Raw genomic sequence first — 144,179 nt, 5'->3', positions numbered from 1 at the left:
GAAGCCCCACCAGGGGATACAGCCAACATGCATGGTGTGCTGTCCCATTGGCGGGAACCAGGAGAAACAAAGCCACGTCAGGCTGGAGAGCGCTCAATGTCTGCAAGTCAGATCAGGCCTCAGACACCATCCAAACCTGTTCCTTCTGCTCCAAGAAGGCATTTTTTGTTTCTTTAAAAAAAAGAAGAAAATACAAAGCCAGGTATTTAATTGCCCATTAATCAACACGGCTGACGTGGGAAGGCCTGGCAGCCAGCAGATGCTGGCAAGGGGACCCAGAGGGCATTTGAGTTGAGCCTGCTTTTTTATTTCTCCAAGCATTTGGATGCATGTTCTGTGCAAACAGGTGTCGTGGTGGGGTGGGGTTAATGGCACAGGGAGGGTAAGCTGGTGCTGCCAAGACCCAAGAGCAATTCTCCCCTGCTCCAGACATCTGTGGTTGAGGGCTCTGATGGAGCAGAGGGATTTGGAGGACAGCAGAGAGTTTAAGACAACAGCGCGCTGTTTGTGTGGTCCAACAGAAATAAAATAATCGCAACAGACAGCAGGTCAGCTGGATCTCCTGCTTTGAAAATAAACCCTAATTACATTTTGTTCATGCAGAGCTCTGTTGATTTCTGTGGTGCTCTTCACAGGTGCAGCAGAATTTACAGAAGTGGGGCCTCTTTGTGTTTTATTAGCTAGGAGCCTAAATTAGGGTTGCTAGGCATCCGGTTTTTGACCAGAACACTTGGTTGAAAAGGGACCCTAGCAGCTCCAGTCAGCACTGCTGACTGGGCCTTTAAAAGTCCAGTCGGCAGTGCAGCGGGGCTAAGGCAGGCACCCTGCCTGCCCTGGTTCCGCACAGCTCCCGGGAGCGACCAGCATGTCCCTGTGGCCCCTAGGCACAGGGGAAGCCAAGGAAGCTCTGTGCACTGCCCCTGCCTCGAGTGCCAGCTCAGCAGCTCCCATTGGCCGGGAACTGCCTAGGGGCCAGACATGCCGGCCACTTCCAGGAGCAGTGTGGAGCCAGGACAGGCAGGGAGCCTGCCTTAGCCCCGCTGAACTGGAGCCACCTGAGGTAAGCGCCGCCCAGCCGCACCCTGCATCTTGACCCTTCTGCCCCGGTTGGAACCCCCTCTCGCACCCTAACTCCCTCCCAGACCCCCCCTGCACTCCAACCCCCTGCTCTAGCCCAATGAAAATGAGTGAGGGTGGGGGAGAATGAGCAACAGAGGGACGGGGGCTGGAGTGAGTGGGAGGCGTGGCCTCAGAGAAGGTGTGGGGTAGGGGCAGGGCAGGGGGCGGGGCTAGGGTGTTCAGTTTTGTGCAATTAGAAAATTGGCAACCCTAGCCTAAATAGCTCGGAGGATTTGGGCCTAGGTATTTAGTATAGGCACAAACAGATTCTGCTAGTATCTAATCTATAATTAAAGTATAATAGTTCCTAACAAATGCACATTTTATTTCTATATCTGAAAATATTTACTATAATTCCTGTATAAGCTATACTTAAATTGCAAGGGGCAATTTAAATAGGTCCAAGTGCCTAAAAAAAAAAGCCATACTGAGTTACCACAAACCTAATCAGAAAGGCAGTGTTAAACCTTGCAAGCAGAAAAGTTGCTGTTGATCTACCAGAAGACTGGCTGGAAAATGAGGGGGGGGGGGGAGTTTTGCAGAAAACTTTGACTTTTTGTTAAAATATCAAAACCCCCCAAATTCTTTTAAAAACCAAACAAACACTTTTTGAAAAATCTATTTATTTATTGGGGGGGGGGGGGATATATGAATCTTGGTTTTAGGCAACCAAACCTGAAAATCTATTGTCCAAAACCTGAAAAATTTCCAGCCCAAACTCCAAAATTTTTTTTCAGATGAATATTTTTTTGTTTTGTTTTATTCTATATTTTTAAAGAAAGTAGACAGTTTCTGCAAAAAAAATTAATGTAGTTGAAAAACCAATTTTCCATCAAAAAAGTTTTGAGGAAAAATTTTCACCAGCCAAACCTCCCAGCATTTTAAAGAAAGACATTTGAAGAGAAAACTAGGGACATGCTTATAAAGATAGCTGAACTTTAAGTTGGGTATGAACCAGCACCCAAGATTCAAAATCCTTCCTGATTCTAGCTAGTGAACAGTTTATACCCTGAAGTATGAGGATTGAAAAAAGTCTTTCTAATTGCTATTCCCGCTGACTATAACTGCAGATGCTATATTTATTTCTGAGTGCCTAACCTTGGTTTTAAAAAAAATCGTACTGTTTGTCTCAACCATATCCTCCAGCAGTGGGTTCCATAAGATACTTATACATTACATACAGAAATATTTATTTATGATTATTGCATTGTTAAACACTTATTGGCCTTTCCTGTGACATTCATTGTTTTATATATCTTGAGAAAGATCCTCAGCTGGTGTAAACTGTTGATAGTCCACACTGGAGTGATGGCAATTTACTGTAGCTGAGGATCTGATCCCTCTAGTATATTTCCTTTTGCACTTTTCCCTGTCCGTATTAAAGAGTTCTAGCTTTTAAAATCCCTCCATATACAAAATTCCCTTCCAGATGATGTCTGTGTATGGATCTGTCTTAGGAGCATGTTTGTAGTGTTGTTGTAGCCATGTCGGCCACAGGATATGAGAGAGACAAGGTGCGGGAGGTAACGTCTTTTATTGGACCAACATCTGTTGGTGAGAAAGGCATGTTTTCGAACACAGAGGTTCTTCTTTAGGTTTTGGGAAGATACTCAGGGTGTCACAGCTAAATACAAGGTGGAACAGATTGTTTAGCATAAGTAGTTAACACACATTTCAAGGTGAAGTGGCCCATTAACAGACCACCAGTCAGAGGGAGGCAAGGGAAATGCCAATGCCTGTAATAATTATCATTAGCTTTCTTCCTTGGTCATTTCTTTTTCTTCCCTCTTTATTTTTTTAAGATGAGGTGACCAAACTGAAGTGGGATTTAAGATATAGAAGAAGCTGTGAGGTTTGGAAAGGGAAAAAAATTATTCCAATATCATGCAAATTATTTTGTATCTGAAATATATATGTACTATGTTACTTTTATAAAATATTTTTGTTATATTACTCTATGATGATTACCTGTCTGTCTATCATCTAAAATCAAGGCTCTGCCTCCTAGAGCTGGTTGAAAATGGAGGGGAAAACAAATTTTCTGCAAACATCTTTTCCCCTATGGCTTTTATTATTGCAAGAGTGAAATTCTGATTTAAAATTTTGCAGACTTTGAAACATGTCCATCAGTATTCCAGAACCCCTGAAGCGATTACTGGATGAAGTGGATTTGAGTGGATCAAATCCTTTGCTTCAATGAAAAAAGTCAGTTTAGAACTAAAACTAACTAATTTAGGGGTTTTCTTGCCAAAATAAAAATCTGAAAAAAAAAATTAATTTGGGTCAAACAAAACACGTTGAATGTCAGTTCAAATTATATTTTGAAAACAAAATGTCTAAAGTGTTTGTTTAGAAAATGTCAAAACAAAATGTTTAGAAACGTCTGCATTTTTTTGTTCCTGTTTTTTTTTTTTTCTAGGCAAAACTATTTCCCAAACTTGACCTGAATTCGAAAATATGCAAGTAGTTTTGGTGCCCTGAAAAATGCAGGGGGGAAAAAAATTGCCCAGCTCCAGTATGGACATGGTTACTGCAATGTGATGCAGCCATCACACATATGAAGGCGCTGGTGAGCACACTTCTGACAACATATTGTGGTGTAGAAGGCCTGCAGAGACCCTGGATCAAACTACAGTCTGGAGAAGTCCATTACACTACAGCACATATTTCCTGACAGCTATATTTGCAGCAGATAAATACGAGAATGCTGGTTTGTTTTTAAGGTGGGGCTGGGAGGTGGAGATTTTGATTGCAAAATACAGCCCAACTCCTTTGCAGTGGCAACAGTGTGTTTGTATTAATTTAGGTGGAATAAAGGGCCCAAGAATCAGTGTTAACATTGACCCTGTCACTGTCAACATTAAACACCGTTAAACAAGACTTGGGGTTTGGTATACAGAAACCTCAGCCTGCTTATTACCATGGCAAATGCACCTTAAACACCTTTTTAACCTTTTTTTAAGGATACAGAAAAACAGGTGAAGCATTTGCAATATGGAGTGTTAAGGCCTTAATTTTGACAACATTCCTTGTTTCCTTTCCCTTTTAGTTGGAGAGTTTTTTTTTTTTTTTTTAGAAGAAAAAAACCTCCCAGTTTGACAGTTTTTTAGATGGTATTAAAGGGGATAATAACTGTCCTTTTTGGGGAAAAAGAGAAAAAGTTAGTGGAAATGGAGTAGAGCTGGCCTGGTTGAAGTCCAACCTTGTTCCCTTTAAGATGAAAAGGGAAATAGAAAGTGCAGCTTCTGTCTCTGGCATTGCCTCTTACTTGCCAGCTCACTACTGGAAAAACATGGGCCCAGCCCACGCTCTGATCAGCTGCTCTGAGACCTGGCAAACTGGTACCAGCATTGGGCTGTTTAGGTTATTGCACTGAGCTGTCTCTTTCTGGTCACAGGCTTACAGCAGTGTTGCAAAATATACAGACTTTTATTAAACAGAAAGCAAAAGGTGAGGGCTAGGAAAGAGACGAAATATAGTGTGGAAGGAAAAGGACACTCCGGTGTGGGAGGCAGTCTCATACCCCTGCTGCTGGTCAGGATTTAGCCAAAGGGTGATGTTGCTTGGGTCCCTTTCTTTGGCCTGGCCTGGACAGGACATTTTTCAGGAATAGGATGAAGATAGTCCGAGCTCCCAGGAGATGGTGGGGGTAGCAGCCTTCCAGGGTAACAGTCTGGATGGTGAAGCTCATGCCTTCTCCTTTTCTCGTCCTTCAGTGAGCCAGTGTCGCAGGAGGCAGCCCCCCCTCCCACCCCCACAACAGTCTTTGTGAGGTCCCCAAAAGGGAGTAATCCCTTAATTAGGCCTCATTTCCAACATACTGATTTTGGTTTGCTGATTTCCAGCCCCACGCTTTTCTTGATTCCTAGGCACAATCTTTGCTCAGGAGGCCTTTTTGTTTGGACTAATCCAGTCTTTCAGTCTCACTTTTGTACCTTTTTCCATCGCCATTCCACCCTGTAGGTTCTTCACACTTTATAAACTTTCACTCGCTTTTACAGGTGAGTGCACAACCAGGGTAAAGGGAGAGGCCCAGTTAGTTCACTACCTCCCACGTGGGACTGAGAAGGGAATCTGAAGAAAGGGGCAGTAAAAGGGTTAAGGACACTTGATATGCCTCTCAGGGCTACTGTTAGTGGTTGCAAAGTCCTCTGAGATCTATGGGTCTGGAGAAGGGCCAAGTAACATTAAGTAACTAATTTATCTATTAATTAATTGGAAATAAAAATATTTTTTCTTCCAAAAAAGGGCTGGTGCCCACTGCTAGCTGGACAGCCCAGAGTGCTGAAATCCTTGCTGTTCCCACAGCTCAGGGGCTAATGGCCTATCACCGAGAAAGCTCGCTCAACATGCCTCTGCCATCCTGCACTCCCTGCACAACTCACAGATTTACACAATGCTGGGAGGAGGGTGGGGAAGTAGGTCAGAAGTGAATTAGCCTAAGGTAGTGAAGCAGCAGGGGAGGGGAAGATGTCCACCCCTAAAGCTTTCAGGAATCTAGCTTGACGAAGACAGGTTGTTCCTGTGCATCATACTGCCAGCCCTTTGCCTTAGTGAGTTGCACAGCTCACAAGGAATGAGCTGTGGGAAAGCACAATTCCCCGAACAAATGACTCAAATTGTTTGTTTGCAAAGATTAAACCTGGTAGTAAATAAATGGGTGTTGGGAAAATGACTTGATGCGTGCAGAGTCAGGCAGCCACAAAAACACTCACATGCGCACTCAGATCCACAAATGCACTCGCGTATACACCCCCCCCCCCACACACACACTCACTCACCTGCACACATATCTCACAAATACAGCCGGATGCATGCATGCACATATGCCTACACACATACTCCCAACTGTACTTATACACACCAACACAAATGCGCGCACACACACACTAACAGACATGTGCACAGGCAAATACACACACATGCATGCACTCACATATACATGCAAATGCACACACATTCATTCACACATGCCCGCATCTGTATCTCTTCAATATCTCGGATCAAAAATAGATCTGGAGCGTAGCCAAGCAGCTACCGCGAACAAGGAAATAATGATGTTCTGCAACCCTTGGCTGCCACTCTGATCGGGTTTGCATGCATGGGATGTCCTCTACAATGCAGAGTGAAAATCAGCCTGGCACAGGAACTCAGGTCAGGACTTATGAAAAACAAAGAGAAGAAGCAATGAGGAAACCAGGGATGGGCCTGAACAGCAGCGTTTGGATCTGAATCAAGATCCAAAAGTTCAGGGGGCTTGGCTTCAGGGTTCTCAATCCACTCTCTGGATCCCTTTGGTGGCTCCTGCTGTGGGTGGTGCATCTCTGCTTCCTCTACCATGGGGCAGTGGCTTTATAGCCCTCATCTAGTTCTTCATGGGGCACTGAACTGCAGCATGGTGGTTATAATGTACCACCATGCCATCAGCCCATAGAGATGACGTGCACTGCCCTGCGCTCAACCTGGCTGAGCCGCAACAGAGCCCTCAGGTTGTGCTGCCACCAGCACCGGCTGGGGTGGGATGCTGTTTGCTTCATACTCTGAATTCCCCATCACATGACTCGGGGGAACAGCATGTACAGCAGGCGCTTGTGAGTTTCTGAGAACCCAAACAGCTGTTGTCCACCGCTGCGCTTCACTCTAGCAATAGTGTTCTCAGATTGCTATGAGAGAGAAGTGAAATCTACATGTATGCACCACCCCTACCAGGAAAACTACACTGGGAGCCAAGCTCATCCTTGGTGAAACTCCATTCAATGGGCCTGATCTAGGGCTTCATCCTTGACTGGTATGAATCAGCATAGAGCCATTGCTACACTGATTATGCCAGCTCAGGAGTCAGAGAGTTGAAGGCCTGACCTTCTGTATTTCACAGATCCCAGCACTCGCACACTAAGCCCCACAACTGAAATTAGATCAAAGTGTTCCAGCCCACAGGAGACTTGACTATTACCTGCCACTGGCTGAGAATAGGGGGGACTGAGGGGCACTGGTGCCCCAGGCCCCTGCAAGGCAGGGAAACTATGAAGTGAGATATACCAGATAATCCTGGCAAGTGGCCTACACTCCCCACTACAGGGGAAGGTGAAAACCTTGAGGGTTGCTGCCAATCTGCCCTGCGGGAGGGAGAATTGTTTCCCGATCCCACACATGGCTATCACTTGGATCATAAGCATGTGAGCAAGGAAATGCTTCTATTGATTTCTATTGTCCACCAGAGAAGAAGATTTCCCACTGCTCAAGGAGATCAAGCAATGATTAAGCAAAAAATAAACAAGTTTCAAATATCGGCTCTCTCTGTTGTGTACACCAGGGTGGCCCGGGCTGATGTGGCACGTAACTGGCAATCTGATGGCCCGATCCTTAAATCATGCAAGCGCTCAGTGGTGATGAAGTAGCAGTGAGAACCCTGGATGCTAAGCTCCCTGGAAATCACTGATACTGCTCCATGAGTGAGGTTGCAGCTATATGGTTTCTACTAAAATGCTAAGCTAGCGTGTGCAGCCGCGGGGTTTGGTTAACAACTGAAAGGCTCTTAAAGGAAAATTCAGAGCAACCACTTTAACGGTGCCATGCTAAGGCAAGTTTCAGAGTAGCAGCCGTGTTAGTCTGTATTCGCAAAAAGAAAAGGAGTACTTGTGGCACCTTAGAGACTAACAAATTTATTAGAGCATAAGCTTTCGTGATCTACAGTCTCTAAGGTGCCACAAGTACTCCTTTTCTTTATGCTAAGGCAAAAAACAGGAGGAGGGCAGTGGATGTTGCTTCCTTATGCTGCATAAAGAAGGCCTTGACAATGTTTTGTTTTCTGTGTGTATTTTTAGCTGCTTAGCAAGATAGGGCACATCCAGTCTCCTCGTCCCTTTGGAGTGGGAGTTTTTCTAATCCTCTGTTGAAGGGGTTGGTTGGTGTGCGTGTGTTTGAATCTTTCACAGAGAAATATTTTCTCCCACATGTTTGTCAGGCACTGGTGTTAACAAAGAAAGAGAATTTGAAACTGATGCCAAAAATCACTTCGACAGGTTTCAGAATAGCAGCCGTGTTAGTCTGTATTCGCAAAAAGAAAAGGAGTACTTGTGGCACCTTAGAGACTAACAAATTTATTAGAGCATAAGCTTTCGTGAGCTACAGCTCACTTCATCAGATGCATCCGATGAAGTGAGCTGTAGCTCACGAAAGCTTATGCTCTAATAAATTTGTTAGTCTCTAAGGTGCCACAAGTACTCCTTTTCTTTTTTGTGAAAAATCACTTCCTGGCTCCGCTTTCAATGCCTTGAAACTGTGGTGTCTTAACCTGATCACAGCCATCTATCAAGGCCTCCAACTCAAACAGCCTGGGCAAGACCCCGCATTTTTTTACTGCATAAACAAAAGGAAAACTACAATCCTCCTTTCTCCGTCATAGAGAAACAAAGAATACAGAGGCATAAACCCATATTTCCCCTTCTTTGAAAAGCACTGGAAGGGCAGACTGTTGGATATGTTAGGCCCAGAGCCTCAAAGGTATTTAGGAGCCTACAGGAGTTAGACACCTAAATACATTTGAGGATCTGGGTGCATGAATTCCCAACTCATTTCTGCTTCTTGACCAGCAGGAAAGTTAAACAGATTGACACAGGCACTCTCACGCCCAAGCCTCCAGCACCTGCTGCTTGTTCCTGAAGGTGTTTATGTTTGATAACATCATCGCTTCAGTGACACTGTGACAGTGCTGGCTAAGAATAGCAGCTGCAGTTATCTAACAAGGGCAGGACTTAAATGGGTTATTTATAGAGTGGGTCAGGAAAGACTCTTGTCCCCTCCCTCTCCCCGGAAATGTTTAGAGGAAAATGAAAATGTTTTGTTTCTCTCTATTTATTTGGTCTTTGAAAATGTTCAGTTTTTGGCAGTTATAACCTAAAATTTCCTGGGTTTTTGTTTAAAAAAAAAAACAAAACAAAAGTAAAAGGCAGTTTAAAAAAAAAAACAGATATTTTTCCCTCACAAAAATGTCCATTTTGTCCAAAAAAACATGGAAAAATTTCAGCCAGGTCTAGTGTCTTATTTCTTTCTCCGGAATTAAATAACAATAAAAGATGCCCATATCAAAATCTGTAGGTGCCCTAGCAATGAATAATTTGCAAACAAAACAATGCCAACCCTACAGAAAAACATAATCATGCAGAAGTACTGAATGAACTTTGCCAGCCAATAAACCAGTCCCCCTCAGGCACTTCCCTCAAAACCCTTTCAAACACAGGGCTTATCAATGGCACAACTGAATACATGTTAGTAGTTGTACGTTTTTTGATGACTCGCTTGATGCTGGGCATCATCTGAGAGAGGATGCCAGCTCTCTCTCTCTCTATTGATCACCCCATAGCAGACATCTGTAGTTGTACCATTGCTCTGTGGCTGGTTAATTCTTCTCTCTCTGTGAATTTGGGAGTGTCCATTGGCAGAGGGGGTATGAAGGTGCCTCTTCATTGAATTGCTCTGGTACCCATCTAAGGAATCATGTCATTGTGCTGACTCACCTGGAAGCAAGAGCGTGGCCATCCATTCCCCCAGGAGGAGGCAGCTAGATGGGGAGGCCCTCTGCAACTGTGGGGCCTATCTCTGTTGCTCCCTTGGTTCACACATCTGGGCAGAGTTCTTCTGGTCCACAAGCTCCCTAGATGCCTTTGAGGAGCAGTGGGCACTGTCTGGGGTTCTCTGCTTGGTGTCCTCTGGCTCCTTGATGTTGAACCTGTGACCCTCACTCCTATCCCTGTCTTCTCATTAGTTGTCCCCATAATTGCTTAAGCCCTGGATTCAGTAGCTCCTCCCCTTAGGCTGGGGAAGGGGCCTTAAGCTGTGGGTGGGCTTGTGCCCGCCCACCTCCTGGAACTCAATAGGTGCTTAAACCTAGGCATATGCTTAAGCATCCTGCTGAATCAGGGCCTATCAGCTCCACCTGAGAGGTTGCAACTACCATGTAAACTGTAAAGCTGACCCCTTCCCTCGGGCCCCCAGACTCATTGGCTCTGTGGCCATGGACTGACCCTTCAGGCTTTATTTATCTGTAAGAGGAAATGCTCTAATGGTTAGAGCAGCAAACAGGGAATCAAGAGTGAGCTCCTCCCCTTGCTCTGGCCCCTTTATGCTGGGTAAAAGGGCTGGAGTGATGCAAAGGGGCCCTAAAAGCCCCTTACCCAGCTGGGGGAGGATGGAGCCCAGATGTAGGGGGTGTACTGGCCAGCGTGAGGTTGGGGATAGAAGAGGCTTGTGAGGGTGGGAACATTCTGGGAAGTCCTGCAGCCAGTTGGGCAACCCAGTGGGTCTGATAACTGAGACAGGCCCACAGGTCTGTAAATTACACCAGCGATCACAGAGAAAGCCCAGGCTTGGGAACGCACCAAGTCTGGCTTAAAGTCACCATATCCTGTGCCTTCCCTTGAGCTGTGATTTCTATGTGTACCACTAAGGGGTGCAGCACAGAATCTCCCTACAGGGCTCCTGGGTTCTGTTCCTAGGTTTGCCAATTTGTTGTTGTGTTCTTGAGGAAAGTCACTTAATAGCTGAAGCCTCAGTTTTCTCCATGTAAGCCGGGTGTAAGTAATACTTAGCTTCCTTAATGGGATCTGGTGAGGTTTAATTAGGTAATGTCTGTAAAGGCCTTTGCTGAATTTGAATGGCATGTACAGTACTGGCAGATACACCAGGAATAACTAGACAATAGACTTATCTATGAAAAGCAGGGAAAGGGTTTTTGTTATTCCTTGGCATAAGATCTCACCCAAGCCACATCATTACTACACTGGTAAGAATCCATTTGCCATTCACTTGGTAGCAGTGTCCACTCATTGCACAGTCCAACGCTAACCAGAAACCTCTCAAATGACTGGCTAATTGTTCTTGCACCCTTTGCTTTAATCACAATAACACTAGCCGCTGCAAACTTGTTTGCTAATCATGTTGGAGGGGCAGGAACCCATCTGAAGTCAGAGAACAGGATTGGCAGCTAGAGTGGAGCACAGAGGGTTACAGGTAGCTGGGAAAATGTGTTGTCTGGGGAAATGGTAGAAACGTTGATTCCTTGTACTCCCCCATCTGTGTGTACATCCATTGTCTCTTGTCTTATATTTTGAGCGTAAGCTCTTGGAGCAGGGACTGTCTCTTTGTTTTGTGATTGTACAGCGCCTAGCGCCATGGGGTCCCTGAAGATGAGAAGGGCTCTTAGACTTTACTGCAATTCAAATACAATCCAGCAGATTTCATCTGGGTGCGGAATCCCCATTAGATTGTTGAACTTGCAGAGCGTGTGACTTTCGCATTAGTGCAATTGGATCAGAACCTGGGGCACTGTTGGCTCACAAACAGCTGCTCTTCTGCCAATGGGACCCTCCCCTGGCATGGGTTGCCCTGAGCCTATAATTCTTTGCATGGGCAGCATGTCTAGCCTGGAAGGCTCACCTCCCCCATCATAAGCCACTGTGGAAATTCCTTGCCGCCATGAATCTCAAGGTCCTTTCCAAAGCTGGGTTCCCCTGGTGGGGACAGAGAACCCACCAGTATGTTGATGACTATATCCTAGCATCCCCTGCTGCACACAATGCTGCTTGACATCTCTCCATTTCTATGCAAGATCCCTTTAACCCTGGTCACGTATCTCTTATGAATATTCATGGGGAATCTAATGGCAACAATATCTTTTCACCCCTTTGCTTCAAGTGCCGGATATGCCAAGGGTCCTGCATAGCCATCAGCCCTACAGCTCAGTGTGTCGAGGGAGGACCCGGAGTTCTGGGTGAAACATTTATTAAAGGCACAGTGTGGTTTCTTGGGGTTTTTTTGGTTTTGTTTTTTTTTTAAAGAAGAAAATTTTATTTATAATTTATATGAGGATGATCAGAGTGATTGATCATGTCAATTGCCTGCCAGGGCACTGGGTGCTATAAACAGTTAATACACACAATAAAAGTATCAGGTTTCAAAGCAGCAGCCGTGTGCCAATAAGTAAATAATAATGCATCTGTCACTGAGCTAAGATGTTGGACAGGCTGGGTAGATGGGAGGAATGGAGAAAGGCAAGGTTGTACGGAGGAGGGCTGAGGGTGAACATATGAAAGAGCTGCCTTGCCAGGGTGATAGTACCAGGTGTTTTTGAGAAGTAGAACTGGATGGGCTGAGGGGAATCAGCTGTTGGTGGGATTAAGTCCGCACCCACCCAAAGGAAAGGTTTGATGGCCTGCAGATTGGGGCAATCATGATGGATGGTGTCAGGAACCTGGGCCTTCAGCAGACCCAGTCTGGGTGACCCAAGGTGCTTGATTGGTGGGAAGGGTCCGCAGACCAACTCTTAAGCCCAGGAGAAGCAGCAGTTTGGCAGCCTCTCAAACCACTTGCCCATGGCTATGATTGCTCCTGCCCTATACCCAGCTTCGCTTCGCTTCGCTTCGCTCTGCTCAAGGTAACCAGGCTGTGACCCTCAGCTCCAATTCCTGACTTGGGCTCTGGCACCTGCTTCTGACTCTGGGCTTCTATTTCTGCCTATTGGCTCTTGCTTCAGATGCTAGGCAACACCTACATCCTGGTCACTGAGATAGGATCCCCATTGGGTGGCATGGATGCCTGTTTTGACTTGAGCTAGGGAGTGTGCCAGGAAGGAGCTGGATTCTCAGCATAACTTCATGGACTTCAGTACTGATCTACAGCAGCCGAGGAACTAATCTTTAAATCCATGGAGTTCAGATGACAGTATAGAACAGCGTTCCCCCTGCCAAAGGAGTGTGGCGCTGTCTCTGGTGATGCAGGAGTTAAACTAGGTTGCTTTGAACTGGCCAGTTCCCTGTCAGCTGCTGATTTACTCCCTACAAGCTTTGTGTGGTGTGAAGCAAAGCGATTACAAAGTCCCGTGGATCTAACTGTCTGTGTCCAGGGCAACCCCAGTTCTACAGACACTGATGTAATGTAACTTCCCTTCTGTCTGTAATGGTGTCCTCCCTCGGTCTTATGTAAACCCGTTATATTTTCCCCAAGAGGCTACAACCCTGACTTTAGGACAAATTTAGCTGGCTCCCTGGGCTTTCATAAAATTAAGGTTTCCCTGGATCTTCAGTTGCTGCAAAGATATGGGAGCTTTTCCCATAAGTCAAATGCAATATTATGGTATATTTGGGAAGTTAAGTGCAAAGCTGTGTATGTTTATAGAGCAGGATGGATAGGACTTAAATTTCATAACAATCCAGGCATTTATAACGTAGAGGCTGGGTTATCTGTCTTCTAAGTCCTTTGATTTCACTAACGAGTATGGAACCAACCCCCAAGAAAATGCTCCCAGGATCAGCTGTATGCTGCCTCTGGTCTGAGACTTGTGCCAGGGCAGTGGGGACCAGGGGCAGGAAGGGTGAGTGGGTTGCTAGAGCACTGTACTTTCTGGCTATACTCTGTGTCCCATGGCCCCCAGGATGGGTATCCCAGAGCCCTGGAGAATCTCCAGGGGATATCAAATTCCGATTTCCTTGCTTTTGTTACCACGTTGCACTAGTAGAACTCGGTTCTCGTGCCGTAGCCACCAACTGTGCCCTGCTGCCGTAGAAATCAATGGCACCCCTTCCCCCCGACTTCAGTGGGAGCAGGCTGGAGCTCTTAAGGTTCAATCTTTCTGTGTATTGAGCACCCACCATTCCTCCTGAATGTCGCAGGAGCTGAGGGTGTTCAGCACCAATCAGGATCAGGCCTTTCACACCATCCAGTGGAGAGGTCTGATAACTTTACAGGCAAGTCACGTGGTTCCTCCGGTTATGGGCACAGGCAGCAGGCTGTGAATTGGAAACCCCATTCGCGCCCCAGGGCTAAAGGAGCACAGGAGTGGCAGTACCCTTCTGCTCAGTGCATCACAGCTGCCAGCTCCCTAGGGCTGTGCTAGCAATGGCTTACATTCCTAAAGCTCATGCATCGGGGTTTCAGTCAGCCTGCAGGAAGGAATTTCCCTCCCCTGCCCCAAAGAATTCTGGGAAGGCTTTTTAATGCCTTTCCTCTGAAATGAGGGGTGGCCATGGCTGGAGATGGGACAGTGGGTGGGGAGGTCCAGGGCTCCGAGTGGGCAGTGAGCATTCTCTCCCTCAGGGGCTTGGCTGGCTGGTTCTTGCTCATATGCTCAGGGTCTGACTGATCGCCACAGGTGGGGTTGGGAAGGAATTTCTCCCCAGGCCAGATTGGCAGTGATCTTGGGGGGTCTTTCGCCTTCCTCTGCAGTGTGTGGGTGCAGGTCACTTGCTGGGATTATCTGGTATATTGCACTTCTTCATTTCCCTGCCATTGTCGGGGCCTCGGGCACGGAGCCCCTCGGTCCCTCCTTTGCTCTGCCTGTGGCATGTAACAGGCTAGTTTCCTGGAACACTTTGGTCTCATTTCAGCTGTCGGGTTTAGTGTGTGGGTGCTCGTGGTTGGAATCTGTGATAGATGGGAGATCAGGCTAGATGATCTGGTGATTCCTTCTGGCCTTAAACTCGGACTCAAGGGGTTAAATAAATTATCTTTAATCCCCACTTTGTTGTTAGTCTATAATATGAAAAATGATGTAATTAGCTGGCTAATGCAGCAGCCCATCCCTTCTCTGTACCTAGCCCAGGGATTCTTTGTAAAGTGAAGTGTTATGGGCATGCTCCAGATTCACAGCACTGGAGTCTGAAGGCCACTGCTTCTCTACAGAAGTGGGGCAGCAGCACTTTCCCTGCCAATGTTGCCCCCACCCTTATGACTGAGTAATTCAGTCCCTGCACTTGAGGTCTCTACTAAGGGCTGGTCTACACACAGCCAGGAACCAAAAGATCTATCTCTTGCAGATCACACCGTTAGCTATTCTGGTGCAGGTCTCTGTGTGGACACTCTTATTTTGGCTAAAAATGTACTATTTTGGTAAACGACTTAAGTTGCATGATAATAGAGCACTCTTAGTCCCAAATAAGTGTCGGGCTGTTGTGGATATTTGCTGCTAGCAGCCACAGTTCAGCCACACACCATTGCAGGCAGTCTAGTCGTACCAGCCCCTCCATAAACTTGTCAAGCTCAGTCTTGAAGCCAGGTAGGTTTTTTGTCCCACTGCTCCCCTTGGAAGCCTGTTCCAGAACTTCACTCCTCTGATGGTCAGAAACCTTCATCTAATTTCAAGCCTAAACTTGTTGATGGCCAGTTTATATCCATTTGTTTTTGTGTCCACATTGGCACTTAACTTAAATAACTCCTCTGCCTTCCTGTTATTTATCCCTCTGATGTATTTATAGAGAACAATTGTATCTCCGTTCAGCCTTCGCTTGGCTAGACTAAACAAGACAAGCTCTTTGAGACTCCTCTCAAAAGGTTGGTTTTCCATTCCTCAGATCATCTCAGTAGCCCTTCTCTGCACTTGTTCCAGGTTGAATTGATCTTTCTTAATTATGGGAGAGCAGAGAACAGTGTTCCAGATGAGGTCTCACCAGAGCCTTGTATAACAGTACTAACAAATCCCTGTCTCTACTGGAAGTACCTCACCAGATGCATTCTAGGACTTCCTTAACCTTTTCATGGCCACATCACACTGGTGGCTCAAAGTCATCCTGTGATCAGCCAATACATTGAGGTCTTTCTCCTCCTCTGTAACTTCCAACTGATACGACTCCACCTTATAGGAAAAATTCTTGTTATTAGTCCCTAAGTGCATGACATTGTACTATTAAATTTCATCCCGTTTCTACTACCCCAGTTTACAAGGTCATCCATATCTTCTTGCATGATATTCCAGTCCTCTTCCATATTGGCAACACCTCCAATTTTGTGTCATCCACAAATTGTATTAACACACTCCCTCTTTTTGTGCCAAGGTTATTAATAAAAATGTGAAATAAGACCGGTCCCAAGACCAATCCCTGAGGAACTCCAATAGTAATCTCCCCCCAGCCTGACAGTTCACCTTTCAGTATGACTCATTGTAGTCTCCCCACTAACCAGTTCCTTATTCACCTTTCAATCCCCATCTTCTCCATTTTAACTAATAATTTCCCATGTAGAACTGTATCAATTGCTTTATTGACATCCAGATAGATTAGATTTACTGCATTTCCTTTGCCTAAAAAGTCAGTTATCATCTCCAAGAAGGAGATCAGGTTGATTTGGCACAATCTATGTTAATAGAGGGCTCCATAGTGCCAAGAGCGGTGTCTCTTCAGACAGACTGTGGCAGTAAAGCAAGTGAAACAAACTAAGGAGCCGGGGCTAGGATATGGAAATACATGGCTGGCTCAGCTGTTGTGGATTGAAAGGGAGGCTTCTTATCCTAAAGGCAATGAGATGCTAGATCCAGCTTAGTTCCTACATCACAAAAACCACCATTGCAAGAGGAATGGAGAGTCCTTATTAGCTAGAAAACAAAGCACTCCTAACAGATGCTAGTGAGATCACTTAAAGCATGGCTGGAAGGTGCTCAGGTACTGGAGTGATGACGGCAGATTAAGGACTGATAGAGTAGAATAGCTGTCTCAGCAGAGAGAGCAGTTATTGGCCATGGAAACTGCAGGGCCGAAGCACACAAGCAGAAGGCACCAGAGAGGACAGCTGGCCTCTGGGTAAATGGAGGGCTTGCACTGCAGGGATGTCAAGGAAGCATAGGAATAGAAAGTGTTACCTGTTAGCTCTGTGTTCTTGGGGAACCAGGGCGCAGTACCCAGCCTGTCTGACTCACTAGAGACTCCCCCCCGCAGCCTCTGCTTGAACCAAAACTGATCAGAAGAAAGACTTACAAAAAGCAATGAAAAGGCAGTGCAAGACACACCTAAAATCCTGGGACAAGGGTGACAGGATTAAGGAAACTCCCCTAGCCGCATTTGCATTGAAGATGGGACAAGGAGGCATCTCCATTAGCATACAGAATGGAGAACAGAGATTCCAAGGCAAGAACCGCATGGAACTCTGGGACCAGAAAAGCAGGGAAGCACTGCATGATGGGGGATCTCTGCTCCAGATGTTAATGAACCCATGCCTGCACACACCCAGCTCAGTAGTTATCAGACCAATTCTAGTAATAAATCCTTTATTGGTATCCAAAATAATGAAGCTCCCTAATTGCATTGTGAGCTCCCTCGAAGGAACACCGCCCATAGCCAGGAATGAGCAGTTCCTATTGTCTAGCCTGAACAAAACAACTTTGGTATACTCCCTTGAGCCATTAGTTTACTCATAAACAAATCTAGTGTTCTCCCTTGAACTGTTGTTGTTTCCCTACCAAAACCCCTACTCACGCTCAAGTAAGTGTTCTGATGTCTGGATCCAAAATCTTCATCAGTTCCATTGGGACTTCATCTTCACCTGACTGCTCGTGCTGGGGGCTCTGCCTGTCTCAAGCAATCTGGACCCTCAGCTACCACCACCTCCTGGGACCCCTGATAGATTCAAGCTTCATGGAATGGTGCGAACCCATCTCTCTCTTTCTCTCAGTATAGACTTCTGACCCTGACTTGTGCGATCAGTTATAGTTATCTAAACCTGACTTTTATAATCAAATTTAAGTTAGATTTAATATTATAACTGTTTTGTTTGTTTGGCTCCCCTGTGGTTATTACCTGGCAATAAATAACTTTCATGGTTAAGCTGGTTGCTTCTCTCTCACTTTCTTCCGCCCCACCCACATGGGTGTTTTTTGGCTTCGCCATTCGCTCTGCAGCAACGCTCCTCGTACCTAAGCTAAAAGATCCCTGCAGCATCCAAAATTCCTGTGGGGTTTGCTCATCAAGTGGGTTACTACCAGAACAATTGTAACATGAAAGTGGGGATAGGGACATGCTGAAACTGGGATATATGAGGGTGGCAGCTTGGAAGTGCTGCTCGGCCCAGCCTGCTCAGGCCTGCTCTAATCTGGTGCGGTCCCCATGGTATATGAGGGTGACAGCTTGGAGGTGCTGTTTGACCCAGCCTACTGAGTCCAGGGACATATAAGGGGTCAGCTTGGGAGTGCTGATTAACCCAGTTCTCTCAGATGCTCTTTTTGTGTGTGTGTGTGTGTTCGTCTGATTCTGGGGCTGGAAGAACCCAGCCCTGGGGAACTAGGTCCTGCAGGATAGCTCCATTGGGAGGGAACTTGCTGCAGGGAGAAGTAGAGCTCCATATGAGAACACAAGTGACAAGCACTACATTGATAGAATTACAGATCCCCCCCCCGAAAAGTAACCCTTAGAAGCATGCAGGGTAATTGGTGAAGGCTGAGATGGAGAGTGTGCTACACACACAAGGCAGGGCTGGGTCACTCTTTCCTGGAGGTGAAATGTTTCTTTCAATCTTATTGTTGGGGAGGCAAAACTATTCTTCTGCTCGTGTGTGTGTTTCATAACCTGGGCTGTGCAGTTATGCAAAATGCACATCCCGGAAGTGCATGCAAAACAGAGCAGGCTGACTCTTTGCCCCGGAGGATAGCACGCCCCGAACAGCTTTTGTACTGCCTTCGGTTGAGCCTGTCTCGCTCAGAATGCGATGGTTCAAACTGGCATTTGAGCCTGTAGCCCCAAGTGGGATGCTGTGATTGGCTGGCGGTGATCTCATGCTTATATCTGTAATAATCAGTAAATATATGAGCCTGGCAAGTTTCCTTCATTGTATTGTGCTGTAATAGCTGCAGAGCCTTTAGCCTCATGCCTTTTAGCTATACCTGGCCAGGGATCTGGCTGGGATAGCCTACAGAGACCCTGCCTTGTGGAGGAAGGCAAGTCCATTCCCTTTGTGCTGTTTTAAACCTGAATAGGAGAAGAGCTTTTGCACGAGCTACAGAGCTTTGCATGGGTCTGATTCTGAAGTCCTCACTCAGGCATGTCTCCCAATGGACTTCTTGGGGTTCAACCCAATTTAAAGTATGGACTTAAAACAGTTCAAGCCAGCACGGTTTGGTTCAGCCCAATAGTCCACCGGGTTAGAGGACTGTGTGCCAGCCCAGAGATCCCAAAGACCTGGACCAGGTCACTGATCTGAACCACTAGGAGCTTTGTGGGCTTTGGGATCTGGATCTAGCTGTGATCTCTGCAGCACACGGCCCTGTCCCTGGGGGAACGCTGGATCCAAACTCCCAGAACATGAAGGCTGTTCGGTTGCACATCTCAGCTTCTGCAGCTTCATCTTTAAGTTATAGCTTATACGAGCAGCTTGATTTCACCTCCAAACCTAGGCCCTGATCCTGAAGTCTGTACTGCACTTGAGAATTGAACCTGAGTCAGAATCAGGCCCATTTTAGGGTTTGTGTGATGGGCACAGACCAGGCAAGGGATCATGCCACCACAATTTCTGGTGGTGACTGATTCTGCTCCCTGTAGTGCTTAGTGAGCAGGGCTTGAGCCCCTGACTTAATTCCTAAAAATCCCTGCATAGCTAACAAACGAGGGGGTGGCAAACAGCTGTGAAATCCTGTCTTCCTCCACCTCATCCCTTCAGGGCTTGTTTGTTGCCTCCTCTCTCCTTGCTTCCCTCTCTGTGCCTCGCCAGGGGCCCTATGCCTTAGAAAAGCCCACGCAGTTCTCACTAGCAAAAGCAGCAGCCACCTATGATGAAGAGGGAATAAGACTCTGCTGAATGGTCAGAGCTGGTGCTGGCCAGTCCCACTGCCTGGTGACTGCTGCTCCAGCAGCGGATCTTGCCCTGGCCCTGCTGGCAATGCAGAGTCACCCTCTGTGAGGGCAGAGACAACATCTCTCTGCCCCTGGGTCATGGACCCCAAGGAGTTTGGGGAAAAAAGGGGCTCACTAAGCCACGCCTAGTCCCTGCCTCAGGTCAACCACCCTGGTGGATTTGCTCCATCGTTTCTACACAGTTCCCATCTGGGCCATCTTGCCAGTTCCCACGGCAAGGCTAGCTCTCATGGGAGCCCTTCCTTTGCAGTGTAGACACGCTGTGATGGGGTGGCTAAGATTTCCGTATAGATGTTTGGGCTCGGGGGTCTAGGATCCTTCTCCCACAGGGGGTCCCAGAGCTGGGCTCCAGCCTGAACCTATCTACATTGCAGTTTTGTAGCCCTGCCACCTGAACCCCACAAGCCTGAGTCAGCTGAGCCGGGCCAGTCACAGTTATTGCAATGCAGATGTACAGGTAGTGTGAGCTGGCCGGAGGGCCAAACCACTGCACAGCCCACTGAAGTCTCCAGAGGAGGAGAGATGAGGGGGCATGACAGCAACGCCAAGCTTTGCTGCAAGGGGGCACCTCTGGGACAGAGTCTGTGACACACAACCAGAGGGGTATACGCTCCCCTGGGACGCAGAATATTCTGCTGTTTGGAATGAGCTGTAAGCATCAGCGCAGGTGATGGGACCTGCTGGAACAAGGCCTCCTCTGTGGCTTTCCTGATGTTTCTGTGCTATGGGGAGGCAGTGAACAGAACCCAGCCAACTGCAGCATGGAAGGCACAGGAACCCTGGGGCTGCAGATGGGGTGCGTGAGATACTTGGAGGGATAAAGTCTGGAGAAATTTCTGATCTCAGCCTTTGGCTTGAACTGCTGGTCCTCCCCCCATAGTTGTCCCATACTGCTACCGTCCCCAAGGGGACTGTAGGGCTTGGAGAAGACCAAAATAGCGAGATTGCTTCACTTTGTCACGACTGCATGCACGAATGGTGGGAATACATCCCATGGGATCTAGCTAAATTCTGCATATAGGGCAGTAGATGGGAAGCCCCAAATGGCCACAGTGCAATGCACTGTGCCAATGACAACTCCCATTAGCGAGGCACTTCTGCTTGAAGTGAAGCAGTTCCTCAGCTGGTGTCACTCCATTGATCTCAGTGGGAGCTGGGCTGGTGGTTGCGCCGGCTGAAGATCTGACCCCCGTCAAACTACACAAGCAGAAACGACAAAGGCTCTGCCGGGTGTGCTTCTATTATAACTCAGAGTCTGCGTGACAGCATCTCCAGCATAAACACCAGCAGTGTTGTTTGGTCCTTCTGCTCTCTCTCTCAGGAGAGGAGCTTCAAAGTACCTGGCAAACATTAACTATAGAGCCAGCTGGGAAATGAGTTTTTCCCCCCCCTCCTGCAAAAAGATTTTGACAAAAACTAATTTTGGGGGGGGGTTGTTGAAATGTCAGGGGGTTCATCCAACAAAATAAAAAAATGCAAAACCAAAATGTTTCAATTTTTGGCAACCAAGAAATGTCAGCATTTGGTTGCTGACAATTAATTTTTTTTTGGATGAAAACCTGAACATTTTCGACATGAATGGACAAAGGTTTGCAAAAATTTCCAGTTAGTCAAAAAGTCTTTTTTTGAAAGAAGATTTGACAAATGTTTTTGGACCAGCTCACATGGAGGAATTAATCCCCACCAGGCTGGGAGAGGAGTGATTGATCATTACCCCTGATTTGCAGATGTACTCACTGATACAGAAGCTAGGCTAGGAATCTGGTGAGAGCAAACTTTCCCCTGGGCCAGATCCCAGGCCATGGAAATAAACATAAAAAAAATGAACACTAGTTCCCCCCAAAATAATATGACAAATACCTAGCTTTTATATAACATATTTCATTGGTAGATCTCAAAGCACTTTACAAGGGAAGGTAGTATCATTATCCCCATTTTACAGATGGGGAAACTGAGGCACATCCAGGGGAAGTGGTTTGCCTATGGTCACCCAGCAGGCCAGTATCAGACTGGCAATTCAATGCAGGTCTCTCTAATAAGCCAGGTCTGGAGCTCTACTCATTAGGCAATGCTGCCTCCCTTTCACAAAGGTTTGAAATTTGGGTGAGTTTTCACTTTATTCAAGTGACCCACCCATCCTTGGGCCCAGCTCACCAGAGCAGATGCGCTAATGCACTGGCCTCTAGCAGCCTGTTCCTATTCTGGACACTATGCTGGACACCACTGAGGTTGCTGGGTGTTTTGCCTGAGAAAGGACTGCAGGATTGGACCCTAAGGCTGTTACTGTACCAATTTCACCAGGGCATATGATGGCAATGATTCTCTTTTCAATATCTCAGGCAAGGACCTGGGTGCGCTGGTCACTCCGTCTGCATGCAGTCTGTCACTGATTAGATTGAGAGACAAGCTTTTGAGTTTATACAGAACTCTTCTTAAGATCCGGGAAACTAAGGGTACGTCTTCACTAGCGGCTGCGCTTTAACGTGACTGTGTAGTTACAGCACCAGTGCTGGGAGAGAGCTCTCCCAGCACTGTCAGAAAACCACCCCCACGAGGGGAGTAGCTGCCAGCGCTGGGAGCGCGGCTACATTTGGTGCACTGTCTACACTACCACTTTAGAGCGCTGAAACTTGCAGCACTCAGGGGGGTGGTTTTTTCACACCCCTGAGTGAGAAAGTTGGAGCACTGTAAAGTGGCAGTGTGGACAAGGCCTAACTCAGAGTGCCACAGCTAAATACAAGGTAGAAGAGATTGTTTCGCATAAGTAATTAACACATATTTCAAGAAACCATTCAAGGCAAAGTGGCCTGTTAATACCCCTCAAGTCATAGGGAGGAAAGGTGGGGGGTGGGGTAAGCTTTTTTTTTTAAGTGGGTTACAGATTGTTGTAATAAACCATAAATCTAGTGTTTCTGTTCACTCCATGTTTTTTAGTGTCTAGCAGAGTTATGTGTTTAAGCTCCCAGGCTCATCTTTTAAGAATGCTGTGCAGGTTTCCTTTGAGGATGAGTACTGAGAGGTCAGACATACAGTGATCGCTTTGTGCAAAGTATTCACCCACAGGTGATGTGGTATTTTTGTCTTTTATCATAATCCTGCATGAGTTCATTCAAGAGCACAAAGAAGAAAAGGAGTACTTGTGCACCTTAGAGACTAATAAATTTATTTGAGCATAAGCTTTCGTGAGCTACAGCTCACTTCATCGGATGCATGCAGTGGAAAATACAGTGGAGAGATTTTATATACACAGAGAACATGAAACAATGGGTGTTACCGTACACACTGTAACGAGAGTGATCAGGTAAGGTGAGCTATTACCAGCAGGAGAGAAAAAAGAAAAAAAAAAAACTTTTGTAGTGATGATCAAGGTGGGCCATTTCCAGCAGTTGACAAGAACGTGTGAGAAACAGTAGGGGGTAGAAATAAACATGGGGAAATAGTTTTACTTTGTGTAATAACACATCCACTCCCAGTCTTTATTCAAGCCTAATGTAATGGTGTCCAGTTTGCAAATTAACTCCAATTCAGCAGTCTCTCGTTGGAGTCTGTTTTTGAAGTTTTTTTGTTGAAGAATTGCAACTTTTAGATCTGTAATCAAGTGACCAGAGAGATTGAAGTGTTCTCTGACTGGTTTTTGAATGTTATAATTCCTGATGTCTGATTTGTGTCCATTTATTCTTTTACATAGAGGCTGTCCGGTTTGGCCAATGTACATGGCAGAGGGGCATTGCTGGCACATGATGGCATATATCACATTGGTAGATGTGCAGGTGATCGAGCCTCTGATAGTGTGGCTGATCTGATTAGGCCCTATGATGGTGTCCCATGAATAGATATGGGGACACAGTTGGCAACAGGCTTTGTTGCAAGGATAGGTTCCTGGGTTAGTGTTTTTGTTGTGTGGTGTGTGGTTGCTGGTGAGTATTTGCTTCAGGTTGGGGAACTGTCTGTAAGCAAGGATTGGCCTGTCTCTCAAGATCTGTGAGAGTGATGGGTCGTCCTTCAGGATGGGTTGTAGATCCTTGATGATGCGCTGGAGATGTCAGACGTCAGGAATTATAACATTCAAAAACCAGTCGGAGAACACTTCAATCTCTCTGGTCACTCGATTAGAGACCTAAAAGTTGCAATTCTTCAACAAAAAAACTTCAAAAACAGACTCCAGTGAGAGACTGATGAATTGGAATTAATTTGCAAACTGGACACCATTACATTAGGCTTGAATAAAGACTGGGAGTAGATGTGTCATTACACAAAGTAAAACTATTTCCCCATGTTTATTTCCCCCCCTCCCCCACTGGTCTGTGGGGACCTGGCTTTTGATGATGAATTTGGAGAGGTTGGGGGATTGTCTGAAGGCCAGAAGAGAAGGTTCAGGAAAGATTTCTTTCAGGATGGGGTCACCATTGAATATGGGTTGTTTGATGATACCGTGTATGGGTTCTAGTGTAGGGTGGTAAGTGACAACTAGGGGAATGTGGCTGGAGGAGGTTTTATTTCTGTATTGAAGCAAGTTCTCTCAATGTATTTGGGTGCCCATTCTATGATGTGATCTACTTCTTGGTGGAGTCTCTTTGTTTGGTTAAGATGATTTTGAGCATGTTAAGGTGTATATCCCAGACTTTCTCCTTGAAGCATATTCTGTGGTATCTGTGATGTGTTTGGGTGGTTACTGGATCTGTGAAGGTAGGTGTGGTGATCCGTGGGTTTCTTTTATATTGTTGACTATAGGATTCTGTTGCTGAAGCTGATCCTGGTGTCCAGGAAATTAATTTTGATGTGGGAGTGTTCCAGAGAGAGTTAAATAGATGAATGGTGGTGGCTGAAGTAATAGTGGAAATCTTTGAGGGAGTTTAAGTTGTCTGTCCAGAGGATGAAAATATCTTCAGTGTATCTCAGGTATATCATTGGTTTCATGGTGCATTTATCTAGAAATTCTTCTTCAAAGTGGCTCATGGAGAGGTTGGTGTATTGGGAGCCATCCTAGTACCTGAAGCTGTTCCCATGGATTGGACAAAGCTGAATGTAAAATTGTTGTGATGAGGATGAAATGGATGAGTTTGGCGATGTGATTGGGGTGGTATCAGAGGGGTGGCCATTGACTTGCAGATAATGAGGCAGGCATCCAATGCCATCATTGTGAGGGATGTTGGTGCATAGGGGAGATGACATCCATGGTGGCAAGGATGGCATTCTGAGGGAGGTTGTTAATATTAAGATATGACTTCACCCATCTTGTCTCTAATATCCTGGGACCAACACAGCTACAATAACACTGCATGCTGACTGGACTGACACTACAGTGGGTCCTAGAAGATGGAAGTGAGTCAGTGCCATGTAACTGAAACACAAGTGATTACTGTGCCTAGTTAGACAGAAATGGAGTTGATTTTCGCCTTAGTTAAACCAGGTTGACACTGGTGGAACCCCACTGAGTCCAATGGAACTACTCCTGATTTACACCAGTGTCACTGAGAGGTGATTCCAGCCCAGGAGATATATCACACTGGAGAGTACTCTAAAAACATCTGACCCTTGGCAGGAAGGTGACAAATCGATTCCAAGGACAGAAGGGCCCACTGTGATCATCCAGTCTGACCTCTTGTATCACACAGGCCAGAGAACTGCCCCAAAACAATTCCCAGAGCAGATCTTTTAGAAAAACATCCAGTCTTGATTTTAAAATTGGCAGTGATGGAGAATCCATCCTGATTCTTGGTCAATTGTTCCCATAGTTAATCTGAGCTCACTTTCTGTCTCTGCCAGAGACTTTCTGGATGACCTTGGGCAAGTCACTTAATCTACTCTGTGTCTCAGTTCCTCATCTGCATTATGGGAGATAAGCATATTCCTGGTCTACTTTGAGTATAAACGACTATCTCTTGCTGTGCCTCTGTATGGCACCTAGCACAAAGGGGCCCTGCTCTTTGGCATCTCTATGCACGACTGTAATATAGATAATAATAAACAACCTTTTTTTATATGTTCAGCCCTTTAAAAAAAATAAAAAAGGTGGGGGAGAGAAAACCAGCAGTAAGACTTCTGATTGCTCAGGAAGAACAGTGTCAGGTGTCATCAGGACTAATGACTAACGACCGCTCCCGGAGATAGATACACCCTGTACCTCTCCAGGGGCACCTGAGACATTAATGTTAATGATTATGAAACCAAAGATCAGTACCAGGCCCTAAATTATTTACAGAGGGAAGAATAATCAATTTCTTCTCATTAACTCCAAGGTTCCTTGTGGATGATGAGGCTCTGGGCTCCTTTCAAGCTGTGTTGCAGAGCCTATCAGCATGTCATCAAACCCTCCCATGCTCAATGTGGGGTAAAAGGTTCTTCACCCTCCAGGTAGCTGGGGACTGACTAGCCTCATTTTCCTTAGTTTTCTAGCCCCACCTCTTGTTTTAAGCCCTTTGTACTGTCCAGGAGGCTCTGGGCAGCTTCCCACATCCCTCAGCTATAACTGTTGTAGGACTGGGCATTTTGGCTGGCAAAGGAACAATTCTTTTTATGTGACAAATCTAAAGAACTGTCCCAGATGGAGGTATCATTAGAGCAGGTTTTGGAACAAATTGATAAATCAAACAGTAATAAGTACCAGAACTGGATGGTATTCACCCAGGAGTTCTGAAGGAACTCAAATATGAAATTGCAGCACTACTAACTGTAATATGTAACATATCATTTAAATATGTACCAAATGACTCAAGGATAGCTAATGTGGTGCTGATTTTTTAAAAAAAGACTCCAGAGGGGATCCTGGCAATTACAGGCCGATAAGCCTGACTTCAGTACCTGGCAAACTGGTTGAAACTATAGTAAAGAACAGAATTATCAGACACATAGATGACTCGGTGGTTTGAGCATTGGCCTGCTAAACCCAGGGTTGTGAGTTCAATCCTTGAGGGGGCCATTTAGGGATCTGGGGCAAAAATTGGGGATTGGTCCTGCTTTGAGCAGGGGGTTGGACTAGATGACCTCCTGAGGTCCCTTCCAACCCTGATGTTCTATGATTCTATGATTCTATGAACACAATTTGTTGGGGAAGAGTCAACATGGCTTTTCTAAAGTAAAATCATGCAATCTACTAGAATTCTTTGAAGACGTCAACAAGCATGTGGACAAGGGTGATCCAGTGGATATAGCGTACTTAGATTTTCAAAAAGCCTGTCATGGCTGATTCCCCACTCTGGCACTTTGAGTGCAGAAGGTGGGGGGCCCGCAAGAATTCTAAAAATTAATACTGGCCACTCCAGGCTTGTATTAAACTCCCAAGGTTACAGCTTTTCTCTGACCTTGGATGGGTAGATGCTGCCACTGCCCAAATGCAAAACCACTTGGAACCCAGGAAGGTGCACTTGGGAATTCCTTCCTGTGGGGTACCCTCAAGCCCTTTCACCACCCCTCCGCCGGGGAAGACCTGAGAAGGAAAGCAATGGAGATTCGCTATTGCCCCCAGCTAATTAAACAACATGTGCACAAACCTCTGAGGATACCAAAAATCCAATTCTATTTTTAAAAAAGGGTAAAGTTGATTAAAAACTGAAAAAAAAATCCATCTGGAATTTAGGCTTTTGCTAGATTTAAAAAACCCACTTATAAAAATTAGACATCAAGAATAACGTTCTTGAGGTCCAGTTTAAAGGTTACAAGCAAAACAGAAAGCATTTGGGTTTAACACAGAGAAGTCCACAAGGCAATAAGAAATAAACAGAAATAAACCTAATTGTGTCTTTCTAAACATTCCTGAGCTACTTACATATTTGGGTTGTTAAATAAGTTCTAGATATGATCTGATGATTTTCATATCTGGCCTTCAGCTTCTCACAGCATAACTGCTCCCTGTTCCCATTTTCCTTGGAGAACCACAACACACAGACAAAGGGAAGTTTTTTCACAATTTTAAAAAGTTCTATCCCTCCCATTGATCTCTTTTGGTCAGGTGCTCACTCCCTTCTTTTTACCTATGGGCTTTTTTAACCCTTTACAGGTAAAACAAGTAGAGAACAGGAGAGCATCTTCGCAAGCAGGCTGGCTAACCTAGTGAGGAGGGCTTTAAACTAGGTTCACCGGGGGAAGGAGACCAAAGCCCTGAGGTAAGTGGGGAAGTGGGATACCAGGAGGAAGCACGAGCAGGAGCACGCGAGAGGGCAGGGCTCATACTGAGAAAGAGGGACGATCAGCGAGTTATCTCAGGTGCCTATACACAAATGCAAGGAGCCTGGGAAACAAGCAGGGAGAACTGGAAGTCCTGACACAGTCAAGGAATTATAATGTGATTGGAAAAACAGAGACTTGGTGGGTAACTCACATGACTGGAGTACTGTCACGGATGTAAACTGTTCAGGAAGGACAGGCAGGGCAGAAAAAGTGGGGGAGTTGCATTGTATGTAAGGGAGCAGTATGACTGCTCAGAGCTCAAGTATGAAACTGCAGAAAAACCTGAGAGTCTCTGGATTAAGTTTAGAAGTGTGAGCAACAAGGGTGATGTCGTGGTGGGAGTCTGCTACAGACCACCGGACCAGGGGGATGAGGTGGACGAGGCTTTCTCCCGGCAACTCATGGAAGTTACTAGATCGCAGGCCCTGGTTCTCATGGGAGACTTCAATCACCCTGATATCTGCTGGGAGAGCTATCCAGCGGTGCACAGACAATCCAGGAAGTTTTTGGAAAGTGTAGGGGACAATTTCCTGGTGCAAGTGCTGGAGGAACCAACTAGAGGCAGAGCTCTTCTTGACCTGCTGCTCACAAACCAGGAAGAATTAGTAGAGGAAGCAAAAGTGGATGGGAACCTGGGAAGCAGTGACCATGAGATGGTCGAGTTCAGGATCCTGACACAGGAAAGAAAGGAGAGCAGCAGAATACAGACCCTGGACTTCAGAAAAGCAGACTTTGACTCCCTCAGGGAACTGATGGGTAGGATCCCCTGGGAGAATAACATGAAGGGGAAAGGAGTCCAGGAGAGTTGGCTGTATTTTATAGAATCCTTATTAAGGTTACAGGGACAAACCATCCCGATGTGTAGAAAGAATAGCAAATATGGCAGGCGACCAGCTTGGCTTAACAGTGAAATCCTTGTTGATCTTAAACACAAAAAAGAAGCTTACAAAAAGTGGAAGATTGGACAAATAACCAGGGAAGAGTATAAAAATATTGATCGGGCATGCAGGAGTGCCTCTGTCTTCACGAACAAGGTCACCTCCCAGACTACTGCACTGGGCAGCACAGCATGGGGAGGAGGTGACCAGCCCTCTGTGGAGAAAGAAATGGTTCAGGACTCTTTAGAAAAGCTGGACAAGCACAAGTCCATGGGGCCGGATGTGCTGCATCCGAGAGTGCTAAAGGAGTTGGCGGATGTGATTGCAGAGTCATTGACTATTATCTTTGAAAACTCATGGCAATCGGGGGAATTCCCGGACGACTGGAAAAAGACTAATGTAGTGCCCATCTTTAAAAAAGGGAAGAAGGAGGATCCTGGGAACTACAGGCCAGTCAGCCTCACCTCAGTCCCTGGAAAAATCATGGAGCAGGTCCTCAAGGAATCAATTCTGAAGCACTTAGAGGAGAGGAAAGTGATCAGGAACAGTCAGCATGGATTCACCAAGGGCAAGTCATGCCTGACTAATCTAATTGCCTTCTATGACGAGATAACCGGCTCTGTGGATGAGGGGAAAACAGTGGGCGTGTTGTTCCTTGACTTTAGCAAAGCTTTTGACACGGTCTCCCACAGTATTCTTGCCAGCAAGTTAAAGAAGTATGGGCTGGATGAATGGACTATAAGGTGGATAGAAAGTTGGCTAGATTGTCGGGCTCAACGGGTAGTGATCAATAGCTCCATGTCTAGCTGGTAGCCGATATCAAGTGGAGTGCCGCAAAGGTCGGTCCTCAGGCTGGTTTTGTTCAATATCTTCATACATGATCTGCAGGATGGTGTGGATTGCACCCTCAGCAAGTTTGCAGATGACACTAAACTGGGAGGAGAGGTAGATACGTTGGAGGGTAGGGATAGGATACAGAGGGCCCTAGACAAATTAGAGGATTGGGCCAAAAGAAATCTGATGAGGTTCAACAAGGACAAGTGCAGAGTCTTGCACTTAGGACGGAAGAATCCCACGCACTGCTACAGACTAGGGACCGAATGGCTAGGCAGCAGTTCTGCAGAAAAGGACCTAGGTTACAGTGGACGAGAAGCTGGATATGAGTCAACAGTGTGCCCTTGTTGCCAAGAAGGCCAGTGGCATTTTGGGATGTATAAGTAGGGACATTGCCAGCAGATCGAGGGACGTGATCGTTCCCCTCTATTTGACATTGGTGAGGCCTAATCTGGAGTACTGTGTCCAGTTTTGGGCCCCACACTACAAGAAGGATGTGGAAAAATTGGAAAGCGTCCAGCGGAGGGCAACAAAAATGATTAGGGGACTGGAACACATGACTTATGAGGAGAGGCTGAGGGAACTGGGATTGTTTAGTCTGCGGAAGAGAAGACTGAGGGGGGTTTTGATAGCTGCTTTCAACTACCTGAAAGGGGGTTCCCAAGAGGATGGATCTAGGCTGTTCTCAGTGGTAGCAGATGACAGAACAAGGAGTAATGGTCTCAAGTTGCAGTGGGGGAGGTTTAGGTTAGAAATTAGGAAAAACTTTTTCACTAGGAGGGTGGTGAAACACTGGAATGCGTTACCTAGGGAGGTGGTGGAATCTCCTTCCTTTGAAGTTTTTAAGGTCAGGCTGGACAAAGCCCTGGCTGGGATGATTTAGTTGGGGATTGGTCCTGCTTTGAGCAGGGGGTTGGACTAGATGACCTCCTGAGGTCCCTTCCAACCCTGATATTCTATGATTCTATGATTCTATCAAGAGGGATTTTATAGCTAACTGGCTGGTTGGGTGTCCATAAAAGGAAGCTACCCCTCCCTTCATTTATCAGAAAGCCTTTGACAAGGTTCCTCACCAAAAGCTCTTAAGCAAAGTAAGCTGTCATGGGATAAGAGGGAACATCCTCTCCTGGATCAGTAACTGGTTATAAGACAGGAAACAAAGGGTAGGAATAAAAGGTCAGTTTTCAGAATGGAGAGAGGTAAACAGTGACGTCCCCCAGGGATCTGTACTGGATCCAGTGCTGTTCAACATGTTCATACATGATCTGGAAAAAGGGGTAAACAGTGAGGTGGCAAAATTTGCAGATGATACAAAACTACTCAAGATAGTTAAGGCCAAAGCAGACTGCGAAGAGCTACAAAGGGATCTCACAAAACTGGGTGACTGGGCAACAAAATGGCAGATAAAATTAAGTGTTAATTAATGCACACTGGAAACATAATCCCAACTACACATACAAAATCATGGGGTCTAAATTAGCTGTTACCACTCAAGAATGAGATCTTGGAGTCATTGTGGACAGTTCTCTGAAAACATCCATTCAATGTGCAACAGCAGTCAAAAATGTGAACAGAATGTTGGGAATCATTAGGAAAGGGATAAATAATAAGACAGAAAATATCATATTGCCGCTATATAAATCCATGGTACTCCCACATCTTGAATACTGTGGGCAGATTTGGTCACCCCATCTCAAAAAAGATATATTAGAAATGGAAAAGGTACAGAGAAGGGCAACAAAAATGATTACAGATATGGAACAGCTTCTGTATGATGAGAGATTAATAAGACTGGGACTTTTCAGCTTGGAAAAGAGATGACTAAGAGGGGATATGATAAAGGTCTATAAAATCTTGACTGATGTGGAGAAAGGGAATAAGGAAATGCTATTTACTTCTTCACATAACACACGAACTAGGGGTCACCCAATGAATTTAATAGGTAGCAGGTTTAAAACAAACATAAGGAAGTACTACTTTACATAATGCACAGTCAACCTGTGGAACTCATTGCCAGGGGATATTGTCAAGGCCAAAATTGTAACATGGTTAAAAAAAAAACTAGATAATTTCACGGAGGATAGGTTATCAATGGCTATTAGAATGGCTAGGGATGCAACCCCATGCTCTAAGTGCTTCTAGCCTCTGATTGCCAGAAGCTGAGAGTGGAGGACAGGATCACTCAATGATTCATTTCCTCTGAAGCACCTGGCATTGGCCACTGTCGGAAGACAGGCTACTAGGGTAGATGGACCATTGGTCTGACCCAGTATGGCTGTTCTTATGTGAAGGAGATGCTCAAGGGGACAGAACCATGTACCAAAAGCTCCCCCAAAAGCTACAGTGAACATTGAAGTACTAGGGATGGATCATCTCTTTGCTTTCCAGAGTTCCATGTTGTCTATTTATTTCCCCCACTGCCTCTCTTCCAAGCTGACTTCAATGGAGCAATGCCAATTTAGCCCTTCCATCGAGATGAACCAAGATATCATTCCCTAGGACATTGTGTGATTATTTACACCAGTGCAGTCTTCGTTGTCATGGCACATCCTAAAGGAACAAGCCTACTTGCAGATCGAGTGCTACCCAGATTGAACTCTAACTAGATCCTGAAGTTGGTCTGGCTGAATATTAGTCTACGTTCGTCTTTGGTGACCTTATTGCACTGCCAAAGCTTTTGGTGCCCACATGCTCATTGGCTGCATAGTGCCATTCCTTGGTAAACACGCTTCATAATTTGTTGGTTTTCCACCCCAATAATACATGTGAACCATGAAAGCTATAGAAACTGAAGCTCTGATGGAGGCGACTGGTGAGTCTAGCTATGAGGATCCGGTGGAAAGTGGGTGTCAAATGTGACCAGGTGCGAATGGTTTTGCATCTACTTTGCACTCTTTCTACTGGAGCAAATGACTACACAAGGTGTGGGCCTAGCTTGCCTTCATCTCTTTGGCCAGGGCTACTTTAGGAAAAAAGGTTTGTTTAATGTGTGTGGCAGCCCTAGTTCAGTCAAGGCAAGCTGTGGTTTCACACACTAAGGGTATGTCTACAAAACATAGAAAAACCCACCGCTGGCCCATGCCACCTGACTCTGGCTTGCAGGGCTGGGATGCAGGGCTGTTTCATTGCTGTATAGACTTCTGAACTTGGACTAGAGCCTGGGTTCTGGGACCTTCCCACCCCTCAGGATCCTAGAAAAACCTACATCCCTGAGCAACATAGTTAAACTGAACCAAGTCTCCATGTAGACGATGCTAGGTTGATGGAAGAATTCTTCCCTTGACCAAGCTACTGCCTCTTGGGGAAGTGGATTACCTAGGCCAATAGGAGAACCCCTCCCATTGGCATAGGTCATGTCTACACAGACATGCTACAGCTACATTGCTGTAGCATTTCAAGTGTAGATGAGCCCTGAGAGAGGGAGAGGGAGCAGGGAAGGGCACTGCTGAACTTATGCTGGGAAATGAGTTTACAGGAGGCAGAGAGGTTGGTCCCTGGGTAAGGGAGGGCGGGACCATGGCAGAAAACAAGAGGGAAATGGCTTATTTGGGAAACTGTCTCAGAGCCTCAGGATACTACAAGGAGTTCCCGATGCTTTAACAAGCCTCAGCTCCACCAATGCTAGTCCAGCAGCTACCCTGGGCCTGATCATTCTGCTCTGGCCACTGCCAGCCCACTGGCCACCAAATGATTTCTTCCCTGGCATAACTGCTTCCATTGGAGCTAGAATAGGAATGTGGGAAGACACTCCATGCCTGTCTTATGAAAGGTTCTGCAGACTGGGCGAGCGTTGCTTACCGGCTACATTTTGGCAGCTCTCCCTGCACTTTCAGCTCCTCAGAAAATAATAGGACTTTAAAAAGAAAAGTCCCTCGTACAGCTGAGTCTGTGATGTGTGTCTTCTAATGTTCATTTATTTTTAAGGCAACAGATAAGGCATCCATTAAGAGCTGGAGGATGGCGTGGATTGCACCCTCAGCAAGTTTGCAGATAACGCTAAACTGGGAGGAGAGGTAGATACGCTGGAGGATAGGGATAGGATACAGAGGGCCCTAGACAAATTAGAGGATTGGGCCAAAAGAAATCTAATGAGGTTCAACAAGGACAAGTGCAGAGTCCTGCACATAGGATGGAAGAATCCCATGCACTGCTACAGACTAGGGACCGAATGGCTAGGCAGCAGTTCTGCAGAAAAGAACTTAGGGGTTACAGTGGACGAGAAGCTGGATATGAGTCAATAGTGAGCCCTTGTTGCCAAGAAGGCCAATGGCATTTTGGGATGTATAAGTAGAGGCATTGCCAGCAGATCGAGGGACATGATCGTTCCCCTCTATTTGACATTGGTGAGGCCTCATCTGGAGTACTGTGTCCAATTTTGGGCCCCACACTACAAGAAGGATGTGAAAAAATTGGAAAATGTCCAGCAGAGGGCAACAAAAATGATTAGGGGACTGGAACACATGATTTACGAGGAGAGGCTGAAGGAACTGGGATTGTTTAGTCTGCGGAAGGGAAGACTGAGGGGGGATTTGATAGCTGCTTTCAACTATCTGAAAGGGGGTTTCAAAGAGGATGGATCTAGGCTGTTCTCAGTGGTAGCAGATGACAGAACAGGGAGTAATGGTCTCAAGTTGCAGTAGGGGAGGTTTCAGTTGGATATTAGAAAAACTATTTCACTTGGAGGGTGGTGAAGCACTGGAATGGGTTACCTAGGGAGGTGGTGGAATCTCCTTCCTTTGAGGTTTTTAAGGTGAGGCTTGACAAAGCCCTGGCTGGGATGATTTAGTTGGGGATTGGTCCTGGTCTGAGCAGGGGGTTGGACTAGATGACCTCCTGGGGGCCCTTCCAACCCTGATATTCTATGATTCCCAGCACTCCCTGCCCTCCCCCTACAGGCCTTGGACTAGAGCCTTCAATTTGCTATGAGTTCTCCCGGTGCCCTCTGGCAAAGGACTGATCCCAGCTGGCATGTGTCATTTGGCAGCTAGACACAACAACACTGAGATTATTGGCAGAGCTGCAGCAGGTGAATGCTTAAAGGGCCAGCAAAAGCCACCAGATTTAAAGGGCCACTCTCAAGTTATTTGGGCTCTGAGCTGTGCTTTCATAAAGGCTAGAGCCTGCCAGAGGAAAATGTGCTGACGCCTAGATGCCAACTCCTCAGCTGGTATAAATGGGGGAGATGGATTTCACTAGAGCTAGGCTGACTTGTCAGGATCCAGCCCCAAGTATCTGCTTGCTGTTGGCTGGGGCTGCTTCATCGCAGAACAATTCAACAAGTAGAAGAGAGAGGCGTGCTATAGTTTTGTTGGGCCTACAAAAATCATGGGCATAGCTCCCCATGCTGCCTACGGTAGCCACAGTTAGCTAACAAACTAAGCTCTCCACAGTGGTGTAGGAATTGGTGGTAATCCTAGGGTTTGTCACATTGCAAACCTCCAGTTTCTATGGGTCTCTGTAAGATGTAGGAAGTTTTCCCCACCCTGTCACTATCCTTCATCACAACCCTTGTGATGGCTCTTTGTGTCAGAACAAGCCTGCTAAGTGTAGTGCCGCTCACATAACCACGGCAGTGTGGAAACTGCCTTCAGCTGGTGCAAACAGCAGGCAAGTGGCTTGTTGTGGCAAGCAGAGATGCATGAATTTCCCTTTGTTATTATTGTCAGCAGCTGGATTGCAATCATGTCTGGGGAAACCTGGCTCCAGAGTGGGTGTTTGCAATGGTGTGTGAACAGAGTCTGGTTCTGAATGCAGATTGTCCACACTGGAAAAGGACATCACGAGGGTGACCCAAGGTGATATGCATATGGGGGATATATTGCACTGGGGTGTCTGTTATATTGTGATGGGCTGTGTGCTGTGTTATACCACACAAGGAAGTGTGCATGTTATACTGCCCTGGAGTTGATAGGGTGTGTGTGTGTTGTATGTGTGATAGTGCTCTGGGATGTGTGTTATATATTCTCTGTGTGTGAGATTTATACTGCACTTGGGTGGTGTGTGTGTTTTACTGCACTGAGATATGTGTTGTGGGGGGTTTATACTGCTTACATGTTTATACTGTACATGTTACAATGCACTGTGGGTAATAGGGTGTCTATGTATGATACTCTGTGTGCTATGGCATGCTGTGGTACACATATGCACACTCTAATGCATATAATTAGGGCCCTACCAAATTCACGGCCATGAAAAACGTCATCTGGTCTCCCCCCAGTGAAATCTCGTCTTTTGTGTCCTTTTACCCTATACTATACAGATTTCCCCGGGGAGATCAATGTTTCTCAAATTGGGAGTCCTGACCCACAAGGGAGTTGCAGGGGGGTCACAAGGTTATTTTAGGGGGGTCGTGGTATTGTCACCCTTACTTCTGTGCTGCCTTCAGAGCTGGGTGAATGGTGACTATTGGCCAGGTGCCCAGGTCTGAAGGCAGTGGCCCAACAGCAGCAGTGCAGAGGTAAGGGTAGCAATATCATACCAGGCCACCCTTACTTCTGTGCTGCTGCCTTCAGAGCTGGGCGGTCAGAGAGTGGCGGCTGCTGACTAAGGGCCCAGCTCTGCAGGCAGCAGCTCAGAAGTAAGGGTGGCAATACCATACCATGCCATGCAACTCTGACTTCAGAGCTGGGCTCCCAGCCAGCAGCCGCTGCTCTCCAGCTCTGAAGGCAGCACCGATACCAGCAGCAGTGCAGAAGTAAGGGTAGCAGTACCGCAACCTCCCCTACAATAACCTTGTGACCCCCCAACTCCTTTTTGGATCAGGACCCCTACAATTACAACACCATGAAATTTCAGATTTAAATAGTTGAAATCATGATATTTATTATTTTTAAAATCTTATGACCATGAATTTATTAAGGCCCTATATATAATATTCCATGCTTTCATGCATTTAATATGTCCTGTTGATGTGTGTGCTGGTGTGACACTACTGCAGCATGCTAGCATGAGTGGCATGTGTGCTATGCTATTCTGGGATGCATGTACGGCATTGCTTGAGCACTATGTCCGGGAGATAATATAGGGTTGCCAGGCGTCCGGTTTTTGACCAGAACACCCCAGTTGAAAAGGGACCCTGGTGGCTCCGGTCAGCACTGCTGACCGGGCTGTTAAAAGTCCGCTCGGTGCGCAGCTGGGCTAAGATAGGATCCCTGTCTTCCCTGGCTCTGTGCAGCTCCCCAGAAGTGGCCGGAATGTCCCTGAAGCTCTTGAGCACCGGGGCGATCAAGGAAGCTCTGCATACTGCCCCCATCCTGAGTGCTGGCTCTGTAGCTTCCATTGGCTGGGAACCCCCACCCACACCCCAATCCCTGGCCCCAGGTTGGAACCCCCTCCCACACCCTAACTCCCTCCCAGAGCCCTCACCCCAACTCCCTGCCCCAGCCCTGAGCCTGGTCTCGCACTCAAAACCCCTTGGCCCCAGTCTGGAGCCCCCTCCTTCACTCCATACCCCTCATCCCTGGCCCTGCCCCAGAGCCCACACCCCCAGCCAGAGCCCTCACTCCTTCCTGCACCCCAACCCCCTGCCCCAGCGAAGTGAAAGTGAGTGAGAATGGGGGACAGTGAGTGACAGAGGGAGGGGGGAATGGAGTTAGTGGAGCGGGGCCTTAGAGAAGGGGCAGGGCAAGAGGCAGGACAAGGGTGTTCGGTTTTGAGTGATTAGAAAGTTGGCAACCCTAAGTTAATAAGATCTTTCCAACTCATCTAGAAAATACCATCAACATACACAGAGTAAACCAGAGGTGGGAAAACTACGGCCTATAGGCCACATCCGGCCCACAGGACCATCCTGCCTGGCCCTTGAGCTCCTGGCTGGAAAGGCTAGTCCCTGGACCCTCCCCCGCAGCCTCAGCTCGCCATGTCGCCAGTGCTCTGGACGGCGGGGCTGCGAGCTCCTTCTGGGCAGTGCAGCTGCAAGAGCCGCCAGGTGTAGCGTATTAAATTGCTCCCTGTAGGAATGTGCTACTTACGGAATACCAGGACTCCGTAAGTAGCACATTCCTATGGGGAGCAATTTAATACACTACTCCCGGCCCACCATACAGTTTCGGAACCCCGATGTGGCCCTCAGGCCAAAAAGTTTGCCCACCGCTGGAGTAAACCAAAATGCTACTAATGTCCACCTAGGATTAAGGTGGAAAAGTGCAGTACCTTCCCTGCAGGTGCGTGATATGCCAGGGTGTATGGCCCATTGCCCAAAGCTGTGTGATGACATAACAAAGAGCCTTTTCGTAACTAGGGATGGGCCCACCATATATTGCCTAATTTCAAGCACATTCAAAGAGTGGGCCTTCACAAGGCTGACTTCAGGGCTCGAGGGTTTGGGGTCTGCTTGGCAGAGAATGCAAAAAGGAAGGGGGCAGGAAATGGAGCTGAGTCCAGATCCACAGCTGGTATAAATTGGTGGAGCTCCATTTACATCAATCCTGATTTACACCAGCTGAGGATCTGTCCCAAAAGAAGGACAGAGTGAAAAATTATCCTGGAAGATAGATACAGTGGATATACTATATATTATATAGCCTGGTGCTAGCTGATATGTTGGGTCTCTTTTTCTATCCTTAATTCACAGCCCATCATTTTCTACTCTAAGTAGAAAACTATGGCTTAGGTTGGTCAGTTTGGTTGTTTAAATGAATCAGCTTGGAAAAACCCCATGGATTTAAATGGCAAGAAAGGAAGGTGGAGTCTGAATTCAGACTAGTTTTGCAAGCCCACAATATAGCACATTAAGTTTGCAAAACTGCCAGTTACATGCAGCTCAATCAAGCTGCTCTGAGTAATTAATAATCTTAGTTATAATGTTGCATTAGCATAGACTTTGCACAGGGTTTAATTTGTGCACAATATAATTTGCATCCAATGTTGGGTGGGACCCTGTTTGCAGGATATTGCCATGAGCCCTGCCAATGCAATTTCACAAATTTAGGTTTGTGAACCACAGGAGTCCCACCACTCCCCCAACTCTGCCAATGCCCCTCACTCCTGCCCTGCAGCCCCTGCTATTCCAACGTTGGGCAACAGCACCACAGCTCTACTAATACATCTCAGTCCTGGCTAGCAGTAGCCTCTCTTACAGCCCTCCCAGTGCCCCTGTAATTCCAGCTGTTGGTTGCAGTGTTGTACTGGGCCAGGGCGCATTGAGAAACAGGCTGAGCTACTAAGCTCATTTAATTTCTGAGTTACGCAGTACACCATAAAGGAACGCAGACCAGGCCAGTGTGCTAATTCCCCCAAGTTGTCTAGTTCATTGTCCTTTATTGTTTGTTTCCCTGGGGTTTTTTATTCCTGTTTTCTGTTCCTCCTTTCCACCTGCTTTTGTTGCAGCTTCTGTCCCTCCCACCTTCCTTCCCTCTGGGGACACTCTGGGGCCCTGGCTCTCATCCCAGGATGACCTTTGCTCAAGTTGTTTCCTCTGCCCTGCCTCTGCAGAACAAAGGATGCCCCCGGTGCCTCAAAAATTTCCATGGGACTGTGATCTTGGTTTTGCAACATCCCTGCTTGGGGCCTGCGAGAGGAACAGGCAATCGGGGCATGGCAACTAGGCCTAAATATTTACCATGGCAACGGATGAGGGAATAGGGCAGGCGTGTTTCTACAGGTGGAATGAAGAGCCATCTCTCTTCCCTGGCACTGTCGTCACTGCCAGCTTGAAGACTTCTTCAAGTCCCCCATCTTTGTGCAAAGATAGTACTCCAGGGACAGGATCCAAAGCCCAGTGCAGTTGGTTGGAGTCTTGAAAGCCCTTTTGGCTCAGTGCACAGAGCACTGGCCCAGGACTTGGGAGCTACCTACAGCTCTGCCATGGGGCCTCCTGACTGAATCCCTCTTTCCCTCCCTGTGCCTCAGTTTGCTCAGCTATAAAATAGGGATAATGACCTTTGTGAAATGCTGTGAGATCCGTGGATGAAAAGTGCCCTATAAGAGCTGCATTTTGTTACTGAATCAGACCTGGGATTCAGACCAGCCCTCAGGTAGCCACAGCATGCAGGTAGCCACAGCATGCATGTAAGTGTGGCTCTATAGATTTCCAGCAGGCCCTGTACTTCCCAGCTCTACCCCTGTCCCCCACTCCCAGAAAGCAGGGCTCTTGGGGTCCTCTGGCAAAGTCAACCTTTGGAACCCCACTGCAGCTCACACTCATCTGCTCTACCTTTTCCTTGTGCACTGCCAACACACTGCTGTTCCAGCATCTCTTCCCAGCTCCGGGGCTCAGGGCCCACCCCCCCAACTTCTGAGCTGTTTAAATATCCCTTTAAACCCAATCTTATTACTTTTGGGGGGGGGTCCAACTCATTAGACTGGCACACATGAGGCTGGCAGCAGTGGGTTAAGTTGTGGGGAGGAGGGCTGCGGTGTAGGTGGAGTGCTAGGGGGTGCAGTGGGTAACCAGCAGCCCCGTTTCTCTGCACTGCATGAGAAGGCGCTGAATGGCCCTCTCTCGCTTTGGGTGAAGTCCTGTCCTTCCCCCACCCCTCTCTGAGCTCTGGGAAAGTAATAGTAAAGCTCTGTCCTCCATCAGCACCTTGTGTCCAAGGATGTCAAAGTTCTTTGCAAACAAGGAAGAAAAAAGCCTGCCAGCCCTTCCGCCCCACTGCCCATGCTAGCTTAGGGATATTATGCTATGTTTCAGAAGAAGGAAACTGAGGCACATCACTGAGGGGAGGTGACTTGCCCACAGTCCTCCAAAGCCTGGAATAGACCCAAGATCTCCTGATTCCCAGTGTTCTGCTCTGACTATTAGACAATGCTACACCTCCCTGGAAAAGCAGGTAGGCCCAGATCCTCCAAGGTATTTAGGCACCTAACTCCCATTGGCTTAGATGGAATTTAGGAGCCTATATTCCTTTGAGGAGCTGGGCCATGGTGTCTGCATCCCTGACCGCACGGATCTGGTTAGTTTGTGCTGGTTTATGGTGTACAATTCAGGCCTCATCATCGTTCCCGGCCTCTTGCATCACTTCCTCTGTGCCAGTGCAGGCCAGGAGCGGTTAAAAACCCTCCTGCTCTCCCTTGCTCTCTCCCCCACTGCAGCTCCACAATTCACCTTTTCATGGGCAGGATTAATGGCTCCTTGCTACCCAGGAATCTGCATATTACAGTGAGTGCACTGAATGCCATAAAAAGTTTATAACACCAGCCGAGTCAGACCCATAAAACAATGCAATTCCCGAGGCAAGTAGGCTGCCATCTCAAACGTGCTCTTAGATAGCAGGGAGGCACCTGGGGGACAAGGGGGAGAGCAGAAATGAGCTGGGTTTTAATGTGAGCCCTGCAGTCAAGAGCTGCCACGAGGTTCTCAGGACGCTAGTGACATGAGATGTGAAGGGCCCAGCCAGCCTCACGTCACTCAGTCTCTATGAATCCACAACAACGGCCAGCATGGTTTTGTGGTGACTTCGGGCTGTGGCAACACCGGGACGCTCTACAGCAGGGGTTCTCAAACTTTCTTTGCTGGGACCCCCTTTGAAAATATTTCAGACTATAATAACCCCCTCCCCCATACCATGCCATCCTTATTTCTGCACTGCTGCTGCTGATGGCAGCGCTGACTTCAGAGCTAGGCAGCTGCCGGCCAGCAGCTGCCGTTCTCACAACCCCCTTACAATGGTCTTGTGACCCCCTTTTGGGTCAGGACCCCCAGTTTGAGAAACACTGCTCTATAGTTCCCCTGTTGTTTTCTGGACGGCCCCAGAAGGTGGCTGAGGCAGCAGCAAGGGAATACATTCAAGCACTGGAGCTGGGGGAGGAAAATGCTACTGGAGATTAGAGAGTGCAATTAGTCATAGTGGCAGGGGATGGGCTGAGCAGAGGCCAAGGAAATCCTTCAGATGCCCAAAGGAGTCAGGCCACCATTGCCTGAGGGCTCTCCTCTGTCATGAAGGTACCAGGCTCTCCCCTTAAATAAGGGCAAGCTCTAGTAGCATAAGCCTATATGACCGTGCCCCAGTTGGACTCCCCAGGCCTTGTTTCCCAGCCAGTGTCACCCTGCAGCCCTGTAGGGGCTGTGAAGCTTTCAAGCGATGCAGGCCCATGCGCTGCATATGCAAAGGTCTGGAGTTGTGCGCTTTAGGGGGGTCCCTAGGCTATGGGGAGCCCTGTGAGAGGCCATTGGGGAGGAGTCATGGTTCTGAATCACCAGCCTCTGAATGAGCTGAAAATCAGTAATGACACTGACTCTGTTAAAAGAACACTGCTGTCGCCCCAGGAAAGACAAAGTGCCTCTCTGTTAAATGGAACAGGCCCCGGCTGTGATCCCACAGCCCGAGCAGCTCATTCGACATCCCCGCAAGCCTTTGGGGGTGGGCCCCTATGCATCCTGCCGGGTGGCATGAGAACTGCCACGTTATGTGGGTCATAGGCCCTATAACCTTTTGTCAAGCCTGTACTTTTGGAAGAAGAGGACCTGTGTTCTGTCCCGGCAGTGGCTGGGAATCTTCATGCCAGAGGTGGCAGCATGGCAGCAGCTATGAAATCCATGACAGCCACAGCTGTGACAATATTTGTCATACAGTCCCAGGTCCCGAAGTGGTTTCTCCTGGCACCGGACAGGGCCAGGGGCATCCTGGAGGCACACTCAGGCCGTGGGGCTGGGGCGCATCTCTGTGGGGATGATGGAGACGCCTAAGAGCAGCACCAGAAGTGAAAGCCAATCCTCCTAATCATTTGTGGGGGTCACAATGGGCTTTGTGTAGCTGTCCTTTGCCTCGGTGTGTGTTAGTCACCAGTTACAACATTCAAAAGGATTAGGCTGTATTTAACTTGGCTGCGTTGATTGCATTCTCCTTTTATTATTTTGGCATCATGGCTGCCTCCACCTCAGTGTTTAAGCAGAACTGGGTGGGAAGATCTCTGCTTTGTTAGCAGATATGATCCCCCCAAAAACCCAGCTCTCTTTGGCTCAGCCTGGTTAGTGCGATGATACCAGTGGAGCTGCTGAGGAGAACAAAGACACAAGGTTAAACACACAACGAAATGCTGTGTAGCCAAATCCCTTCTCCAGTGGGAGCTTATTTTCCTTGTGTGAATTCAGGGCTGCTGAAAGGTGCTGGATTGACATCCCCTGGATACTGCAGGCCTCTGTTTACCTGCAGAGCAGTTACAACACAAGCGTGGCAGGGCAACCTTCCCACACACTGCCCCCCACCAGTGGGCCTTAGCTCTGACCAGGAGGAACCTCTCTAGGGAACAGATTCCCTCTGGTCCATGGTCTCTCTGCAGAGACTGCCGAGGAGCACAAATATTAGTGCCGGTTCCTGTGATGTGGACACCTGGCACCTCACGGCACTGCTCAGAGCGAGGGGCAGGACCGATTCTTGGTAATGATTAGACCTAGAACCAAATCCTGGATTCAAACACTTGGACTTTTATCCAAACTCTGCACCCTCATTTCTGTTGAAGTCTTGGGCCCAAATCCTCAAAGGTATTTTGCACCTAAACCCCATTGATTTCAGTGGAAGTTAGGAGCCTATATACCTTTGAACCACCTGGGCCTTGGTCATGACTGATCTGGTTGGGTTTAAACAGGTGACTTAGAGCTAGATTCTCAAAAGAACTCACCATCCAATGCACTGAGCTCTTTTGGACATCAGTGAAAAGCCTATTATCATTCTCCAGAGCCACCTGATGTCCTTGAAACACAGAGCTATTATAACTGGGTCTGAGCATAGAGCATGCAGATAAACTAAGGCTTTTGGAGCCATTTCAGAAGTGCATTTCCAGGGGCTGTAAAAGGGATTGCCTGCCACTGTCCACTGAGCTCTGGGTGTACTGAGAATATTTTTTTTCATCGGAAAAGTCTGATTTGTCAAAACCAAAACTGCAGAAAGGAGTTGGTTTTGACGGCTTCTCTGATTAAAATTTTTTTTTGGACCCCAAGTTTTGAAATGGTCAAAATGTCCCATTTTGAGAATTTTTGAAATAAAATATTTCACTTTGTGTTTTGAAAAGTTAGTTCATTTATACTATGACAAAAAATGGTTGAAATGGAAACCGTGGAAGTGTATGGGGCCATGCCATAAGCTCTTTGGGACAGGCACTCTCCTTTGGTTCTGAATGTGTACAGCACCTAGCACAATGTGGCACTATCCAAGAAGGGGTTCCCAGGTGTTACCATAATAATAATAATCAATTAATAGGCAGGCTCTTTTAACCTCTCCCCTGCAAAAGTCCATCTCTGGAGGCCAGCTTGTCTTTCACTTTATGGCTGGTTTTGAATTTGACTTGGGTTGATTTCTGGTTCAAGTGTGACTGGCTGAGTGTCATTAGGGAGGGAAAGTAAACACAACAGGGCTAGTGTAAACACCTGCCCTCTTGAGCCTTGATCATAACCCGCAGCGGTTCCAGCAGAGCCCTGAAGGGAGAGCTCCAGCGTGATTGATTAGCTTGTAAAACACTCATTAAGGGGCTCAAAGTCAGTTCAAGAGATTCCACTGAAGGCTCTGCAGGTTTGGGATATTAGTAAATGCAGAAAGCAGCATAGGAAGCACTGGGATGTGGAGAGCAACTCCCATTTTGCGGAGTCCTTCTTCCCCTTCGCAGAGCGGCAGCTATTCCCGGAGCCTGCTGTAACAGGGAGATTGAAAGACATGTATCTATTGCTCAAAATCAGACGTCACTGCTTGCACTGTAAGTGACACATTTGGGCCTGACCCAAAGCTAGCTGAAGTCAATGGATGAACTGAATTAAGAAAAACCCTAATTTACTTTTCACCATTCACACTGTTTGTTTGTGGAACATTGCTCAGTTTAGACAAGGACATGAAGCTGATCGGTTTCATGTTTGTTTCTAGTCTGCTTCACTTTCTGGCTCTCAGACACTAACAAAGTGCTGGACGGTTAGGGTGGCAACCAACCTGCAGGAGAATCCGAACCAAAAACCAGTTTTGCTGGACCAAGAAGCTTGTTCCTAGGTTCTGCATTTCCCAAACCCTGCCATCTGGGCCTAAATTAATCAGACATTATCCCACTCAAAGGCAAACCCAAGTTACTGTTTCACAAAGCTGGGCGATCCTTTTTCAGCAAATAGTTTATTTGCCCCCAAAATATGTTATCTGACTATCTAAAACTGTGCCTGAATGTGGGTCACCTTTGATGATTAGTTTCAGCTGAATAAAATGGAAAAAATCAACCCCAAATGCTGAAAAAACTGAAACATTTTGACTTTTTATTTCAAAACAATATTTTGTTTCAAAATGTATCTGGATTTGCCATCCCTCTCTCCCTCTTCCCCACAAAAGTGTAAAAACCATCCAAAACCAAAACTCTTTATTTAATGAAATGTTTTGTTTGACCTGAATTGAAATTCTTTCAGGTTTTCATTTTGCTTAGAAAAAATGAATAATTTCTGTTTTGGGTTGACCCAAAAGGATTTTTTCTGGCGGGGAGGGGAAATTTTTCAGTTTGGTCACTGAATTGAAAATCCAATTACTCACCTGTTTGCACAACATGATGTCCTGATGTTCAGAAAGGGCCTGTGACTGAAGGGATAGCAGAGGTGGGGTGCAGGTTGTGTCACGGACACTGACACCCATATTAGCTGGAACCACAGCACGATCATATCAAAGCCCTCTCCTGGGCTGTGGTTAAGTCGGGATTTCTCCATGGCTCCCAGCTCTGTTATTCATTTTTCCCCACTGATGTCAGCATTCCACTGGCAAGGACAGGATTAAATAGAGGTTGAGGAGGAGGTAGTCAGGTAGCAATTAAACTGGCGGTTACAAGCAACGCTTTGTGCCAGGAGAGCAACAGGAGCAGCTTCTCCCTAGGAAAACAAACCCATTTCAGCTACTAGCTAGTACGCATAGCAGGGAAATTTGAGATCAATGAATCTTAATAGGGGAATAGGTGTTTAAGTGCTGCTGGATCAACCGGCCTTCATACCACTGGACTGCAGGAGGCAACGAGGACTTGCAGCCAAATGATCATACAGACACGGACAAAACTCGATGTAGCCACATAGCTGATGTACTAACCCCAGAAGTCAAGAGCCCCCAGGAGAGGAGTAAAGGAGGGTGGTGGGGACTGCATTTAAAGCAAAAGAGATTGTGCCTGATTCACGGCTCATACAGGGTCATGTGACAGTGGGGAGATAAAGATCTCTGATGAAAAATGTTGCCATTTGAGGCACATATAAAGGAGCCTCATCAGCTGCATCGTTATCACGGTGTGTCAAGTCACCAACGTGCTAGACCCTGTACCGATGTGCACAAACACAAGGTCCCTGGCCCAAGGAACTCAGTGGGTGTTAGGCACCGAAATACCTGCCAGACGGGGACTTTCCCACCAAAGTAGTAACAGCACTAAACACAGAACAGGTGGGGAGATCTTGCACAGCCCTGTTTTACTGAATCCATGGAAGGGGGAGGGGATAGAGCTGGAGGGAGAGGAGGAGGAGAGGCAAGGGAAATGGGGGCTCCTAGGAGCCCCCGGCACAGCTCAGGGCCCCATTGTGCTAGGACGTGCTACGCAGACGTGTAATGAAAGAGTCAGTCCCTGCAGCTTACAATGTAATTGTCTCCCTGGAAGTATTTCCTTGCCTTTATCTAAGATGTCATCCTGCTAGCCTTTACTCTGCCCCCTCGAACGGGCTGCCCATTCTGCACCTCAGCTGTTCCGGGACAACTGCAGCCTCTACCAATTCAGCTGTGGGGGGGGGGGGGGGCAGAATGGTAACCTGAGGGCTGGGTACCCATCGCACCTTGCCCTCTCCCACTATATTTGACATTTGGCTCGTAACCCTGCTAGGGGAAGGTGGCAAGAGACAAAATAAGGCAGCTCTGTTGACATCAAAACGGGGCATGAGTCCGGGGTGGGATTTGCTGGAAGCTGCTGCCAAAGACTGGCTGTAAAAATCCATAGGGGCTTGGTGGGTATGAAACACGATCAGAGAGGAAATTGCAAAAGCCTAAAAGCCAAGCCCAAAGCGAGAGGGTTTGCTGGAAAGTCAATCAAGTCAGAAAGCCAGCGTGGTTGCTGACTGTGTGTGATTTGGGTAATCATGCTGTGGGGGACAACTGATGAATTCCACTTGGATTTTATCAACTGTCCGTATGCTAGGCCTTATGACTGTCCTCTGCTGTGCACTGCCTCATGCTCTTTGTGCTGGTGCCTACAACTGACAGTCCTTAAGAGCTATCAGCTGGTGAATAGACCTGACTGGGCAGAACAATGGGATGGCTGAAGGAAGCCAGTTTTCTCTAGCTTCCTTGCAGGAGGCTAGGGGTTTGGAGCAGTGGAATTTCCACAGTAGCAGAGCAAAAGAACCAGCTGTTAGTGGTAGAGCTTATAAACTTGAGGGACTGGTAGGGAACAGAAAAGGCAAGCTTTTGTAGCGTAGGGGACTGTTCTGACTGTGGGGCCAGCCAAGGCCATAAACAGCTGACCTGGATGGGAGAGAGAGACTCATTCAGTGTTATGGAGAGGAAGCTGTGAGCTGAAGGAGAAGGATCTTGGATGCCCTGGAAGACTTTGGCCTAAGGCCAGAGGATGCTCTGGTGTGGTGAGGAAACTGAGGCAGTGAATGGTGGAGAAGGTGTTTATGTTTAGAGCTATAGAACTCTTATCTAAAGTAAGAGTTAGCAAAGCCGGTGCATCTGTTCGTTTTCCCTTTCATGTCTCCCCAAAGAGTTAACTACAAACCCAGAGCACCCACAAGGGTGGAGCTCTGGGAAAGGGTGCGCTTGCACTAATGAGGAATCAGGGGTGGAGGCGGAGGGGGGCAGTGCTGGTCCTGGGGGGCTCTAAGGTAGCTGGGGCATGGGGCCCATTTCCATGAAGGGGTAACAGCAAAGAGCCTGTCCCTGGGAAGTATGCCAGAGAGACTCAGATGAGAGACAGCGCTGCACCCTACTGAGGTCAAGGGAAGCTTAAGAGCACATGGGTCTTATACAGCAGCCTGGAGAGTGGCCAGCTGGGGCCAGGCTGCAATGCTGTGCCATGCAAATGTACCTCCTCGGGGCTCTCGTCAAAGCTCCTAAGTTAAGCAGGGAAGTGCTTGTCTGGCACCTGTCTGGGAGGTCTGTGAGAATGTCCCAGGCTGCTATAGGACATGGCACTGTGTCCAAGTGGCACAGTGCCCCTGTGGGTCATAGTGGATCACAAGCTAAATATGAGTCAACAGTGTAACACTATTGCAAAAAAAGCAAACCTCATTCTGGGATTTATTAGCAGGAGTGTTGTAAGTAAGACATGAGAATTAATTCTTCCACTCTACTCTGTGCTGATATGGCCTCAACTGGACCATTGTGTCCACCTTTGGGTGCCACATTTCAGGAAAGATATGGACAAAGTGGAGAAAGTCCAGAGAAGAGCAACAAAAATGATTAAAGGTTTAGAAAACATACCCTGTGAGGGAAGATTGAAAAAAATTGGGTTTGTTTAGTCTGGAGAAGAGAAGACTGAGAGGGGACATGATAACAGTTTTCAGGTACATAAAAGGTTGTTACAAGGAGGCGAAAGAAAAATTGTTCTTCTTCACCTCTGAGGATAGGACAAGAAGCAATGGCCTTAAACTGCAGAAAGGGTGGTTTAGGTTGGACATTAGGAAAAACTTCATAACTGTCACGGTGGTTAAACACTGGAATAAATTGCCTAGGGAGGCTGGTGGAATCTCCATCATTGGGGATTTTTAAGAGCAGGTTAGACAAACACCTGTCAGGGATGGTCTAGATAATACTTAGTCCTGTCATGAGTGCAGGGGACTGGACTAGATGACTTTGTTCTCTGTCTATACAGGCAGCTGCCATTTTGTTCAATGGAGCAATTGCAGCATGCTGCAGATGAAGAACGTTTAATGGGACGGGGTCCCCTGAGGATCAGGGCCAGGAGAACGTGGATTATATTTATTCAGAGGTGCAGGCAGTGCACCTGGGCCCCTTCTGTTCTCTTCTTGAGGCACAGAGCAGTCTCTTGCAGGCTGGATGCTTTAGTCTCACCTGGGTTCCTGGGCTCAGTTCAAGGCTACTGAGACATGCGGGAGGTCAGCCTGGATGATCTGGTTGTCCCTTCTAGTCTTGAACTTGACGACCTCCCCGAGCTAAGGAAAAGGGCAGTATGAGGGCAGGTGAAATATGCAGGTAAGTGTGAATGATGCACAGGGCAGGGAATAACTTCAGCTACTCATCAGTGGTTCTAAATGAACAGTTGTCTCCCAGGGAAAGGATCTGTCATGGCTCAGAGCCACAAGAATAGAGTTTAGCAGGCCTCAAACAAGGAGGGGCCCTTTTGATGAATGACAGCTGCGATTAAATTAAACAGGATAAAATCCCTCCTGTTTTAGGACCTAAACCTGCCATTAGCTGTTTGGGGGTAGGGAGGAATGGCCCCTATGGACAGGCTAGCTCATAATGATCCGTTAAAGGGGTTTTTGCACATTGCTTAGAGCCAGGTACTGGGCTAGATGGGCCAATCGTTGGTGTGCTCTGCTCTGCCCTTCCTATGAGACATATTCATTTGGTTATTCTGTGTTTGCCTGTTTTCCTTGCATCTCTAATAAAAACTATTCAGGCTGAAGGGACAGGACTGCTCTTTGTGCATGGAGAAATAGTGCTCAGTTCTTAGACAGCACTAGAAACGGGTCTGGGGATTTAGAGAGGGGCAGTGTTTCCCCTGAAGCAATGATGAATACATGCCCTGGCATGGCGCTGGGAGGTGTTCTGCTGATGCAGGAATCAGACAACTTAGACCCTGGGTAGATTGGTGTGTTCACGGTGCAATAAAAGACCCATGGCATGGCCATGACTTGCCCAGGTCAACTGACTCAGGAGCGGGCTCAGGCTGCAGGGCTAAAAACGGCAGCGTAGATGTTCAGAATGGAGCTGGAGCCCGGGCTCTGAAAACCCATGAGGCAGGGAGGGTCTCAGAGCCCAGGCTCCAGCCTGAGCCCAAACATCTGCACTGCACTTTTATAGCCCCACAGCCCGAGTCAATTGACCTGTGCACTGAGGCTTGGCCATGTGAGATTTTTATTGCAGTGTAGATGTACCTTTAGGGACCAGATCCTCAGGCACCTACCTCCCACTGTTATCAATTGACATCCCACCATCCGTATCTTTAGGTGCCTCCGTACCTGTAACCATCTGGCTCCGAAGTGCCTATGTCACTGTGAAAATTGAACTTAGGCTCCTAAGTTACTTGGGCACTTTTGAAAATGTTACCATCCCCTCCCTCACCCTCTCATGATGGACAGAGGGACATTTTCAAAAGCACTTTAATAGATTTAGGAGATCCATGTTTAGGAGATGATGGGTAGATTTAGGAGCTCCATGTTTAGGAAATGATGGGACTGGAGCTCCTAAATCTCCTCAGCCCTTTGGAAAATCTCTCCCTAACTCTCTTTCTGTCCTTGTCACATTCCAGTTGGGCAGTTGCATTCTACTGATCTATATCCAGTGGTCTCAACTGACTAGGGCATTCTTCATGGCCCATGCCGAGCTGCTGGCAGGTGCTCAGAGGCTACAAGAGGTGGCTGCAGTTCAGTGATCCTGGAAAGTCTTTTTTGGCCCTTCAGCCTGAAAGGCTCTGTGTCAGTATAAGTTGTTTACTGCAGATGTTGCCATGCAAACATCATAAGGCCCGGGGAAAAGAAAGTGAGTAAAAGGAAAAGATTGATCTACGTAATCTACTGGAGATATTTCTACTGCATTCATCGCTCTGGAATCTGAGTCCTGTCCTGCTCACAGATCTTTGCCAGGGGAGTTCAGTTCTCCCAGGGCAATACCAGTTTCCTACAGTATTGAAGTTTTCCAAGAACCAGGCCTGTTTTGTATCAACTCCCTGATGTTTAGTTTGCAGCAGGCAATGCTGGGGTGCTGCAAAGGAGATGGTCCTTTGCATTTTGTCAAGAAAGCCCATTGATTTGAATTCTTCACCCCAGGAGTCACTGATCCTCCAAGCAAGCTGTGATGGGGGCTCGGGGAGGGAGAGGACGCAAAAGATTTTTGGGTGGTGATGATGTAAGTAAGGAATTCACAGTCTGCTGGAGTTCAAGCTCTTGCGTTCATACCGACTTTGCCAGATCATCATTAGCCAATGTTACCCATTGAACTTGGGGCGGCATTAGTCTAAGCAGGTTGAGCACATTTCTGAGCTGCAGGATTGCATTCTAATTCAGTTCTGCCTCAGTTTTGCTGAGTCACCTTGGGCAAGTTGCTACCCCCCCCCTCGTGCCTTGGTTTCTCCATTTGTAAAATGAAGGTGGTAATACTTTTCCAGGGTGCTAGAAGGCACCTTGTAAAGATTGAGTACTGCTTAAAGCAAAATTAGGAGAAGCAAGGTCTGATTTCCCTTCGCTCTCAATGCAGGTGTAGTAGAGAGGGCCATTTGGGGTGTGTTTGGATTGGTTAAGATTTTGTCAAAGCAAAAAAAGGATTTTGCTTTACCCGCTTCTATACCAAATGGGACATGCAGCATCCAATTGGACAGCTCAATACTGATCTTGCTATTGAGGGATTACAATCCCAGCCAATCAGAAGCCTGCTGGCTCATAAACACAGGGGATACTCAGTGAAAACACTGTACTCTGTCTGGCTGTAGCTCTCAGATCGCCTCTTCTGAGTCGATCTGCATGGAACTGGCTAGGTAATACCCAACACCCAGGAGCCCAGTGCTAAATTCTGCCCTCAGGTGACCCTAGGACTGCTGTAGATGGGACTAAGCAGCCAGATTCTTATGTGAGCTCAGCACATGGTCTGTTGAGTGCTGTACAAATCTGGCCCTCAGAGTGCCATTGTTAGCTCACTGGGTCATCAAGGCAGGGGCTTGCAGCACCTAGCACAATCAGGCTTGGGGCCTCTGTGCACTATTGTCATCGTCGGTTGTTACAGGATCAGTGCCTCCATTGGGCATGCAAATATGGGCAGCTGACAGAGTCTCACCACCAGAAATGCTGGCTCCCATTGCCTGGGATGGTCACCCATTCGCAGCGTGCCATCCCTGCCCTCCACACACACCCGTTTGCAGCTCAGGCTGTGGGAAGCAGCTCTATGGAGGTCAATGTAACGTGGCAGGAGTGAACCACACTTGACCCTGTTCAGGGAGGGATCCTGCACTGGGAGCCACCGTTCCACTCTGTCTGCTCACAGGTGAGCCCTGGAAGTTAGACTCACCCCTCATCTCTTCAGCCACTGCGGCACATGTACATCGCTGGGCTGTATCACGTGGGATGGGGAGTAGGCATCTACCCTGGCTGTTTTACTTTTGAGGGCCTGATCCAGGGCCCGCTCCTCTATAGAGGCTCCCGCTGGCTTCAGTGGCGATTGGATTAGGCCCGATGTACACCTATTAGAATGCCCCCTTTTCTCGTTGGTGGGCAGTACTTCACTGCCTTTTCAGCCAGGTCTCCTTTCCTCTCCTTTCACCACACCCCCGGTCCCTCTGTGCACGGTGGCTTGCACGTTGCAGATGGGCATTGCGGCTAGTGCATCCTAGCTGGCAGCACTCCTCTGATGCCTTTCTTGCGTCTCGCTGCTGATCCCCATGTGTTCGCAGTACAGTAACTCCTCCCTTAACATTGTAGTTTGGTTCCTGAAAAATGCTACTTTAAGCAAAATTATGTTAAGCAAATCCAATATCCCCATAAGAATGAATGTAAATTGGGGGGACGGGGGGTAGGTTCAAGGGAAATTTCTTTTGCCAGACAAAAGACATTATATACATATACAGTATAAGTTTTAAATAATTTTAAACAAACAGTTTAATACTGGACTCCCCAATGATGATTGTGAAGCTTGGTTGAGGCAGGGGTCTAGTAGGGTCAGGGCCCAGGGGCTTGCCCCGCTCCGCCTGCCTGGTGCTCCTGCTGGGAAGCAGCCTCTGGACGCAGGGGCTTGCCCTGCTCCACCCATCCGGCTTTCCACCCAGGGAGCGGGGTTGGGGCATGGGAGCTTGCCCCGTTCCACCCACCCAGCGCTGCTGCCACGGAGCAGGGTTGGGAGCTTGCCTACTCCCTTGCTGGAATGCCAGGTGGGTAGAGTGGGGTAAACCCCCACACCCTGACCCCACTCCCCAGCAGGAGCACTGAGTGGGCGGAATGGGACAAGCCAAACAACCTTATAATGGAATATTGCATGACTTTAAACAAGTATGTTCTCTAATAGATCAGCAACCTAATAAAGAAACAATGTTAAGCGGGACGATTAAGTGAGGAGTTACTGTACTGGAAGAGGGAAGCCCATGGCACTGCTACCCGGTGAGTAAGATAAGGCCCTGCTGTTTGGGAAAGGTCTTGGCCTCTTTCCCCAGCACCATTAGTTATTTCTAAAACTATGATGTAAAACATCTGTTAAGCACATCCTAGGTGGAGCGTGGCTTCAAAACTCTGGCATGTGTCACTGATCAGTGTTATTTACCTAGCAGGGCTGGGATGCCACTGAGACAGGAAGCAATAATCAGATTAATGGCTCTGTTACATAAAGGGGCCTTCGCACGTGCCATTGGCTGGAGGCTGGTATGGTGTGGTGAGATGGGAAAAGAGGCAATGCAGGGATCTCCAGACTCCTGGGGTGTTGGTGCCAACACCAAACACCCCACCTATGCATAATACAGTAGCTGTCCCATTTTCCTCTTGTTTGATATTTTCAATGGCACTTAAAGGCCTCAACTGAGATTGGGGCCTGTTGTGTCAGGTGCTGTACAAACAAAGAGGTAGAGACAGGGCCTGGCACAAAATGCCTCCAGAGCTGGGCAAAAATTTTTCAGATGCAACTTTGTTCCAACAAAAACGCAGATTCGGGTCAGCCGAAAGGTCTTGCGAATGTATGTCAAATTCACCCAATTGTTTCTTTCCCTCCTCCGCTTCCCTCCTGTAAATAAAATCTGAAAAAGTGGAAACATTTTGTTTTTACACTTTCAAAACGAAATGTTTTAATCTTTCGATTTGCAAAACTTTGCGTTTTGAATTTTACTTCAATTTCGTTTAAAAAAAAAATTAAAGGTTAAAATTAAACAGAAACCGAAAGTTTCATTGGGGGTGGAACGAAAGGGTTTTTTGATGCAAAAGAAGTTTGGCTGAGGTTTTTTTTTTTTTTTTAAATGATTCATTGTGGAAGGCTTTTCCAAGGGGCTCCATGGAAGCTGTGCAAAACAGAGCCCTTGGGAGAACTGGCCATAGGCAAATTGAATCCTGATTTCCCGAGACTCAGTCCAGTGCATTAACCAAACACCTTCTCACCCTTTTAAGTCTGACTGGCCTGCGCTATGCAATGTTGCTCTCTGAGAGCCAGGTCTTTTTAGTGGTGATCAAGAGAGTCCGTTATAATGTATTGTACTCCTAGCATTTTCCAGCTGAGGATCTCAAAGCACTTTGCTAACATCAATGAGCCGTATTCCCTGTGATGTAGGAAAGTGTTACTGGCGGCTTGTCTCTATGCTATGGCAATGCACATCAGAAGGGTGCAAGTTGCTCTGACGTGTTGCACTCTACCTACCTTGTGGAGACCCTGTTGGCACACTCCAAAAGGTTCCTAATGTGCATTAATTAGTACTGCTTCAATGGGACTACATCAATGTGCACTAGGTATCTTTTGGAGCATATCAGTGAGGTCTACAAAGGGCAGTCATGGTGCAACGCTTTAGAGCGCTCTATAGTTTACAGCCCTGTGGTGTGCATGGCCATGCCATGCAGATAAGCCCTGGGTCAAATTTTGAAAAGGACTAAGGATTCTAAATCACTAACTGCCATTTTTCCATACGTGATTTAGAGCCAGACATTTAAAGGTATTTAGGTGTGAATTCAGTGAGAGTTAGGCACCTAAATACCTTTAGGCATCTGGGTCTTAGCCTTCTTAGTCACTTAGGCACTTCTGAAAATTTGACCCTCTATCCCCACTTTACAGATGGGGAAACCGAGGCATGGTATGAGGAAATGACTTTGCGAAGGCCCCTCAGATGCGGTTTATCATGGTTTCAGATAACTTCCTCACACCGAGATGCCTACAGGAGGAAGCTAAAGCCAGGGTTCAAAAAAACTGCTTTCCTTCCCAGGAGATGGCATCCTCTTAAGCGGATGTTTGCTGACTCATATACATCGGCATCCGTGCCCCTCGTGCGTCACTCTGTGAGTGGCCTGTTTATTTATAGCACCTTTTGTTAGTCATTCATTACTTGATATGTTCTTGGGAAAGGACTTAGCTCCTTTTACGTTAACCCACAGAGGGCGGGGAAACCGCAGTCTATTGTACATTCATTCCATCCCAGATCCTGGAGCCAGCTTGGTTTATCACTGCAAGGGACAGATCGGAAATGCAGAGTGAGGGACATTCTGGTTTCTCATTCTTAGGCTTTATCTACATGGAGTTGAAGGGTGTGCATGTTGGGCGTGGGGTTGATTAGCCTAAATATTCTGCTATAGCTCTTCTGGCATAACTCCTCCATATGCATACTCAGTTCTGGAATAGAAACGATTTTATTCCAGAACAAAGTCCACTTTTATTTTGAATAGAGTGTCTGCATAGGAAGCTATTCTGGAATAGCTAGAGTGGCATATTTTATTCTGGAATAGCTATGCTGGTCAATTTCTCTTGTAGATTCAAACCCTTAAAGCTGAAGCTGTGCTACAATTTAAAACAAAATCCAGCAACTGCTATTGGGCAGTCAGCCCATCAGGTTGCTCCTGGTCACTGGGTCAGATGGGACCATCTCAAAGTGAGGATGTGATTTTTTCAATCATGAAACACGTCAATCAGAATGAGCGGACCACAGAGCCAAACCATCACCCTACTCCTTAGCCTTGTCCATCGAGCTCAAAGATGGAAGCCAGGATTGTCATGGCCGCAGCATGGATGATGTATTGTGCATGCAGAGTGCACAGCCCTTGCAGCTGCTAAGTTTCACATGCAGAGTAAGTGGCTCTCTTGTCTGTGGTGTGGCTGATGAATTCACTTGTGGAACCTGTAGCTCCTCTAACCTGAGTGGAGATGACACATTGTATGCTCTTGTGTGGCTGAGGTGCACTTTGTGCAAGTGCTTTTGATTTTCTTTTGAGATGGGCTGTCCTATATGCCAGGGGAGGAATGCACAGCAAGTAACCTAGTCTTAGCGGTAGTGCAAAGGAAGCTGGTTACTGTGTACATTTGGTTAACCGCAAAAGGACACAGTGTAGGGAGGACAAGCTGATGTTACAGGTTAACCTAGTGTTGATCTCTTCTATGGCAGTCAAGAAGCCATGCAACAAGCAGGAGGCAAGAGGAGAAATAGGTTTAACTTACTGGGGTTGGAAAAATGGGGTCTTTAGATACCCCAACTCTCCCTTTGTACATGAACACTATCTACCCAGACCTCCAAGTCCTGGTCTCCCTTCCCACTCAGGCCTATCACAAAGCTAGTGTCCGGGGAGAAGGCAGGGCAGAGGCTGGGACTAGAGCGCGGTGCAATTATTCTACCAAAACTTTTCCCAGCAAAAAACACACAGATTTGACGACACTGAAACATTTAAGGAATTTGTGGTGATTTTGCCAAATTGTTTTGGTTGGAAAAAACCTTCTTTTTTTTTTTTTTAAAAAAAAGGAAACATTTTGATTTTTCAATATGGGATGACTTTTTGTTTCAAAATTAACTTTAATTTTATTAAAGTAAAAAAAAAGAAGCTTGAAATCAAAATATTTTATTTCCAACTCTGCAATTCTCTAAAAAGTTTGAAATATTTCCTTTTTTTTGTTCGGCTTGAAACAAATCCCCCACCCCGCTTTAGTTTGGAATGAACTTCCAGCAAACCAAAAATCTGTTGTTTATACAGTTCAAACTGGGACAGCTGCAGTGGATGGGGGTGGGGACTGGGAGTGATGTGCAGAGACTGGGAATCATGCAGCATGTTGTCAGAGAGTTTCCAGGTGATTTATCACTTACAGTCACTGTGGCATGCAGCAGCAGGCCATGGGAGTCCCAATGATCTCCCAAGGGGATACCATGATGTAGCTGCTACATCTGGCAATACTGGCGCCGGGGGCCCTTTACCTTCACAGTCAGAAGCACTCAACCAGTTCAATCAGCCACTTGAAACCCCAGCACATGAAACCTTACACATAACATATATGATCAGTTCTTTGGTGCGTTATTGACACACTGTGTAAGTTGTCTCTCTCACCAATTGAAACTGGCCCAATAAAAGAGATCTCCTCACCCATTTGGTCTCTCTAATATCCTGGGACCGACATGGTTACACCACACTGCAAACAACACTGTATCATGTTACACAGGCAGCTTTACAGCTTGATATAATTAGCATGAGATCCTCTTCCTAGCATGGCCTGGGCAGATGGACAGCACAGAGGAAATCAGTGGCCAGGTTGGAAGTCAAGCATGCTTGGCTCTGGTCTTGTCCTCTGTTCATTAGACAAGCTGCTTCCCAAAGTCAGGACTAGATGCAAGGCTCATCTGTTTGATGAGGCTTTCCCTCAACAAACTCTGCCCTGCAAACACACAATAAATACACAATTTTCAATTGCCTATAAATTAATCAGGGTTTTTCTCCTGCAGGCTGAGGAAGGAGAGGGAGAGAGATTATTATTTGTATGTTTCAATTCTTGGGAGCAACTCTAACTCTGTACTCATGAAGGCAACATAAGCACCTAGATTAAATAGAGATGATAGCATCAGATTCTTCATAGCTTTCCGCCAGCACTAGTCCATCTCTTACACCAGTATCAATGACTGGGCAATTCTGATTTGGCAGCACAATACATCCCTTCTACCCTGCCTCTTCACAAGTGTAACTATCTCTGCAAGGGGTGACACAGGAACTAGAGAATCAGGTCCCCAGACTCTAGGCATGATGGCTAGAAGGGTGTGTGTGTCTGAGAATGGCTGGTGAGAGAAGGGTGTGTATGGGGATGGATAGATGGAAGGATGTGTATGCGGATGGACATCTAGATAGATATCTTAACCTGAAACAGAGAAGATTGATCAATAGAGGCGAGGGTATGGGAATGGATAGATGGGTATCTTTCCCCCACCTACTGCCTGTCCTGTCTATTTAAATTTTAAGCTCTTTAGAGCAGGAGCCATCTGCTACTCATTGTTTGTAGAGCACCTAGCACAATGGGGCCCATTCTTGGTTGGACCTTAGGCACTTCCATAATAAATATGATTAACAATAATAGGTATTGTTTAAGCTACATCAAGGAATTTAGAAGTCACTTTAATCTTACTAATATTACACAAAAAAATGGCTGGGTAGCCCCAACTATTTCCTCACTATCCCCATCCCCGTCACATGATTCCGAAAGGGATCCTCACTGCTTTTACATTTACTAATTTATCTCTCCCTGAAATCTTTATCAAGCAAGATGCCCTGAGGAAAGAAATCTGCTCGTGGAAAGCCAACAGTGTAAACAAGTTGTTGCATTCCTGCCAAGCAGCCCTTGAACCTTCTGCTGCTAGGGCCCTGACTTCAGACAGCACTTGCACGGGAGCTGACGGTCAAGTAGGTTCCAGCTTTAGAGTCAGGATGTCTGGCGGTTAGAGTAGAGGACTGGGACACAGGATGGGGGCTTCAACTACCCAGACATCTGTGGGGAAAATAACACAGCAGGGCACAGAGTATCCTACAAGTTCTTGGAACGTTCTGGAGACAATTTTTTAGTTCAGAAGGTGGAGAAAGCAATTAGGGGAGACGATTTTGACAAACCGACAGGAACTGGCTGAGCATTTGAAAGTAGAAGGCAGCTTGGGTGAAAGTGATCATGTAATGATACGTGTGGCACCTTAGAGACTAACAAATTTATTTGAGCATAAGCTTTCGTGAGCTACAGCTCACTTCATCAGATGAAGTGAGCTGTAGCTCACAAAAGCTTATGCTCAAATAAATTTGTTAGTCTCTAAGGTGCCACAAGTATTCCTTTTCTTTTTGCGAATACAGACTAACACGGCTGCTACTCTGAAACCAGTCATTATGCAAGGTACTGAATTTAGCCATATAGAGTGGAAATCTATCAACTTCATGAAAAAACTCGTACAGATACAGACAGACATGATCTTCCTCTTCAAATGCAAACAGATGGACATCATACCAAAATGACTGAAGGTAAAAAATTCATTACAATCTACATACCACACAGACTATGCTGACAGCTTGTGCCACACACTCTCAAAGAAACTGTGGAACCACCTGATCAACATCCTCTACAGCAAACAGGGAAAGATTAAGAATGAGCTCTCAAAACTAGATACTCTCATAAAGAACCAACCTTCCACACAAATTTCCTCGTGGCTGGACTTTACAAAAACTAGACAAGCCATCTACAACACACACTTTGCTTCTCTACAAAAGAAAAAGGACACTAAACTATCTAAACTACTACATGCCACAAGGGGCCACAACAGTGGTTCCCATAACCCACCCAGCAATATTGTTAATCTATCCAACTATACACTTAACCCAGCAGTAGAATCTGTCCTATCTCGGGGCCTCTCCTTTTGCCCCTCCACCCCCACGAACATGATACAGTTCTGTGGTGACCTAGAATCCTATTTTCGACGTCTTCGACTCAAGGAATATTTCCAACACACCTCTGACCAACATATTAACCCACAGAGACCTTCCTACCAACACTACAAAAAGAAGGATTCTGGGTGGACTCCTCCTGAAGGTCGAAACAGCAGACTGGACTTCTACATAGAGTGCTTCCACCGACGTGCACGGGCTGAAATTGTGGAAAAGCAGCATCACTTACCCCATAACCTCAGCCGTGCAGAACACAATGCCATCCACAGCTTCAGAAACAACTCTGGCATCATAATCAAAAAGGCTGACATAGGAGGTGCTGTCGTCATCATGAATAGGTCGGAATATGAACAAGAGGCTACTAGGCAGCTCTCCAACACCACTTTCTACAAGCCGTTACTCTCTGATCCCACTGAGGGTTACCAAAAGAAACTACAGCATTTGCTCAAGAAACTCCCTGAAAAAGCACAAGAACAAATCCGCACAGACACACCCCTGGAACACTGACTTGGGGTATTCTATCTGCTACCCAAGATCCATAAACCTGGAAATCCTGGACACCCCATCATTTCAGGCATTGGCACCCTGACAGCAGGATTGTCTGGCTATGTAGACTCCGTCCTCAGGCCCTATGCTACCAGCACTCCCAGCTGTCTTTGAGACACCACTGACTTCCTGAGGAAACTACAATCTATCGGTGATCTTCCTAAAAACACCATCCTAGCCACTATGGATATAGAAGCCCTCTACACCAACATTCCACACAAAGATGGACTACAAGCCATCAGGAACAGTATCCCTGATAATGTCACAGCTAACCTGGGGGCTGAACTTTGTGACTTTGTCCTCACCCATAACTATTTCACATTTGGGGACAATATATACCTTCAAATCAGCGGCACTGCTATGGGTACCCACATGAACCCACAGTATGACAACATTTTTATGGCTGACTTAGAACAACGCTTCCTCAGCTCTCGTCCCCTAATGCCCCTACTCTACTTGCGCTACATTGATGACATCTTCATCATCTGGACCCATGGAAAAGAAGCCCTTGAGGAATTCCACCATGATTTCAACAATTTCCATCCCACCATCAACCTCAGCCTGGACCAGTCCACAAAAGAGATCCACTTCCTGGACACTATGGTGCTAATAAGCGATGGTCACATAAACACCACCCTATATCGGAAACCTACTGACCGCTATTCCTACCTACATGCCTCTAGCTTTCATCCAGATCACACCACATAATCCATTGTCTACAGCCAAGCTCTAAAATATAACCGCATTTGCTCCAACCCCTCAGACAGAGACAAACACCTACAAGATCTCTATCATGCATTCTTACAATTGCAGTACCTACCTGCTGAAGTGGAGAAACAGATTGACAGAGCCAGAAGAGTACCCAGAAGTCACCTACTACAGGACAGGCCCAACAAAGAAAATAACAGAAAGCCACTAGCCATCACCTTCAGCCCCCAACTAAAACCTCTCCAACGCATCATCAAGGATCTACAACCTATCCTGAAGGACGACCCATCCCTCACAGATCTTGGGAGACAGGCCAGTCCTTGCTTACAGACAGCCCCCCAACCTGAAGCAAATACTCACCAGCAACCACACACCACACAACAGAACCACTAACCCAGGAACCTATCCTTGCAACAAAGCCCGTTGCCAACTCTGTCCACATATCTATTCAGGGGACACCATCATAGGGCCTAATCACATCAGCCACACTATCAGAGGCTTGTTCACCTGCGCATCTACCAATATGATGTATGCCATCATGTGCCAGCAGTGCCACTCTGCCATGTACATTGGTCAAACTGGACAGTCTCTACGTAAAAGAATAAATGGACACAAATCAGACGTCAAGAATTATAACATTCAAAAACCAGTCAGAGAACACTTCAGTCTCTCCGGTCACACGATTACAGACCTGAGAGTGGCTATCCTTCAACAGAAAAACTTCAAAAACAGACTCCAACGAGAGGCTGCTGAATTGGAATTAATTTGCAAACTGGATACAGTTAACTTAGGCTTGAATAGAGACTGGGAGTGGATGAGTCATTACATAAAGTAAAACTATTTCCCCATGTTATTTCTCTCCCCACCCCACCCCCACTGTAAAAAGGAATGCATCCGATGAAGTGAGCTGTAGCTCACGAAAGCTTATGCTCAAATAAATTTGTTAGTCTGTAAGGTGCCACAAATACTCCTTTTCTTTTTGCAAATACAGACTAACACGGCTGCTACTCGGAAACATGTAATGATAGAATTCCTGATTCCAAGGAATGGTGGGAGGGAAAGCAGCAGAATAAAGATAATGGATTTCAAGAAGGCAGACTTCAGCAAACTCAAGGAATTGGTAAGTAAGCAAGTCTAAGTGGAAAAATGGGTTGAGAGAGTTGGCAAAGACAGGGCAGGCTCCAGACACCAGCGAACCGAGCAGGTGCCTGGGGCGGCAAATGTAAAGAGGCGGCAGGAGGTTGGGCTCTGGGGCGGCAATCCACCCTCGGTGGTGGCGGGAATTTGTCGGCTGCTCCGTCACAGCGCATTTCGCACTCAGGAGCAATTTGGCAGTGGGGACGCGACTCTTCTTCGGTTGCCGGTGGCAATTCAGTGGCTGCACCATCACTCTGCCTCCGTGTTTGGTGGCAAGGGTTTTTTTTTTTGTTTGTTTTGGGGATTTTTTGCCACTTGGAGCTGCAAAAATGCTGGAGCCATCCCTGGGCAAAGAGTATAGGAAAGATCAGAAGTATGGCAAGAGACCACCCTGGCTTAACCTGGAGATCTTCAACAACCTGAAATTCAAAGAGAGTCCTATGGAAAGTGGAAAATAGGTCAGATTATGAGGGATGATTATAAAAAACAAGTAGGGACAAAATTAGAAAGGCGAAGGCACAAAATGAGCTCAAACTAGCTAGAGACATAAAGGGTGACAAGAAAACATCCTAAAACTACATTAGAAGCAAGAAGAAGATCAAGGATAGCGTAGGCCCATTACTCAAAAATCGTTTAGCACTTCTGCCATATCCACATTTTCTGTCGACAGAAAATGTGGAAATGGCAGATATGCTAAATGATTTTTTGTTTTCACCAAAAAGGTTATTAGCGATCGGGTTCTCACATAGTGCACACCAGTGAAAATGAGGTAGGATTGGAGGCTAAAATAGGGAAAGAACAAGTTAAAAATTACTTAGACAAATTAGCCAAACAAATTAGACAAATTAGATGTCTTTAAGTCAGCAGATCCTGATGAAATATATCCTAGATACTCAAAGAGCTGACTGAGGAGATCTGAGCCATAGCAATTATCTTCAAAGTCATGGAAGATAGGAGAGATTCCAGAGGACTGGAAAAGGCAAATATAGTGCCCAATCAAGCTGGAAGGGCATGTTGAGAGGCGATCCTGCAGGCTTTGGTCCTAGGTCCAGTTCTGTTCTAAATAATTTCTGTAGATATTGATAATGGCCAGGGCTGGCTCCAGGCACCTGCGTTCCCAGCAGGTGCTTGGGACGGCACTGAGAAAGGGGTGGCAGTCCGTGTGCCATCAGGGTGGCACTCATCTTTCCGCGGCAGCGGCATTTCAGCAGCAGCTTAACTTTGCAGGCTGCCACAGTGGCAATTTGGCGGCAGTTTTACTCTTCTAGCTGCCATGGTGGCAATTCGGCGGCAGCTTCTGTCTTCAGACGTCCTGCTTGGGGCGGCAAAAACGGAAGAGCCACCCCTGATAATGGCATAGAGAGTACACTTATAAAATTAGCAGATGACACCAAACTGGAAAGGGTTGCAAGTGCTTTGGAGGAGAGAATTATATTTCAAAATGATCTGAACAAACTGGAGAAATGGTCTGAAGTAAATAGAATGAAATTCAATAAGGACATATGCAAAGTCCTCCACTTAGGAAGGAACAATCAGTTGCACACATACACAATGGGAAATGACTGCCTAGGAAGGAGTACTGCGGAAAGGGATCTGGGGGTTCTAGCAGATCACAAGCTAAATATGAGTTAACAGTGTAATGCTGTTGCAAACATCATTCTGGGATGTATTAGCAGGAGTGTTGTAAGCAAGACATGAGAAGTAATTCTTCTGCTCTACTCTGCACGGATTAGGCTTCAACTGAAGTATTATGTCCAGTTCTAGGCACCACATGTCAGGAAAGATGTGGACACATTGGAGAAAGTCCAGAGAAGAGCAACAACAATGTTTAAAGGTCAAGACAATGTGATCTATGAGGGAAGATTGAAAAAATTGGGTTTGTTTAGTCTGGAGAAGAAAAGACTGAGTGGGGACATAACAGTTTTCAAGTGCATAAAAGACTGTTACATGGAGGAGGGTGAAATATTGTTCTCGTTAACCAATGAGGTTAGGACAAGAAGCAATGGGCTTAAATTGCAGCAATGGAGGTTTAGGTTGGACATTAGGAAAAATTTCCCAACTGTCAGGGGGATTAAGCACTGAAATAAGTTGCCTAGGGAGGCTGTAGAATCTCCATCATTGGAGGTTTTTAAGAACAGTTTAGACAAACACCTATCAGGGAAGATCTAGTTATTACATAGGCCTTCCTTGAGTGCAGGGGACTGGACTAGATGACCTCTTGAGGTCCCGTCCAGTCCTATACTTCTATGATTCCATGCCTGGATTCTGTTCTGGGCTCTTCTACCAATTCACTGTGTAACCTTGGGCAACCTCTCTTGCCTCAGTTTCCTCAAATTTGCATAATATTATTAGACTAGTAGATTGTGAGGCTCAGTTCATTAATGTCGACACAACTGCTTTGAGATCCTTGGATGGCAGGTATAGATGGGCCAAGAAAGAGCTGGATCTGGGCTGGGTTTAGTCTGAGGTTTGGCCCAATGTTTGGGTTTCACAGAGCCGAAACTTCAGTAGCAGTTCCTGTGAGATTTCCAGTCTTGGACTGTATCAAAACCAGGATCTGGAAAATTAGAGCCCTTTTGGGTTTGGATCCCAAACTATGTGGGGGTCTGCCTCTGGGAGTGGTGGTCAGATCAAAGCACTCTAACTTTTGTACTTCCAGCCCATTCCAAATTATATTTTATAACCATTTTTTTTCATGCCTATTTTTAGAAGTTTCTTTATGTTCAGGTGTCAGATGGGAAAAGCCACTAATGCGCTCAGCCTATGGCTGTGTGTGTGTAAGAACAGCCGTACTGGGTCAGACCAATGGTCCATCTAGCCCAGTATCTTGTCTTCCGACAGTGGCCAATGCCAGGTGCTTCAGAGGGAATGAACAGAACAGGCAGTCATTGAGTGATCTATCCCCTGTCATCCATGCCCAGCTTCTGGCAAACAGAGGCTAGGGATGCTCAGAGTATGGGGTTGCATGCCTGACCATCCTGGCTAATAGCCATTGATGGACCTATCCTCCATGAATTTATCTAGTTCTTTTTTGAACCCTGTTATAGTCTTGGCCTTCACAACATCTCCTGGCAACAAGTTCTACAGGTTGACTGCATTGTGTGAAGAAATGCTTCCTTTGTTTTGTTTTAAACCTGCTGCCTATTCATTTTATTGGGTGACACCTACTTCTTGTGTTATGTGATGGAGTAAATGACATTTCCTTATTCACTTTCTCCACACCAGTCAAGATTTTATAGACCACGATCATATTCCTCTCTTAGTCATCCATTTTCCAATTTGAAAAGTCCCAGTCTTTTTAATCTCTCCTCATACGGAAGCTGTTCCATACCTGTAATAATTTTTGTTGTTCTTCCCTGTTCCTTTTCCAATTGTAATGTATCTTTTTTGACATTGGGCAACCAGATTTGCACATAGAATTCAAGATATGGGCATACCATGGATTTATATAGAGGCATTACGATATTTTCTGTAGTATTATCTATCCCTTTTTTTATGATTCCCTAACATTCTGTTAGCTTTTTTTGACTGTTGCTGCACATTGAGTAGATGTTTTCAGAGAACTACCCACAATGACTCCAAGATCTTTCTTGAGTGGTAACAGCAAATTTAGACCCTATCATTTAATTTGTATAGTGTGATAGTGTTTTCCAGTGTACATTATTTTGCATTTATCAACACTGAATTTCATCTGCCATTCTATTCTGTTGCTCAGTCACCCAGTTTTGTGAAATCCCTTTGTAACTCTTCGCAGTCTGCTTTGGATTTAACTATCTGGAGTGGTTTTGTATCATCTGCAAATTTTGCCACCTCACTGTTTACCCCTTTTACCAGATCATTTATGAATATGTTGAATAGGACTGGTCCCAATACAGACCCCTGGAGGATACCACTATTTACCTCTCTCCATTCTGAAAACTGACCATTTATTCCTTCCCTTTGTTTCCTATCTTTTAATCACTTACTAATGCATGAGAGGACCTTCACTCTTAAACCGTGACAGCTTACTTTGCTTAAGAGCCTTTGGTGAGGGACATTGTCAAAGGCTTTCTGAAAGTCTAAGTACATTATATCCACTAGATCACCCCTTGTCCACATGTTTGTTGACCTGCCCCCTCAAAGAATTCAAATAGATTGGTGAAGCATGATTTCCCTTTACAAACTGAGTGTTGTCTCTTTCTCAACAAATTGTGTTCATCTACATGTCTGGCAATTCTGTTCTTTACTATAGTTTCAACCAATTTTCCCGGTCAGGCTTACCAGCCTGTAATTGCTGGGAATCCTTCTGGAACCTTTTTTTTAAAATTTGGCGTTAGATTAGCTATCCTCCAGTCACCTGGTACAGAAGCTGATTTAAATGATAGGTTACATACCATAGTTAGTAGCTCTGCAATTTCATATTTGAGTTCCTTCAGAACTCTTGGGTGAATACCATCTCGTCCTGGTGACTTATTACTGTTTAGTTTATTAGTGTGTTCCAAAACCTTCTCTAATGACACCTCCATCTGGGACAGTTCCTCAGATTTGTGACCTAAAAAGAATGGCTCAGGTTTGGGAATCACCCTCACTGAAAACAAAAAATTCCCCAGCAATGAGTCTCAGAGATCTACAGATTCTGGCTTGCATGAGGGGGCTAAGAGTAGCAGTGTAGATATTCTCATTTGGGCTCTGAAACTGTGTGAGGGGGGAGGGTCTCAGAGCCTGGGCTCCAGCCTGAGCGAGAACGTCTACGTGGCTATTTTTAGCGCCGTAGTATGAACCTGAGTCTGCAGACCTGGGTTCTGTGACTTGCGGTGGTTGATTGGTTGGTTGGTTGTTGGGCTTTTTGTAGTGTAGATGTATCCATAAGGGCCCCGTTTTGGAAATGACTCCTTTGCAGAAGTTAGTAATGCCTATAACAAACACATACTAAAGTCCTGGGGATCCCTGCTGTGCTCTTGTGCTGAGTCTGAAGAGAAAACATAACCAAAAGTATGAAGCAGAGGGATCTGAGTCCCCTTTTAAGGCTGGGGATTTCAGTGATGCTTAAGAGAATTAGCTGCCCAGTCACCACTGAAATTTCAATGGGATTTAGGTGGCTAATTCCCTCAGACCCTGTTGAGAACCCCATCCTAAATGCAAAGTCATAGATTTTAAGGCCAGAAAGGACACTTAGACCACCTACTTTGGCCTCCTGCGTAGCACAGGTCAGAGAATTCCACCCATGGATCTCTTCCAGAAAGGCCTCCAGTCTGGATCTGAAAACTCCAAGTGATGGAAAATCCATCATTTTCCTTGGTTATCTATTCCAGCCTTTGCTCTGGAGTCGCTTCTCACATCTCCCTAATCTGGCTGTCTGTTTCTGTCTATCAGATTTTGACAGCACCTTTAAGCATCTCTCATATATTTAATTCCTATGCTATGCACAAACCTTCACCACTCCTTGCTTGCCTTCCACTGGAGTCCAGAGGAGCTGTGTTCGCTCACCCTTTGTCTCCAGTGCTGGGTGGATGATTGGCAGCTGGGAGGTGGCAAGGAGCAGTGAAAACCAAAGCAAAGCATTCGAAAAGCTCGATCTTTTTTTTTGCTGGTGTGAGGTACTGTACAGTCGTTTCCCACTGTACAAATACAGCTAACACCTACAGCTTGCCAAAGGGATGCTGATTCATGCCGTGTTGCCCAGGCCTCTGGCTAACTGGGGAAGTGTTCAGTTCCTTCCCATATCTAAAGGGCACAGAGAAGACTGATTGTGGGTGGGGTAAAGGTGAATATAATGCTTACAAAGGCGAGTGACTAATAACAATGGCAAAAGCCAGATGAATTTCATACTGTTTCTCAGAAAGCTTTCCCCATGTGGTTCTGCCTGTGTATCCCAGTCCCGACATCCTAGAAATCATAGAATATCAGAGTTGGAAGGGACCTCAGGAGATCATGCAGTCTAACATCCCCTGCGGTGCCAGTCCTGGAATCCCCGCACACAGCTCTGTCCTAACCTAGTGCACCCCCTGCTACCTCAGTCCTGGATCCCATATATACCCCCGCCAGCCAATGCCTGTCAGGGCTGACCTGCAATAGTACTCTCACAGCTATGCCAGTCATGGGACACCTGCCCCCATGTGCCATGGGCAGAAATCCTTTAGAGGCCGGATTGAAATAAATGGAACATAATTTACCTGCTACTTAACCAGGGTTCCAACCAAGGCCATCAAATTGTGGATGGAATTTTGAGAAGTGCAGGGGAGGGAGAATTTCCCAGAAATTTCTACAAAATTCCCTAATCACTCAAATTCCCCCCTCCCACCTCCAAACTACTAAGGTCTTATCTACATGGGATATGTCATGTGCCACATACATTCTGGTGTGGACATCCACATGGTCTAATTATATTGGTTTAAATTCACATCTTAGGTTACATAAAAAAATAACTTGCCCATGTAGTCCAGGCCTTAAGGCCTCTTCTAAACACAGGCTTTGTACTGGTAGAACTATTTCAGTTAATAAACCTGTCTGATTATAGTGATACAATCACCGTGGGGACACAGTTATATTGGCATACTTTATAGCTTAATCCTCTTCCTTCATACAAGTAGCTAAACTGCTTTTGTATAATATAACTATCCATAGTAGGGGAATTGTACCACTCTAACTATAATAGTATACTTTAAGGTGACATAACTTGTGTATAGACAAGCAGAAGCAAAAATACGTAGGCAGAAGCAGAGAAAATGATGTGAAAATAGTAAGGGGGGGCGGGATGCAATAGAAAAGCTATACAAGTGAACATACAGATTACATCCAGGACAGGAAAAAAGAGAGGCAGATAGCGGGTAGGCTGGAGAAAGACCTGCAGGAAAAGAATGGAGACGGAGGAATGGAAGGGTGGTGACTATTGAGTCAGGGTGGTTTTGCTTGCCCATTAGTGGCTGGTACCAGGTGGGTTCAGGACTGCTGTGATGAATGGGATGTCCAGAAGAGTGAAATGTCATGTAGATGTTTTGCAGCTTCACTGCTTTTAAAGAATTGTTTCCATGAGAAACCAGCTGGGCGGATACACCTCACGCAGGAGGCAATAGGTGAAAGAAGTAACCAGCACATTCCGATAGCATGAGATGCTCGGAATTAACCATTCGCATGCTGGGAAATCGTTATTGTGCAACGCAGGGGTTTTGGAGGCAGCTGGCTCAGTCATTCTCATGCCTGGCTGCTGGTTTCTCCCCATTGATGCTTGCCTAGACGTGTCCCTGTCTTTTTCCTGTAGTGCACAGGCACCCAGAATATGCCTGCTGCTTTTTGCTGTCACAGATCCAATTGTTCTTCATGAAATGTTCAAATGTTGACCACAATTCCTCTGGCACTGACCAGAACCAGTGAGGATGTAATGTCAGAGGCTGCTGGTGGACGGACCCCATCTTAGCTGTAGAAGATCATAGCTTAGAGCAGGGGTGGGCAAACTTTTTGGCCTGAGGGCCACTTTGGGGAATAGAAATTGTATGGCGGGCCATGAATGCTCACAAAATTGGGGCCAGGGTGCGGGAGGGGGTGAGGGCTCTTGTTGGGGGTGCAGGCTCTGAGTTGGGGCTGGGGATGAGGAGTTTGGGGTATAGGAGGGTGCTCTGGGCTGGGACTGAGGGGTTTGGAGGGCGGGAGGGGGATCAGAGCAAGGGTGCAGGTTCTGGCTGGGGGTGCAGGCTCTGGGGTGGGGCTGGGAATGAGGTTTGGGGTACAGGAGGGTACTCCATGCTGGGATGGACAGGTTTGGAGAGTAGGAGGGGGATCAGGGCAGGGCAGGGGGTTGGGGCGTGGGGAGAGGCTCAGGGGTGCAGGCTCCGAGCGATGCTTACCTCAAGCACCAGAATGGGGCCATGCAGCTGCTTCCGGGAGCCGCGTGGTTTGGCCCCCGATCCTGCCCCCCGGAGCGGGGCCATGCTGCAGCTTCCAGGAGCTGCATGGTGCAGACCCCAACCCGGTGCCCCGGCTGGAGCGCCGGAGTGGGTTAAATCCCAGATCCCGCTCCCCAGTGGGAACTCGCGGGCCAGCTTAAAAGGGATGGCGTTTGCCCACCCCTGGCTTAGAGGTTAGAGCACATGCATGGGAGGTAGGATCCTGGATCTCCACTCTCAGCTGTGCCACTGACTGTCCAAATTATCATGGGCAAATAATTTGGAAGCTCAGGCTTCTGGTTAGAGCAGGGGACCAGGGATCAGGACACCTGGGTTCTGTAACCATCACTGGCTCACTGTGAATCACTTCCTCTCTCTACACCTTTGCTTTCCCTCTCTGTACTGTGGTAGTGATAATACTTATATGTCTCAGAGGGCACTAGGAAGCTGAGGCTTAAACCTTCGTTTTCGTGGGGATTAGACATCCAGAGCCCTTAGGCAGCTTTGAAAATGTCAGCCTTATCTGCTGAATCCTTGTAAAATATGTTGAGATCCTGGGCTAACATATGCTACCAACGGGCTGGTGGACACCCAAGCCCTTTAGCAATTGCTGTGCCATCAGTTACTTGTGTCACTCCCAGCTACTTCCACTTGATGGTACCTCCTCTTTGTGACCCATGGGAGGTGCTGCTTTGAGGGCTACCATTTCCGCATGGCAGTAAGAGCTAACGTGTGTTGGGACCATGGGCGTCCGGAACCCAATGCCATAAAATACAGGACTGTGCACCAGCCGTGCCCTGGTCTTTGCCAGGTTGTGCATGTGATGTCTTGTGGCTGACACACTGAAATCAACAAGCCTGAGGTTATGTCCTGGGCTCCTGGGAGCACGTCAAACCCAAAGGCTGACTCTTGAGAACGAGGCGCATAACTGCACTTTATGGATTGTGGCAGCATAGCATGGGCATCCTCACAGCATGGACCAAAGTCCTGTCCAACCATCTTCTGGGATGAATTCTTTGGTTTCTTCTTTGCTTGTGCCAAGTTCTTGGTCAGCAACTTGGAGAGGAAAGGTTTCTGACACATCTAGAGTCCTATGGGCTTTGGCTACACACTTGCTGTTGTCTTTGATTTGACTTTCAGTGGTCCCTAGGCTCCTAAGCACCCACATCATTTTTGAAAATGGGACTAAGGTTCTTAGGCCCAGATCCCCAAATGTACCAAACGTATTTGATTTCAGTGAGCGTTAGGTACCCAAATACCTCGGAGGATCTGGGTCTTAAGCCAATAAGGACTTTTGAAAATTTTGCCCCAAGACCCAGTCGACTCTTTGGGAAACAGGAAATGTGGCATATAATGGGTTAAAACACAGTGAGCTGTGGTTTCGTTCCTCTGATAAGCCCCAGGCACTCATTGTCATGGGGAGCTGAGCTCTGAGCTATATACTTGCTAACAACTGTTATGTCTCCTGGATCCCAGCCACTAAGCAGAGCCCTTGCCAGTAGCTCCTGTTACAACAAAGGCTGACAATGCTACCTGTGCTAGTCAGCGTCAGGTGGTGAACCCTGCTAGCCGTAACCTACCAAGGAAGTTTGCACAGAGCTGCGTGGGTTGTCTCTCAGATCATAGATTCCAAGGCCAGAAGGGGCCATTGTGATCATCTAGTCTGATCCCCTGTACAACATAGGCCAGAGACCTGCCCCAAAATAATTCCCAGAGCGAATCTTTTAGACAAACAGCCAATCTAGATTTAAAAATGGTCAGTGATGGAGAATCCACTAGGCCCCTCAGTGAGTTGTTCTCATGATTAATTACTCTCACTGTTTAAAAATTAAAACTACACCATGCTACCTCCTCTTACCAGCTCTCCACCTGTCTTCCACAGCTTCAGATTCCAGATTTTTGTCTACATCTTGAGGGCCTGCTACAGCCCTGCCCCTTCCTCCTCAGCCATTTTTGTCTCTTATCGTGGTGTCCCCCTGTGCTCCACCAGTGATACTATTTCCAAATGTCTGTCTCCTTCCCCCAGGGATGTCTCTGTATCTCCATCCATGCACCAGAATCTCTTTCCTGAGCTGATCCTGACAGCCACTACCCTCGCCTCCTTCAGATCCCCACTGCTGGTGTGACCCCAACAAGTAACTGACCCGCCAACAATGGCTGGGTCTAATGGCAATCAGGGAGCCCCCCGATTTCAGTCAACCTGTCAATTAATAAATCATTGTTTGTTTTTATCTAACAGTACTTCCAATTCAGAATCATCCCGTCACACACATCTCCAGCCTCCTCACTCACCTCAATGTCATTTCACCACGGCCCTTTGCTTTCACTCTTACTTGCTGCCTGCATCCTGTTTCTAATTAGATTGGAAGCTTTTCAGGGCGGGGGCTGTGTCTTCTTGTGTGATTGTGCAGCACCTGGTATAACAGCACATCTGGGTGAATGGTAATACTCACAGTATATTGCTCATGCTTTCATATTACGACTACATGAATCCTGCTTCTGCTGCTTCTACTAATTCACTGTTCCCAGGATTTCACACTAACTACAGGCTGGCCTTTGCGATTACAGATACTTCACTGGTGTTCAGGGACTGGAGGGTCTTCTGTTCCCTTGGGATCCAACGCTCAGCCAACACACAGCTGGGCTTAGAGTTGATTTGCATCAGTTGAGGATCTAGAACATTGAGTTTTTGCTTGTAGACCTCTGTGCTGTCTGCAGCCCAAACTGTTCATTGGCAGGCTGCTGGCTTAGCTTCCCTTCCACTCTGACCCCTCTTGGCCCCTCAATACTGCTGCTCCTTATTGCACAAGGCTGCACAGGTGTACGGGTTTACATTCCCTCCCTGACACTCTTTTCAAAGTGAATTCCTGGAGTGACCAGACTGGTTTGGTGACTGTAGATGTGGTGCAGAAGGGAGCTGGGGGAAGCAGTGTCCTTTTGAAGGGATCCAGAGAGGGATATGTTAGATGCAAATTAGGGATTTGTGAGATCCAGGGGAGAAATAAACTCAGGTGGCTTTGTATTTCTGTGGCAGAGGTGGTACAGGGGCTGGGGTCTGCTCCATTTTGTTTTGTAAGCATTAGGAACACTTGCATTCTGGCAGTGATGAAATATAAGCTCTAGGGGTGAAATTCTCCCCCCGCTGAGGGCCAGCACAAGGGCCCTGAATGACTTACATCTTAGAGAAGCCCAAATTCAACCTCAGAAAGACCAGGGGACTAAAGTCTGTTCTCTTTTACCCTGGTGTGAATTCAGCATCATTCATCTGAGTGCCATGGATTATGGCAACTTCACCCAACAGAAGCTGGAGTTTTGTCTGTTCATATATGAGGATTTAGGGGGCATGGGCCAGTTTGCAATCTGGATGTCCACTCTTGAGCATGGAGTCCCCAGTATGGATGTAGAACACATTAACCATGCTTATGTGGTATTGTGAGACCATCATCACCAGAGATGGGCCCACAACAGTACCTCCAGGGCATTTCGTAGATTAAAACACACACCCCATATTGAGGCTGCAGCCTAGCTAAGCCGCTCAGCAAACCTATATACTGTCAGAAGCAGATATCTGAGCATCTCTAGTGAGAGTCTGACCTGTTCCCAGTAGCCCTCTGTTGTGTGCATGTGTGGGTTTTTTTCCCTTACCCTACACAAACACCATGAAGAAATCACAGGGCCAGGTTGGGTTCCAAATAACCATGTTTACTAACTATACACAACGTGCGAGGCCTAGCTACGCACATGCTGCACCTCAGACTGGTTTGTGGCTGCTTCTAACATGTAATACAAGATGAGCACCACTAAAAGGCCCATAGTTTATTTAAAGGGATACTACGCTGTTCCTGTCTGCTGTTAGGAAGCTGTCACAGGAACTGGGGAAAGAGGAGTAAACTGGCTTTCTGCTTCCTTGCCCCTTGAGCTGGCCTTCACTCCTGAGCAGAGCGTTTGTAAGACATTTCCATTCTGCGTTGGAAGCAATTAACACCCATTTTGCACTCTTTACCTCATGCAAATTACTGCGAGGTACGGGAGGAAAGAGAGCCAGGCCCTTTTGGAACCTGATCAAACTCCCATTGAAGTCAATGGAAACCTTCCCAGTGACTTGGGGGACATGTCGGGGGTGTATCAGGCCCATAGAGTGCTGTGGCCTCCCCTTGGAGAAGAGCACCCTGGGGTATATGTGTTCCCTAGGATAAGATGTGTGGCCACCCAGGAGTTTTAAGGCAGGGTGGGGGAAAAGCTGTCCTACACTGATCTGGGGCCCAGGAGCCCCTGTCTATGAAGGAATGATCTCAGACACTGCTGACTTGCCCAGCATCTGAAGGGTGTTGGATCTAGGTTAAATCCTCTCTCCTATGTACGGAACAAAGCAATTATCACTCACTTGACCCCTGTCTTCCCTTCCCGGCTTCTGGCAGTCAGAGGTTTCGGGTTGTCCAGAGCATGAAGTTGCATCCCTGACCATCCTGGCTAATAGCCACTGATGGACCTATCCTCCATGAACTCATCCAGTTCTTCTTTGAACCCAGTTATACATTTGTCATTCACAACACCCCATGGCAATGAGTTCCACAGGTTAGTCATGAATTGTCCTGCATAGCACAGGCCTGAGAACTTCACCCAGTAATTCCTGCATCTAGCCCAACAAATTGTGGTTGAGGATAGAACCCAGGAATTCTGACTCGCCATCCCGTCTGCTCTGATTCCTAGATTCCATAGCCAGCAATAAAACCCAGGAGTTCTGCCTCCCAGATTTCCCCACACCAACCACTAGACAACACTCTCTTCCAAAATGAATGTTGGAGGTGGGACCTCAGATATGGGATCTGAGTTTTGGTCCATCTCTGAATATAATTCAGGTGTCATGACAACCAGTGTCCTGATCTAAGTTTCCAGGCAAATCTCCTGACCGTTTAGGTGTGGACAAGCCTCCACCATATGCACTCTTGATCTAAAAATCCTCCAGCATTTCTGAGTCAGGTTTGCACTGAAAAAGGGATTTTAACAGCACTGTGCTGTGCCAGATGAAGTACAGGAAGAAGATGTCCATCGTACAGTCCCAAGACACTGTGTTTATTTTTTGTGTTTAGTGTTAATTTTTTGTTGAGCGCAGACATTGTCCTCAGTGCTGTGAGAGACACAAAGTTAAAGGGCTTGCAGAACAACACCTCCACAAATCTCCTATTCTTGGCTTAAGTATATCAGTGCTTCCTTAGAGGCAATATCTGCCTTTGGCTGGAAAGGTGTTGAGCAAACCAAGTCACACAGATCATTTATAGACTCAAGGCCATTTCCTTACAAGTGGACTTGATGCAGATAAGAGCTTTGCAGATTGCTTTGTTTTAATGCTGAAATCAAAAAATCCTCCTGCTGGGAAATCATTGACAGAAATCAGTGTAGTCCTAGAATTTGACTGAATGATCACTGCAGGGAAATGCCTGCAGGTCTTGTTAAAAGAAAAGGAGTACTTGTGGCACCTTAGAGACTAACAAATTTATTAGAGCATAAGCTTTCGTGAGCTACAGCTCACTTCATCGGATGCATTTGGTGGAATGCATCCGATGAAGTGAGCTGTAGCTCACGAAAGCTTATGCTCAAATAAATTTGTTAGTCTCTAAGGTGCCACAAGTACTCCTTTTCTTTTTGCGAATACAGACTAACACGGCTGCTACTCTGAAACTTGCTGTAAGCTGTTTATGCAGTTTGTTTATTTGTGTGCATTTCACTTCTCATGGACAGAGGAAAGAGACTGATCACTTTCTCAGACTGGACACGTTCACTTTCTCCTCCTAGTCAGTTTCATTGCCTTAAATTCTTATTAGAGCCAGCCAACTTTTTTAAAAAATTTAAATTTTGGATGAAAATTTTTCACAAAAAGGATCAAAAATCTGTTGTGGAAAATGTTCATTATTTTGCCACCAGCTTTACTTGTGCACAGAGCAGTTCTGGAGTTTCAGACTAGGTCCATATTGAGTTTCCTAGGTGCTCTAGCAATACAAATAATAATAATAATTATTATTATTGGTAACAGTAATTGCAAATCCTGCAGTGGGGGGGTTGGATTAAAAATAAATGTTTTCATTAATATAAAAAAGAGTCCTGAAAACATTTCTGATAATAATAGGTTTTATGCAACTTGCTGCATTTGTAAATGTTTTGATTCTTCCCAACATTGTCTCTTTAATATTAGAACTTTGACTTATTCAACAAACTGGATTCAGAGCAGTTCTTTAAGAGCATATGAGTACGTTGCTGAGTGTACTGAAGTCCAAAGTCTTGCATCTGATATAAGCTATTTGTTTTACATATTTGTTATGTGTTCTATTGGCGAAAGCCTGGGGCGCTAATAAAGACTGACTGATTGCTTGCATTTTTTTTGAAACATTTACTATCAGTGTTTGCATTAAAGGACTGATCTTGTGAGGTGCTGAATGCTCTCAGCTCCCACTGCAGCTTTTGCCAGCAGCACGGAAGCAATTCCAGTCTCGGATCAATTTTTCATCCATATCAGATGCAAGGTAGCAAGGATTGCCTTCTACCTTCTCTTCCTAAGTCTGACCGCTGAAAACAGAGCTTTAGGGACTTGAGTCCACTACTGAAATAACCTGGCCAGATCCTCTGATGGTGTCAATCAGTGTAGCTCCATTGATTTCCAGGGAATGATGTTGATTTACACAGTCCAAAGCACCCTGAGTGGACTGGGGAGTCTGACCCAGGGGATACAGGTAAGGCTGCCACCGATTTGTAATTGCAATGTGGGACAATATAATCACATTGTAACACTGTGCCTCTGGGTATATTTACACTGTAATTTCCATCTTGGGTAGATATACCCGGGCTAACTCTGACTGAGTTAGTATATTAGAAATAAGAGTGTATCTATGGCTGCATGGATGGCAGGATCTAGGATTTCAAGACGGGATTATACTTGGAGTGGTTAGCCCATCCCACTACTCACACTGCAGGAGCTACACTGCTATTTTTAGTCCACCAGCTTCATCAGAGCTAGTGCAGGTATGTCCAGGGAAATGATCCCTCCAGTTCCAGTGTAGACAAACCCACTGTGTCATAATGCCCCACCATGGCTATTTTCCCTTCATCTATGATGCTGGGGGACACATGTTGCAATATCGCTGGGATGTGTTGCATGATGCAACGTCAGAACACAATAGTGTTATGCAAGGCCTTATAAACCTCTAGTTTCCCAGCTTGTTGGTCAGAGCACAGAAGTGTGAAAATTGTGATCATTCCCAAACATTTTGATGGCTAGAGACAAATGAACCACAAAGATTTGGAGAGGCGGTTCAGAGAAGCCCCAGAAATGCTTGTGGTGATCCAACTTTGTGGGTCCGCAAAGCTAGAAACCTTCTGAGAACCAAGATTTCCTCTTTTCCTGTGGTAATTCGGATGCTTCCTGCTTCCATGTGAGCCAGAAATAGAGGACAACCGCCTTTCCCCATGTGGTTAGTTTGGCCGTTCCTGCTTTTGCACCTAGACACAGCAAAATAGGAAATGTTATTCAAATGAGAGACTTGGCTTCGTCCTGAATGACTGTTATTATGGTAGTTCCAAGGAGACTCAGTCATGGATCAGAGCCCCATGTACAAACACAACAAAAAAAACCTGCTCCAATTAGCGTACAGTTGAAGTGTAAGACAAGAGACAGGTGTATGCAAACAGACCGATGGCAGAGCGCAAGGAAACAGTAGTGGGTGATAGTTTCGTTCTTACTCTACTGGACCTGGTTGGCTTATGTCTGCAGTGGTGACCTTGTGAGTAGATCAGGGATGTTAGGAGCAGAACTGGTTGAAACGTTGGGTTTTCTTTATGAAAAGTTCAGAAAAAATGAACAGTTTTAATTTTCAAGTTTTCACTTTCTTTACCCTGTTTTTTGATTTGTGAAATGAAATGTGTTGAAGCAACAAAGAAAAACTCGTTTTAAATGGTTTTATTTGGAAATGTTTCATTTTGGCTTTGGATTTTCTTTCCTTTGTTTTTCTCATTCTTTTGCTCCATTTTTTCCAGTGGAAAAGTGAGAGCTCTTCCCAGACTTCTCTACTGGAAAAAGTTTAAAAGTGCAAGAAAGTGTGCCCCACCCTTACTTTTACTTTTAAAACTTTTTTCCAACTTTTTCTGGTGGGGAAAAAATAAGAAAGTGTTGTTTTCCCTTCGTTCTTTTTTTTTTTTAACCTTTTCCCCCTTCCCCCCAAAGAAAGAAAAAAAACTAGGGAATAGTAAAAAATCTGGAAATTGGAATTTCCCATTATGTTAAAAAAATTCAATTTTTTTGTAGGCTTTCATAGAATTTAAGGCCAGAATGAACCATCATGTTAATCTAATCTGATCTCCTCCACATTGCAGGCCACAGAACCTCACCCACCCACTCCTGTAATAGACCCTCTAACCTCTGGCTGAGTTTCTGAAGTCCTCAGATCTTGATTTAAACCCTTCACATTACACAGAATCCACTTTTTAAATTCTTGATTTAATGAAAATTTTCAGTGAGAATTTTTTTGGAAAACAAAATATTAACTTTCACCCCTGCCAAAAAATTCCTTTTCAATGAACCCTCATTTCTTGATGAAAAAACGTTTAGTCAAAAATTATTGACCACACTCCTAAATTAGTAGATTACTTTCCAAGTCTGCTATACTCTGGATCTCTCTAGGGCAGTCTAGACTCTAGAGCGTTGCACTGCAGAAAGCCAAATGCAAATCCCTGGGCTACGGTCTCAAGATCTCCAACCTGGTAGAGCATTCAGTGCCCAAGAAGGGAGCATCGTACATGGCTCCTCTACTTCTGGTCGCTCAAGGAGTGCACTTACAGGCTCCAAAATGAGTCCTGTCTTGGCCGAAAGAGCAGAGCTGTGATGCTGTACCCAGCAGTGTGTGTGTGAGGGGTTACAAACCAGTGTGAGGGGTCACAAACCAGTGTGAGCATCCAGGCCCTGACAGGGGACAACAGAACACAGCTACAGCTGTGTCACTTAGGGTTTGTCTACACTAGAAAGGGTTTGCTGTACTGCTATAGCTATACTGGCAAATCCCCTGGTAGAGAAGCAGCTTATACTGGCAAAAGAGTTTTTTTGCTGGTATAGCTTATAGCAATTCTGTGAAATAAGCCGTACCAGTAAAAAGAGGTTTTTGCTGGTATAGCTGCATGTACTCTAAGGCTTTTTGCTTGTATAAAAATGTTGTGACGAATCACAGCCCTAACTGACATGATTATACTGGCAAAAGTTCCTTGCCTAGCCCTGGCCTTAGAGTCTCGTGCAAGTCTGTCTGTAATTTTCTCTCTCTCTCTCTTTCTAGGTATACCTGCTACAGGTAACATGGCTGGTAGAAAGAGTCACAGAAAGCAGGGCTCTGTACTCATTGTATCTTGTGTTGCCTTAAAGAGATGTCAGCTGGCTTATTGGCCAGAGCAGCGTTAGCTCCAGTCCTGATTGGCTCAGCCGGCCTGTCACTGAAGTTTGCCAGGTTAGTGTGCCTCCTACTTCAGGACAGGTAAGACTTTTCTGTAACAGATCAGACTTCTTAAGGCTACAGTGCACCTGGATTCCTAAGGATTAGCAACGGGCTTGCTTCCGAGTTCTTGAATCCCTTCCAGCTTTTTCCAAACCCCCTTTTTTTTCTTTTTAGTTTTTGGTTTGTAACACATTCAGAAGGGGGGGAAGGGGACTGTAGGAGGGATGAGCAGCAGTGGGCTGGTTCTGAGCACCCCAAATCTTGAAGAAAGTACAGTGTTTACGCAATTAAAACCAGTCAGAATGTCCGGGGAGTCTGCTGAAGACACCTCGGTCTTTGAAGACATCAAACCTGCTATAAGGATCTTGGAAAACCAACATGACCTGGCACAGGTAAGAGAAAGCCTTAATAGCTCTCCTCACACCTCAGTATCCTTATTGATGTGGAATAATGAGGTACTGGCTGTCGATTTTCAGAGGTTGGTTTGGTTTTCATTATTTGACACTTTTGTGTTGTTTTTTTTTTAAATGTTCAGAGAAAAGCCAGATCAGAATTCTTCCACTGAACACAGCCCTCCCCCAGAAATTGCAGCTTGCAAAACAAGCCTAGCCTGGGGAAACAAAAGGCCAGGTCCTCAGCTGGTGCAAATTGGTGTAGCTCCATTGAAGTCCACGGAACTACACTGATATACACCAGATGAGGATCTGGCCCATCAGTGTGTAGTGATGAAAATTCCCCTTCTGTGGGTGCTAGACTGGAAAGATTTCAAAGCCTGTACTTTCGACAGAAAGAATCCGTCAGTCACTAAATGATAAAGGTGTGGATCTGATTTTTAAAGGGAAAAAAATTGCAGCTGGATTTTGTTTCGTTTTTGCTGTTTAAATAGACCTCCCCCCCCGATTATTAAAATTTGGGGGCGGATTTTAGAAAGTGTTTTCTGCCAGGTGTGAAACAAATGGGTTGTGAACAATCCTCTGGAACATAGTTCCAGTCATTTGTTGCGTGATCGGAAGAAGCCAGTGTGGAAACATTTAAGTTCTATAGGAGTTTTATTTTCATCTTGGAGAAGCAGTAGGAGAGTCCCTCTTGTAAAACAGAGAAGATCACTAAGGAAGGGCTCCAGGAATGGGCTCTTTCCTGTAGTTCAGGCTCTTATTTTTCAAATCACACTAGTGGAGACAAGAATGGAATTCTCCTTGAAATTCCCCAGCGCTGCTGCTTCCCTCTGTGAACAGCAAGGCCAGAGATAAAGCAGTGGATAAACTGCCTGGAAATCAGCCACCAGCCCCCCTCCCGAGTCACAAGCAAAGATCCCAGACAGAGAAGATTGCTGAAAAGCTCTGGGTGCAGCAACCCCGCTCGCTCTGATTGTGGGGCCGGTTGTGAAACACGGGCAGTGTCCTGCCCCACGCTGGGGAACCATTTTACAACTGTCGCTTTATTGCCGCCTTGCTCTTTTGAGATGAAATGCAGGAGTCCCGGGGCGAGCAGTTCCTTCATCTGCCTTTAAGGCAGGTTAGCATCACCCTTTCTTCCCCCCATCCAATCCAAGTGGAAATGAGCGAGAGTTTTGGAAATGCTCCTTCAAGGAGTTCTTGGAAAGAAGTGAAACCCAGTGAGGCAAATCTCCCCTGGGGTAACTTCCCTGATGTCAGTGAGGTTCTACCAAGGGTCAAGTTGTCCCTAAAGAATGAGCCTTCATGGGAAGGTGAAAGGAACTCTGGGATCTGAATGACTTTGACTTATGGTTTTAAGGCTTGGATGGGCCACTTCTTGGAGCTGTGCTCCTGTTAGTGATTTGCCGCCGTTCCCTAGAGCAGCCTGCCTGGTTGCTCCCAGAAGTGGCGCAGAAAGCGAGGAGGTTGGCATTGCTCTGTGGTGTCTTGCTAAGTCAGAGTGCTAAGTTGGCTAATGATTAACCTTGGGTGCGCGCCTTCCCAGCGCCATCTTGTTGCAGGCGCTGGGAACTAGAATGGGTCTATGTGCTAGGCTCTGGGAAGCGGATGGCAGGAAGGGAGCAGGAAGGCCGTTCCTGGATTTGGAGGGCGATCGTGGTTCTTTTAGGACAGGGCGTGGTGTGCCATTGCCCTGGACCTGACTTTGTGTGGGCAGAGAAGGGAGAACCAACAAATAAAATAATCCTGTGTCAAGTGGTCCCCTGAGAGGTTCTGATTCTCACCTCTGGGTCGTGCCAGAATTCTGGCTGGGGATCTGCTAGCTCAGGGCTGCTGGCATTAGAAAAGAGTATGACAGGAAGTTGCTAGGAGGAGTGGACGCCACTCACAGCCTCTTTGCTGTGACCTGGTGTTCTGGGAACTTTGTTTTTAAAGTCTAGTGAGAGGGACCATCCCCTGCAGCCTTTTCCCTGGGTGGCATGTGCCACCCACAGCCCGCTTGTGTGATCTGCTGCCGGCCCTTGGACGGTGCCAGTGATTCCTCTGCTGTCCAGATGGTAGTGGCATGCAGCCCATCCATCAGGTCTGTACTCTGCCAATCAGCCAGCAATACAAACCCACCTTCCCTTGTCTTTAGAGCCCCTGGCAAGGGTGGGCTGGGGAAGTGTGAGACAATTCAGTGGGAATAGGAGGGAAGGTTGGTGGTGGAAGCTCCAGCTTTCCATACCACCACTACTGCCACCAGCAGTAGAATGTGTGCCATAGCAATGGACTAGAGGCCAGAAAGAAAAGGGTGCATCTGTGGATCTGTTTAGACCCCAGCACAGCTGAGAACACACAGGGCAGAGTCCAGGGGTGTGAGCCATGGGGTTGATTTCCCCCTTCTCCCCTCCCCCGCCATGAGAGTTACTGATGCAATTCCCTCAAAGGGTTGGGTTAGGTAACAAATGGACTCAATAATTTGCAGGCCGGCCTGCTGTCACCCTCCAGCAGCAGGATCGGGGTGGGTGCTGCTGGTCTGTGTCCCCCTCCAGCATTGGGACCAGAGTGGGACACAGCAAGCTGGTCTGATCTCCCACTCTGGCAACGGGACGGGGGAGGGGGGAAAGCAATGTCATCCCTCAGCAATAGGACAAGAGGGGATGTTGTCAGGTGGCCCTGTTTCCTTCTTTGGCCTGGGGATGCCCTGGGCAGGCATCAGGACACTGCACAAATGTGCAGGAAGGCATGGTCTAGCACTGAGATGGCAGGGGGATGCCGGGCTGGCCCCGTCTCCCGCTCCAGGAGCAGAACCACAGGGAGGGGCTATCCCCATCCCTCCCCCACACCTCTGCAGCAGGCTGGGTCCCGCTGGATCCTGGGCTGCCCCTGCTCTCCCAACTGCAAACAGAACCACTGGCTGCTCCGAGTGCTAAGTCAGCCCAGACTCTGTGATATCCCTCAGCAAACTCCTGGGGAGATAATCTGAGGCAAGGGACACTCCTGGTGACCCTGAGACTCCCACAGACAGCTGGAGAGTACTTCAGAGCCAACACCCTGGCTGCTTGTTACCTACGACACATGCTTTCCTCAGTGGTCTGACTGCTGAGGATTTGCACACGCAGACCCCCCCGCACACAACGCACATGCATGCATGCGCACACACTCCCACCCATAACGCACATGCGTACACACACCTCTTCCCCATCCTTCTCCCAGACACAGCGCATGCATTCACCCCCCCCCCCCACACCCCTCTCACACAATGCACATGCACACGAGTGCACATGCTTAGAATATGGTGAGGTCACATTCTAGTAATTCTCCCCACTCCCCCCCCCCCCCCGTTTGTTGTCCCCACTCACCATTCAAAGCAGACAGGATGGCTGTGCTGGGGAGAACGAATGAACCGTCCTTTACCTCCCTGCAGAGTTGTAGGGAAAGTTGTGTGGTTGCTTGTTTTGACTCCTGGCCCCACTGCCGTCCAATGGGAGTTTTGGCATTGACTGCAACGAGAACAGGATTTCACCCGTGAAATCATAGCTTTGCACCGCAACACACACAGCGATTTCTGCCTTTCCTTTCCCTGAAGAGCTTTTCTGACTTTTACAGGGACAGCCCTGGGCCATGCAGTTCAGATCCCACGGTAAATGGATCTGGTGGGGAGGTGGGTTCGTGATTCAGGGCTCCTGTTTGGGGGTCTTGATAGCAATGGGCTAAGAAGTTTGGATCTTGGTTTTGTGCATGTCCCCTTCAGTCCATGGATGGGGGGTTGGTTTAGGCTTCCTTCTCGTTTAGCTCCAGCTCTGATCTGTACTGTTACATCTGATCCCGCATAGCACCAGACATAGCACATAACTTCCAGTGAACTAGAGCACCTCTAACGGGAGAGACAAGTGGGTGTAACGTGGGGAAGCCCCTTGGATTAAACCTGAGGCATGTTGAGACAAGGCAGGGCTGTGACTGTACTGCCTCCGGTCAGTTTTGCCAGCTCCAAGTTCAGGAGAAGGAAGCCCCACCCTAGGTGTAAGCTCCGGAAATCCAGGCTTGGGGATGTGCGGGCGGGGGTTAGCCTTCTCCCCTCACAGCTCGGTGATGTCAGCGGGGACGTGTGCATATAGCAGTGCCTATTCCAAAGAGTTTCATGGATTGAGAAAAGGAAAGGCCAGGTTTGTGGGGCTCCTGGGGCAAGCTCTTGCGTTCAAGAACAAAACAAGGATGTGAAGCACAAGGCCCATCATGGTTCTGGGGCAGGTTCTCATCTCAGTCAATGTGAGGCCAGAGAGCAAGACTTTACAAAATGAGGGCCTATATTAGGCTCCTTGATCCATAGATGAGCAGCCAAATTAGTGCTCTGATTTTCAGTTTCACTTCTCCCACTGACTTCTCTGAGGGTTTGCTGATGCTGCGAGGTCGGGGGTGATTCCAGCTCGAGGAGACATACCTACGCCAGCTCTTATCGATCTACCATTCTAAAAATAGCAACCTAGCTGCAGTGGCACAAACAGCATCAGGGGCTAGCTGCCCAGAGTACAGTCCTGTCCAAAAGACAAGGTACATACTCTGGGCGGTTAGCACCTCGTGCTGCTTGCACCATCACAGCTGCACTCTATCTTTAGTGCACTAACTCAATCAGAGCTAGCATGGGTATGTCTCCACGAGCCAGGTATCACACCCCAGCTCCAAGTGTAGACATACCCTTGGTTTCAGGAGCTGCTCCAGATCTGCACCAGCGTAAGTGCCACTTCTCCTTTTGATATGGGCTCTCTGGGCTGATTCCTTTTGGCACGATCTTCCAATGCAGGGCCTGGGAAGGAGGCAGGATATTGGCAGTAACTGTTTTGCTGTAGTGGAGGAATTCAGGGAAATCTCTCTCCCACACACAGCATTCCCCTCTCATCTATCCGTTCCCTGGCACTAAACATCAGTAATGTCCCAGCCAGGGAATATATGCCCTCCTACCCTCTGTGGGCTGGACCTTGATACCTGTATACAGGACACTTTTTGGCACTTTCCTTAGTAAGGACAAAGCATGAGCTTCCTGTGATATTCATGACATACACACAAGGAAGTTCGATAAAAACAGCAATACTCTTGCTGGAAGATTGGAACCTAACACGGCTTTGTTTCTTAGAATACAGAATGTTAACATAATCTCCCCTTGCTCCCCCCAAAACAGCGAGAGACAAAGCAGACTGCTCCCCTAAGGCAGAGAGGTATAACTCACCTGTCCTTGCTCTGGACTGGCTGTCTGCAAAGTGCTGACTGACTCTGATCACATACTTTCTTACAGAGCCACCTGCCTGCAAGCAGGACCAAGAAAACCCCAGAGAATTTTAAGTGATCAATCCCAGTTTTGAGACCAGACTTCCAACACCCCACGTTTCCCAGGACTCTGGGGTTTGCATTATGGTTTGCTGACTGTAGACCTGATCCAATGCCTGTTGAAGTCAGTGGAAAGATGCCTGTTGACTTCAGCAGGCTATGTTACAGTGCCCTAGTTACCTCCTGTGTCCATTTCGAGGGAGTGCCATCAGAGAGACCACCTCCAGTGGACCCCCAACCTGGGAAGTCAGAGTCAGTCAACTTGTGAGCTCTGCTGGGAGTTGGGGTGCCCTGTAGTTGCAAGCCCCCAGGAGCTGCATGAATGTGCATACATGGGGCACCTTGTTAGTCCTCTGCTTGCCTGCTCGGTGCCCTGTAGCTCATGAGGACAGGGATGGAGCCACCCTGATGCCACAAGCTGAACCACAGCCAGCTGGGATAACTTAAGATTTCCCAGCCTGGCTCGCTTGCTGCCAAGAGCCAGCCAAGAGTTCATTAGTTTCACTGAGCAGAAGACAGACTGTGACTCCAGCCGCTGATTGTACCCCCCCGCCCCTGTGGCCTTTTGTTTTCATAGGCACACAGCTGTGGTCAGGGCAGGATCCCAAGGGGCAATAGCAGCAGTTCATAGAGCTATAAAGACCAGGCTGATCCTGGATCCAGAAGGCATCCCAGGGGCTTTTCAGAGCCAAAAGGGGCCTTTTGCAGGAGGAGGCTCAGGTTGGCTGGAGGAGAGGAGGAATTTTGTGGGCTGGCATGTGAGCGAAGTAGCTCTTCCTGCTGTCTGTAGTGGTGGCAGCCTGTCCAGCCTGTCTGTTATTCCAGGGGTTCCTGCATTGCACAATTGGGAGCCTCTTTCAAAGCCAGGCTGGCAAACACAGGCATCAGCTCTTGATTAGTTTGTTCTTTGATCTCAATCAAGTGAGGAGTTTGCTTCTCTCCCTCCCCACATTGCTCTTCATTAAGTGGTCATTACCCAAGCGTTAGGATGATTAGCCAGCTGGACTCAAGGTTACTAATCAAGGGAGCTACCAAGGAACCACCAACGCAAACAGAGCTAGTGTCTCTGCTTGTTTTAAATGTAATCTTTTCACCCTCTCTCCTCAGCAGCATCTGGTATCAGCTGTGGCTGAGCAGCACAGAATGGCTGCCACGTCCCCTTTCACAACATCTTGCTCCTGGCTATTTCTGTCACTGTGGAGCTCTAACCAATCAAATCTCAGTGCTGCCAGCCATCCGGGATGCTGCAGAACAGTATGAGTCTTGGACCGTTTAGCCTATATTCCTGTCTCCACTTTAACAGGAACGTTGGATTTCCCATGCTGGGTCAGACCCCTGGGCAATCAAACCCAGTGGATACGTCTACACTGCAAAAAAACTGCATCTCAGAGTCCAGGTTTGTAGGTGTTCCCGCTCAGACTGGACTTCAGGCTCTGAGACCCCTTCCCCAGGTTTCAGAGCCCAATCTCCAGCCCAAATGGGAACATCTATACTGCTAATTGTAGTGCCAAAGTGTGAGCCTGAGTCTGTAGACCTGGGCTTTAACACTCACTGCCATGGGTGGATTTTTTATACCTAATGTCTCTTCCCCAATGATCCAGAGGCATGTGAGAGGCAGAAAGGGTAGCCTAGTGGATATGACACGACACTAGTATGTAGAAGCTGTAGGTTCAGTTCCAGTGTGACTTTGGACTCATCACTTCAGTTCCATGGGCCTCAGTTTCCCCATCTATACAATAGGGATCATGCGTCCCTTCATTAAAGGGATGTTTTGAAGATAAAATCCATTAATGAGTGTCAGTTTTTCAGACACCATAGCCTTATGAGGGCCAGAGAAGTACTTAGATCTACAAATTCCCAATTAACTATGCGATACTGTGTATGTGGAGAGAAGGATCCATGGGCATGAAATTCTCAGCCTAGTGATAAAGTCCTCCAGCCTCAGTATCAGGCTCTGGGATTTCCCAGGACAGGATGTCCCATGAGGCAGCCATCGGTGTGGAGAAACACTTCTGTTTATTAGTTCTAAATGAGGAAGAGAGAGAGTTCAAGGTTGTCTCAGGGCAATAGCTGAATAAATGGGAGTTTGGGAGATCCTTGCTTCAGGAGAAGGGGGTTTTCTGAGCTACTTGATGGGGGTTTATTAAAAAGGTTACTCCCAGTGAATGAGTCACCAGGGCAATAATAGACCCAAGACGATCGCTAAGACGGCATCTCAGAGTGTGCAAAACTAGTCTTTCCTACGGTCTCCTCTCCTGACACGGGACAGAAGCTGATTTTCGTGTATTAGGTTCTCTCTAGCTGTGGCCCGTTTTTTCCATCAGAAAGTTTTGTCCTTGAAAAGCAGCTTTTCGATCCCTGTAGAAGTTATCCCAAAAAATGTTGGGAATAGTCTACGTTTTCTGATTTTTTTTTTTAATCCCAACCAAAAAAAAAGTCATTTTGATTTTATTTGAATGGAACCAAACCATTTTTGATGCTCTAATTTTGTCACCCCAGCCCCCATTTGCCTTTTCCCAGTTCAACAAAAAAAGGGGGAGAAAAGGGAGGCGGTCAAAATATAAATGAGAAAACCGGATATTTTTCATTCCCGCTTGAATCAGACAGAATCAAAGGGGAACTCATTGTTTTAAATCAAACATTCATTTGACCCAAAAAATCAAAACCGTTGGTGGAAAATTTCAAACAATGAAAATCATTTCTTTTGTTTGAATGGTTTTGAGGGGAAGAAATGCTGGTTTCCAGCCAGTTCAAGTTGTCAGCAAGGTGGCAGTGAATGACGGGCCCTGCCCAGAGCATCAAATCTGAGCTCCTGTGAACTTGGCTCAGGGTCCAGATCCCCATTCAGAACTCATGGCTTGAGCCCATCTCTAGTGACAACCCCCATCTGTACTCAGTGCAATGGAGCCTGTGGAGAAGAAGAGTCAGGGAGCCCCTCTCCTACCCCCGTGCAGCAACACAGCAGGCTTGTGAACTAGCGGAGAAGAGCCAGTTCTTTTGCAACCCCAGGCGTGGCCTGCAGACAATGGGGATGGCCATGCTCAATCCCACCAGCTGTGGTGTGCAGCCTGTGCCAGCGGGGGAAGACAGGCTCAGCAAAGCGCTCCATGCGCTTCCCTCACCCACCAGCCATCCCTGTGCTTTGGCTGGCCCTGCTCTTTCCTTTTCTCCTTGCTGTGGTTTACACCATAAATGACCTGCCAATGTGGATCAGATGCTTGGCAGACAATTCAGGAGACCTCTGTTTACACTCCAGGACAGGTAGATCATGACAAGCTCCCCGCCCCGCTACTCAGTGCCTCACCTCTGCCATCTCTATGTGCATCAACACTGCAATGTAAGCCCAGGGTTAGCAGAACTCGAGTAGCAGACCCTGGGTTTGTTATCCTGGGGCTTGTGCATCTGAACTCATTTGTAACCACAGGTTAGGAATTGTTGAATCCTGGGTCCCAAACTGCAGCTTCAGTGTCTATACTGCATCATGTGGGTCTGAGTCTATCCATCCATATCCCAGACTTCCTAGTGCCCTCCCAAAATGTGGCCGCTCTAGCCCTTTGGTCATGATGCAGTGTGGGAAAATTTGATTGTCTAGAGGACATGGAAAGTCAGCCCGTGGGATTGTGAAATACTTTTGGCAGGCTCTCAGCACCCGAGTCCAGTGGGGCTGCGTCTACACTGCAAAGTGATAGGGCTTGAACCCTGGGTCCTGGCATGTCTCAGGCTCAGACCCTCCACCCCCACAAAGTCCTGGGCTAGCACAATTTGCGTGTAGATGGAAGGAAGGTGAGGCTTGAGCCTGAGTTCAGACTCTGAGTTTACACTGTAGTGCAGACATACCTTAAGAGTGAGAGTGAATGTTAGTCCCCATGTTTTCTTCAGCCCTTGGTCTCCCGGCTGAGAACACAAGATGGATGGTGGTTTTGGTGATGTGACTAGAGACTGAGCCCCCAGAAATCAGCCTGAGACACAGAGTCACGTAGGTCATTGACACACCTCAGATGATACCCGCAGGTGATCTCTACCACCCTGGGCTGGGTTTGAACTGGTGGTAGGTAAGAAGCTCAATATCTCCTTGCCAATTCCCTAAGACATCCAGCCCTCTTCCTCTTCCTTTGTCCTGACTGCATGTTGGACTTGGGCCTGATCCTGATCCTTGTAGGAGTTTTGCCATTGCCTCGCACAGGAGCAGCGTGGGGCCATCTGATTGTGCAAGGAGCCCCCCTTTGATTTCCTTGTGACCTGATGTAATTCTTTGCTCCTGCCTGGATCCTGCAGTGAAATCAGCTATGTCTGGGCCCCTGCCAAGGGGAGTGAGATCATGTGAAAAGGGCTCAGGTTTCCATGCTCAGGCAAAGCTTCTAGGAGGAAGTGAACACGTAGCCATGGGAGATGAGGATGGAGTTTAATGCCTTCCATGCTGAAGAGCAGATGGGTCCCGTGCCTCTTCCTACTCTGCCTTGATGGCTCTGATCTCCTGGATGGAGGTTCTAGGGGACACCAGTGAGGGCACGAAGGGGTTAATGATCCTGGGTTAAAATGAAGTGGTTCAGATTGTACCAAGCTAGTGGCAATTACCAGTGGATTATAGGAATGATCGAGGGAATTCAATGGCTTGTGCTGGCCACCCAGCTAAAGAGCCAGATTCCACCCAGTATAAGTCCAGGGTCACTCCCCAGACATCAGTGTCAGAATAACTAGTTTCAGAGTAGCAGCCGTGTTAGTCTGTATTCACAAAAAGAACAGGAGGACTTGTGGCACCTTAGAGACTAACAAATTTATTTGAGCATAAGTTTTCGTGTCACTCTGGATTTACATTTATGTAAGTGATGGCAAAGGCTCAATGTCTACATAGCAGCTGGGAGGTGTAAATTCAAGCTCAGGTAGATGGACACACGCTAGCTCTGTTTGAGCAGAGTGCCTAAGTATAGCAGTGTGACAGTATGTACTTGGGGGGGGGTTGGACAGGATTGGGCTTGGGTGGGTAGCTGGTGCCGCCATGCGCGCACTGCTACTTGTAAGCAGTAGCTCGAGCAGAGCTAGTGCTTGAACATCTACCTGCACCAGAATTTACCTCTCCGCTGCTGTGTAGATGTACCCTAGGAAACACCCTCCTGTCTTATTAACCTCTTCCCTGCTGTTAGCTCATGCTGTGGCATGCCTGCTGTCAGATGACTCCAATGGGATCTGTGCCCATTTATCGCATGCTGGGAGCTTGGGGCTGCACGGCAGAGTGAGGTCCATGGGTGTATGGTACCCAGGGCGCTGATCATGATTGAATGAGGCAGTAGGAGACTAGAGGTTGTGTGACGGGTTGGATCACAGAAACCCCTTGGGGACTGCCACCTGATGTGCTGAGACTACCCTGAGCCTGTTTTCCCTGGCAGCTTGGGACTTCAGTGCTCTGCCTGGTTGTGCCAGACACACTAGCCTGCAACAAACACAGACCCAGGTCTGAACCTGGTCCCCCAAAAGCCGCAGGCTTAACTGAAAACAGTTTAAGAAGTGCTTCTGTCTTCAGCATTCAGATACCCAGCTCCCAGTGGGGTCCAAACCCCAAATAAATCCGTTTTACCCTTTATAAAGCTTATACAGGGTAAACTCATAAATTGTTTGCCCTCTATAACATTATAGAGAGATATGCACAGCTGTTTGCCCCACCCTCCACCCCCACCCCTGGTATTAATACATACTCTGGGTTAATTAATAAGTAAAAAGTGATTTTATTAAATACAAAAAGTAGGATTTAAGTGATTCCAAGTAACAACAGACAGAACAAAGTGAATTACCAAGCAAAATAAAGTAAAACACGCAAGTGTAAGCCTAATACAGTAAGAAAGCTGAATACAGATAAAATCTCACCCTCAGAGATGTTTCAATAAGCTTCTACCACAGACTGGACCCCTTCCTAGTCTGAGCACAATCCTTTCCCTGGTACATTCCATGTTCCAGCTCAGGTGGTAGCTAGGGGATTTCTCATGACTGCAGCCCCCTTTGTTCTGTTCCACCGCCTTATATATCTTTTGCACAAGGTGGGAATCCTTTGTCCCTCTCTGGGTTCCCACCCCTCCTTCTGAATGGAAAAGCACCAGGTTAAAGATGGATTCCAGTTCAGGTGACATGATCACATAGCACTGTAAGACTTCATTACCCACTTGGCAGCAGCCTCTACAGTCAATTGTCCTGGTTATTGGGAGCCATCAAGATTCCAAACCACCATTAATGGCCCACAATTTGCATAATTACAATAGTCCCTCGGAGTTATATTTCATATTTCTAGTTTCAGATACAAGAATGATACATATATACAAATAGGATGACCACACTTAGTAGATTATAAACTTTGCAATGATACATTACAAGAGACCTTTTGCATGAAGCATATTCCATTTAAATTATATTCACACTCATTAGCATATTTTTATAAAATCATATAGAGTGCAACGTCACAGTTGGGTTTGACGATCTCCCTCAGTAATCATTTCTCCAGAGCTAGAAATACATGCAGTGAAATGTACAGCACCAAACAATAGTAGTAGGGTAACAGCAAGCCCCTGATGTGTTGAGGTGTGGTTGGGTGCTTCACTCAGGCTGGCTGTGCTATGGAGGGACCATTCTCACTCTCAAGGGGAAGTCAGCACCTCTGTTTGCTCTGCAGTCATGCATGGATGGCCTTGAGCAGCTCTCTAGGCGCCTGATCTGACCCACGTTGAAGTAAATGGAAAGGGCACCATGCCCTGTGTGAGGGAAGGACTCTGCGACAGGGTACAAAGGGGACTAAAGGAGAAAGCCCCCAGTACTCTGAGATATCCCCTAGTGACTCTGTGGGAAATAGGGCTGAGCAAGTGATGGATTTTTTGGTTCAGGGGCTGAAATGAAAAGAAACAATTGGAAATCTGGTTCAGTTGGAAGAAAAAAATTTCAATTTTTTTGGTCAAATTGAAACAATTCTGTTTTAAATTGAGCAAAATGTTTCAAGTAGCCCCCAGAGGAAATTTCTTTGAGTTTTCCACTTAGTTTTGGATGTTGTATGCCTTTTTTTCCCTTTAAAACCAGCCAAATTTAAAATCAAAACAGCATTCTGAGTTGAAACGTCAATACAAAATGGTTTGACTCTTCTGCGATTTTTTTTTTCCCCAACCAAAACTATTTGTGGAATTTGACCTGAATTCAGCAAATAGTTCTGGACTCCAGAAAATTCATTTTTTGGCTTAAAAAACCCCAATTTGTTGAAAAAAATCCATCCAGCTCTAGTGGGAAGCTTGTTCCTGAATTCTCTCCTGTCCATCTGATGCTCCAAGCTCCCTCGGTGTGGCCCCTATGACTGCAGTTCTTGGAGCTCCCTTTGGCCCCACCTAAGCTGATCTGAGCTCCCCTTGTCTGATCCATTCTGAGTCTCACTTGCTTCCCCTGCTGCTTGGAGCATGCCCCTTTCACTCCACAAGGAGGTCTGGGGTTGTGAAATGTGGGTCAGAAAGGAGCAGATGCGGAAGCAGGAAGGAGTTCAAGGAAATGAAATGGCGCTGGAACAAGATGTTCTCAGGTTGTTTCCTTGGCTGCCGGGCTGAGCCATTATTGGCACTCCAGATCAAGGCACCTGATAACGGGCTTTCCCAGGACCTTTTCACAAAAGCCGTGTGCAAGGTGTCACTGATCAGCCGATGACTTCAGCGCACAAGGAGCTGGCTGGTCCTTTACCACTGTAAATAATGAGGCAAGTTTGGCCTCAACCACTTGATCCTGTCCCAGCTTTCATGAACTATTTTGTAGTCTTTCCCCACCAGTATCTACATTAAGTGTGCTGGGCACTGCTGGCTTTTCTTGGGGTTTGACAGCTCCAGCTGCCTCTGCTCTCAGGGGCTGGTTCACGGGACTGTATTTTAGTAAGGAATAGATTGCAGGCTTTCTGGGATAAGGACCAATTTCTTTTGTCCTGGGTTTGTACAGCACCCAGCACAGGTGGGTGTGTGGACTGGGTCCCATCGGTGCTATGGTAATACAAAAAATAATCCTTATAAATGAATGCACATTATACAGAATGTTATGCCACCACACACTGTACCGGGCAGTTGGATGAGGCTGTGGATGAAATTAATTAATGGGACAGCCCCATTTTCAAGGTTCTGTCTGGCTTGAAGGGCAGGTGAAGAGTCACCGGTGTAGTTCAGAAGTCTTGATGCCTCAGCGTTGCATCAATTTGTGGTACCATTGCATTGCCACATCCTGACATAACGTGGCCATTTGTTGAGGCAACGGAAAATTAGATTTACGCTCATTAGCTAGATAAACTAGTGATTCATAATCATTTGTAAGGGCCAAATGCTGCCTTTAGTTACACCTAAGTACTCCACTAGTGCTGGGTGAGTAGCTTAGCCCCAGCACTCCCATTGGAATCACAGATTTGCACCTGTGTAAGTAGGAGCAGAATTTGGCAAGTGGGAGTCATTTCCACAGGATCGGTGCCTCAGTCATTTATTTGTAAATACCATTTAATCTGCTAATGTACTTGGCACTATTGATCAAAATGTGTGTGACTCTGTGTATGCTCACTGGCTGAGAAAGCAGGGATGTAGGTCGCACAAGGCCTGACACTGTGCTGTAGAAACATGCATACGTCTTAGATCGGCGTGTGCATGGTGTTACCATGATATGCCACAGATGGGTACATTTCATACATCGTGTGGTGCTGGAAGCTTTTGTGAGATGTTGCATTTCCCATATGTGCTGGAGCAGATCCTGACTGTGCAGAGATGGGAACAAAGACCTGGGAAGAGATGGAAGAACCAGGCTGCCTGTTATCTGCCAATTGAGATTTGCTTTTTATTTTGCTGTACTGGGCAAATGTTTATGGGCCTTATTCTCCTCTCATGCTGGTGTAGATCAGGAGCAAAGGTTGGCAGAAAATGTTTTTCCCATCCTGTGAATATTTCAAGTTTTTGGAAACATTTCCTGTGGAAGGAAAAGTCAAAAGTTTGAAAGTTTTAATGAACTGAAAAAATCTTAGAAAAAATTGGTTCAGGTCAATTGAAGTGTTTCATTCTGATCATTTCAAAATGTTTCATTTTGCTTCTAATCATTTAACATTTTTTGTTACTATTCTTAGCTAAAATTTCAAAGTGAAGTCATTTTGCACTGGGAAAGTGAAAAGAATTGTTTAGAAAATGGCAAAACAGCAAATTTTGACAACTTTAAAATTTTTCAAGTGGAAGCGTTAGTCAGAATTGACCCTTTCCTGCAAAATGGTTCAGTTTCCACAAATTGGGACGTTGTTTTTTTAATGAAAAACTTTGTCGGAAATTCTCAGCCAGCTGTAATTAGGTGTAAATCCGGTGAAAGGGATGGATTTAAACAGAAGGAGAATCAGGCCCAGGAGTTCAGATCTGAGTCAGCCCTTACAACAAGGAGGAGAGTGGGTATGATTTCCATGGGGAAGGAATTGAGATCCTGTTCATTCAGCACAATGAATGTAGCCTATTCATATTCAAATATCACCAAGCCAAACTGTGGACCGCAAGCCATGTACATTTGTGCAACTGGTATGTGGCAAACCTGGCTCTCTTTCTGTAAGTATGGACAGCCCCACGCACAGAGGGGCTGGTGCAGTTCTGCTGTGTCCCCGAGTCCTCGAGGACTCCCAGTGCCACAGGAAAAGCATGAAGAGCCCGAGAAGTTCCTGAAAGCTCCAGCATCCGCTTCATAAGAAAAGCCATGAATCCCTGCTCCGTCCTAGCATTCCCTTTGCAACAATGCTTCATAGGAAACTGCTGCCCTTCCCTATAGGCTGGCTACAGCACTGCAGGAGCATGTGACAGGAGGATGAACTACGCTGCATTAAAGCTTTTACCGTAGTTCACTACAGGCCTGGATTCAGTGCTCACTGAAGTTCGCGGGAGCCTTTCTGTTGATTTCAGTGGACTTTGGATCAAGCTGTTCCTGACAGAAAGAAGCAGAAGAAGGCTTGAGATGTGGCAGTTTTAAACTCCCTCTCCCCTCCCCTTCCATCGCCCCAGGAACCTTCCCTTTCTGGCCCCTTTCAGGCCACATTTCCAATGCAAATACTAGTCGGCAGCTATGGAATTTTGTTTGTACTCCCAGTTTGCAAAGATGGAGCTGGCAGAGGCTGTTGGGTCACTAGTTGTGCCTGAAAAAGGCAACCAGGCTCATGGGGAGGAGGAGACAAGAGACTGTTGGAGCTTAGGTACCTGGAGCAGCTAAAGGAGGAAGAAAGTTCAGACAGAAAACGCAGTGCAGTATATATGGTGATAGATGTCAAGAAGGGGCAGGGGCAGATTCTGGTCTCAGTTACACCAGTGTGAATCCAGGGAAGTTACTCCATATTTGGCCTGAGATCAGAATCTGGCCTCCCGGTGAGCTTCCCCCACCTACTGTTTATATCAGATTAATCCTTTCACCAGGAACTACTTTTCAGAATGGAAGGACATGCTACATGAGTCCCACCGAAAATCTGCCTTTCAAAACCGGTGTTAAAAAAGTAAATACGTTTCCAACGAGGCAGCTCTATCGGAGCAGAGGCAATGTAGTCTAGTGGGCAGGCCACTGGCTGGGATGTAAGGAGATATTCTGGGGTTGTGTTCTGGGCTGTGCGCTTGGGAAAGTTTCTGTATGTTTTGGTTCTCTGCCCAGCCTGGGTCTGTCTGTTTAGACTAAGCTCTTGGGGGCAGGAGCTATCTGTCACAGTGTGCGCGTACAGCCCCCAGCCTGATGGGGCCCTGGTCTTGGTGCGGGCTGATAAATAACTAATAACAGAAGCGTGGTAGGCTCCAACTGGCTGCAGTGCTTTAGCGGTCTCTGTCACAGGTAGTTGAAGGCATCGAAGGCTTTGACCTCATGCAGCTCAGTGCATCTGCACCAATGCTCTGTTAATATGTGCTCTACCAGGGCCTGGGGCAGAGAAGATGCCAGCTGACTTGGGTGGGCCAGGGATCAGGATCATAGTGACCTATACTAGCTAACAAATTACAAGAGCCTGAATTTACTTTTGAAACGATTCCTTTGGAAAGTCTGAGCTGAAACGCAGGCCTCCTGGGGATCCGAGTATTGACCCAGGTTAACGCTGTGGTTCCTCCTGAGGGGCTTAGTCTGCGGAGCGATGAATTCTGAGACAGCTTCACTGCCTGTCTGCCAACTCCCTCAGCTGTCTATTCTGCACAAGAAGTGTTGTTTGTTAGCTCTAGAGGACCAGCGCAGAAGCATTTGCAGTGTCAGGAGAGATATCTTCCACAGTGAGATGAGAGAAGATACTGTAGATCAGGGCAATAACAGATCTGGAGCAGGGTTGCTGCTAAGAAAGGGCCCAAATAGCCAGCCCTGGAGTTGTCCAGGAATCATAAGGGTGGGGAAAAAAGGTTGCTTAACAAACCTGCATTAAAAGATTGCTCTAGTTCCAGCAGGAGTTAATTCAGGGGAGCCCCAGAGCCTGTGCTACACAAGAGGTCAGAGTAGATTGTCACAGAAGTCCCTTTCGGCCTTATAATCTATGAATAATGTTGGACAGGTAGGGAGTCCTCTTCAACTTGGGGATAGCAGATTCTGCAGTTGCACTAATGTCCGATGTGGGCGGTCACTTATCTGGAATATTTCATTTAGAAGACTAGGTTGTTTTCCATAGATACAGACTCCATTAATGGCAACAGTCCAGGTTCAGTACAGCCATGCGTAACACAGAACAAGAGCTCGATCCAAGGCGAGAGAGCCTGTCGTGCTGCTAAGGAAGGTCTTACTATGACAGTTATGGATTCACGGCTGTTTCTGCTCCCTTTCCCAAAGCCCCAGTCAAATGTGTTCTCTCATTTTCTGTTTGGTAGACGCTGGAGCTTGGACCTAGGGTTTAGAGCTTGGATTTAGACTGGGTCTTCTCTGTGCACCAACCTCATCAAAGCGAGCAGCAGATTTCTGAAAAATAGCATTGATTAGGAAATTTCCCCCATCCTGCCTGCAAAAGCTGAACACCTCTGCCCGACTTCAGGCTTTTGAGGGTTTTTCTCTGGCTCTCCGGGTTTACATGCATGAGTTTTCTACCATCGCCAACTAAATCAGGGGAGCCAATGCCTTTGCAGATGCTCCATAAACTTTGTTGCAGGACATAAATGTGTGCGGTTTACCCTGAAACTTTGACCCAGATCTTCAAGGTATTTAGGCTCCTAACTCCCAAACCTGGAACAAACCTATGTAAGGTGCCCATCCTAGGGATTACAACCATGTTAGCTACCTCCAGTTAAGTGGCACTCCATTAACTCAAGGTAGAAAGCTGTAGTGTGGTCATAACCCCAGGGGCCTTGTGTAGACTATGGAACAATGTGATTTTTTTATATTGAGTTAGCAACCCTGAAATAGGTAACCCTACTGGAATCCCCACTTAGCACATAGTGCAGACACAGTTTAACACCTGTAAAGTTGTGCTAGCTGGCTGGGGTTGATACTAAGTGGAGGCTGTAGTGGAGAGATGCCGATTTATGCCAGCTGAAAGTTTGACCCATTAACTTCAATGGAACTGTGGCCAGTTTACACCAGCTAGGGATCTGGGTGCATTGATTGCCTTGGAGCTATGATGATACACACTGGCTGAGTATTTGGCCCTCTGTTTGTGTGTGCGGAGTTGCTTGAAAGGAATCTCAGACTTTTCTCCTGGTAGGCTGAGCTGCCTGTGCTATCACTAATTCTTATACTCAGAGAGTTCTAGAACAAATGAGGCAACAAACAGAAACTGACTTCAGTTGAGGTCAATATCAAGACTGAATGATCAGAGATGCAAATATTTGTACAGGTCAATATTTAACTAGAGGGACAATAAATACTGATACGGAACCAAATCTGTATATAAATACATTCTATTTATAACACACATTTTTAAAGGGATGCTGCCAAGAACTTGTCATGGCTTCTGATTGATGTCTTTCCTTCCTATTGTTGGTAATTCCTTTTTAGGAGCTTGGAAACTGTGTTCCTAGCAGGTGTGTGTGTGCGAGGGGAAAGTGGTTGCACTGTAACAGATCCATGCCTGCAGACAACAGACTTGGGTCCAGAGCCACAAAGGTATTTAGGCTCCTAACTGCTGCTGATTTCCATGGACGTTAGGAGCTTATATATCTTTGTGGATTTGGATCTGGGTTGCCACACACTTGAAGAGGTGGGATGAGAATCCTAGTCCTTCACCTTCAAAACAACAAATCTCTCCTATTGGAACTAAAGAAGAGCTTCTTTTGCTGAGTCTTGTATGTGGCCTAGCTACTAGAGGGAAGCCCACTCATACACTTGGAGGTCCAGAACCTGTATCGCTGTAGCACCTGTGTAACTTTATTCACATCAGTAGTCTCACTGGCTTTTATGGGTCTACTCAGGTGAGTAAAGCTACACCCATGTTTATGGGCCTTATCTGCTATTTCCTTTCCCCTGCCCTTTGTCTTCCTTATCTGTTGAGACTGAAAGCTCTTTGAGGCAGGGTCTGTGTTTGTACAGTGTTCAGAGTAGCAGCCGTGTTAGTCTGTATTCACAAAAAGAAAAGGAGTACTTGTGGCACCTTAGAGACTAACAAATTTATTAGAGCATAAGCTTTCGTGAGCTACAGCTCACTTCATCGGATGCATTTGGTGGAAAAAACAGAGGAGAGATTTATATACACACACAGAGAAAATGAAACAATGGGTTTATCATACACACTGTAAGGAGAGTGATCACTTAAGATAAGCCATCACCAGCAGCAGGGGGGGAAAGAAGGAAAACCTTTCATGGTGACAAGCAAGGTAGGCTAATTCCAGCAGTTAACAAGAATATTAGAGGAACAGTGGGGGGTGGGGTGGGGTGGGGGGGAGAAATACCATGGGGAAATAGTTTTACTTTGTGTAATGACTCATCCATTCCCAGTCTCTATTCAAGCCTAAGTTAATTGTATCCAGTTTGCAAATTAATTCCAATTCAGCAGTCTCTCATTGGAGTCTGTTTTTGAAGCTTTTTTGTTGAAGGATAGCCACTCTTAGGTCTGTAATCGAGTGACCAGAGAGATTGAAGTGTTCTCCAACTGGTTTTTGAATGTTATAATTCAAAGATCTCTATCATGCATTCCTACAACTACAATACCCACCTGCTGAAGTGAAGAAACAGATTGACAGAGCCAGAAGAGTACCCAGAAGTCATCTACTACAGGACAGGCCCAACAAAGAAAATAACAGAACGCCACTAGCCATCACCTTCAGCCCCCAACTAAAACCTCTCCAACGCATCATCAAGGATCTACAACCTATCCTGAAGGACGACCCATCACTCTCACAGATCTTGGGAGACAGGCCAGTCCTTGCTTACAGACAGCCCCCCAATCTGAAGCAAATACCAGCAACCACACACCACACAACAGAACCACTAACCCAGGAACCTATCCTTGCAACAAAGCCCGTTGCCAACTCTGTCCACATATCTATTCAGGGGATACCATCATAGGGCCTAATCACATCAGCCACACTATCAGAGGCTCGTTCACCTGCGCATCTACCAATGTGATATATGCCATCATGTGCCAGCAATGCCCCTCTGCCATGTACATTGGCCAAACTGGACAGTCTCTACGTAAAAGAATGAATGGACACAAATCAGACGTCAAGAATTATAACATTCAAAAACCAGTTGGAGAACACTTCAATCTCTCTGGTCACTCGATTACAGACCTAAGAGTGACTATCCTTCAACAAAAAAGCTTCAAAAACAGACTCCAACGAGAGACTGCTGAATTGGAATTAATTTGCAAACTGGATACAATTAACTTAGGCTTGAATAGAGACTGGGAATGGATGAGTCATTACACAAAGTAAAACGATTTCCCCATGGTATTTCTCCCCCCCACCCCACCCCCCACTGTTCCTCTGATATTCTTGTTAACTGCTGGAATTAGCCTACCTTGCTTGTCACCATGAAAGGTTTTCCTCCTTTCCGCCCCCTGCTGCTGGTGATGGCTTATCTTAAGTGATCACTCTCCTTACAGTGTGTATGATAAACCCATTGTTTCATGTTCTCTGTGTGTGTATATAAATCTCTCCTCTGTTTTTTCTACCAAATGCATCCGATGAAGTGAGCTGTAGCTCACGAAAGCTTATGCTCTAATAAATTTGTTAGTCTCTAAGGTGCCACAAGTACTCCTTTTCTGTTTGTACAGTGATTAGCATAATAGGGGCCTCTTGTCCATCAGCCCCTAGGCACTACCAAAATAAACCATCATCATCATCATAAAGGGTCCTGAATGAAAGACTGTTGACGACTTCCCATTCACTTCACCAGGCTCTGAACCAGGTCCTACCTGTTTGCAGGAGCAGGTTCAAAGCTGGTATCACGGCAAGCATCCGATGGCAAATACGTTGGGTTGGAGTGGTCAAAAATCAAAATTCTGGAGGAATGCTGAATGGCTTTTCCCCCCCACTACCAACGTAATGATCCCTTTCTGTTTTTAGCAGACATTGATTCCGTGCTTGAGTGCTGAAAACACCTGATGTTGCTATGGTTATTTGTTAGTTAACAGCTTCAGCTTATACAGCACCTAATCATCAAACCAGCAACCAGAACTGATCAGCACAGTTCTAGGCACTGTGATCATTGCCTGCTGTTGCTACTGAAACGACAGGGGGAGCAAAAGCCATTGTTTTGTCTGTCCCCCCAGATTAGTCAGTTTTTAAAACATGAGTTTTCATGATGAAAGGATGCTTTAAATTTTCTTTTCTAAAAGGGACTAAATTGGACTGACTGGATGGCCCTGGAGAAAGGATGTGATCTTGGTTTTATGGAATGTTCTACTCTAGGGCACTGGTTTGAATCCAGACTGAAACAGCAGCACCAAATTGTTCCTGTTTGGTGGCCAGCCTGGATTGAATTGGTGGATTTCAGCCCAAATCATAGTGGATAGCCATCCTGGTCACTGCTTCCCTTGTTGGCTGTCTCTTTGGAGAGGCTAAGGATCCCGTGGCGCATAAGTCATCTGTGTGACTCGAAAATGACATTTTAATTTTTGTAAAAAGAAAAGGAGTACTTGTGGCACCTTAGAGACTAACAAATTTATTAGAGCATAAGCTTTCATGAGCTACAGCTCACTTCATTGGATGCATCGATGAAGTGAGCTGTAGCTCACGAAAGCTTATGCTCTAATAAATTTGTTAGTCTCTAAGGTGCCACAAGTACTCCTTTTCTTTTTGCGAATACAGACTAACACTGCTGCTACTCTGAAACCTTTAATTTTTGTGAAAATTTTCAAAAGAAATGAAATAGTATGGTATGATTTTGTACAAAACTGTTCAGGGATTTTTTGATGATAAAATTGGAAATGAAAATTTTATTTTCTTAAGTGTTTTTCCCTTCCTCCTTTTTTTGGCTGGGTGGGGCAGGGCACACTATAGTCTGGTGGCCAAAGCCCAGTAAGTTTGGATTCTGCTCCTGCCTCTACAACTGACCTGCTGTCTAGTCTGGGACAAGTCAATTCACCCCTCTGAGCCTCAGTTTCCTCTGGAAAAATGGGTCTGATACCCAGGGCTGGATTAATTTTTTGAGGGCCAGGCGCCAAACTTATTTGTGGGTCCCCATGGAGGCAATGGAGCATGGGACGGGAGGTCAGTCCCCGGAGGCAGGGGCCAGCCAGAGGCAGTGGGGCATGGCATGGAAAGGGCGGCTCTGCTCCGCCCAATGCAAGGGCACTATTTACAAACCAGCAGTTGCCAGACACACAGTGGCCTGCCTGGCCCTGTGCTGCCAGCATGCCCCTTCCCCTTGGGGAGCAGGCCCATGCCACGCCACACAGCCCCCCCCCCCGCCCAATATCCCCTGACTCTCTATGGCCAGAGACCCCCAGGCCCACTGTGCTTAGCGCCCCACCAGACTCACCCACAAATGCACAGCGCCCTGCACAACACCACCCCTGCCCACAGCCCCACCACAACTGCCCAGCACTGCCCCAGACTCCCCACAGACCCACTCCCCCAAGCCCTGTCTCCTGGACTGTGTCTGCTGGCTGGTACCAGGGCGGGGAATCGCTCTGGACCCTCGGGAGTGGCACAATCACCCAGGCAAGGACCTGCCCAGCCAAGCCCTCCACACTGTCTCCCACCCTCCCCGCAACGCCCCCATACACACCTGGCTGAGACTGGCAGGCTTCTGCACCAGTCCCAGGTGGCTCAGCTCTGGGGAGACAGGTGGGGCCCCACAAGGGGTGGGAAGCAGAGACTGCCCAGAGCCGGAGGTGCCCTGGGGTCTGGCCAGGGGGCTGAGAGGAGTAGGGGATAGGGCCAGGGGGCGGAGAGGAGCAAGTAGTGGGCAGGGGGAGGAACGGGGTCTCAGGGCTCAGTGCAAGCGGAACAGGCCAGGGCCCCTTCTAGGCACGGGCCTGGCTCCATGGAGCCACTGGAGCCATTGTAAACCTGGCACTGCTGATACCTACTCACTAGGAGTTGAGAGGATGAATTCATTTTTTCTGTAAAAAGCTTGGTGATTCCCTTCTAGAAAGTACTAAAGGCTTTCAGTATAAACATTTCTGGAGTGTGTCTCCCTGCAGTATCTAGACATCCCAAGTATTTTTTCTCCTGCTGATAATAATTCAATTAATTAGCCTCTTACAGTTTGTATGGCAACTTCCACCTTCTCTGTATGTATATATATGTTCCATTCTATGCATCCGATGAAGTGAGCTGTAGCTCACGAAAGCTTATGCTCTAATAAATTTGTTAGTCTCTAAGGTGCCACAAGTACTCCTGTTCTTTTTGCGGATACAGACTAACACGGCTGCTACTCTAAACATCCCAAATATTGTTACTGCCCATAACCCCATCCCAAGCTAGGTACTTGTCAGTGAGCCAGGGAAAGGGTTAAATCCTTTTCCTCTTTGTGGCAGGCATAGAGGAAATGATTGACATTAAAGCACCAGATCATTGACTTTTCATGTAATTGAGGAGAACCTAATGGGTGACTAGGTTAGCACATCACTGAGTCCTCACCTGCACTTTCCTCAGTCAGCCCAGGGACAAGCATAGCAATTGTGCATGCAAACAGCTAAAGTTGGTCCAAAAATGGTTTTCCATCCCACAAAAAAATTCCAGATGTGACATTTTTTTCATCCCAATTTGGGAAAGGCCAAAATTATGATTTTTTTTGCAAAACAAAATTCTGAAAAAAAAGCCATTTGAGATCAACAAAAACATTTTGTTTTGATTTTGACCCTTACTTAATTGTATTTTATTGTTTAAAATATGTCAACTATCGCCATTTGAAAATGAAAAACTAGAAGCTTTTTGCTCTGGAAATATCAAAAGGGGAAGTTCCAACACTTTAAAAAAAAGGCTTTTTCGTATTTTTATTTTTCAAAATGCAGTTTCATCACAATCTGTATGAGGTTGTGAAATATTTTGGTATAGTGGAAGCAGCATTTTCCAAGGGAAAAGTGGGTCTGAGGCATATTTTCCAACCTGCGCTAGTAACAACCTCTTTAGTGAGGGAGCAAAGTTGTTTGAAGACCTCAATGGGCAGCGTTACAAGTGAGCCAGCTGCTCCTGTGCTTGCAGGCAAGCTGTGGGAGTGGCAGCAGAGCACTGCGTACTCACCTCCTTGGGAAGGCTTGGCAAATGCCCACTTCTCTGCGATTCCTGGCGTGCGTAAGGAGAGAACCCTAGGTGGCTTTTGTCACACTCACACCTGTGGGTATGTCTACATGTGAGCTGGAGGTGTAATTGTCAGCATGGGTGGACGTATGCTCGCTAGCTGTGATTGAGCTAGCATGCTAAAACTAGCAATGCAGCCGTGACGGTGTGGGAAGCGGGATGGGCTAGGCTAGGCTAGATTCCCAGTCCATGCCTAGGGTCTCAGATGGGATAGTGCTGGGGGGGGGGGGAGTAGCTCACCCCTCCTCCCATGCCACCATGGTGACACTGCTCTGTTTAGCACACTAGCTCAGTCACAGCTAGCACATTTACTTCTACCCCAGTTGGAAGCGATCACCTCATCTCCAGTGTAGATGTACCCACAAAGCTGGGCTCCAGATAGTGTGCTAAAAAAAGCAGTGTGGATGTTGCAGCTTCGGTGCACACACTGGGTAGCCCCCTACCTCAACTACAACATCCACACGGCTATTTTTAACATGCTAGGTCAAGCCCTGCTAGCGCAAGTCTGTCTGTCTGGGCTGGGAGGCTGGCTCCCCCCTGCAGTATGGGCGTACCCTAGAGAACAATAACAGTTCAGCCACAGGCCGAAAGATCCCTTTCCTTACAGTGTGCTGCTGTGACCAGGACTCTGCTCTCACCATTCCAGTGCCAGGGGAACAGAGAGCCTAATTCAGCTCTTGCTTATTCCACCGAGCTCAGTTACTCTAGAATTGGAGCAGAACGGGGCTCAGAGATTTTACTGGAGGAGAGAAGATTCCTGAAAAGTACAGTGCATTCTGGGGGTGGGAGGGGTCTTGTTGGAAAGAAGCAGAGAAGAAAGGAAAGAAAGAATCATAGGGTGAGAAAAAAGATGCCTTCTTCTTGTGGGACTAGCTCAGAGGAGGCAGCCTGTTCTCCAGAGGAGGGGATAGAGGATGCCAACTGGTTGACTTCAGATCCAGCATCACAGCAAGGAATTGTTTCCAGGAGGTCTCAAAACCCAGTCTGGATCTTCTGCCTCCTTATTGCAAGAGGAGTGGAAGTGAGAGGGTTCTTTGTCCTTGCGCTTTCCACCCCTGCCCTGCCTCTCTTACCAGCACGGACCCGGTTATCTCACACTTTCAGGTTTGTGGAAATTTGTTGCCTGTGAATGTGCAGAACTGAAGCGGGCCAATGTTTATGCGACTTGCTGAGCCTGAGCATCCTGGCCTGGCTGATGGAGTGGGTTCGGGTGAGGTGCATTATCTCAAAGATCTTCCAGTTCTGGCCAGAAAACATTCGAGCCAAAACATGATCAGTAGTCCCTGAGCCCTTGATCCTAGGAGGTGCTGAGATCAGGACCACTGACGGATTGGGCCCAATGACACTGGCATGTGCTGTGCTTCTAATTCCCTAGCAATGGAGCACCAAGCATAAGGAAATGAATGGAAGAGGTTTTCAAATGACTCTGTTGTGCTGTTCCGATAGATAGGTCATAGAGTGATGGGTTCGGATAGGCAGTTACACTAGGAAAGGCTCATGCTGCATCTTCCCTTTGTCTTTAATAGAAGCCATTATCCGTGTCACTCATTGACCCAGCAGTAGAGACAATTTCTTGTTTGCCTTCCAATCCCTTGACTGAATAGCCCCGGAAGAGGAAGCAGAAACCAAACTATGGTGTGCATCAGTCATGGGATTTCTGCTGCATGCATATGGTGGGATTCATGTTGCACGCCTGTGATGGGTTGGTGATGCACACTCAGCGTGGGGTTTGTGTTGCATGCCTGTTAAGGGTGGGCAATGCACACTCATTGTGGGATTTGTGTTGCATGCATGTCATGAGATTTGCTTTTCCATTTTCGCAGTGGGGATGTTCTGTGCTTTTAGGCTATTTGACACTCTTACCTGGTGTGTTTGTCACTTAACGAGGTCAGTCAATACGCCTGCTTCCTCTGACCTGTAGCTCCCCCCAGCTAGTGCAAATTGGTCTGAGGAATCACAGGAAATGGCATGGATGGGGTAGAAGGAGACCAAAGGACTAGCTCTATCCACTGAAATCTCTCACAGGGCACCTCCTCCTCTGTAGGGCTGATTTGTTTAGAAGCCCAGGGATGTGTTTGTATCCTAAGGCCTTACACTGGTGGCATAGTTCTGAGGTAACTGCATCTCTGATCCCATCCGGGAGGGCCCCCCAATTAGGTCACAGGCCTTGAGTTGTCACCGGTCTTGGAGCAGAGTCACACAACTCTCTACATCTGGATTTCGGGTGTGGTTCCTCCTGCAATTCTCTGTGGGTCTGACTTTAGTCCTGTTGTCTCAAGGGTAATGACAGGGTTAACCAGTGGCCTGCCAGCCTGTATTACGCAAAGTACTGTTTATTCAAAACAAAAGCATTCCAGAGAAAACCTATCATAAAAACAACAAACAGCTTCGATGCAGGCCGAGCTTACCGGGGAGGCACTCATTTTCCCCCTGGAGACCCTTGCAAGTTTCAAAGTACATCAAGCCTTCTCACAGGGTCTGGTCACAAGCAGGTTGGATGTCTGGCTGCTGTCCCTTTCCATTAGTGCTTTGGTGGAGCTGTGGCAGGTCTGCACATTATGGACTGGACGTAAAACTTTTAACTGCTCTTGCCTACCACCCTCCCGGCCCTGGACTTAGTCGGCCATTCTGGCTAAGCCACGCTTTGCTTTTTCCAGAGTGCTAACAAAGGTTTGAATTTGCTATGTTCATCTGTTCAGATTGCTTCCTTGAAAGGGCAGGGCTGGCTAGTGGAGCTGAGGACTTGAACGACTCCTGTCTTCATAGTCAGCGTTGCCTAGTGGGGTTGACAGCTGGAGAGCACGAGTCTCTGATCTAACACTTATTTGCTGGGTGGCCATGGGCAAGTCACTTCTCTCCTGTTTGCTCCCATCTCACAAACAAACAATGTTACTGCCTGACCTCACAAGGGTGATGAGGATTTGGGAATGGCTTCTATGGGCCCACACTGCGATTCTTGTCTTCGCTCCCTCCCCGCAAGTCTTGTTCCTTTCATAATCTCTGTGTTTCCAGCCTGTTTATTCCAAAATAGAAAGTGATTCGTTTCTGTCTGGGAAGTCAGGGGTCACCAAGCTCTGTGGGGTTTGGCATGGCAGTTTTCCCCATAAACCTGAAGAATGTCCGATCTGGCAGCAGACCCACCCAGTGACCCCAGGAAATCCCTCTTTACCCCTCAGGGAGGATAAGGCCTCTTAAGAGAAGGGAGAGCCGAGGTCCGCTGAGCAGGCCGAGAACCAGCTCCCAACTCATCTGACTGGTTTGTTTATCCCCCGGACGTGAATTGTCCACAAGGAAAGCAAGAAAAGTGCTGAAGGTGACAGATCGGGGCAAAGCAGCATAATTCCATACCCTGCCCCCACTCTCCAAACCTAAGGATAATGGGTTCCCCACATTCTATAAGGAAGAAATGGGATTTACTGCTGAGCTTAGAAACGAGGGGCATTGATGCCCTCAGATCATAGGGTGGGGTGGACAGCAATAGTAACCACTTACATAATGATTTTCAGAATCAGCTTATCTTCATAACGCTCATCTGCCTGGAAGGGAGGTAAATAGTATCACCCCACATTTAACATGTAGAGAAACTGAGGCAGGAGGGATGCTGAGTGACCCATCGACAGGCTCAGCTATAAAAACTCATGGATCAAAGGAGCTGGTGTTCTCTTTTGTTGCATTCTGAGCTCAGGATCTACCTGGTGTTAGCTCTGGGGTTTGCATGTATCTCCCTGGCTCGCAGTTCTGTGCTCAGAGCACCAGGCCACAGCTCTCAACACAAAGCACTAACTTATTCCTCAAAACTTGAGGGCAGGGGCTGTCAACTGGGGGGTCATGATCACTGCATTCCCAATGTTACTAAATGGCTGCACGGGCAGGGGATTCGGGAGTGCTGGTATGGAAAAAGAGGTTGTGGTATGGAAAAGGACCATTTATCTAGGGATTTCTGACCACAGTCTAAAACTATGAAACCTCCCCCATGACTTTATTGTTTTATTTTGAATTTTTGGATGGATCCTGCAGCAAAATGTGTAAATGTGTTCCGTAGGTAATTTTGCCACAGGAATAAATGTAGGGACATTTGTGATATTGTCACAAGGTAGAATTTTGTTGCAGAAATTCCCCCACCAAATTCACAATTTCTTGCAAACAAACCCACCTTTTTCTAGAACAATTTCCATTTTGTGTGTGTGCAGATTTGCAAAGATTTGCAGCTCTGCCAGGAGCATTAGGGAAAACAAATGTAAATTGATTCCAAATGCATTCAAACAGTTCGCAGTTTGGAGTGGAGTTTCAAAGCAATAGGCATTAAAAAACAGACGATGCAAATTAAAAAGGAGGCTTTTTTCCCTAATTAAACTAGTTTTGGGGTCCGTTGGGTTCTGCTGGGTTTGGCTGGCCCATGGTGGGGCCCCACTGGCCTTGGCAGGCTTGTTGGCTTCTCCCAAGGTGATGCCTATGTAGTTGCACCGCCTGTGCTGTTGGGGTGCTGTTGCTATGGATGCCCTCTTGGGGATGCTGGCAGAAAGAATGGTTAGCGCTGTGTTTCCTAGCAACTATCACCAAGCAACAGTGGAAAGTGGACCCCATCCTCTGGGAGATGAAGGCAGCAGCTGGAGGTCTTGGCTGCTGGGGACGGACAGACTGGGGGGAACCTGCTGACAGCAGCTGGGACCAGATGGGGTCACAGGTAGCAGCCAGTGGGGTTATTAAGCAGAGGCAGCAGCAGTTGTCTAGCTCACTGGCTCTCATGTGTGTGTGTTTGGTGCTTCTGATCGGCCAGTGGCACTAACGACATTGGGAGAAAGCTGCTGAGGTGCAGCCAGGCATGGAAGGACAGTCCCTGGGGCACATGCAAAATGGCAGCCAGCATTAAGAAAGCCCCGGCCAACCAGCTAGCAAAGCACACATTGCTCTGCAGGGCCCTTGTGCGGAGTGTTTCTCTCCAACAGCCAGGCCCCTGGTGCGTCCGAGTCATTCATATCTTGAGCTTCCATGGCAACATGGCTGCTCAGCAGGGCCACTGGGTTTGGTACAGTGTGATAAGTGTTAATGGAGACGCGCGTGTCCGCGTGCACGCCTTGGCCCGTCTGAGGATAAAGTTCCATAGGATGCTGAGTCTCGTGTTTACTATGAACTGCATCACGACTGCCCAGTAACGGGCTGTGTTTATTCCACAGCTTACTGCACTGAGGATGGAGCAGCGAATGCCACTTACTATGGAGGTGAAGGTTTTTATTATTCTATACATGCACATTTCTGCCACCCGTAAAGCTCACTTGGGGGTAGCGGGTGCCTTCGTGAAATGCAGCTGGTTTCTCTTTAGCAGATCCATCCCCGCGGTTCACTAAGAACCAAATTAAGGGCCAAGAAACTGTAAATAGAGTGTGCTGAATTCTCCGCTCCCTGTCCCTCTCCCCACCACACTCGATGCAGTACACGCTGTAGATGAGCTGTACTGCTGATTGGAAGGGGAGTCTTATGGTGAAAACTCTGGCTTGGTGCTTAGGAGATCTGGTTCCGTTCCTGGCTCTATCACGCTCCATATGTGACTACAGGCAAGACCCTGAATCTCTCCGCATCTCTTTGCTCCAGCTGTAAAATAGGTTCCACATACTTCCTTCTCCCTCCTTCCATATTGTCTGCTAGGGGTTCTCAGGACAAATTTTTGGGTGGCCTCAGAGCAGCCACCAACTCTTGCTCATGGCCACTTTCAAACTTTTTCCTAAAATACTTGATTAGCTTTAGGAAAACCAAATAAATAGGCACATACACACATACAAATCACTGTAATTGATTGATTGCTAACTAGCGAGTCTGTTGTGAAAAGTGATATTACCAAACATAAAGTATCACTTTTCACAGCAGCCTTACTCAGTCCTGGACAAATTAAGCCCAGGATGGAGGGTCGGGGGAGGCAGCAGGAGCCACTGGTGATGGGAGTGGGTGGGGAGGCAACGGGGGGCTGGAGCCTGAAGCCCCGTAGCTAGAGCCCAAAGCTCTGCGGCTGGAGGATGGGGCCAAGGGATGGAGCCCGAAGCGTGCTGCTGGAGACTGTGGCTTAAGCCAGAAGCCCAAAGCCCACTGCCCCTGGGAAGGTGGGGATCTCACCAGGTGTTTGTTCCTCCAGCGCTGTGCCCCAGGTGTCTCAAGAGGTGGGCAGGACCCAACCCTTGCTGGCGGCCCCAGCAACCAACACCAGGGCAGTGCATCCAGGAGCACCGGGGAAGGTCCACTACTTTGCCCTCCCACCTCTCCAATCACAGCCCAGGAGGCTGTGGCTGCAAGAAAAGCCCCTGGTGGCGTGATGCAGCCACGGTGGCCGCCTTTGAGAAGCACTGGGGGCAGGGAGTGTCTCTTATGATGTTCTTGTAAAGTGCCTGGCACAACGCAGACCTAGTCATACAACAGTAAAAACACTCCTCCCTGGGACCCAGGATAGAGCCAGTGTCCAATTACGGTGTTACGGGGGCACTTTGATGCCAGGGGGATTGCCTTTCAGATGACACACAAAGGGATGTCCTGGCAACTACTCCAGGTTCCACTGCACTTTATAGTGCAGGGGCTAGCCCAGGTATCCTGCTCGTATCTGGGCTCAGGTCATCCCCTTTTGCTGGCCTATAAATGGTGCTCCAGCTGAGCCTGGGTACAGTATTCTTCACTTCCTGTTCCACACAATGGGCTTGTGGGGTGTTGCTAATCAGCTGCCCCATCCCATCCCTGAGCTGGCATTTCAGTAATGGGAGAGGTAGATTCAGTTTGCTGAGTCTCCTTTGGGGGTGGCAGGTGCAATATGGTGTAATTTATTATTACTGGTGGTTCAGTGAAGGTTGCAGAGGCGAGGTGGGGGTTAGGGAGTCCCTGTTTGAGAATGCACAGGATTAAATAGAGCAGCATGGAATTCATGCACAAAGACCCAGTGGACCAGATTCTCAAAGCTATTTAGGTGCCTAACTCCCATTGATTTCAGTGCGAGTTAGGTGCCTAAATACCTTGGAGGATCTGGGCATCCTTAGAAAAACTCTTTTCCTGTAAAGTGAAGGCTAGAAATCAAAATACCAGAGATAAGGGAACCTTAGAAGTAAAATATGTCTGACACCCACACTTCCCTCCTCCATCTCCCTGGCGAGTGGGTCATATCATTGCTCAGGTATGTGCGGTATTCAGAGGCGGAGGGAGAGCCCCTGGTACTACCTAGCAGTGATCTGATTCCTGCCTCTAAAAATAACAGGCTGGAGTGGCACATAGTGCAGATAAACCAGGTGAGAGCAGGCGGAGCCCCAAGGGCTCTGTGCAGTCCTCACCCAGGGATGAGTCCAAATAAGAACCACGGATACTAATGCTGTGGAAATTGGGATTCAGATCCAAACTGCATCGCGGGTGTGTCCCTAGAATGAGCCCAGCCCCAATACCTGAGTGCAAACATCTCTGAAACGTTGGAAAAGTTCAGCGTTTGATCTGATTCTAGGTTTGCACTTTGTGGCTCTGGTCCATATCGTCTGTCACTGTAACATAGGGGTGGTCCCAGATCAAAGAAGAGTGTTTGAACTTATAGCATCTAGGGGAATAGGTCAGGCATTTAACATAAGCTGAACTTTTTGGGGCAACAAACTATCCCTCACCCCCCTGCTTTGACAATGTCCCCTCTAGTAATAGCTCAGAGCTTTCCAGCACATCTGGCTTGATGAGGATGATATGCTAATCACACCAGACAGGTGGGTAGAACACTTCTTGCTAGTCTAGGTGCAGCCAACAGCAGCCTAAGGTCCCAGTGCAGCCTGAACAGTTCTGCAGCAGCGGCCTGTTGGAGATTTCATGTCCCAGCCAAACTGCTCTGATCAAGATGGAGCATTGCATGCTGGGACATGTAGTGTCAGGGAGCTGCCTCCATTTTAAAGAGCAGGGCGGCTGCAATACTTGCTCCATTAAATACAAATTAGGCATGGATCTCGCTTCCTGGCACCTTGCCATTATGGCTCTCAATTGGGCAAAGATTCTCTGGGAATCTTTTGAAGTAGATATATACATATCTTGGCCATATAATGTGCAGGATGGGTAAAACACCTTGGGCCAAATTAGTCTCCATTGACGGCAGTCAGGTTTCACCAGGAAAGACTTTGGTGCATAGCGATACTGTTCATTGCTGCAAAGCCTTCTGGCAGAATGCACAGTGGGTGGTGAAGAGATGAGCATGGTTTCTTGCAGTATTCAATAGGCTCTGCCAGCCTGTATCTGCAGGGCCCAGGGAAACTGGACTGTTTTGCCAGCTCTATTACATATGAGTGAGTATATGAGGTCTATGTAATGAGAATGACACATGCGTAACCACATAATTAAAGGCTGCAGCTCCATTAAGGAGTATTAGTTGTAGTATCATCAACCACAGAGCACAGCTTGAGTCGTCAGATGCTAGGGGTTGAATTTCGTAGTACGCTGCTGCCCTTAGACTGTTGAATCAATGGGAACATGTCCAGAAGATGCTCTGTCAGATAGGAATCATGAAGGAATCTGGAGTTTGATGATATTCGTAAACATACATAGAAATTCATAGGACTAAAACTCTGCTCTGTTGTATTACAGATGTGAATGTTCCATAGGGAGAATGAAAATAGACCCGTTTCCCTTGTGTTCTAGTCTGTTTCAGATCTAGGATCTCATGTGCTAGTACGAGGCCAACGTGTTCACAGGGCTGTGGGCGACAGTTAAAACCCAACCTCATCCTCTTATTTTCAAAGCAGTACGAAGGAACAATGAACCAATTGAGTTCTCATTAGGTTTTATACAGTTTAAAGGAGGGTTGGGCCTGAACCTCAAAAAGTTCAGATCCAGATCCTAACTCCCCCAAGGTTTGAGGGCACTTGGATCTGGTGCTCGGACTTACGCTCATCAGCTTTAATTTTAAGTTCTCCCCCTCTTATTATTTATATAGAAAAATCTAAATCCTGGCCCTTCTTTATTTGACTGATTCCCTTTTGCTGTTGTTGTGTTCTCTCCCTAACTACTTATGCATCCTTCATCACTGCAGTATCCAAGCACCTAACAGCCATTTTATCCTCACAACAGCTAGGGAATTATTATGCCCATTTGACAGAGCGGGGAACGGAGACACAGACTTGAGTAAGTGCTTTGCCTAAGGTCACACATGGTGTCAGTGGCTGAGCTGCACTCCTGCATCTGAATCCATTGTCCTTTCGTGCCCTTTAGCCACCCACCTATCTTAGATGTTTGTAGCACACCCATCACCATAGCGTCTGAATGCTTTACTCAAAAACTCTTTCTTTTGTTCTCCCTATAGGCACGTTCTGAAATGGACAAGTACCTCTCCAGTCAGCTGCTGCCAGTTCCAATGGTGCCAGACAAGAAGTACCGCAGGGAGAGCGCCTCTGTGGTAGACGAGTTCTTCTCGACAGAGAAGCCCTCCTCCACGCCATACAGCGTGAACATCAATGTGATACTGCCTGATACCACACACCTGCGAACCGGGCTCTACCGGCCAGCCAAACCCCTCACCCCCTTCCCACAGATCAAAACAGAACCTGGCACCAGCTTCACCCAGCCCTGCTCATCCACAGCAGGCTCGACGCAGACGCTGCCAGATTTCACCAGTGTCTTCAGCATGCCGCAGTCGGTGGCTGTGAACAATATCTTCATCAAGCAGGAAATGCCCTCGGAGATCCCTTTGTCTGGCAGCCTACAGCAGGCCCAGCTTTACCAGATGCCCATTGGCAATGGTGATGCTGATGTTGCCACAATGGTGCCCTCTACTGGCAGCACCACAGCCATCAACACCATCAGCGGCGTCACCATGTCCACGGGCAGCGCCATGCTCCCCAGACACATCCAGCCTGGTGGACAAGTGAAGCACTTCCAAAATGTCTCCCAAAGTCAGGGGAACTTCAACGTCACGGGGCATTTCTACCCTGTCCCAGGACTGAACCTGCCCCCTTCACCTCCAAATTCACAGCCTGGCAGCCCTGAGAATCAACCTGAGCTCATCAACACCATCTCGCCCCCACCTTCCTATGAAGCCACATTTGGACTGAAACTGGTACAGTCATCCCAGATCCCCACACTCCCAAATGGTCTCGGGACCCTCTCCCAAGGGCACATTATCATGCCAACCCCCAAATACAACAGACGCAACAACCCAGAGCTGGAGAAAAGGAGGATCCATCACTGTGATTACCCAGGTATAGCCATGGCTGCTGTGTTGGTTTGGTGTCAGAATTCCTTTGTGATGGGCATAGATCTAGCCTGTCTGAAATTTTCCATTCATTTGTCCAAAATATCCCCTCTTCCTAAAGTTGTTCTATGTAGCTGACTGACACCCTCCACCAGAGGTGGATGCACTGTAGTGGTGAGCTATGCAGTGATATCTATGTGCATACTATATGAAAGGTGCACTGTAGTATCTGTGAGAGGCATATCACCACTAATACTATATTGGTTCCAGTCCACATGACATATAGCTCATCTCTGCAATGGCCATCAAAGAAGCAGTTTCAGACTCTGGAGCCAACATTCTCCTTTTGATGCAGCTGGCTATTAAGCCTGCATATGAGCTATTATTTCCCATGTGGTAGATTGTATGTTGAAGAAGAGGGGACATGATAAAGATATAAAGAATAATGGATTCTCCAGAGGAGGTAGATCAAGTCTTGCTATTTACCCTTTGTCTTAATAAATGTGTTTGTAAATTGGAGAGGGTTCAGAGAAGAGCTACGAGAAGGATTAAAGGAATAGACAACATGCCTTCTAGTGATAGACTCAAGGAGCTCAATCTATTTAGCTTAACAAACAGAAGGTTAAGGGGTGACTTGATTACAGTCTGTAAGTATCTGTTGGGGAACAAATATTTAATAATGGACTCTTCAATCCAGCAGAGAAAGGTCTAGCCAGAAAAATTCAGACTGAAAATAAGGTGTACATTTTTAACAGTGAGAGTAATTAACCAGTGAAACAACTCATCATTGGAACAGTCTCACCACTGCCAATTTTTAAATCAGGATTAGATCTTTTTCTAAAAGATCTGCTCTAGGAATTGTTTTGGGAAAGTTCTCTGGCCTGTGTTATACAGAAGGTCAGACTACATGATCACAATTGTCCCTTCTGTCCTTGGAATCTATGGATAATACAAGAACATGGAGGCATTCAAGGAAACTGACAGGCAAAGCATTGAAAACTGATAGAAGGACATGCTTGTATTAACACAACATACAAATAGCATATGGAACTCATTGCCACAAGATATCACTCAGGCCAAGATGTTAGCAAGGTTCAAAAAAGAATACAGGTGATGAGAATATCCAGAGTTACAATAGCTGTGGTTCAGAAACAACCAAGAGTTTTATGAGTGGCCTTGTTTAGGACACACCAAAGTTAGGGGATGTTCAGATCCAATGTTTTGGTTTAGCCCATCATAGAGGGGTCATTAGTAAAATTCAGTTATAATTCCAGTTTCCCTCTAAGTTGAAGTGTGTTTAGATCTGGTCCCATCTCTAACTGATAGAGACCAAAGGAGACCTGGTTTGATCCTCAGCTGCAAAGGTGGCTTATGTAAACGTAACTCAAGTTCCAGCTATGAGGTGTGGGACTCCACTAATCAGCTGCATTTCCTTGGGGCATCTGAGTACCAGACTAGTAGATGCAACACAGCAATCTCTCAGTGACATTGGTTTATGTATAGTAAACTTCAAACAAAGAAGAATCAATCTGATCTTGGTAAAACAGATTCCTAGCAGAGGAAAAAATATCCCTTAAATTTCAGGGAAGCTGAGGTCTGAACTCCAGAGAGAGCATAAAAGAGCTCTGAGCTGGGAAAGCTAGTGAGGTGCCAAACTGAAAGAATTTGGAGTATGGCTTCAGTTCCGATGAGCACCAAATGTCTGGATGAATCTGATGTTTAGCTGAACTATCTGCATGTTGTGAATAGAGCTGATTGGAAAGCAGAATTTCCATCCCATGGGAGAGTCTGACATTTCAACATTTGTTTTTCTTCTGATTCAGAAAAGTTGAATTTCAAAATTTTTCACGTAATCAAAATTCCAAAAGGTTTTTGACACAGAAACATCAATATATTTTGTTTCAATTATGTTGAAATAAGGTAAAAACATTTTGTTTTGATAATGTCAAAACACTATAATATATTAATTATATAATATATAAATATAATGCAATACTAAAATTTATTCTTATATTATAAAAGTTGAAATGAAACAAAATAAAACAATAAATAAAAATGAAACTTTTTTATCTCATAGAAGGGAAACATTTAGCAATTATAGAAAAGAAACGAGAGAGTCGAAATGATAAATTTTGGCACTTTTCCTCAAAAGTATCATTGAAATTGACACATTTCTCCAAAATACGTTGATTTAGATGAACCTGCATTTTCTGATTGAAAACTGTTCCTCTGAACATTTTTCAGTCTGCTCTGCTCTTGAATATTGAAAACTGGGTCAGTGATTCACACAATTGCCAGTTCTTTGCACTTTCTCATACATCATCAGCTTCTGCTGGAGCTGGAAATACCACAGAAAAAGAGCCTTTCTTGCAGTGGTTCTAGAATTCAGAAAGTCAGAGGCAACGCAAAACTGTCAAATAATAATGCAGAAGTTAACATTTTTATGCTACCTACGTACAAGGTTCAGATTGAGCGTGGGATGATATCTTGGGTCTGATAGATTTGATTTTATTCAAACTGATTCTCCCATCCCCAGTCAAGACACGTAAGTGTGAGAATTGATTGTACTAAGGAATATCACATGGGGGTCCTGTTAGAAAGTTTGGATGCTCCTTTGCATGCCTGATTTGCCATTGTTGTGCACTCCTTGCTGCAAAAAGCTCTTAACTTATGGGTGAAAAAAACTCCTCCTCCCCCACTGACACATGCAGTCTTCAATCTGAACAAGTGTCCTTGTTTAGCTGCTGTAGAAACAAGCCTTACACATGTACTAATTTGCAAACGATTACCCACAGTTCTTTTCAATCCTCTTTCCTTTTGGCAACTCAGATTTGCTGCAGCTCACCATAACCTTGGTGTGTGTATTTTAAATCTTCATTAGAATGAAACATTTTTCACCCTAAGGGGTTTCTGTTTTGTTTTTACAGGTTGCACGAAAGTTTACACCAAGAGTTCCCACCTGAAGGCACATCAGAGAACTCACACAGGTAAGTGTACACCTGAGTATGCCATAATACTTAGGATCTCTCTAGCCATGGTATTTTTATACCATACCCATCATTGGGGTGGTAGCTGTTGATTTCAGTGGTATTACTCCAAGTGCAATCTGATCGCAAACACAGTGAATGCAAAAAGAAAAGGAGTACCCGTGGCACCTTAGAATGCAGTTAGATATACAGATCTAATGGTGTTTGTGGAGGAACCGATCACAGAGATCTAGCGGTGTTTGTGGAGGAACCAATCACAGAGGTCTAGTGGTGTTTGGGAAAACAAAAGACATACCAGTTGATGCACGACACGTTAGTGTGCTTTAGAAACCGCACTTGCACATTACCCCACTGTGTAGACATGCCCTGAGTTACCTTTAGAGACCTCCTGCACTTGGCTAGGGTATTGGTTCAGTACAGACTTGGGGAGGAGTCCTGCCCATTTCATTCTGTGCCCTCTGCATTTTCCCTGGAGGTCTCCCATCTAAGTACTAACCAGGCCTTGCGCTGTTTAGCCAATGGGATTGCAGCTCTAAGTGATTTGGCTGCATATACACAGCGCATGAGGAGAAAACAGAAGGGGATGGGCCATCCCCTTTGTGAATTGTTTCCCCTTTAAGCCAAGGGGAGAGCCCCAGGGTTCGATACTCTGGGCCCTGAACAATTAATTAAAACAAAAAATATCCAACAGGGCCCCAGCGTTCCCTGCATAAACCCAGTCCCCTGGCCCCTCTCAGTGCAGGCAGGCGGAGTGCTCCTCCGAGGACAGCCTGAGCCCTTATCAGATCCTTGGCCAGTCCCAGAACCAGAGCTCCTCTCATAAATCTCTTTTATAGAAGTGTTGATCTTTACTGGGTGCAATTAAGCTGTCCCTGGGGTTACTTTTCTTTTTTTATGAGCAACGAACAAATCACAAAGCAAGTCCCAAGCCTGGGAATCATTTCTCCCACCTGGCTCCGCTCCTATTTCATCTTATCGGGCTCCAGAACGAGGCATGAGGTGCAGTATTTTTTCATTCGTGCACCGTAGAGACGTACGCCGTAGAATGCCTCAGGAGGAGATGGGAGGAAAGAAGGCCAAGGGCTGTGTCCAAGCTACCACGGGCAGATGGTAGTAAGGAAGGGCATTGAGTTCCCAGAGAAGGAGCTTCAGGATGGGGAAATGGTAACAACCGTCCCCTCTTTACTAATAAAGAGCTCTTCTCCTGACCCCCACCAGGGCCCTGCCCTTGCCCATTAGCCCTTTGCATGAGAGATGTGTAGCCCTCAAAAGTTGCCTGAGTCATTGTGCAGTGACCCGATGAGGCAAACCCCAGCCTCTCTGTGGAGCCATTTTATTGGCCCTGCTGGGGCCTGAGTTTGACGTGAGACCACTTCCTTCCACCACCTGCCTCAAGATGCCTCTTCATGGGGCAGAGGGACGAAAGAGGATGTGCCTTGAACTGGCAGGAGTATTGGTGGAAATAGCTAGGGGGAAATCTAGAATGGTGTAGAGGAAGCCATTGATGAGTCAACTATATTGGGAGGTTATGTAGCAGGCAAGTGTTCCCCATGCACAAGCTCAAGGCCACCATATTCAGCCTAATGAGTACCCAGAAATCTAGAGTGGAAAGTCCAGAGTATTAACCCACATGGTACCTTAGCATCCCACAAGTAGCTGCACTCTGGTAGTGACTTCGTTCAGTCACTTGAAGGGTTAATAAAGCTATTTGGGATAACCCACCCAATGGGATCTAGCCTGGGAAGTCTATCAGGCCCAATCATGAACACCTTCCCCTGTGGTTTGCCTGTTGCTATGGTCTAGGCCATATCAATCTCCAGGGGACACCATTCATTGCCCTGGCGCCATTGTGCGATTAAATATATAACCCACTGGCCGCTCACCCACCTCCCGGGGGATTGGAATGCCAATTGGGCCCATTGTTCCAGCCTGTCCTGCCATGCTGTCCTGGGGGAAGGAGCCAGCTTGCAGGACAATGGAAAGCATTTTGTTTCCATCCTGGAGATCAACCTGTTATTGTTTGAAAGTAAAAGGCCTTGGTGGGGCTGACCCAGCCAGATGACCTGGCTGGGACAATGGCTGAGTCTGAGCGGGGCAAACCTCGCCTTTGTCTTTCAGCTTAGAAAACTAATAAAGACGCCCACAAACCCATGTGATCCTGAGTATGCCATAAAATTTCCCATGTGCTGCTTGTAAATCGAGCTTAAATTCTTATTGACCTGAGCTATAAACATATTTCTCACACCTGGCAGAAAGCTAAGGTGCTTTGCATTTCTTCACATTCTGTTTGCTTCTAGGTTCACGCCTCATTCTGTGTGTGTGCATGCGTGCATGGGAATGTTTGTGTGGGGGCATGCAAATGTACACATATGCTTGTATACAGAGATTTTCTGTGCGTGAAAACTGGCATGTTCATGAGTACGTGTCGTATGTGCCCAGAGATGCATGTCTCTGTGTTAGCATGCACAGGTTTGTGTGTACATGCATCATGTTATAACTTCGTGTGTGTGTGTGAGAGCTCATGTTTGTGTGCATGCACAGATATGTTTATGCTCAAATACGTATGCCTGTGTCTGTGGGCACATCTGATGTGCACCCATCCTGGGGCATGCACATGCATGTTGCCTGTGTACGTGCACTTGAGCTGTTGTTAAGTTCTCCATAATTGGCCGATGAAATGGTAAATATTTGAGGTCGGGAAAGTCAGCACATTCCATGAACTCTGCCTGCTTGCTCAGGCTGTTAAAGAGTGAGGACTAATATTTGAGGGGACCACGCCCTGCCAAAGCGTGGGCTGTGGCACTCAGTCCAGAGTTCAGCTCAGCTTCCCGGGCTGCAACCGCTGCAGGGTGCGGCCAGCCTGTCCGGATTTGGAGAGGAGCTGGGTGAGGCTGGCACTGGCTTTTCCACACGAGCTCCTGGCTGGCGGAGACACTCCCCCATTTGATTTGCAGGATAAACAGGGAGGTGGGGACACTGAGGCACAAAAACACACTGAAAAGTTCCTGAGGAGCTCTTCTGCACACCAAAATGTCACAGTGTGAAGGACCAATATAGAGCTGGTTGGAGTGTGAGGTGGGGGCAGAGTTCCAGGGAAAACTTAGCTGAAAAACAAAAATCTTTGGACTCTTCCATGAAAAATTTTGATGTTTCATCAAAAGTCAAAGCAGAAACACCCAGGGACTTTGTACAAAGCACTGCAGCCAAACCTGACTGAGCTTGACTCAGCTGCTGTAGGGATACCCTCATTTTGGAGGGGAAGCTCACAGTCTGGAGAGTGACCGTTCAGGTACAGCTGAGCAAGAAGAGTTAGGGATCGCCCAGTGAGTGACTGCACATGTCATAGGAGAACACGCCTACATACCAGAATAATTAGCTAGCTAGATATGTCCGGGGATGGATGGTTGGACAGAGGGGTGCGTATGGGGATGGATGGATGGATGGATGGATGGATGGATGGATGGATAGAAAGATACGTGTTTGGGAGGCAGGATGGATGAATAGAGGGGGAAGGATGGATAGATAAAGGAGTGAGTATGGGGATAAATAGCGAGAGGGGTATGTGTAGGGATTGCGTGGATGGTGGTTAGATAGAAGGATATGTGTTTGGGATGAGGGATGTATGGATAGATACAGGAGTATGTGTAGGGATTGGTGGATGGTGGATAGATAGAGAGTGGGGTATGTGTGTGGGGAAGGGATGGATGTATAGAAGGGAAGGATGGATAGAAGGATATGTGTTTAGGGGGAGGGTTGGATGGATAGATAGAGGAATGCGTATGGAGATGATAGCTAGAGGGGTATGTGTAGGGATGAGTGGGTGGTTGAATAGATAGAGGGGTAGGTGTTTGGGGGGGATGGATGGATAGATATAGGAGTGTGTATAGGGATGGATAGCGAGAGGGGTATATGTAGGGATGGGTGGATGGTTGATAGATAGAAGAATATGTGCTTGAGGGGAGGAATGGATGGATGGATAGATAGAGGGGCGGGATGGATAGTTAGAGGAGAATGCATAGGCATGGGTGGATGGTGGATAGATAGAGAGTAGGGTATGTGTATGAGGGAAGGGATGGATGGATGGATAGCTAGAAGAGAAGGGAGGGATGAATGGATAGGTAGAATGGATGGATGCATGGATAGCTAGAAGAGAAGGGAGGGATGGATGGATGGATAGCTAGAAGATAAGGGAGGGAGGGATAACTTAAAGAGAGAGGATGGATGGATGGATGGATGGATGGATCGATAGCTAGAACAGAAGGGATGGATGGATGGACAGCTAGAAGGGAAGGGATTGATGGATGGATAGCTAGAAGAGAAGGGAGGGAGGGATGGATGGGTAGCTAGAACAGAATGGATGGATGGACAGCTAGAAGAGAAGGGATGGATGGATGGATGGATAGCTAGAAGGGAAAGGATGAATGGATGGAGACTGACAGATGGATGCCTAGACAGGTAAGTACTGGACACTGGTATGCTGCTCTGGTGCACACTGTAACCTCTGGCCTGTTGCCCCCTGCAGGAGAGAAGCCATACAAATGCACCTGGGAAGGCTGTGACTGGCGCTTTGCCCGCTCCGACGAGCTTACCCGGCACTACCGCAAGCACACAGGCGCCAAGCCCTTCAAGTGCATAGCCTGCGGGCGCTGTTTCTCTCGCTCCGACCACCTGGCTCTGCACATGAAGAGACACCAGAACTAGTGGTAGAGCTCCTGTCCTGCTCTTGCCTCCCTTCCAGGAGCAGCTGGGACTCCTTCCTCTTGGATGGATGACTCATCTTGTACATAGGAACAAAACCATGCTGTGATCAAATGGCAGCGTGTGAGCTCTGTGCACGCTCCCTCCTTGTGCCCTGTCACCAAGGTACTCTTAGTTAAAGGATGATTAAAACTATATCTGTATCCTGGCCAGGATCCCACTTCCTGACCAGAAGATGTTCCTTGGACTCTAGGACTCTCCCTTCCAGTGAATTTGCTATTTATTTTTCACTCTGAAACAATTTTCCCTTTTGTCTCAAACTCTTTGGAGCCTTCCCTTCCCTTTCGGGGTCTGCGTCTGGTTGGGAATGAGCAGAAATATGTTGGGCAGATGGGCCGCTGGGCTATGGGAAGCCTTTATCAAGTTCTTTGTGGAGCCTTCTTGGACTGAGCTATTCCACAACCAAGTTGCCACCACAGGTGTAGCACACAGGACATTCAGGCCACGCAGGAATAGCAGTGAGTGTTCATGGTTTGTTTGGAAAGTCAGGTCTTTAGTCTTCATCCCTGTGGTTGCAAGAAACAAGGGCAGGAAAACCTATCCCCAAGAAGTGCTGCCACGGCTGGGACAGATCCAAAGCAGATGACACAGCCATTGTTCATGCTCCACTGAGACCACCTGATGTTTCCCGCAAGAGAGGCGGCTTTGGGTCATGAATTCCTATGTTTCTTTGCCAGGCATGTCCAACATCAGGCCCTTAGCATTTCTGCTTGGAGGATGGTTTTGGCTTCTGCTCTCTCATTTGTGAGAACTAGGTTGGTTTTCAGAGATGGGAAGTGGCCAGTCCCCATGAAGAAAAAAAAAAAGAAGACACACTGGTTTCCCAGAATGCATTGTGCCTTTGATTTCCAAGGATACATTGAGTGGGGCCCCCCTCAGGCCTCGAACACAAGAGACTGGTCATTACAAACCACTTTTTCCTGTTGCCATTTGTGCATTTTACCACATCCAGAAAAGCAGCTTTGAAAACAAACTTGTGCAAACTGACATCATGTTACCTACCTCACAGGTTCATGGCCCCACGCTCTGCAAGGAGCCTTCACTTGTCTTCCTCAGAACGCCTCGATGTGCAGCGTACAGGGGAGGCCCCTGAAGCACATGAAAAGTTAAACATGGGCAGAGTAAGAATAGGTTATGCCCACTGAAACTGCAGCAACGTAGTAGATAAGAAGCAAATCAGGACACTGAATCAGTCTAGCATGTTCAACAGTACTTTGATTTTTCCTGGCAAACAAATGTAAGTAATGTACAGACAGTGACGTGTGATAGAAAATCAACCAAAAGGCAAAACCACCCAGGCTGTGGAGATTCTGGAAACTTTATGCCACATGCAGCCTACAAGTCAAATGTGGCCCATCTCTGCCCTGAAGGAAGCCAATCAAACTTCTGGTGAACATAGCCAGTTCTGTATGTCTGTCCAAGAAGATACAAGGGAAGACAGATGTCAGGGCTAGTACATGCTCATTAGTTACTGAGTTAGATTTACATATGCATTACTGTAGGTGTGGCTCTGGGATTCCTGGCAAGCTGCCCACAAAGTCTCACTGTTTGGGCTGTCCCTGATTCAGTGCTTTCTAAGCAGTTTCTCCAGTCCAGGGGGCACATGTTAGGCCATGTCAATTACCCAACTGCAATGATTTATTGGGATTAAACTTTAGTGACCTCCAGATGTGCAGGCGGAGCTGGGAGCAGAGAAGTCTCTGCAGAGCTTGGCCCTGGGTCTGTGAACAGGGACATGGCTCGTGTCTTGGCTTGTTGAGCTGCGTTCCCTGGGCTTACCAGCTCTGACTTGATTCTGCTCTTCAGACTTGCCGGCTCACCTGAGTTCCTTGCCAAATGGTCCAGGAAGCTCTGGTGGCTGTGGTCCTCCAGCATGCTCCCTGCCTGCCTGCCCCGTCTTTCCTGTTTTGACCCTGACAAATGGCAGACGCCCAGTCAGGGCCTCCAAAGCCAGGCTTGAAAAGCAGTCAGAGAGGATAAATCATAACTGGAGCCAAAATAAACGAGGAAGAGAGCCTTAGGGTGTGACTCTGAATTGCACCCACCCCATTCTAGGGTATTTTGGAGGCTCCTCGATACACCGCCGACAGGGGCTGCATTTCTTTAATAGAAGGCCCTTGTTATAATACAAGGACCCCTGGGGAATTGATATGTGCCATATGTTCATTGCTGTAATGGTTGCATTATTTTATCATGTACCTTGTCAAATAGGTATGTACGTGTGCATATGTGTGTGTGTGTGTGTGTATATAGGGTGTGTGTGCATGTGTGTGTATTTAGGGCAGCATCTGCTTCATTGGCACAGATTCTGGTGTGCAAAGGAACATGGCAATGAGGTGGTGGTCCTAATTCTCCAGTGCTCAGTGTATAGGGTGGAGTTGGTGGCCTCTGATATACAAGAGATCAGATTAAATGATCTAGGATTTCTGGTCTTCAACTCTCTGATGCTATAGTTCTCTGTGTACATGGCTCGTTCCCTTTTAGTTCATGACTTGCTTTAAAGGAAGCTTCGTAGTAAGCATCTAAACCTGAGCTCTGACCAATGCTATGCCAGCAAACACCATGTCACACCAGAGCACAGCCAATCCCAGGCATGCCATTTTCAGGGCTCGGTGTGCCACGTATCCATCAACAAGATGCCTCCCACTGAATCTGTACTCCGCCAGTTGTGCCAGCATGAATCCGTTTGTAGAGAGGGGTTATCTGGGTGGATCCTACTGTATGATTGCAGGGTGGGGAAGTTCTCTGTGCACTGTGTCTTGTTGTTGAGAGTGTTCAGGCCTTCAGTACTTCATGCACGCACACATGCACACACACAGAGAGAGTCTCTGTCATTCGCAATTATCTAAACTGAAAGGCATTTCATTGTAAGACAACAACACATGTTTAACCAGTCACATCTCCTGGCTCCTGGAAGTTAGGGCTGGGTGGATGGATTGGGTGGGAACCCAAACTAACCATGTTGAAGCCTGTTGAGCCCAACCCAGTGTTGGCTTGGGTTCAGCTGACATAGCATTGCGATATATTGCAAATTCAAGGCCTTTCCCACCATCCCTGTTGCTCATGAAACTCCCCCACCCACATGCACACACCCCAAATATCCGCAACACAGAATCCTAATGATTAGCAGCTTGGTTACAACAGTTCCATAGAATAGGGCAGCTGGAGAATGCAACATTAGCAAATCAGAGTTCTGACTCTCACGGTTGGGCTATGTGTTGACCATATTCCACTGTCTAGCTGTGTGGGCAGCCCTCCTGGACACGTTGAGAAGAACCACTTTTTGTTTGTGGATTTGGGGGAGTACGGAGCCCACAGTGTGAAAGGCTGGTGGTGGGAGAGCCTCTGATAAAATACCACATCAGCTGCACTGTGACAGCGCAATGAGGGAGTGATAAGTCTTTACCTGCAGAGGGCTTTGCTGTAGCAGGCTTAAGACTGGGCTTTGCATGGTGTCCTGTGTGCTTTTGGTGTTTGTTTTTAAATGCTAAATTTCAACAGAATCAAAGGAAAATTTCCCTGCAAAAGAGATGAACGGCAGGTTAAAATGTGAAATATTTTATACCTTGGACTTCCTGGCTTTAGAGCTGAGTAATAACCAAACTCCCCCCTCTTCCTCCCTGTTAAATCCCTCACATCCACGCAGTGTCATGCTGGCAGTGGAGGACTAATGGGCATTACCTATTCACTGGAGTGGGTAAAAACCGGTCATTTGATTTGTTTGGCGGGAAATGTCAGGTTTTCAAAATTTCCTGATGGCCCTTTCTGGGGCAAAAAAGTTTTTGTTTTTGAAAAACATTTTTTGGTAAAATGGTTAGTTTAAAACAAAAATTTAAAAATTAGTTTTTCGAAAATCAAATTGTTCCCTCAGAATTGTCCCCCATTGTTTTTTGAACTGAATGTTTTTGATTGAAAACTGAACTAGTTTACTGAAAAATATCTGGATTTTGTTATTACTTTTATTTTTGGGAAAGAAAAGAGAAAATATCGATTATTTTAAAAATTTTGGTCCAAGAGCCATTTTTTCAAAACAACACTCTGCTCTTCAGCTTTACCTGATCCCCAAGAGAGACACGCTGGGTTTTGGATGGGGCTTGATAGCATTTGAGGAATCCACATACTCCAGAGTGGTTTTTGGATAGTGCCTCCTTGCTAGTTGAACATCATTATAGAAGGTCTTTGGCTCTCACAGCCAACTGGCATGTCTATTATTATTCCCAAAAGAAACATAATAAGCCCAGACCAACATATGGCCATGTCATGGGACACTGAGAAGAGTGGACCATCAGAAAGTTTGGGAAGAGCACTGGGGGCTATTTCTATATTCGAAACACCTCAGGACACAGAACCCACTAGCTGGATTTCCCAAGCTTCCTTCAGAACAAAATGTTGGGGTGTAAATGTCCTTTTTTCATTGTCATTTGTGCTTCTGAGCATGTAACACACCAGAGGGATTTCTGTAAATAGTAGGGAATGCTGTACAGATTTTTTGTATGTGGATTTGAAGCAATTGTTTATTGTATAATATGAGCACACACCAAATCGGGACCTGGAAAACTGTGGTGGAAGGTTTCTTTTCTGGCTATGTTTTTATTTGTTACTTTAAAAAAATATTAATTCATCTGCTATTTTGTAATAAAATTATCCTGCAGGGAGGGATATGTTCATTCTTCTGTCCCCACTCCAAACACCATCCCAGCACCCAGCTCTTGCTTCTTGCTACCTGCCTTAAATACCGTAACCAAGTTGCTAGCACATCCTCACTGTGGACAGATTCCTGAGATCAAAAGACAGCAGTTTTAAGGCTTGTAGTAACTTCATTGCTCTCTGCAAGTGGGTCGGAGGTGGGCTGTTCCACTCAAGTTGGTGAAAAATAGTAGAGAGGTGCTGAAGGAGGCGCTGTTTCCTCATACCATTGAGCTATCTAATCCTGCCTGGAGCTGATGCTTTAGGGGAAAGTGGAACTGCCTTCCTCCTCCAATGCACACAACTGACTGTGCAACAATGTGTAGGGAAAAGCAAAGGAGAGAATTCCTCCCAGCCCTTCACAGGCAATCACCATCCAACCTGAAGCATGATACTTGATCACCCTTATCCTACATTGTGTAGCAACGAGTGTTGTTAGGTTTTGTTAGAACGTGCAGCATGGAAAGGCAGCTAACGGGTTAATCAGCATTTTACTCTCCCCCCAGACTTGGGCCCCTTCGTGCCCTGAAATGAGCACATACTCGGTGAGGCTAGCGGTCCCTCATGGAGCCATCTAAAAGACCTGCCACCCTGGCCAGAAAAAGTATGTTTGCTAACATTGACCTCCAAGGCATACACCTCTCCTGGCTCCTAGAATCCCATAGGTGACTTTGCAGGAGCAGTCTCCAAAGCGGCTCTCTTTACTGGGGGATTCTGAGGGGGAGGAGGACGGAGGAAATAAAACCCCTCCCTTGAGTAAAAAAAAAAAAAGAGAGCACAAGCGTGAGCTGATAGGTGTATGATATAATGGGTGTCCAGGATGTTAAACTCAACGTGTACATTATTATTATTATTTTTTACAAAAAGGAATGAAATAAACAAATCTTTATAAACCATGCCCCCATGAGTGTCGCATTCCTTCTCCTGCTGGTTCTTTGGGATTGCTTTCTCCGGCTGGAATATGGCATCCCTCTCTGTGCCTCTCCTAGTCAATTTCCCAAAGGCATGGTGCACTACACCTCAGGGCGCCGGGTAAATGCCCAGACAACAGACATGCTCGGGCTGTCGGTGCTGCTTGCACAACAGAGCCATTGGGTATGTCTATACTGAAAGCACAGGGTTCTGGGTCGGTTTGTCTGGCCCATGCTGAAGTGGCTTCCCTGCTCTGGCCCCCGAGTTACCTAGCTAAAAGCCTTGCTTGGGTATGTCTACTCAAATGGTAATCACACCCTTTGATGGCATGATAAACGTATCCATGGACTCAAGCTTGTAGGAATGGTTTCCATGTTGTCTTTTTCATTTCTGAACAAGCATAGGAGGTAAATCCCACCCAATGTTTCTGCCATTTTTTTACTGCCTTTAAAGGGCAGAGAAAGTGTTGCCTTAAGAGCACTGGCAGAGAGGAAAGATTAACTTAAGGTTAAGGTCCTAGATTGGGACTCGAGACCTATTATAGCCTTTTGCTGTAGATATCCAGCATGACCTTGGGCAAGACATTTAAACCTGTGGTGGCTCAGGTCCAAAAATAGAGGCCCTCTGAAATAATGTTTTTGAAAATTTTAGCTTTCATTGCCTCGGTTTCCCCATCTATAAAATGGGGATAATGACACAGCACCCTCTCACAGTGGCATTAGGATGCAAAATCCATTAATGTTTGTGACATGCTTGGATACGACAGAGGTAGGGCCATGGAGAGGACTTTAACATGCCAGACGCTCACTGTCTCCTAAAGGAGTCAAACCCCAGTTCACTCTGTATCTGACTGCCTATGGGAGGAGAGCTGCTGTCTATGCATAGACACCTACCTAAGAGCCACACTCTGCTGAAGGGACTGCTCAGTCAGGCACAAATACTCTGAATCTGTGTAACTGGGAGCAGGAGTACACTAAATGACAGGGTTTGTGTCCCACCCTAGGATGCTGGCCCCTGGGTTGAATATATCAAGGTATCAGCCAGCAAAGCTGATTTTTATCAGGAGTTGTACTGTGGTGCTCCTCAGAAGAACAAGGATCACCAAGAGCATTCAAAGCACAGCACGGCTCCCTTCTCCCCAGCTAGTGACTGTGTTTGACTTCAGTGAGAGGCCAGCGTGGAGAATAGGTCTCCATGTGCAGACTCCTGGATCGTTCTAGCTCTGCCACTGATTCTCTGAGATATGGTGCTGAGATCCCAATGTGAGAGGCCTCACAGACAGACCGACAGACAGATGGATTGACAAGATGAATGATCGGGTAGTAAACGGCTTTTATTATTCATAGCCCTTTATGTATTCATTTTCCCAGCGTTATGAACAATGCTGGGTGAATCTTCCATGAAGCCCAAAACCATGAGGTGTTCATCACCTTTGAACATGGATAGAAACCTGGCTGTGTTTAATACAAACCTTTCATTGACACTCAGTGGGAACCTTGCTTTGTCTCTGCTGAGGGACAGTCATTCAGAGGCTGGGTTTCTCTTGGGTCTGATGACAAAGTTAGTGACAGATGGTAGGGCTTCAAGATCAGCCAAATCCTGAGGAGCTCTTGAAAATCTTGCCGATGCCACCTGCAATGAACCAAACCCATTTGCTTTGTGTTTTCCTTTGCCAGAGCAGATACAAAAGAATCTAAACTTAAAGGAAAACTCAAATCTACTGCTATTGCCTTCAGAGAAGCTAAACTGATTTACTCTCTGCATTAGAGCTTGGCAAGAAATGATTTTCCCATCACAAGAATTTTCAAGAGTTTTTTTTCTTGTCCCAAATTGGGATGTCAAAAATCTCAAAAATTTTCGGGAACAAAAATACCAAAATGTTTTGGATCAGCTTGAGCAAAACATTTCCTTTTGAGAATTTTGAAATTTTTTAAGCTCACTCTTTTTTGTTTACATTAAATTAATTTAAATTTCAAAATGAAAAATCGTTTTGAACCAAAAAATCGAATGTTTTCCATTTGAAAATGTCAAAACCTCCTGTTTTGACAATTTTGAACCTTTTAAAAGAAAAATGTGTAATTAGGAAATTTGTCAAAAACCAATGCTTTCTACAAAGAGTTTCAGTTTTGACAACTCAACATTCTCCTACCAAAAAAATGCTTAGCCGAAAAATACCCTACCCAGCTCTACTGTGTCTTGGTGAAGACTCTAGTCACTAGAGCAATTCAGAAAATAGAATTTCTACGTGCCAGGAAATGCTGAGATTTCAACATTTATTTTTGACTCAAAAATGGGACAAAAAGTTGAAATATCCACCATTTTCAAGGAATTAAAAATTCTATTTGGAAATGTCAAAATGAAAAATGTGACCATTTTTGATCAAAGCCAAAGGTTTGGTTTACAAATGCCAACATTTTTTTATATATTTCAGACTGTGAAATGGCTGACTATTGATTCCAAATGAAACGTTTTGTTTTGAATTTGCCTGGCAAAAGATCAGAAAACAATGTCAAAAATCAACATTTTCCTACAAAAAATTTATATGTTTGACCAAACAAACCAAAACAATATTACACTGGGAAGATTTTTTGGTCAACATTTTTCAACCTCTCTAGTATTTATGCTGTTTTAGAAGGAAACCTTTTTAGGAGGCTGCAAAAAGTAGCTTTAGAATCTTTGCTTGTGGTTTGTATAGTCTCCTTTATAGTCTTCTGCTGCCTTATTTTTCTTCTTCTAGTCTTTCTCTTTCCACTGCCATTTCTAGCTTGAATAGTGACTTGCAGAGTGACTCAAGGAGAGAGAACTGCAAGAAAGATTAAGGGAGTCTCTTGAAGTCCAAGGTAGGCAGGGTAACTAAGCAGGTCACTCATAGTCAGTTTCCTAGAATCAAAAAGGGCCAGATCCTCAAAGTTATTTAGGCTCCTAACTTCCCTTGAACTCAATAGGAGTTAGGCACCTAAATACCTTTAAGGAGATGAACCAAAAATCCTCTTGTTATGTCTCAACCCCTGACCATGTGAGCATCTCAGATTGAATAAAACTCATGATTTAGATTCTGCTCTGTTATGTTGTCCTCACTATGATCATGTGAATGGTGGGGAATTGTGATGCTACATCTAGGAGATGGTGCAAGAGCCTTAGCCTCTTCTCTTGAAAATGGCCTGTGGGTCTAGGCAGATGAATACTAAATATTTTCACTCAAGATAGCAGTGAAAATGAGGGTGGGATGGAGATACTACATCCTACTGTTTATTTTGTAAAGAATGTGTTATGGCTCTGACTTATATGGTGCTTAGTTCCCTTGGTGATGGCTGCTTAGATACCTAGAGGAGATGGATTCAAAATGTAATATGAACTGGGATGATTGGCTAAGACATGAAAAGCTGATGGTAAGAGACCATGCAATGGTACAACATCAGGCCAGACAGCTTACAAAGAAGCTGGGTTGAAGGGCAGGAGAAGGAGCATTCTGTTCAAGTCAGGAGCTCCACTCCTGGTAGGGTTCAAGGCTGCGTCTCAGGAACTGAGTACTTCTGGTGGGTGAAAGGGGATTCACTGGAGCTCCCAGACCAGCAGCTCCACTTGTGCTTAATTGGCTACATTGCGGCAGCAGAGATATAGCCTCTCATTTTGCTGGTATGGGAGGACTAGAGCTGTTCAGCAGAGTGTATAGAAAAGAAACATGGGAGTTCCCTCCAGAGGCAAGGTCCCTTCATGGGAATCCGTGCCCTAGTGTTATCACTGTCTGAATCTGAGTAATCAAAATCCTCCACGATCAAAGTTCTTCTCTTCCTGACTGCATCTCTTATCTATAATGATGTTTCCTAGCCTGCTTTTCCTAAGTGCCCTGGAGTTCCCAAAGTAACAGCCAAGTCATCACCAGAGTGCAACTGGAGGCTATCCACTGAGCTTAGGTTTGCCTGCAGTGCCCCTTGATTGCATGGGCTAGACTGTGGCTAGACTGTGGCTGGGGCAGACCTCTCAGCTGAGCCCTGGGTCATGCTGAGGTTTTGAACTGCTAACCCCTGCGATTCCACAGGCAACCTGAAAAACTAGAAGAAAGCAAAGGTGGGAAAGAGCGTCTGTCTGTGCTCAGAGTCAGGGATGCCAACAGGAATGGCCAAGAGAGAGGGTAGGGTGGCATACCCTTCACCGCTGGAGACTGGGGAATGAATTGGTAACGCTGAGTCTGGTGGCCTCATTTATACAATTCCTGAAACCACCCCACAGGCTGCACAGTTGACAAATTCTGCTCAGGGGAAACCAGGACTGGAGCAGCAGGGGATGGGGTGCTGAACTGAGATGCATTAGCAGAGCATAGCAAGAGGTGCTATTGCTCAGTTTAACTGATTTTTTTGACATGTCTCCAGTCTCCTTCTCTACGGGCAATTACAGAGACGAGTTATGACATGATCTCCCAGCACCACTGGTATGAACTGAGCATATCTCATATTCATACATGCCTGATCCGCACAGCAAGAGGCAATCACATGCCCAAACACCTGAGCACTACATCGAACCTCCCTTTCGGGCTGACGGTTACTGCAGCACATCATTTGCTTATCAACTACTCTGCTGGCTTTATGCTGGCTATAAACCCCCGCTGTTCCTGACAAGCTCGCAAGGGCCAATGAATAACTGGAAGATCTGAAGTGACCCAAAGAAAGTCTAAAGGGTGAAATATATAACATGTGCCATTGACTCGCTCCTCCTCTGCAGAGCCTCCTGGAAAACCTGGAAATGCATTCACATTGGAGACAAGTGTGTTTTGTATGCCTCTGGCTCTTGATTGGTTTGCTAGGGACTTGGAATAGGTCCATCTTGCAATGGATGGAAAGGATCCAAACTGCCCCAGAGTATTGGTGTATGCATTTGGATTGGGTATCCAATTGCTGAGCTAGGGCCTTCTCATGCTCCTGCTTCTATTGGGCCAGATTTGGATACCCTTACACAAGTTGAGAACTGCTTCCCTCCTCCAGTACTCCCATTCATGTTGGTGTGTGTACGCAAGGGGTAATGGGAGTGGAATGATCAGAACCACACCCATTGAAATCAACAGCAAAACTCCCATTGACTTCAATGACTGAGGAGGAAGATAGATTTTCAAAAGTACCCAGCAGTTCCTTTTGAGAACGATGGAGAATTTCCTCCTCCTGCCCTGCCACCTCCTATTGAAACCAATGGGAGCTGCTGAATGCCTAGGACTTTAGAAAATCTAGCCACTAGTGACCAGCTGCAAAGCTAAGAACTGCAGCTGATTTTCCCCAGAGTTCAGGAGTGTTTATACCTGAGGATTGGAGGGTTTGAACCCATCCCAAAATTCAAAGGAAAAGTCAGTCACAACTGCCCAATTTTGCCTGGTTTGAGATCAAAGATATGTGAAACTGCCCCTTCCACAAGGTTTGTGACACCAAACAATAATAGGTTTGTTGTACACTGGACCTGAAACTTATCCCCCGGGTGTGCTTGACAGGTCCATGAACCTTAATGACCTCCTTCAATACACCTGGGTTAAGGTTCAAATTTATTTGAGAACCAGCAGCAAGTGGCTTTGGGTATTGTAAAGGAAACTAGCTTTATCTATCTATGCATGTCTACAGCAGTGCTCACTCGGGTAAGCTATGAGTATGTACGAAGTAAAGGGTACTAGTTAATAGGGGTCAGGACTTCAAAATAGCTCAGTACCCAACTTGCACTCAATTGATTGAGCTCTTCTAAAAGTCTAGCCATGGGTTTTGGTGCCTAAATGGTGGCTGAGCTGCCAATTTAGAACAGGTTGGGATTTTTTTGACACAATGTTTTTCACTGAAAAATACAGATTTATTGAAATCAAAATGGTGCATGGGAAAGGGTCGGTTTTTGACAAAAGTTTTGACTCCCAAAAATGGTTGGAAGAAAGTTTTCAAACATTCTGCACTGACATTTTCCCGATTAAAAACTCCAGTTTGCCAGTTTGAAATGATGTTGTGTTTTGAAAATTGAGCTAATTATAACTAAAAAAGGTTTAACCACCACCCCGCCCCACCAAATGGGTCGAAATCTAAATGAAACATTTTGGTTGACCTGAATTAATTTTTTTTTTCAGATTTTCAGTTTGCTAACATTTTTGACTTTGGGATTTGGGATGGGAAATTTGTTCAATATTGCAAAATTTTTCACAGGACGAGAAAACCATTTCCCACCCAGCTCTGCTGCCACTGTTGCAACAGATTCTGCTGGGTGCTGAGCTCTTTTGAAAGTTTGTCCCTAAGAGTTTGGGATTGCTGTCAGGAGAGGATCCTCACTGTAAAAGTTTCCCCTTTGTCCAGCACTGTAGAGGAGCGCCCAGGGAACCCTCGGATCAAATCAAAGGAGGACGTTTATAGCACCAAAAAATGACCAACCTTCGCTGGGCATTTTTGCCGGTGTCCCCACTCTCGGGAGAGATGCCTTTCCTCCGGGGTCACAATATCTCAGGAGGGATAGGAATGAGAGCTCCCTTTTTGGAGCACATGTGAATTTTCTTCTTCTATAATGCTTACAACAATGACAGCTGCTTCTCTGCCATGGCGTCAGGAGAGGATCCTCACTGTAAAAGTTTCCCCTTTGTCCAGCACTGTAGAGGAAGGTATATTTTTTTCACATTCTCAGGATTTTTATTTCATGAACAAAGGAAAATATCTGGTTCTTTTGTTTGGATGGAGGAGGATCAAAAGAAGGCAGCTGTGGTGACAGAATGTTGGCAAAGCTCCAGATGTCAGAGCCCAAGAAGATAGCGATCTCAGGGCAGAACACAATCTGACCTGCTTCTGGGCATGGAGGTAGCTTTACAAATGAAATGGTTTGACCTGTGGGGAGAGGGAACATGGAAATATGGGAGATGGGGGGGGGAGGGATGGCGAAGAGAGATACAGGAGGGGGTGGATCTGACTTCTGAGAGAAACCACAGAGCAGACAAAAGGCCTCAGGCTTCCTCTACGCTACCAAACTAACTAGGCTGAAGTAAGGCGCCTTATGTCAACCTATCTGCACGTGTCTATGTTCAAATTTATCTCTGGTGCAGCCTGCCCACCTGCCCAAATGGCATTCAGCCACAGTCACTGCATTGCAAGTGTAGACAGTGTGAGCTGTGGTGGGCCGTCACAGTACTCCAGCAGCTGTCCCACAATACCCCACCGTGACTGCGCTGGTCACAGTCATGCACTCCACTGCCCAGGAAGCCTCCCCAACACAGGTGTAGGTTGACTGGTCTATTGGGGGAGGGAGGTGGCACACACACGTGTATGCTGAAGCCAGTTCCCCTGGCTCACTGGCTCCCTCTCCCTGCCAGGAGTGGTCCCTGGGCTGCTAGTGCTGGGGGTGGGGGATGGGCCAGCTTAATGGGGGATCCCCAGCTGCTGCTGAGGGGATATTGTATGCCGGGCTTCCCCCTGCCATTCCCCTATCCCCTTTTCTTTCCCACCCCTTCCCCTTCCCCACTGCTCCATCCTCTCCCCACCCCATCCTCTTTCCTCTCCCCCCTCTCCCCTCCCCCATTCCCCAAGCCCCTTCTCTTCCCCCTTCCCTACCCTATCCCCCTTCCTTCCCCACTGCCTCTTCCTCCTCCTCACAGTCCTACCCCGCCCCCTTGCCCCACTCCACTGCAGGTACTCACCATTGTACAGGAAACAGGACGGTGGCCATGCAGGGCACCCAGCACACATAGAAGGGGAAGATGACTAGAGCTAGTTCTCAGGAGGCAGCATCCAGCTGTAGAGGCAGTAAGCACCTTGCAGGAAAAGCAGCTCCATACCACCCCTTCTGCTCCTCCTGGCTTGCTGGGAGAGGGGCCAAGCGAGCCGGAAACTGGCTGGGGGGAGGCACAGTGTGGGAATGACAGAGTTCTCTTTCCCATTCCCGGCAGGCCGAGCAGAGAAAGCCCTGACAGCACATGACCCTTGTTCGCTCCCTTCCCCCCACCTCACCTCTTTTTTGGGGTGGGTAATGCATCCTGTCCCCCCAAACTATGCCCAGACTCTTCCAACCCTTAGAAACCCCTCAGGTATTTTTGAAATATTTTTTCCTGATTGCCCAGCTTGGTGAGCACATGTAGCAGCTCTCCCTTGTTGTGTGCAACCGCCCACGCCAGCTCCACACACTAAATGTCCTCCAGCCAGGCATACTGACCTGTGGTGCACCACACTTTGCATCGACACAAGCACTTTTGTGCCCCAGGCCGTGAATCTATTGCTCTGTTCAGCCTGAAGAAGGAGATAGGGCTACTTCCCCAGTGCGGAAACACCCGAGGCCTCAATACCAACAGCAAATGTGAGCCCATGTGCCCCAACATACGAAGGTGACTGCAGGCAGAATTGGAGTCGCTAGGTAGGCGTTGAAAATGGCAGCTGTCATGGTCAAATGCTCTTGAAGGGCCTGGGCTGGGCTTTCCCCAGGCACTATGCACCCAACGCACTGAAATGCAGTGGGATGTGGGTGTCTGCGACTCCTTTGACAATTCCAGCCCTGGAGTAGCAGGACTAACAAGAGACATGTGGCTTTACTATGGAGAACGGCACTGGGTGGCCATCGCTGGGGCCTGGTGACTTCTGTTTAGGCACACAGCAGCCACAGCACTGGCAGTGGTGATGCCAGCTTTTGCCACACTGCTCCACCAATGGCCTTGTTCTCCATGCCCCCCCTGCTCCCATTGGGTGACAGGACTACTCACTAGAGCTGGGGTGAAAAAAGTTTCAGGTTAAAGCAAAAATGAAAATTTCTTCAAATGGGGGGCGAAGGGGGGGTGAAACAAAATGTTTCATTTTGACAAAACTGAAATGTTTCATGTCAATTTCAACCGTTCATTAATAGTTTTGATTGTTTTTTTAAAAAATATAATCAATGAACAGTTTGAAATGAAAAGTTGTTTTAAAGTGAAAAATTGAAAGGTGTCACTTTTTCGAGGGTTTCTTTGCTCCTGCCCGCCCCCCCCCCCCCCCCGGACCAAATCTGTTTGGTGAAATCAACACATGTTTGTGTAAGGTTTCGGTGTCACAGAATCGGCATTGGGTTTTTTGTTTTTTTTTGCTGAAAAAGTATTTTGCTCGAAAAAGTTTGTGAAAAAGTTCTACTCCTAGATGCTTATGTCTCCTATGAAAATGGGCCTTAGCCAGCTGTGTCACATAGGCCCTGCAACACTCAGCAGAGCAACCCCTAAATACCTTTGAAAAGCTGGGCCTGAAAGAGTAAAGTAAATGATAGGGTGGGCAGATTTTTCCCCCCTCCCCATCCCTCCTTTAGAATCTTTGTCCAAGGATTCTCCTGGGACATCAGGTTGCAATTTTCCTGGGTCACTCCTGCATCAGAGATGAAGTGGAGGGGGGGTCCTCAGATTGCTGCATGCGCTGGCCCTGGCAAAACAGAGAAACAGTTCCCAAGCCCTCCTCCTCAGGGGCAGGGGGATATGTATGTGTGCATACTCACTCTGATGCTATACATGCTGTACCTGTTCTGTGGCTAAACAGAGGTCTCCAGGGCTAGTCTCTTTGACAATATATCAGCTGGAGAGGGGCCCAAAGCAAACACCCAGATCCAAACAGCCCCCCTAGCTCTGTGGAGCTGACACATGGTGGCTCAGCTCTGTCTCCTTTACAAACCCATCTGCAGACCTGCTGCTGGCTCTACAGTTCTATGACTCAGCCATGCGCTAGGCCCACCAGGTCACACTCAAAGCACTGAAAGCATGGGAAGGGCCAGCATGGCAAGGGCCAGCAGGTGGGAACAGCGGCAGCCTGAAAAAGCAGAGCCCAGGCTGTTTGTTTAGCCTACGTGGCACACAGAGCAACGGTTGGAGGCTACAAGTGCCGTGCTGTCAGCATTGTGCGGCGTGTCTGTGCCAGGCACCATGCAACGGGTTTAGCAGCCTGTGTGTCGAACGCGAGAGTTACAGGAGCTAGCACCAGCATATACTGACAGCTCCAGCACTGCTCCCCTGGGTACAGCGCTGTGCCTCATTTGGGTATAGTCACCCTTTATGGCCAATCACGGGGGAAGGGTAATAATGGATTCTCTTCCTCAGGCAGCAGCGGACTAAGGGCCTGGGCCTTCTCCCAGCAAGGTCCCAGGTTTTAGCCCTGACTTCAGTTAGCATAGATTTGAGCCCCATGAATCGAACCCGGTGCCTATACTGTAAAGGGTGCTAAAACACAGCCATCCCAGCATGCTTTGGATTGCTGGGATGTCATATGGTCCAGCACCACGCTCAGCCTTTTATACCCCAAATCCCTCTCTGCCCCCAGCTGCAAGCAATCTGGCTAGCTGTAGAGATGAGCGGGCCAGGCAAGCTGGAAAGCCAGGGTGGGGGGGGTCAGAGGTCAGGAAGAGATGTGCTGGCAGATGGGGCAGGTAGAGGGGTTAGACGATGAGGCAACTCACAGCTCTGAACCTGTCCAATGCCATTTGCGTTGCTCTGGTGCCTGCGGCCACAACACCAGCATGGGAAGAGTCTGGACATTCTAGGAGCGGCCCGAAGAATTCCTCCAGAGCCTGAAGTGGAAGATTTTCCTGTGGCATGTGGCATAGGGCTGTCAACTTTCTAACTGCAGAAATCCGAATACCCTTGCCCCCTGCCCCGCCCACTTCCCTGAGGCCCCGCCCCTTCCCCCGAGACCCTGCTTCCCACTCACTCCATCCCCCCTCCCTCAGTCACTCACTCTCCGCCAACTTTGCTCACTCACTCATTTTCACCAGGCTGGGGCAGGGGGTTGGGGTGCAAGAAGGGGTGAGGGCTCCAGTGGGGTGGGGCTGGGATGAGTGGTTTGATGTGCAGGAGGGGACACTGGGCTGGGGCTGAGGGGTTTGGAGTGTGAGAGGCGGCTCAGGGTTGGGGCAGGGGGATGGGGTGCAGGCTCCAGGAGGCAGTTTGGAGTGCAGGAGGGGGTTCCAAGCTGGGGCAGGGGGTTAGGGCACAGGCAGGGGTTCGCGTAGCTCTGGCTGGTGCGGTTTGCAGGGGCCCTGGGAGGCACTGACCTCAGGCGGCCCCGGCACTTTCTAGGGATGGAGGAAGACCGCATGGCTCTCGAGAAGTGGTGGAATGTCCAGCTCCTAGGTGGAGGGGCATCCAGGGGAGCTTCACGTGCTGCTCCCACCTGCAGGCGCCACCATGAGCGTCAGTGCCACAGTTCCCATTGGCCGTGGCCATGGTGTTTCTGGCAAATGGGAGATGTGGAGCTGGCACTTGGGGTGGCGCCTGTGGGCAGAAGCAGCGCATGGAGCCCCCCTGGCTGCCCCTCCACCTAGGAGCCGGACATGCTGCCTCTTCCCGGGACCCATGCGGAGCCAGAGACAGAGCTTGCCTGCCTCACTGCGGCCAACTGGACTTTTAGCGTCCTGGTCATCTGTGCTGACGGCATAGGTGCCAACTTCCCCTCTTTCCCATGGATGCTTGACCCCACCCCACCCCGGCCCTGCCACTGGCCGCCCCTGCACCACCCTCACCCCATCCCAATTCCACCCCTTTCCCCCAAGTCCCTTCCCCTGGCCCGCCCCGTTACCGCCTCCTCCCCCGAGCACGCTGCGTCCCCACTCCTCCCACTCCCTCCTGGAAAGTCCTAAGTCCCGCCATACAGCTGTTAGGCAGTGGGTGGGAAGTGCTGGGACGGGGAGGAGCGGGGACACGGCACACTTGGAGGGGGAGGTGGCGAGGAGGGGGTGGGAATGGGGAGAGCTTGGCTTCCGGCGGGTGCGGAGCACCGGCTAATTTTTCCCCGTAGGTGCTCCAGCCTTGCAGCACCCACAGAGTGGGCACCTATGGCTGACGGAGCTGCCAGGGTCTCTCTTCGACCAGGCGTTCCAGTCGAAAACCGGACACCTGGCAATCCTAATATGGTGGGGCAAACAAGGGCAAACTCACTCCATCCAGCCCAGGGAGCTGTGAGACTGGCCACGAAGCAACCTGCTGCGTGGTGTAAAATAGCCTCTCTTGGAGCAGTTCTAAGGCACTCCAGGCTGCAGCCCCCTCTCCCGCCCCGACCAGGTGTGTCTGCCTGGTCAGCCTGGGAGTTTCTACTGAACTCAGTGACCAAATGCATTGTTTCAATGGGTGCAGAATTGGGTGGAGAGAGCTGAGAAGGGGAAGAGCTCTGCACCTCCTCCCCACACATGCAGTTCCACATGGCCCTTCTGGGATGTACTCAGCGGATTGGCTTGGCCCTTGGGTCACATGGACAAACTTGTGGCATGCTGGAAATTCCCTGGAAGCCCAGCTGGGAGCTGTTCCTTGGTGCGGGGAGGTGGCTGCTGCTCTGTCTTCCGTGAGCGAGAACGACAGCCGTGTGAGTGTGCTGCAAATGCAGCACCACTGCATCTGTGGCTCTCTGCGGCCACCAGGGCCAGCAGGCTGCAGTTCCAAGAGGGTAGCCTTGGTGCCTTTGAACAACAGTCATAAAAGCAAGGGAAGTTACTCCATCAAACAGGTGGGGTGGGGTGGGGGGGGGTAGAGGCAATAAATAAGCTCTCCTTAGAAACTGCTAAACGAGGAGTTTCCCGTGCATCCCAAACCCTTGCTCTGTGGGAGCACTTTGCTTTTAACCGGACCACAGAACCAGGATTCAAACTCAAGATTCACCCTGGGTGATTTTCAGTCGCTCCCAACATTTGGGTCCATTTGGAAAATAAAAATAGCTGAGCCTTGCCATCGATGGGTCTCAAAACACCTTACAATGGTGGGTAAGGCGCATCCCCATTCTACAGCCACAGAAATGGAGGTGCAGAGAGGAGAATTAGAGCTAAGTCACACAAGTCAGTGGCCAAGCTGAGACCAGAACCCAGAGCTCTTAAATCTGAGCCCAGTGCTCTAGCCATTGGCTGACTCTGCCTCAAATCAGAGCCCCTTTGTCTTGAAGGCTGGGCCAAAAACTATCTCATGAGGGCAAACTCTCTTGTGAGCGCTCTGGCTCATCAGTGAAAACATCAGTCCGAGGTGTTGTGTATGTTTTGCTTCTGGTCTGAGCTGGGATCAGGCGGAGGAAAGGCGGGTATACAAGATAAACAATGGAGCTGGGCTTGGCCCCAAACTCTGTGAGCTACAGACGAGTTGGGATGTGGAGCTAGAGCCAGCATTTGGCGCTCGGTCCAATCTCTAAGTAATACTGGGAGAAAAATCAGGCTTGGCTTACATTTGGGACAAAGGCTCAGGTTGAGCCTTGTCTGTGGAGCTGAGTCTTAGTGTAGCTGCACCAGTCCAACCCCACAGTGTAGACAGGCAAACCCACTATCAGCCCAACTTGCCGCAGTTTCTAACCCTTCTCTGATGCCAGTAGCCGCTGTGGTTTCCACGATTCCCATGAAGGGTTTTGCTGTGGGCCAGGGCCCAGCCTACTGAGGTCTGAAATCCTCAATAGAAACAAAGCCTTATTCTGTTTACATGGATTCAGTCATCACCACCAAGTCCCCCAGCTCTTTGCTATGGAGAGGGAGCGCTGATAGCACAGCCAGCAGAGAGCGGTGTCCTAGTAAACCAGAGGGTAGGAACCCAAATGCAAACAGCATTGTGATGGCTCGTACATCACAGGCCGCTTGGCCGCCAACTATTTCCTCCAGCAATGGCCCATTCCCGCCCCTGTGTTCAGAATGATTTTCACCACCAGCTGCTAAGCCACAGCCTGAGCTCCACTGCTCACTTGGCCTTGTTTGTGTTTCAGCGATGAAGCGCTTGCTGTAAACCCCCTAGTTTGATACTATTAACTGATCTGAGCGATTATGGGGCTGTTAAAGCTGGAGGAATGCCAAGGGCTCCAATGCTCAAGGACAGGGAGGCAGGGCTTGGAGAAGGAATAAAAAGCAAGCAAACACCAGGGGGCAGACAGAGTAGCCCAGCCAACAGCATGGCATGGCATTGGCAGAGCTGAGTTAACCCTTTAAGGAATCCATTCCAGGGGGAAGACAGACCCCAGAAACTCTGGGAGTGATTTGGAGGAGTGCTCCTTTCCAAATGGATCCACAGTGCACTTCGTCTAGGGTAACTCTGTATTTTAATAGCACCTAAAGGCTCCAACTGTGATCAGGCCCCATTGTGCTGAGTGCTGTACACTCAAGACCATCCCTGCCCCAAAGAGCTTGTAGACTAAGCGGCCAAGACTGCTTCCACTGTGAGAGAAAGCGATTCAGTCAAGAGCCACGAATATAACCCAGGTCTCCAGAGTAGCACCCTAGCCACTGAACAATGTCTCTCATGGCTGTTTCAGAGTAGCAGCCGTGTTAGTCTGTATTCGCAAAAAGAAAAGGAGTACTTGTGGCACCTTAGAGACTAACAAATTTATTAGAGCATAAGCTGATGCATTTGGTGGAAAAAACCTTGTGGAAAAATTTGGTGGTTTTTTCCACCAAATGCATCCGATGAAGTGAGCTGTAGCTCACGAAAGCTTATGCTCTAATAAATTTGTTAGTCTCTAAGGTGCCACAAGTACTCCTTTTCTCATGGCTGTGTGTTTCTTGGAAGGGCTTAGTCATCAGATGCGGTGAGTGCTCTTTAGCACCTTTGGAAAAGCAGGACCTAGGCCTGGCCAATGAATTAGCAGGCCCAAATGACAAAATCTGAACCTCAATTTCTTCACTGCCCAAGGGCTGTTGGATGTAGAGAAGGCTCCTCTACACAGCTCCAGCCCCTCATTTCTCCTGAGCAATGACAATGCCTTTTCTGTGTGGAGAGCTCTTTTCTTTCAGGGCTTGTCTACACAAGGACACCCAGGAAAATGAATCAAAATTAACTAAAGGTGTGAATTTCAAGTGGATCAGTTAATACGCATTAAATCACTATGTGAACACACTCATTCAGAATTAAAGTGGCTTTAATTCAGCCTACTTTAATTGAGGGTATTTCTACACTACAGTGGCATAGCTACAGTGCTGCAACTGTGCTGCTGTTTGGTAGACATTTCCTACACCACCGGGCAGGGTTTTTCAGTCAATGTAGAGAACCCATCTCTCCGAGAGAATTCTTGCATTGACCTACCTGCAGCTACATTGGGGTTTAGGTCAACCTATGTTGGCACAGAGTGCACAATTTTTCTCTGCCCTGAGCAATGTAACTAAATTGATCTAATTTTTAGGTGTATACCAGGCCATACTTCCAAAGTGAAGTAAGCTAAACTGAAATAAGGCCACTTGAATTCTGACTAACAGCATCCACACAGGGATTTAATGCAGTTTAACTAATCCACTTCAAATTCACATTTGTAGTTAATCTGGATTAATGTTCCTGGATGTCCCTGTATAGCCAAGCTACACCTGTCAAATAGCATCGCAGTATCATGATACAGGCTGAGTGCATGGCTTTATCATCTTAGCTTCCCCAGGGCAATGACTGGCAGAACACAGAATCCAGTAGAAGGCAACAAGGTACAGGGTTTCAGACGTAGCTGTGCTCTGAATTTTGCCCACTGTTTAACAACCCTTTTACATTCCAGGGCTGTGGGTTTCTGCCAGTTAGCAATGCCAGCTGAATCACTGCCTTTTAGGACAATTTCATTTTCAAACTGAATTTCCAAAAAATCTCTCCCCAAGGTTGCTCTGTTTGATGTTTTCATGGCCCAGGCTGTAAAGTTATCCATTGACTTGGGAAAACACAATTAACTGCACTGTGAAGAGAGAGAGCAGCTCAACGGGTTATTCAGGTATCTCAGGAACTCAGTGGGCGATGCTGAGGGCCATCCACCAGTGGCTACTGATGCTCTGGCAACACCTCTGTTTGGGCATCACCAGGTTATGGCCCAGAAACTCATGGCTGGGCTGTCATTCACAACTTGGAATTAATACTTTTTAATGACTGAAAGCTCTTCCTGGCAATGACTGGTTCTACAGCTGAGTCTGTACAGTGTCTAGACCACTGGGGTCCCAAATCAGGCCTGGGGTGTTTTAATATAATAGACTGAGATGCCGGTCACTGGTGCTGCAGTACAAAGCGGCCAGGAATTGCAGCAGGAAGCCAATGCCAGCCTAATCAACCAGGAGTTGTAACGTGTGCATGTACGACTCCTTCACCAAATCTCCTAACACAAGATTGCAACATCTTCTGCGATCCGCAGTCCCAGCCTCAATGAGGATGTACATTGGGGTTACCGAATGACACATCCATTTCCTTTAGGGTGAGACAAAGGTCTGGCTCAGAACCCCTTTACCTTTAGGGAGTAGGGGATTGAAAGGGAAATCCCAGTGTTGTGGCTCAGGCCCAATTCATCCCATCAGCATGAGACCAAGTTCAGCCTCTGCTGGGGAGAGATGGTGGAGTGACACAAATGATGTGACCTTTCGTACAGCGCCTATCACATTGGAGTTCTGGGCTGTGACTAGGCCCAGTGGCAGGGACCGCAGCAGCAGACTCATTGCACAGAAAGTAGAGTTTTAGCCTGTTTAACTGGGCCTTTATCTGTCTTTCTGGATGGTTATAAATCCCTAAAGCCTCCCAGGTGGCGCCGTACCATGCAGTAAAGGGAAGGGGGTGGGGGGGCTGGGCAATTAAAGTTAACTATTACCCTGAGTGACTTTTTATTTGGGGCAATAAAGGCCCCGGGAAAGTGAGGGAGAGGAGGAAGGCTCATTTATTTCAAGATCCCAACAGCCGTACAGCACAGAGCCGGCTCAGCAGCTAGCTCCTAAGTGGTGCTTAAACAAGATTAATGTTTAAGTAATAGACAGTAAACAGTATATTGCTTCTTTGGCTGAGTGCCCACCTGGGCCTCCCTGCAAGGGAGGGGAGGAAGTGCCGGGGCCTAACTGAGTCTGAACAACCCAACAGCCGGATTTCACAGAGCCACAGTGGTCAGAATTCATGGGGCAGTCCCAATTTGCTTTATCTGTCTGAGCCACTGATATAGCTCTCATTGTCATAGGCTCAGAGCACCTCACGCACTGCTGTTCTTACCCTCACAGTCCTGCTGTACGAGTAGCCCCGTTTTACCAATGGAGAAACTGAGGCCCAGAGCCATTAAGCCCCTCAAAGGTATTTAGGCACCTAATGGCCACTGAAATTTATAAGAGTTAGGTGCCGAAATACCTTTGAAGATCTGAGCCTAGGAGACCTGCCTGAGGCCAAACCAGGAGGGTGCAGTAGAGTGAGGAACTGAATGCAGGTCGTCGCATGCTACAGCTAGTTCCCTAACCATTGACCCATCCTGCCTCTCCTTTATTACTAGAGCCATGGCTGACTTTCTGAGCATGCTTGCTGTTCGGGCGTGACTTCAGCTTGTGTAGATAGACCCGAGCTAGTTTTAATTCAGTGGGAGAGGAGGACCAGGTGCTCAGTGACTCAGAAGCCAAGGGAGGACAGAATGGCCAGTAGGAGGAAACGATCGCAAGGCTGTGGAGGATGGAGTGTGAAGGAGGCGGCTGGGAAAAGACCCTGCTAATTGGCTGGATAGTTACTGATATTGTTTTTATTACTAACGTCTTGCTGCAATAAGTGATCAAATACAATGCAGATTATGGTGTTACTTATGGTTCCAACTGCTGTTTGGCTTTGGTCAAATACCATTTCCAGTTTCTCTGCATCTGGCCAAAGGCTTAGTTAGCCATAGTTCGAGTTGTGGATACACCAATGTAGATTCAGGGCAGGTCTATACAACCG

At 47.0% G+C, this 144,179-nt stretch overlaps 1 protein-coding gene across 4 annotated transcripts; it reads left to right on the top strand.

Annotated features, from left to right (window-relative positions):
* The first annotated feature begins 46,940 nt into the window (after positions 1-46,940).
* Positions 46,941-126,590, top strand: LOC119861080 (Krueppel-like factor 5). Of its 4 annotated transcripts, none has more exons than XM_038415569.2 (6): positions 46,941-47,099; positions 78,598-79,145; positions 108,259-108,303; positions 112,374-113,268; positions 116,189-116,248; positions 120,771-126,590. In XM_038415569.2, exons 2-6 carry the CDS (start codon positions 78,978-78,980, stop codon positions 120,947-120,949), a joined length of 1,347 nt encoding a protein of 448 aa, XP_038271497.1. In that variant the 5' UTR covers positions 46,941-47,099; positions 78,598-78,977; the 3' UTR covers positions 120,950-126,590. The 4 variants fall into 4 exon arrangements, with proteins under 4 accessions (XP_038271497.1, XP_043348101.1, XP_043348100.1 ...); XM_043492166.1 differs by having other exon boundaries at positions 46,984-47,099; positions 78,598-78,765; XM_043492165.1 differs by lacking the exon at positions 78,598-79,145 and having other exon boundaries at positions 47,002-47,099.
* The last annotated feature ends 17,589 nt before the right edge of the window (positions 126,591-144,179 follow it).

The sequence above is a fragment of the Dermochelys coriacea genome, chromosome 9 (assembly GCF_009764565.3).
Source record: "Dermochelys coriacea isolate rDerCor1 chromosome 9, rDerCor1.pri.v4, whole genome shotgun sequence".
In the NCBI taxonomy this organism is placed as follows: domain Eukaryota; kingdom Metazoa; phylum Chordata; order Testudines; family Dermochelyidae; genus Dermochelys; species Dermochelys coriacea.
The sequence above is the reverse complement of the archived record's forward strand: the minus strand, read 5'-3'. Positions and strand labels throughout refer to the sequence as shown.

Excerpts from the sequence above, each read along its gene's own strand:
- LOC119861080 (XM_038415569.2), top strand. The coding sequence starts at position 78,978 with ATGAGCAGCAGTGGGCTGGTTCTGAGCACCCCAAATCTTGAAGAAAGT. Across the intron at positions 79,146-108,258 it reads ACCAACATGACCTGGCACAG|CTTACTGCACTGAGGATGGA; the intron begins GTAAGAGAAAGC and ends TTTATTCCACAG. Across the intron at positions 113,269-116,188 it reads CCATCACTGTGATTACCCAG|GTTGCACGAAAGTTTACACC; the intron begins GTATAGCCATGG and ends TTGTTTTTACAG.